Source organism: Hirundo rustica, chromosome 3, assembly GCF_015227805.2.
Source record: "Hirundo rustica isolate bHirRus1 chromosome 3, bHirRus1.pri.v3, whole genome shotgun sequence".
Classification (NCBI taxonomy): Eukaryota; Metazoa; Chordata; class Aves; order Passeriformes; family Hirundinidae; genus Hirundo; species Hirundo rustica.
The window spans coordinates 65091296-65235474 of NC_053452.1; the positions used below are offsets into that span (position 1 = coordinate 65091296).

Here is a 144179-nt window from a genome sequence, read left to right on the forward strand (position 1 = left end):
GAGGCTTCTTGTGATGCTGCTTCTGCTGCTGCTGAGATGTTTTGATAATTAGTGATCAGAACACTGGCTCCCAAAGCGGCAAACTTATTTGCAAGCCCCGCTGATACTGTAAAGTTCAAAACAGTATCTTTAGCTTCCAAAGACACTTTTCCAACTATAAAAACTGAAGGCAGCTGAAGAAAAACCCATGCATCCTTTATTCCTTTTGAGAAAGCTGCACTATTTTGCAAAAAATATGGCACTAGGGCTGTGGTTTAGCAGTGGGCTTGCCCGTGCTGGATTTATAGTTGGATTCCATAAAGATATTTTCCAAACTTAATAATTCTATGAGGTTGAAACTAGATGATTTTTATGGTCCTTTCCAACCCAGATCATTCTATGATTATAAGAAAAATAATTGAAAAGTTCAATAACATAAGAAATAATTGAGAAAAAAAAAATACTTTTTTTCTCTTAACACCTTTTTCAAAAGTAGTCCTAAAAATGGGATAAGAATTCATAACACAGTGTTAAAGAAAGTAAATTTATTTCTGACAGTTTTAGATGATTGCAGCACAAGTGGATACAATCTACATGAGCCTGAGAATCCCTTGGGCCACCCTCTGCACACCATTCTGTGGAAATTGTGAGTAACTACTATATTTTGGATGAACTCCTTTATTTAGATGAACTTATTTATTCACTGTTTATACTCCTCTGTGAGTAAATTCTTTCTCTTTAACCTGGAAAGCATTCATGGGTATGAAGCCAGTTTAGATGTTATCAGTAGAAGATACTGCTGAAAACGTTTATTGATAAAGGAAGATCCTGCTGATTAACCAAGTGAGCCAGAAAATAAGGGCTGATCTTGGGTACAGGACAGGGAAACATACTATAAACTGCAAGTTAAATGCTAAAACAGAAGTAAAATCTCTTTGGATTAGTTAATGAATGACTATATAAAACACAGATCCTTTTAGGAACTCATGTAAAGTCAAGTGATACTGATGCACTGGCACAAATTTTGCTTTTCCATGGCACATAAATAGCTGTTTGTTACTTATTCAGCTTTTGTTCCTTGCCCTCAATACCATTTGATTTCAAGAAGAAATTCTACATCAAGCACAAAGAGGGTCTCTACCAGCCTTTGAAATGGAAATGTGGAAGTCTCAGTGTGAAATTGTAAAAGTCCTTGATATGTGATCTGCTTGACCCACAGACTGCATCTGAGAAGTGCACGTGCTGGGAGCCCTGGCGCTATATATACCACCATAAAACAGCTCACTTCTACCACTGGTCTCTGCTGTAACAACTCACTGTGAGTTTTAAGAGAAGTGGTTTGCTCTCATGGTGTAGATATGTGTAGATTTGTTATAAAACAGCCATCTGGGAATCGAGTATTTATTGTGTGTAATTATTCTGAATATTGATGAAATCTAGGTAGACACATTAAGGCAATAATATGCACTTAAAAGTCTGTGAAACATCTTTTGCCTCCTTTATGAATTCCTGAGAGCAGGACTGATAGGGAAAATCATATTACTTCTTTTCTTCTTATTAATTGTCCTGAGGAAAATTTATTCCCATAAAACTCTGAGTACTTGCCAGTGTTTTCAACTCAGGGATGAAAAAAAAGCAAAAAAAAAAAAAAAAAGTATGAACAAAAATTACAACATAAATGTCTATTATTATTAATAATAATAATAATAATATTTTTTTTTTTTTTTTTCCCTTGAAGATACTAAAGATATTCAGGAAAGAACCATAGCAAGGATCTTTGCGGATCAAATCCATACAAGGGACCCTCACACCACAGGACTGGTCGGTGTGGCCACACTGATGACCACCACAAATACAACCTATTCAAAGGCCTGTTTTAGCTCAGAAGGATGCTTTCCTTACACAGACTGAGGCACCAAGCAGCTTCATGCTCTCAAGACCAGATTGCCCCTCAGCAGTCACAGCAGGAAGCAATTAATGGCTTCTCAGAAAATGAGGTGCCTCCAGACGTGGCAGTTGCTGACTTGGAGCTTCCAGGCTGTTACAGCAGGAGAGAAAGGCCTAAAACATAATTCAGCAACCAGAGACATTGTGCGTCTTTAAACCAAAATTCTTTGACTTAATTCCAAATGTTACGCTGAGATATAATCTTTCTTTCTGTCCCTATTAATTACCGTTTTTACGACACGCTCAAATTTCTAAGCAGCTCTGCAGATCGAGGTTGTAGAGAGATATTAGACACAATTTTCTCATTGTGCCAAGAGGAACTGCTGCTGGGCAAAAAGCCCGAAGGACTGTTTTGACATCCCAGTCCTAACCAGGGTTTGAAGATTCAGTGGCTAGAAAGAAGTATAATCTAACAATACAGCAAATTAGCCTCGAAGACATTGAAGGATATAACATATTAATTTTTACATTGCCCCTACTCATATTTGCCCTACATCTAAATATAAAAGAAGCTTATAATATAAGAGAACACTGAAGGAAAAAAAAAATACACAAAGCCATAACGAAACTATCAAAATAAAGCTTTTTTTTTTTTTAAAAAAATATGATACTAGTTAATTTAAAGACGGGAATTTTGATTTATGCCGGACAAAGGTTTTGAACAAGAAGGAGGCACGAGCTCTGCCGGGGGACCAGGGGCCGGGCAGGACGGCCGCGTTTCCAGCAGGTCCCGCCAGGGGGCGGTGCGAGACAGGGGAGCCAGCCGGCCCCGCGGGGATGGCAGGGAACGGGGATGGCTCGGGGATGGGGATGGCTGGGAATGGGGATGGGGATGGCTGGGAACGGGGATGGCTCGGGGATGGGGATGGCTGGGAATGGGGATGGGGATGGCAGGGAACGGGGATGGCTCGGGGATAGGATGGCTGGGAATGGCTGGGAATGGGGATGGCTCGGGGATGGGGATGGCTGGGAACGGGGATGGCTCGGGGATGGGATGGCTGGGAACGGGGATGGCTCGGGGATGGGGATGGCTGGGAACGGGGATGGCTCGGGGATAGGATGGCTGGGAATGGCTGGGAATGGGGATGGCTCGGGGATGGGGATGGCTGGGAATGGGGATGGCTCGGGGATGGGATGGCTGGGAATGGCTGGGAACGGGGATGGCTCGGGGATGGGGATGGCTGGGAACGGGGATGGCAGGGAACGGGGATGGCTCGGGGATGGGGATGGCTGGGAACGGGGATGGCTCGGGGGCGGGGATGGCTGGGAATGGGGATGGCTCGGGGATGGGGATGGCTGGGAACGGGGATGGCTCGGGGATGGGGATGGCTGGGAATGGGGATGGCTCGGGGATGGGGATGGCTGGGAATGTCTGGGAATGGGGATGGCTCGGGGATGGGGATGGCTGGGAACGGGGATGGCTCGGGGATGGGGATGGCTGGGAATGGCTGGGAACAGGGTTGGCTGGGAACAGGGATGGCTGGGAATGGCTGGCAATGGGGATGGCTCGGGGATGGGGATGGCTGGGAACAGGGATGGCTCAGGGATGGGTGCGAGCAAGGCGGGCTAGGGGCCAAAAGAAGGCGGTAGACCAGTGGTGGGTTTTTTGGTGTTTTGTGTTTTGGTGTGGTTTTTTTGTTTTTTTTTTTTTTGTTTGATTGATTGATTGATTGTTTTGTTTTTTGTTTTTGTTTTGTTTTGTTTGGTTGGTTTGGGTTGGTCGGTTGGTTGGTTGGTTGGTTTATTTTTGTGTTTGTTTTTGTGTGTGTGTGTGTTTTGTTTTGTTCAGTTCAGGGCTGCAAGGATTGACCAAATGTTAAAAAAAAGTTTCACTCGGACATCAGGTGTCTTGGTTCATGGTCACCATTCTTCTCTTAGCTCAGGAATGAGTATCTGAGAATTAGAAACTAGTGGGTTCTGAAGGGTTTCCATCTGAAAGTAATGATTCTCAAAATACATTTCAAAGTCTTTTATATCACAGTCTATAATATAAACTTGTCATAACATTTACAGCCTTTGACAAGCTGACCAACAATATTTTGTTTAGTTCTGTTTTTCCTGTAAAAGCCAAGATAAGTTGACAGAATGAGTGCTTGGCTATGTATCACCACGGATTATCTGTAGAATCAATCCATTTTCAACAATGAGGGTACATCTCCGAAAGCTAGTCCTTGTTTTTAACTCGTGTATCAGGATTTCTGCATGACAGAATCATAGAATAAGCTGTGTTGGAAGGGACCCCGAGGATCATCAAGTCCAACTCCTGATCCTGCACAGAATGCCCCAAGAGTCACACCCTGTGCCTGAGAGCATTGTTCAAACACTTCCTGAACTCTGTCAGGCTGGTGCTGTGACCACTTCACTGGGGAGCCTGTTCCAGCACCCAATCATCTTCTGGGTAAAGAATAGTTTTCTAATACCCAACCTAAACATTTCCTGATGTCAACAACTTGAATCCATTCTCTTTGGTCCTGTCAGTGTCACCACAGAGAAGAAATCAGTGCCTGCCCTTCCTCTTTCCCTCATGACGAAGCTGTAGCTGCAGTGGGGTCTCCCCTCAGCCTCTTCTTCTCCAGGCTGAATAGACCAAGTGACCTCAGCTGCTCCTCATACAGCTACCCCTCAAGGATGCTATCTAATGATTTATTCTCTCTTTTTTATATTGTGGCACCCAGAACTGCACATAGGGTTCAAGGTGAGGCTACCCCAGTGCGGAGCAGAGCAGAGCAGGACAATCTCCTCCCTTGCCCAGCTGGTGATGCTGTGCCTGATGCACCCCAGGACACATTTACCATTTACATGGTGTAGGGATTTGGCTAGTACCCCAGAGTCTTCAAGGTCTATTGGTACAACAAGTTAATTGTCATTAATTGTTTTCTTGGTTCTTTTCTGTCATTCATATCACTCTATTGAAGTGTTCTGGTCCTTCTGGGAAAAATATGTTGCATACTCTTGTCAATAAACGTACAACACAGGCATTTTTCATTAAAAGTGTAAGTCAGTTGCACAGAAAGTGAGTGATTGCTTGCAATTGATTTGGTCAATTCCTTCTGGGAAATATCATAGAGCAATTGTTTTAACAACAATTTCAATTTCAGAGACTGTGTCAGCCTTAGTGTGTTTTTCTCTGGAGATTAATCTTACCTGCAGAAAAAAAGAGTACTTGGATCACTTGAGATCTAATTATCTCTGGAAGCTTTGGAATTCCTTACAATAAGTTAATAGAAAATAATATCAACTGGTGATGATACTTGAGTACATGTTCCCATCTGATGTCACTTCTAGAAAGGGCACAAAATGCATTTGGGAGAAAAAAAAACTCAAAACAAGCTCTAAGGTAAATAGCCTTAGGTAATATGTGGAGTCACTGGTGGATGTAAACAGCAGGAGTTAAAACACTTTCTTATTGCTCTTTATAGGATAAGCAAAGCGGAGTGGAGGCCCTCCACTTTTACTGTAGATATAAGTTAATGTTGCAGTAAATAAAATGAAAAAAAAGTCAAGAATTCCATTAAAAAGTTAAGACTTCCATTAGTCTTAAGTTGTTGTAGCAGTCATGAAATAATTATAACCATAGTAATTAGAATAACTATAACCATAATTAGAATAATTATAACCATAGTAATTAGAATAACTAATTTAGACAATTCATTTCATATTCATAGACATATATTTCCAGGCACAGTTTGATACTTACAAAGGTATCCATTGTTCAATATTATCCATTTAAATATTTACATTAACGTGTTTTAGGAATGTCTCGGGAATGTTCCTGTAACACGTAATTCCAACCCTTTATTTCCAGTATGAGTTATTTGTAAACTACAGTTTGTGATTGCTGTGTTGATTGACTTCTTAAACCCACAAAGGACATTCCAGAACCGATTGTTCTGTGTAATCCATGTAATCCGTAATCAAGCGTAATCCTCTTGTTCACCCCTAAAAAAAGAGACACATACACACCCATAGTAATTTGTTTCTAATATTTGATTTTCACAAAAAAATTCACTGATAATAAGTGATTTGTAATCACTGTACAACTGTCCTGAAGGAAATGTAGAACACAGCATAAGATAGTAGACAAAACAGTGCAATCTAAACTCCACGCCAGCAATACAAATAGAAATGCAGGATAATGGAATAGTTTGGGATTATTTGGTTTTGTGCAGGGAAGGTGAGAAAATACATTAAGTGAAAACAAAAAGTAGAAAGATGCTTGTGAATGAAGAAAAATAATTTCCAGCTGCCAGGGAATGGAAATTTCCTTTTGTTCTCAGTCTTTGTATGGCCTGAGTTGTTCGTAACTAACTTGGACACAAACTCTTAAAAGACAACAGTTTTGGAATAACAAAACCATAGGTGAGAGGACATAATGAAAGTTATTTCCAGCTCTAAATCTTCTGATTTTGCATTTCAACAGTTGGGGTCTTCTTCATTGTACTGGGGAGACCTGACATAGTCAGGAAAATGAAAGATGTCCTCTTCTTGTGTCTTCTTTGAAGGCTTTGAAGATCAGTCTCAATGAAGTGAGTAGTATAAAGTGATATCACCAAAGGCCTGGGTGATTTTAAAATATCAAATCACATAAGATGAAACTATCCAAGAAAGAAACATAGCACACAGAGATGAAAACTCCTTATTGAAAGACATGCACTGCATGATGGGTATGCACAAACCTGTTCAACATTCTACAGACATTTCTAGTAAACTGCTATCTCTTTAGAAAATATATTTTAGAAATTCCAGTACCTGGAAGGAACTCTCAACATGGAGTTGCTCTTAACAATGGTACATCCTTCAGTAGTGTGAGGGTTTTTAATGGAAGAAAAATGCATGTAAGTATGTAGAAAATATTAATGGTACAAAAGAGATAGTGACGTGATTAATGCTTCAATATGGGTTATACTTCTATAAACGTAATCTGATTTGTTCTTGAAACAACCATATTGGGGCATTTGCTCTATTGTGATCATTACACTGACTTTCAGTTTGCCTTTTCAGTTTGGGGTTTTGTCTGTTTGTCTTTTTACCTTGTTTTCTATTTGCTCTCATAATAAGCAGTGTGCCCTGCTCAGTATTAAAAACTTTTCTGGATTAACAAAGTTCTCAAAATCAGATTTAGTACTTAATAACCTGGACTTTAAATCATGGCTCAGGGTGGAGCAAATAACGGATAAATGTAAGAAATGGGAATTACCTCAGTTGTAAGAGCTTAATTTGAAAGATAGTTTCTAAAAGTATCTAATTTATGTAAGATTTATTGTTTGAATACTCTCAATAAGAAGTGTACCTCCATTATGAATTTTATGCAAAGTTTTGGAGTGCACATATGCAGTGCTGCACCATAAGTGGTTTGCTAGATCTTACTCTAACTCATTTGGTTGCCTTTTTTCACCAGTTTTTGAAAACTATTCTCTCTTTATCGAGTGGGGTTATATTTGACACAAACCACTTCTGGCAATGTATTAAAGGAAGACATGTCTATGAAAGAGGCTGTTTTAAAAGACGGATTCAAGTTTTTTCAATGTAAAACTTCTGCGGTACTCACTGTACTTACTGTTCCTGGGACGGATAGCCAGCCTTAAAATGCACAATTAGAAAAATCAAAATAATTGACATCCTCTAAGCAGGTGCAAATTTTTATTTGAGTTGAAAGGTGAATAAGATAACCATTTGGCCACTGTGCTTACTAACTTGGGAATAATATTCCAGTCTGCAAGTCTCAATGCCTCCTCCCAAAGCTGAAGGTTCAAAAGTCTTCCAGTTATCCCTGATCTAATTTCTTCTGTAGGTTAACCCTTCCTGTGCTCCAGATTGTGAACCAGTAATAGCTTCCAAGGCTGAGCTTTTGCACAGGTGAGTGCACCAGTGTGATTTGCCAAACGAACAACAGGTTTGTTCTTATTCCCATGTCTTAGTACCAACAGTTCAAATTTTTTTCCACTTTCTGAGATCAAAACTCCCATTTCGAGTTTTGGACAGAGACAGGGCTTTTCCTAGCACTGATTCTCTGCGTAGTTCTAGGATCTGGTTGCCTTACCCTCAACTTTTCCTCCAGTTGTAAACACAAACACAGGCACATTAATTCCTGTCAGGGGGTTTTCAAAATAGCTTGGCTATTGAAGTATTAGAATGAATATCTGTTACATAGTGGTCTTCCATCCAAAGCACAATTTGCCAAAAGATTTGAATTTCCTTTCTGTCTTGATTTGGCTGGTTTATGCATATTTTTTATTTTGGAGCTTAATTACTAAAATTCTCAAGATTTAAATTTTCTGAATTATTAAATAATTCTGCAGGGCAATGTAGTTTTTTCATGGTCTATCCTTTTAAAAACATGATGGCAATTTTATCAATGTTTTAAATAATTATTCATACTGACACCCAAATAGCTAGCTATTAATGTTAACAATTCTGTCATACTGAAGCAAGGATATTGATGGCTGTGTGTTTGTCAGAATGCAGAACAAAATTATATGAAGCCATTTTCACACAAGGCACTTTCCCCTTCGGCAGGATTTTAGTTGCAGTTTTCTTACAATATTTATTTGAACAATGTAATAATCTGTTGCAGGGCAATTAGAAAGATTGGACTGAATCCCTATTTTGGAAGAATAGGATATATCACTTTCTGCTGCTGTAAAAATTCAGTTTAATTAGCGCTAAAATTACCTTTCTATTTAAATTACTGTAGCCGACTAAAATGCAATGTTTCCATGCCTGTAAAATATTCAGTATAATCAGGAAGGAGCAAGTTGTGCTTTAGGGTTTTCAGACTCTCCTACAGATGTAGCTGAATGCACTCACAAATGAAAACTTTACCTGTATCAAAGCAGCAGATTATGGAACTGGCAATAGTTTCCCATTTGTTAAAAGACAACACGGCTATTCAATAATTAAGAGTTGAATCCATTACTTTCTTGTTCTGAAAACAAATCTGTTGTTTTAATGTTTGATGTGTCCGGTAGAGGCAGGCTTTGGTCTGTCTGTGTTTACATAAGAGAAAGCAAGAAAACTCACTAAGCACAGAAAAAATAAGGCCCACATGTTCTCAAAAGAAAGAAGACAGAGAGCACAAGCTGAAAAATTATCAGAAGCTGGGCAATATCCATTAGCAATGTTACCTGCCTGAGAGCCCAGGGTGCATGGTTTTAATGTCACAGTCAAATTACTGCATATGCTGCTGTCTCAATGATTGTCGTTGAGATGCAGCCTGTTCCACAAGCACCCTTAACCTTACAAATTATTTTAGTGAAATGAATAAGAACTTTCTGCCCAGGGACTCCTACAGTTTCAGTGGGATGATTTCAAAGAAAAGAGACTGTGTTGCTGAGAAAGGCTGGCAATCTTTGGGATGGAGAATGAATTAGGAGCAAAAAGATGGGAAAAGCTGAGAGCTAATATTTCTTCACAAAAAAAGTTTCTTTATCTTTTTGATAATTTGTCATCATCAAGAGTATAATTTTTTATCTGGACACCAGGAATTTTAGTAAGGGTGAGCTGCACTGAAGGGGTTTGCCACCAAAACACTACAGTTTTGTATTGGAGATACGCATCTGCTTGTCTGATCCTTCCAGTCACCACTAACCCTTCCTGCTGATGCTAGCAGTTCTGGCAGCTGCAGGACATGGATTTATTCTTATGGAATACCTCTTGTGGACCACCCTTGACACAGCTCAGGGACCTCAATGGAAGCTATGGTGCCCAATTATCAAGCACAAGTGGCTCATTGGTCCATAGTAACAATCAAATTTACCTCAGTAAAACACAGAATGAAATCTGTTTCTAACTTGTCACTACAATATTATAAAATTGTTTTTACTGGCACATTCTAAACCTCTGGCTCCATTTGTCTTTGAGAGGCTTGGAACAAAGTTTTGTGTTTCCTGGGGCTGGGTAAAGAATTCTTCAAGGTAACTTGAACTGTGCAGCTTTGAAATACATTTTTGTATTAGGAACTCAACAAGTATCACATTTCTACCTTGTACATTTCTATTTTAAAATATAACTACAGTCAGCTGCTAATATGCCAGACATCCACACCTCTTTCTCCTGTCAGCTATGAAGAAGTATTTCCCTGATACAGAAAACTAGCTTTTTTCTTTTTTTTTTTCTTTTTTTTTCTTTTTTTTTTTTTTCATTCCTGGAATACAAAACCATGGGTTCTAACTTGAATTTACCTGGGAAAATTCAAAATTGATAAGAATAGCAGATTCTAACAGAGATGTAACTTGGAGGAAAAACTTTTATGTCAGCTGGGGTCTTATTCTGTGTTAGAAAGCATGTTGAAATAGGACACTGCCAGGGATAATTTGATCCTCCCATCAGAAATCACAAGCCACTGTATTTTATTTGTAAAATACAGGAAAGGAATGGATGTCTTTCATTTTCATTTGTTTAATTTATGTGTTCACCACTCTGATCCCATACACATTAAGTCCCCAAGCATTAATGAGGATGAGTGTATTAGTGAAAAGCAAATAGACTGAACTAACACAGTAGACCTAAGTGTATGGTTTCTTACACAGGATGTAGGAACCTAAAGAGAAATTAAGTAGATGTTTAGGATAAAATCTACTTGCATGAATTGCACATGGTGAGACTGCCTATAGTGACTAGGGCCGTTTGGTGCACTTAGGATATTAATGGGACCGTGAGAAAGACAGAACAGAAATATAGAAGGTTCTCAGTCGTTTGACAACACTTTCCTTTAAGTTCAACTGAAGTTATTTCCTACATTAGATGGCTTAAACCCAGCTTCAGTTTAAACTTACCTGAAAGTGAGCTTAAACTGAAGGATCAAATCAGCAGACACAACAGACACCTAGTGCCATTTGGGATGCCTTAGGGCAGTTCAGATATGTGCATGTGTCTGGCAGATGTGACACAGGACAAACGGGATGCCTACATTATTCTGGAGCATCTGGATACCACACACTGGGCCCAAGAACTAAACTAATCTCAAACTAAATGCCATTTAGAAATAACTGAATTTAATGCTTATTGTCCCACAAAATCTTTCAAAACAATTACCCAGTAATGTATTGTAATATAGCAAAAGGAGGCCACACTTAACCCAGGAATTTTCATGTGAATTGCTCTACAATAAAAACTGGATTTTGTTAACAGATGGATCATTTTCCCATTGCTATTTGTACAAGTTCCCTTCAATTGCAGTGTATTTTACGATCCTTGCTGCCAATGAAAACTCACAAGTATCGAGTTAGATGGTTTTGCACTACCCAGTTCTGCACAGCAGGGTGCTTCACATAGCCAACAGACCAACACTAGCCCACTGCTGTTCCGCCAGATAGGGACAGAAACAACTTTATGAGATTCCTTTGAGTTCACTAAACTGAAAGCTTTAATCAATTATCATTTGTACTTTCATTCTCAGCACTGATGATGTGGAAATTAATGTCCCATACGCAGGCAGAGCTGAAGCAGAGGTGGGTGCTGCAAGAGCCCCTGAACACTGGAGCCCTTCTGTCACTTGCAGTCTGTCAGGGAAAAGGGGTAAGCAGTTACATTCCAAAGGAGGCCAGGCAGAAAAGAACTTTAGCATGAAATCTTATGAATCCATGTCTTAACATGGACTTCACCTTAGCTAAATCAGTTTGTGTTCACTTTGGGCTTGGTTCTTATGGAGATTTTGAATGTCATTTCAGCCAGATTTTCCCATCACTTAGACTATTATAAATGGAGCATGACTTCCAATGGACTAACTTGGTGGTGTAAAATAAGCACAAACAGGGAGAGAAATCAAATAATTTTCGTTTGCCTGGATGCCTTCTGTCCATTTACTGCTATGCCATTAAGCCCCTTCTGATTTTGTTTTGTTTATTCATCTAGTTAGCCGCCTCGCAGTTAAAGAATTCATTTCTGCCTTGTTTGTTACTCTTAGGCTCTTGGAATAATCTAAAATAACTGACTTCAGTATTGTGTAAACTAACTGGTTTATAATCCAGTTCCACTGAATAATTTTCCTTAATGTAAATACTTTAAACAAATTAAGTGTCCTTCCCTTATAAGGTTTAAGATTTACAGCTCTAAATTACTTCAGATTTACCCAGAAGGATACTTAATAAAAGCAATACAGAAGAATGGAAATCAGTGAGTTTTCAGAGTTAAAATAGGTAAATTAAAGAACTTTTAAGGTTGAGGAAAGTAATGGGAAAATATTAAATTGAAAAAAAAATAAATCAATACTAAAAGTGTGATACTTTGTTCGCAAATATTTATAGATTAAAAAATCTACTATGGAGAAAGCTTTATAGCAGTGCCAAGATGTAAAGCACAGGACAAAGGTTGTGAGTGTATGTAGACATAAAATTCCTCACTGGAAGGAATCCAGTTATGGTGAAAGAAAAAAAATATAAAGTTAAAATTTATAATCTCACTTTTTTAGGAAGCACAGCAAAACCTTAAACAGAAAAGATTCCATGTTTCATCTAAGAACCAGACTGTTTTGTATTAACAATTATTAATCCATGTCACCCCCAACATGTATTGCAGGAATCTCAAGGAAATAAATCAGTAAACCAAATCAAAAGTATCTCAGAATTTAAAAATCACACAGATTGAAAAAGAAATATGCCAAAGAAAAGAAAATGCCAGACACTCTGTATTCCTTCAGGAGCTCCTTTGTTGTTATTTTTTAGCTGAAAGATGACTAGATACTGTGATAATTAATTGGAGTATAAAACTATATTGAGAGTAATTTTCAAAATAGTAGCAATGAGACTGGCTAAACAAAATGCAAATCTGATTATCTGGACTCTCACAAAGGTTGTTGGTTTTGCCACACCAAGAAGAAAACAAAACAAGGCAAGCATGCACTAGAAAACTCTCCTAGGATACCTTGTAGGGAAAAATTCCTTGACAGACTTTAGGACAGGGGGTATGACCTTAAGAGCCAGCTTTCAAAGGGCTTTCAGCTTTGGCTGTAAATTGAGTACGTTGACTGCCGGCACAAACAGGAACTATGTTTGCAGATAAGATTTTGCAATGTTCTCAGATCACTCACTTGCATGCTGCAGATTTGCAAGAGAACATTAAGGATTCTTGTGGAGTTGCTATAACAAGTAATTTCCTTCTCTAATTCAAGCATTTCTGCAACAGACCATGTTAATCTATGAACAGTTTATAGCATGAACATGTTCAGGAATGTTCCATTCTTTACATCCAGCAAGACACTGTTTCCATCAGCAAGAGCAGATGGCATTAAGCACTGAGTTTATTCCATCAACAGCTTTACACTACTGCAAAAGTAATGTCATTATATATTTCTAATGCCAACTTTCATCTCATTGTGACTCTGTCTTCAATTCACCTCTTTCATTGTAGTTTCCCCAACCCTTTTTCTCTTTTACTCCTGGTATTTCATGCTGGTCCTTCTCTCTCTTTCTGCAAAAATCCTAGCTCCTACTCCAGCCAGAAGTATCTGCTCTGAGTTTGCAAGAGGCTGCAGGTTTTACTGTGTTTCACATCCTTATGCTGAGGGTTTATTTTCAAAAGAAGTTGAACTGGAAGAATGCAAACTCTTTATTCAGCTTTCTTAAAGAGAATTTTCAAATTTCAATTTCCTGCTGTTATGGACAAGCACAAGATTAACTGGTACACTCACAGAACAGGTGCCAGTAGCTGGAGAGGAAGGGTGCACAAGCAGAAGTTGGAATGCTTTATTCACAGAGGATATTCTCTCTTGTGATGCCAAAGTGGCTCTTTTAATTAGTTTTGGGAGGCTTCTCCCATCACCTAGAACTGAAAGCAAGAAGGTAGACTGAGATTTTCAGCAGTGGCTGACAGTGATGTGTGCAAAGGAGACACAATGGAGCTGTGTGGAACATGAATACACAGCGTTTCCTAAAAAAACATGCCCCACCAAGGCTTCCTGAGCTATACTTAAACACCCCCAAAATCAACTAGCTTTTCTGAAAAGTCTCAACTCCAGTTTTTCACACACTCACAGTGTGTCACACTGAATAAGAACTTGGTGGAAGCTCTGAATGGCCATCCCCTCTCTCCTCCTAGTGGAACCTTCTTCCATACCCACTGAAGTTAGTCATGTTACTTACGCAGCGATCAAAATTAACACAAGAATCCCAGTGTGTTTTGTTGCGTTAAAGGAGCTGCCACTACCACTTTAAATAACCAAAATCTGGTGGTGTTTTGTTTCAAGCCTCCAGCAATCACTGCAAAATCCATGTGGCAGAAATAACCTCCCAATTCAAGCACACATCTAGCCCCCCTGCCTTTCCTTTATCCTTGATGCAACCCCTTCTTTCCTGCCACTCAACACATAGATTCTGGTTTCTTTGTATCCAGTCTTGTATTAAAATACAGTGAGAAATCACTGTGTAGTTATAATTAATTTTTTGTTCTCTTGCCCTCAAAAGACATGCTCAGAGTGCAGTGAGGGCTGAGTGCTCCTCAAGTGTTATAATTGCACTAAACGATGCCAAAACCTCAGAATTAATAGGAAATCTTAGCTAGAAGCACAATGCAAAAATGAGGGTAGTGTAGAAAAGATCATTAAGCATCTGTGTTGGAGCAGACCAAATCATGATTACAGTATCTGCACCTTTTTATTATTATTAGCAAAGAAAAAGAATTTTTTTCACGTCATTTTGTTAAACATAACATATCCAAATATGCTAGTGGCTCTTAAAGCAAGCACACAACCCCATCAATTTTTCATGGTTTTGTTTTGTTTTGTTTTGTTTTGTTGGTGGTGGTGGTGGTTTTTTGTGTGTGTGTGTGTGTGTGTCATTACAATGGAAGTTGCAATATGGGACAGAAATGTATCATCAGAGGAAGAGGCTTCTGTGACTTTTACTTTAATCACACAGACACAGTACACATAGCAAGGTGTATAGACAGTGTTTAATAAGTATTCAGCACTGGCCAAACACTGTCCTCCTTGGTGGAAAAAGTGGGAACTTTATAGCCAGCTGAAGTGTTCAGTCTCTCTGATCTGTCAGAGGTTCATATGGCTCACTGGACCCTGTCCAGCTGCCTGCTTGCTTTCTTCAGAGGACTGTGGGTTTCTGTTCTTTGTACTAGTCAGACACAGGCTGAAAGGTCAATGGCAGGGAAGATTATATTATTATACTTTAGTGATGTTTTACTTTAGTGTAACTATTATTTTTGACAGATATAATGGAAGATTAAAATGTTTGCTGTACACTTGTATAGGATGTGACTAGGAATATGAGGCACTATTGGTACTGTGCTGAAGCAAAAGCCTAAAGCAATGGAAAAACCTATTTCTTCTTAAGTATTTCTGCCACCATCACGTCATCATATTACTAGATAGAACTGCTGTTGCTCTGGCTGGTATTCTCCTACTCAGTACATGCATAATCAGCGTGGGTCCAGTGACTTCTGTTTGTAGCTGGAACAGTGGCCACAGGCACTGGCATACAGACTGATGTGTTCTGTACTATGCACTTTGTTGGGCAGAGCTCTTTTCCAAAGGAGAAACCCTCCAGCCCTGCTGCACAGGCAGGAATCCTGTTCTGATTTCCTGGGACCAGCTTTCTATTGCAGGCACCTTGCATCTAGAGAGCACATAGGACTTTGATTGTGAATGGCTTAATTTATCCTTTGAGTAAATAATAAAGTTCCACAGTATAAAACTCACATGGCTGGCTCTGGGGTTTTCCCCATTAAAAAAAAAAATAACAAGGAAAGGAATTCACAATGCTCAGACCCATTGACTGGACTGAAATGCAGCTCAGCTAACACTGCAGCACCAGATCCTCAGGTCCATTAGACTTAAGTGGTATCTGAAGGTCTGCTCAGGAGCACTGAGAGCAGAAGCCTTTACAACTATCTGGTCCCACTGAAAATAACTGAAAAAGATTTTGCAACCTAGGGGGAAAAAAAAAAAAAAAGGTAGGGGTATGAATGAAATTAACTCTGACTTGTCTAGCAGCAATTTAGTAATTCTAAAGAATAAGAATTTCTCTCAAAATGATTCTCTACTGTCCCCCACAAACGTGACTCAAACAGTCATTAGATAAATAACTGCTTTAGATTCAGTGTTTTTGTCTTGAAGATCTAGGAAAATTTAGACTTTGTGGTTTTTTGGCCCCTCCAACTTCATTCAGCCTAATTCAGTCCCATAATCTTCAAAGTACTTTAAGTAACTATTGATTGACCACACAGTCAGCTATATTTTCACGTAAAATTAGTTTCATTTTCCTGACCTTTAATAAAATCATTTAAAGAAACCTTCAGTAATGTAGTGAAAACAGGTCTATTGATTGACTTCCTGTAACACGAGTTATCAATTGTCATACATGGGGAGAGGGAAAAACAGAACAGGAAAGAAACATGCCTGATCAGGAGGAATACATCTAAGATTCAATAAGCAGAGTATCACTTTTACACAGCACATCCATTCATAATTCTTCAAATGACTGTTAAGAATTAATAAACTTTTTTTAAATGTATTTTCAGCTTTTTAAAAAGGAGTTAGTCAGTGAGGCACCTTGCCGCTATGCTGCAACCCTCTTGCTGCTTGGTGCCTGCAGACACATTTTTCTGTCCGATTTCATGATTTTTTCTTCTCCCTGACTTCAGCAGAGCACCAGACCACAACCACAGGCACAATGGGGAAATGTTCCTATGATGTGGTTTCTGAAATTTGTCTCAATTTTTCTTTTCTTGGCAAAGGCTTAGTCATTTCCACACTCCGTGCCAATCCTGTTGCCAGTAAATGATAGCTGTGCGAATACATGTGAGTGCTGAATTTGGCTTTTTGTGCTCAGCTGGTTTCACAATGACTTTTTCTGACTCAGCACTCATTCTGGCAAATAAATTCAAATTCTAGTAAGTAGAGTTACCACTTAGCAAATCTTTTTTATTAGTAAATAGATTTATTCCTACTACTTTGATTTTGTTTTCTTTTCCTGTGACATTTAAAATCAAATCCTCATTTTTAAGAACTCTCTAGAGTCTACACTAGTTTAAATTTTCAGACGTAAGTAACATACTGTTCAACCTCAACAGAGTTCAGTCGTGCCTGTTGCCTACTGTAAGTAATTTAACAAGTTACTTACATGATAAGAACAGTCTTTCAAAAGGAAAAAAAAAAGTATAGTTTTTAGACATATCCTTTACAGCATGCAGACACTGACAGTTGTACAAAGACTACGTGATAAAAATACTTGGGTGGTCCTTGCTGCAGCCCTGCTGCAGAGGGCTCAGCGCTGGGGTTGGGCTGGGGTGCTCCTGTGATGTCCAAGAGAACAAGTCCCAGGGTAGATGCACTCGTGGCACTCCACTGCCACCAGCCTCCAGGTAAACACAATCCTCTAACTGCTCTCTGTCCTTTGAGTCCAACCATCCAATCGCTTTTTAACCAACTATCTGTCCACCCATTCACAGTGTAATGACTCAGCTTAGTTCCAAGAATTTTGAAGGAGACTCTGCTGGAAGCCTTGCTAAAGTCAAGGTAAATGATACCCATTGCTGTCAGTTTGGTAAGGTATGATTGATCGCTCTGTTTGTTGCCGATCCCTTCTTCACCTGCCCCAAAATGTCCTTCAAGAGGACTTGCTCCACGTCTTTCCCCAGGATCAGCATTCTGGAGACTACCCTAACTAGTAGAAATTGTTCCAACTTCTATGTAAAATAGACTGTATTGCATGTCCTTCTCTACTCCTAGATGGATCTGAAATCTTCGGAGTGGATACCACACTGAATTTAATTTTAAATTGGTGTTTTCAAGAGCCCCATTCATTAAACTCTACTTCTTTCAGAAGATCTTTTGTCCTTGACAGCAGAATTTAAGGCTTATTTTATAAAATCCCATCAAAGCTGATGAAATCTTTGAACACAGGTGAAGGAAGCCTTTTTTTTTTTTCATGAGATAAGTGATGACCGTAATTAATTCATTTGAATTCAGCATAAAACAATGCCTTTATTTCCATTTATTATTAGAACAATACATTTATTTGCACACTCTTAACTGTCTGTTGTTAAAGAAACGTGAGTTATGATTTGAAAAGTTAAACACAAAAAAAGTTAGAAAATACATTGCTTTGTGTATTAAACCCATGTTTGGGGTATATGCCCAATCCTAGTATATTACTTAGATGCCGAAAGCTGGTTTGCAAGAAAAGATCACGTGACATTTCCAAATTACAACTCAGAAAATACTCTTTTTTTTTATCATATTGCTTCTTGCTTTCTCCTACTATTTTTATTCTGTGATTGTAAACTGACAGGAACTGTTCTTTCTGTGTTAAGACAGCACCTGGACACTGCAGCCCTGGTGAGTGACTGAAGCTCCTGGCAACAGTGAAAGGGGAGGATCTGCAACATATATCTAGTTGCTAAGTTCTGAGACACTTCTAGATTATGTGTCACTTCTCAAAACAATTTTGCCATAGCTTTATTTCCTTCCTTTCCTTCTTCATACACATGTAGTTTAATATGATGAAATGGGGATTATAATTGCCTGGTTTGTCTGGGAGACAATTAACAAGAACTCAGCTTTTCTTCTCCCCTCTCCTGCTCTGTGTATCATACATATGCTTCTGGGAAACACAAATTTTGGGGGTACTGCAGCAGACTTGGAGATAGATTAATTCCAGTCTTAACTGTATATTTTGGCATTGCATATTGACGCATTATTGTTGCAATTTCTTTCCATTAGAAGGAATAACTGATTTTTGCCTTGGCTTCTGAATCAGCCCAGGCAGAGTTTCACAGTTTGTGAATATTTCAACTTGCTATCATAGTCATTTCTTGTGTTCCATGTGTTAAAGAAGGCCAATGTCAGTATGATGCATTTACATCTCAGCATATGGTTACCAAAATTTAACAAGACAAAGAAGAAATACTTCATCAACTATAAGTACTCCTCCTCTGAATATCCTCCTGCAAATTATCTATATATGAGTCTTGTAGAAAATTTTGCAAGTATGCTAATAATGCAAAGAGTATAAAAGCCAAGATTTAGGTGAGTTTCAAGATAGCAAAAGGAATGTAATGCTTAATTACATCTCTGAAGGCTAGCTACAAAGGTATTAGCCAACAAAAATGAGGATGTGCTTATGTGTTTTCAGCTCCACAATTCAAAAAAAAGACATGCACAGACTAGAAAGGTTCCATATGAGGGCCACAAAGATGACTCTGTTGCTGGAGAACCTGAATTACACAGAAAACTGAAGGAATTAGGCCTTTTCTCTCATACGACTCGTGACCTCATGGCAATTTTCTAGTACTTAAAAATAGAAGTCACTTCTAGTGAAGTCACTTCACAAGGACACACATGGAGAGAACAAGGGACAACAGGCTCAAGCTCCATAAGAACAGGTTTCATCTTGATATAAGAAATAATTTTTTCACAGTGAAAACAATCAGCCATTGGAAAAATCTCCCAGCTATGTGATTGTCTCCATCATTGTAAGTTTTTAAGATACCACTGGACAGGGTGCTAGATAATGTTATTAGGGCACCCTTTCACATGGAAGTTTGAACCAGATTAACTTCCCATCTTTTCCAACTTACGATTTTCCATTATTCTGTGACCCATCTACTACTTTTTGTTAGCATTTGGACTTGCATTATTAATCAGTTTACTTTTGCTGGGGGTTTATGTTGTTGTTGTTGTCGTTTTTTGTTTTGTTGTTGAGAGGAGTGTTTTGTGGGGGGCTTTTTTGTGGTTTTGTTGTTGTTGTTGTTGTTGTTGTTGTTGTTGTTGTTGAGGGTTTGTTGTTTTTTTTTTTTTTAATTCAGGAATTCCACCCAAGCCTAAAATTTAGAAGCAGATGGGGCAATTTACCATTTGCTTGCCTGAACATGATAATATCACAGATCTCTCCAGAATGCTTTATTATCTCCTTTGTCTTATCCTCCTTACAATTCTCCTGGATTCTAAATCAGATTTGATGAATTATTTGAGGATTTGGTTTTGACAGGAACCATTGTCTTCTGCCGTGGCTCCAATTCATAGTCAGCATTGAACAAAGGGCTTATCTGTCTCACATGATGATTCTTTGGCTGTTTAAAATAGCAAAATTATCAATGTTGCAGTGACCTCTTTTTTTTTTTTCCATGATGAAGGATCATGCTGATGTTTTTTAATAAACTTAATTACTTTGATCATCTTAGTTGGCAGGGATAAGAAATTAGAAAAAAAAAATCTACAGTTGAGAAATTACAGTAAAATGAGAGGAAAGGATTATAAATATCAACCAATAAAATGTAATTTATGGTTCAGCTTGCATAGAATTTGTACTGTCTTCATTTACGTAACTTTAAAGCACAAATCCAGCACATAAACTCCAAGGATTTAAAAACACATGAAATTTTAGTTATCAGAAAAAAATAAAATACTCCAGAGGATATTATGATTTATTCCTAAAGGCTGGAAAAATTGCATCTTGAGGCCAGAAGTAACTGTAAAAAAAAAAAAAAAAAAAAAAAAAAAAAAAAAAAAAAAAAAAACAGAGGAAAGATCTTGTGTAACTTAAGCCAAGATCTCATGAATAGTTGGGTATGCTTAGTTAGGCTATATGAGCCAAGAAGAAAATTAGGAGTTCCAAGATATGTGAAGTAATTTCTTCAATAGCTCACTAAAAGTATTAATACACCATGCCCCCCTTGTTTCACAAAATTACCAGTCAAATATTGAAATTTGAATAGGATAATTGGGCTAATCAGTCAAGAATTTTTAAACTATTTTCAAGAAGTAGAAAACCATTATTAAATCAAGAAGTTCAGTGAAGAGAAACAGTAGTGGTCAGAAGGTTGGGACTAATTATAAGGTACAATTAAAAGAGTTGAATACCTGAAATTTAGCAAGGGGTTGACTGAAGGGCAATGTAACCAGTCACAGATATTTCTTTAAAAATGCTAACCCCAATATGATAAAGTAAAACTGGAAACAAATGGGTAGCTCTCAGTAAAAAATAAGCATTTTCTGGTTTTCTTTAGGAAAAATTAAGAAAATTGCATACTACAGGATGGTATGCTTCATTTGGTACATGAAGCATCATTGTAAAAGTACAGATGTATTGTATGAATCAATTGGCCACTTTCTTATTAAAAAAAAAAAAAAAAAAAAAAAAAAAAGAAAGGGTTTTATTGTGGAAAGAGAGCAAAACACCATAATAATGCCATCACTGAAAAAATATTATTCCAACAGCTCAAGACACTAGTCAAGAAAGTGTTCCTCACTGCTGGAGTAGTTACCATTGACTACAACAGTGAACAAGTGTTTTGGAGAATAAAGGTGAGCCATGGCATTCCCCTGGATTCTTGGATAATGTTGATACAGAAAAAAATTCTGCCCAACACAGCCATAGTCTCACGGCCAGTACCAAAACCTCCCTGAAATTACTGGAGTCTTTCCATGGACTTAAATAGACTCTGACATTCTGCTGTAGTGAAATGAACTCATGGCTAGCACCCAAAGTTCAAGAAAGCCCAGAGGACAAGATCCTGACCTCTCTATGCCTAACAAGGGGGAAAAAAAAAAAAAAAAAAAAAAAAAAAAAAAAAAAAAAAAGAATTGTAAGGGAGGAGAGCAGGAGAATGGTGGAGGCATAAAGGAGAATAGCAACTCTGGGCTATGTACCTCTTGGAAAAACTGATAGGGAAGGGAAGAGAGATGATCAAAGGAAGCTGATCAAGGAAGCGGGGGGAAGAAGAACCTGGCACAGCAGAGGGAAATTAGTAACACAGCTGGCAGTCCCTTCACAGAGCTTTGATTCAATGAACTGCAAGAATTCAGTGTCCTCCAAGTACCTCTCCCACTTTCCTATTCCTGTTGCAAATTCCAACAAAATTGAAAGCAAAAAAGTAAAGAAGAGAGTGGAAAGTTTTGCATTGGTGGCAAGAAGTAAGTATGTAGTTACGAGAAAAATGGAGAATGCAAATCACAGACCAATGAAATACAGTTTCTTGCATCCATAAGTTAACACTGAAGAGAAGATTTTAGCTCAGAAAAACACCTTGGGCTTAAAGTGAAAGACACATAATTCAAAAAGATGAATAGCTACAGGCATGGGAAAAATGGTCCTCTATTACTCACAAACGTCATGAAGCAGAATGGGTGTCCTTAGAAAGGGATTATGAGAAGAGATGAAGAAAAACCAGAACACCCACATCAGAAAACTGATTAAATCCATAGTAACAATAAGCTTGCATTAAAAATATTTTAACCTAAGACTGCACTGGGAGAGCCTTATTTTTTTTTTTTTTTAATCCTGGGACATGGTGAGCAGACCAGCTTTAACTACTGATGAAGACACAGTTCCTCACCCAGGCATGGGTCATGGTCCAGATGGCAGGTGCTTCTCAGAGCGTTCACCAGAATTGACTTGAGTGGAAGAGTTTTGCCTTGCTTCCCCTGCCAGAGAGTCCAAGCAGTATTATTTATTCAAATGGGATAAACAGTAGAAACAATTTTTGGAAGAAATAGAATTTAAGTTTATTAGGACTATGGAAACTCAATGCCGGATATTAAAAAGTATAATCAAGCCACTTATGTCCAGCCATAATATTTAGATTCTATTTAATCCTAATGTATTTTTGTGACTGATTTTTATGTAAACTGTTCTTTGGATTTGGATTTATATGCAAATACTGTCCTTTGTAACCGAAATGTTGGCATATATTCCTACCACAGTTTACAAGTAGCCTAACTATTTACCCTTCAGATTATTCCTAGATTTTTTGATGGTAGATAGCATCCAAAGAAAGGAAAGTGCTACCTTTTGGTATACCACTACAATAAACCCTTAGAGATCACAAAAATTCCCTCTGTTAACATTCTTGCAAGAAGGCTAATCTGAGCCTGATGGGTTAGCTCAATTTTGTTCCAATTGTTTGCTTAACATATGCCTTAAGAACAGTTTGGGAAATTACCTACATTATACATGATCTTCTTCCAAGACTGCTAGAGTTTGTCAAAAGTCATGTCATCTTGCAATGTTCCTAGTTGACCAAAATGGTATTCTTACCTCCAACTGAAGTGAGACACCTGAATAGCACAAAAATCAAAACAGGCCACAAAACAATCTCTTAAAGACTTGCTGATCTCCTATACCAGGTCTGTCCTAGAAAAAGGGAAAGAACCTTTCATTTTCTGATGTGCCCTGCCTGCTGCAGCAATGTGTGCTTAAACTTCTCAAGATACTTGCCTCTACCTACTCCCATAGAAGCTTCCACACTTATATGTTTGCCCCTGTGCTGCAGATAATTACATCCCTGTCCAGTAAACTGGAGTAGTCAAAAAAGTCAGAGAAGTTGCAGAAAACAAAAAGTCACAGTCTGAGTTAACAGGATAAAGCAGTGAGACAATGATTTGCCATAGCTAGTTTTAAATATAGTGAAGGCCCCAAAAATGGCCTGTTAGAGAGAAAAGTCTCTAACCTCATCTTTTAAGAGAAGCAGAGATTCAGACTTTATCTTGCACCACCTCAGATTTCTAAGAGATCTTCCCACACTCTACATTGTGGGTGACAATGAAAGCTGTAATTTCAATGAAAAGTCAATAATGTTAATTCTGCATTTTGGTGTAGTCCAGCATTACAAGCTCCTATAGAGGCTTTCAGTTCTACTTAACTTCATTTATACATATCTCATAGTAAAGAATCACAAAACACTCCCTCTGAGTAAAACATCCTGCTTAACATACAGAAATATATAAAACCCCTCCAACAACACCTTGTTACATTAGGCATCATGCTGCAGGTCTAACATCATGTCACACAATTTTTAGCTGGTACATTCTATATAAACACCCTCAAATATCACATTTGAAAGGGAAACATACAGGAGAAGGTATAATGCACAATGTATAAATCTAACATAATGTAACATAAAGACAAAGAAATATTTTATTTTTCTCATCAGCCAATTAAATCTTGCTCAAATAGGCACTATACATAGTAAGGATGTAAGGAGTGAGACATTTTGACGAGTTCAGAGAAAGCCCTATACAATACTAAAATTTAGATAACAAATGTCAACAAGGTTTGCCTGGGGACATTTTTAGCTCATTCCCACATATGTCCTTTAAATGTACTTTGTTCCTTGGTGGTGCAGAAACAAATTAACAACATGGGAAATCTACTAAGGAAAACAGAAGGTGTACATTAATTTCACACCTAATTATTAACTAATTTGCTTGAGCTCTGCCTAGAATAATCAGCACATGAACAGCTTCACTTGTTCCCAATGAGCCTCTGCAGTGCTTGTGTTTAAAATTCCAGGGGGGCACAGTTGTGGCAGGATGAATAGTAATGAGTGAAGGGAGCCTGGCCACTCTTTCCATGGGTCCTGCACCACATTCCTTTATAGTACCAAGAATGACTAGGACACTAATGGTAGGACAGACAGATGTACTTTCTTTCTGATAGCTGTGCTGTACACTAGCAGAAACCTGAGGGGAGGATGATGCAGGTGAAGTAGCTCCATTGGTTTTGTGTTTTAAAATTGTAACAGTATTAAGACAAAGACTTAATTTTTTCCTGTATTATTCACACTGGAAAATTTATTCAGGACAAATGAATTTATTCAGGACAAATGAATCTGCATGATATATTATGAACCAAGGCTTTGGTGCTCTGATACAAACAATATGTAGTGTTGGGAGATGACAGGGTCAACTAACATTAAATAAAACACAAATCATCTTTGACAGACAGATAATGTGAAAGGCTGACAGGAATTTTCCTACATGCTGCCTCTTTTGCAGATAAAACTTCCAAACATACAGCACATGTAATCAGTTCCTTATATGTTTGATCCAGATTGCCTTTCACTTCCTTTTGTATCCCATTGAGGTTTTAATTTGCTGTACTATCTGTCTGATAAAAAGTCCTATATTTATACAAAATAAGTGAAAATTTGAAAAAAACCATTATGCTTATATAAAGATACAAACATCTTGTACATCCTATCCTTATCATGTGTCCTAGGTTACAATGTAAAATGTGCCCAAAGTATGTATTCTATCACCATCTACATGAAATGTTGAAACTAAGTTGTGCACTGTTTCCCGTGCCCCCTCCCTCCAGACTATCTTCTGTTAATGGCCCATCAATGCCGTCCTGCATGACTCATAGATAACTCTCCCCAGGAGCTATCTCTGTTTAATAGGCAATCAAGGACCCATTGCAAAACTGATAAAATGATATCAGTCCATTGTGAGATGCTCTGCCCAGGGGGAGGAGCCAAGCATTCCCACCTGGATATAATCTGGGATTTGGGACAGCACAGGCAGCCTTACCCACTGGATTCCCAGAGGACAAGAGCTACCAGACCTTTCTGCAAGAACACTGCTTCAACAAGACCACTTCATCTGGACTGCCACCACCACGGTTTCAGGTTGTATTCTGACTCTGTCAGTGATCTTTTGTACCATTGCATGTGTTTTATTTTATTTTACTTTTTTTTCCTCTCCTATTAAATTGTTTTTTCTGAGTTGGAGTCTCTCGCTGGTTTTGCCTTCAAGCCAGCACATCATGTTATCCTGGGTAACTGAAATTGATATATAACCTGTTATTGACCTAGAAAAAGAGGCACATGTGAAAAATGTTTGGGACCAGATTCAGAAGGTCTGAAACTGAAAATTATGGTGCAGCCTCCCGTTTAGCTCTGAAGACCCCAAATGCCTACACACCTCTTCACACTTCAGTCTCATAGTGCCCACTGACCGTACCTGAGTTCTTGACAGTACCTAACTGGGTTCTAGAAACTGGGAACTCAAACCTGCTCTTAGAAGAACTTTTTAGTGGTTGAGGAGCAGGCTAGGTTGAGCAGGGCTTTCCTCTTCTGCTGAAGATTTGTGAAGGAGATCGCGATTTGCCAAAGAGAGAGGGAAAGCCAACAAGTGGAAACTTGACTTTGCAGAGACATTTGGGTAGGAGTGATTTGTGGGACTGTCTCTATTGTCAGGACTGATCATCCATTTTCTATTAAACAGTAACTGAACTGTACTAATAAAAAAGAAAAGTACCAACACTCCCACATCAGTACTTAACCCCAATGCTACAGTCAAGTTTCATCGCTGTGTTGGATTTTAATGCATTTGTAATTCCTTTGGGAAATTCCCTTCCCATCCCTTCCCTGTGGAGCTTACACTATGGAAAGCTGAGAGGAAGTTTTACCTAAAAAATGCAATTTTTTCAATGGTTCCTTTTAGCTCTTAGGTCCTATTCTTGAATTAAGTCAACAAAATGAGAGCCATGCAGTAGATTTCTGCAGAGGTCAGCTCATCTCACTAAGCTGAGGATCATATCATAGAACAATAGAAAATTTATTTAGTCTCTAAATTTACTCTCTTAGATAAGTATTTAGTCTTTGATGGATAGGAATGGGGGTGTCATGGTTAACATGCAAAAAAAAAAAAAATCTGCATGGGGTAAATATCAGAAAGAATAAATGGTTCTAGTCTGCAAAATGAGATTCTTGGCATCCATTGCCTTCAGAAACAATGTGAATGTGCAATAATGCTCAGGAGTGATCTTCAAGTAACCTCTGAGGCAAAGCATTACAAATATAAGCTAATTTTAAAAGACAAGTGTAAAACCCATAAAATCCTAGCAGAGCTTATTTACTGTTTTATACAGAGATCTAAGCTTCCATAAAACTTTGTGGAATTGCACCTAATTTACCGTGGGTTATTTCTTGAATAAAATCAAGGAAGAAAGGGAAGAATAATTTCCCTATAATTTTATATTATTTTCATCACAGTAGGTAACCTACCTATAATAAAAATCTACCAACACTGTTTTGTAATCCTGTGTTTATTGTATTGAGTTATATGCAATATAATACACATCAATACCATATGGTACATAAGCAGTAAAATATTAAACACAATGGCATAACAATTATTTAGTGCTATAAACACTATAAAGCATTAGAGCAGCTAGCAAAATTATTCTAAAAACTAAGCAGGAATGTATTTTTAAAGTGTTTTGAGAGCTTTGTCAATAATTACTTAGCTGTGAGTATATCCTCCTTCCTCCTTAAAACTGGGGTTGAATCTTCCACTTGGGTATTTTGATAGATCCATCAGCATAAATCAAGTTAATCAACCTACAACAGCCTAGAGTCTACATCCATGTATTCTTCTCTCCAGGCCCTGCATTATTCTCCAATGCAAGCCCAGGAACCTCAGTTAAGCAAAAAAGAGTGCACCAAAAGGGAATCAGACTTTAAAATAGTAATTAATACATTGTTCACATACTTTGCACTACAGGAGTGCTCCAAGGATTCCAAGCAGAATACTCAGTCTCCAATCAATCACAAGTTCATAAAACCCATCTGACAGATGACAAAGGGAAGAAGATTACACTCAGCCTTATCAAAATAGAATATTCTTCCATTGGCTTTGTCTGTAAAGCCAGGTTATGAAGTTCCAACCTCCATCAACAGTTACTTTTACTTCAGAATCAGAGCTCTTTCCTCCTCAGCAGCACTGACTTGCACACTGCAGGTCTGGTATAGTAAATGAGACCATTCATGAGTCCAGAAAAAAGATATCTTCTGAATCAAGAGAACTGAGTCTCATCTTGTGAATTCGAATAAACTTCTAACCCAGGAGAACGAGGACTCAGTGTATGTTTGTTCTGGCAGTTGCCCGAGACAGGTGCATAAGCACAATTGCGTGGATGGAGAAGGTTGTTCCCTGGGGAAAAAAAAACAAAACAAACAAACAAACAAACAAAAAAAAAAAAAAAAACAAAAAAAACAAAAAAAACCACCCAAAAACAATTGAAAATATTAATTTTCTGAAGAGGAGAGGAGGGATCTGGATAGGCTGGATTATTGGACCAAGGCCAGTTGTCTGAGGTTCAACAAGGCCAAGTGCAAAGTTTAGCCCTTAGGTCACAACAACCCAGCACTACGGACTGTATGATAAAAGATGCATTACAAATTTTGTAACAGTCAGTGAGTAGGTGCATCAAGTTATAGAAGTATTTGTCTTATTCCTCAGTGAAAGGAGTTTGACTGAGAAAATCATGTCTCTATTGGAATTTCACTCACATCATGAGGGCACTGAAAATACCAGTGAAAATAATAGATATTCTTCTTGTTATTTAGAGATTATTTTTCATGTCAGAGAAATGTATTTTCAGATTTACTGAATCAAATTCATCCTTAACACTAAAATTCATGAAAATTATATTGAGATGAGGGTGGCATATTGATTTCAATAATGCAAAACGATAACATTTTTTTCAAAGAAATTATATTAATTGTCTTAAGGAATGTCTTAAGGAATAAGATTCCATTGCACAGTAGATTCTGTTACACAACAATCTTAAAATAATTTTTTTATTAAAAGACTGTATTTTGTGTGTGAAGCCATTCAGGACTGGTGTTCTTCTTCATCCATCTTTCTTTATTTCAGACACTGTATTCGTTCAGAGAATCTCCAAAAACTTTTCTCAGATGTAAAATTCTGTTAGGATCACAGACATTATCTAAGCAAAATAAAAGTAAAACCAAGTGTTTTCTGGAATTTAAATAAACAGTCTTGTTACCAAGTGATGCTTTTACTATTTCTTTAAAACATCACTTTGGAGAGGAGGTCACAGTTTGCTAGGACACAAAATATTTGAAAAACAAAGCACAGAGCTCATGTTGCTGAAAGTACACAAAGGAATAAAGCATGGCAAAGGATGGGCCAAATTTTGTCTTCCTGAGCCTGTCTTATGAAGAGTACGGCTTCAAACGAGCAGCAAAGAGCACGATTTGCTTACTTTTCAAGCATTTTACAACATTCCAAAAATGAACAGAACAAAGTTATCTGTGCGTCACATCTGACTAGATTAATCTGTACTGGTAGAAGAGACTCTTACAAGAAGACCATAACTTATATTAAAAAGAGAATATAAAACAACAACTTACATAGCAAATGTCTCCAGTATTTGACGCCCTACAAATATTAAGATTAAAGACAGCACTTGGTTGATGATGCAGGAAGGAAATTGTATTGTGTTTGACTCTGGGATTCAGAACTATAGCAGGATAAGCCATTGGGTAAGGAGAGCAGTTTATCTGTATGGGTACAATTTCCAGAAGACAAATGGGGAACAGGAAAGAGAAGGTGTGGTTGCTCAACACTTAAACCACAAGTAACAAAATTACTTATGCAGGCTTTGTAGTAATAAAGGAAGTGATAGCAATTACACATTTTAGAGAAATCTAAGAGGGAGCAGAAATGTAGAGAAGAATAGCAGTCAGTGTCAGCAAAAGAATACCATATCAGCAGTGGTGGTGTGAATGAATTCTGAAATGGCAACTTGACAACTGCAGGAATTAATACTGATCTTGAGAGGAAATCTGAAGGAAGTTACTTTAGCAATACTTTACTAAGGATGAATATAAATTGAGCAATTATAAAAATATTCAACTTCAGGATATCAAAGTACTGTTTTGAGAGGTAGCACAAAGAGTCATTGGTAAGGACAAGAAGAAAGATGGACAATTCTAAGGCACAGGAATATTCATGTGCAACTACTAACAAGGCTGTATTATAGGTCAATGGGTTCAAAAGTCAGACATTCATGCAACTCCTGAATATTGCTGCCACCTTCAGGAAACAAATGATAAAAAAGGACCAAAATATTAATTAGAAAATAAATGGAAAATAAAGTCAAGATCTATAATGTCTCTTGGTTATTACATTGTACTTCTGTGAGATTAATTTTCATAATGGCATATAAAGATAATTGTTATTCTCAATTTCCAATAAAGGCATGAGTCTGATGCTAAGAGATCTGCCTAAGGCCAATCAGGGGTAGTAACACATGCCCTTGGCTCCTTGAAGTTTCACCAAAACAAAGTTGTGGATTGGAAAATTATTTTATTGGCATTTGGGTATTTATATTGTCATTGAAGCTTATTTTGTCTTTGATTCTTGGAGGTAGTTACTTAGCATTGCAGAATAGGTTTTATTACCTCAGTTCCGGTAGTTAATTTTACAACTGCAAGCAGAGCATCTATTGAAAACTGCATCATAATATACAGATGGAAAAATCAGTATCTATATATTCACTAAGTTACATTTTTAATCAATAGCATTCCTGATTGGTATTGGGCACGCTGGTTTAGAGTTGGTGCTTTGCAATGTTATGCAAGAGTCCTATTGATTTCCTGCCAGTTTCTCACTTTCCAGAAGAAAGAGATCAGGAACAGCAAAGTAAGGTCTTCAGTCCTTTTGAAATGTCAGCATAACTGAAGTTTAATCACCAAATAAGCAAACTGACCCAATTTATTTTTTGATTCTTCTAATAGTTTACATGCATCTCATACCAGCTCTCAACAGGAATGTACAAAGGAATGCACGTCTGATGTAACTTTAGACCGGTCAGGACACTTTACATTTTCCCTGTTATGGAACTGATATAAATTCTGTTTGCATGTGTTTTAACACAAGATTTCTAAGTGCAGCTGACAGCATAAGTGCTCCATAAGTGCCTGCAACCCTTGTGACCATTTACCCACCAGTTCCTTTGTGTTTGCTTTAACGGAAACATCTATCCAGGGGTTAGTATTTCCCCAGAGCGCACAGGGAGGAAAGGACAGATGGTCTCCAAAACAGAAAATTTCCTTTGGAGATTATTTAAAAAGATTTTCCCATCAGCAGTAATATTTTAAGCAGTTTCCTTTTTGATATTTTTGATTAGATTATGATCTAGTGATGTCTTAAAACATGTTCATTGTTCCTCCAAATTTGGGAAACTGCCATAAATGTGATGTGAGAGGGCAACATTGAATGCCACAGCATTCATACAAGGGTTGAGGAAGTGTCCTCATCTTTCATTTGGAGGCTCAAGAACTGCTTAAGGGATGTTAGTGTGCAGAAAGGTGGTGACAATTTCTTGTACTGCCTCTGGAACCAGAATTCACACTTATTTCTCCTTTCCTAATTTATTTCTTCCATTTCATATCTTAGTCCCAGTTTGGGAAACTCTAAAGTGAGGACACCTTGTTCTCTTCTGATCTTGATTTAGCTCTGAAATGGGAGTATATAGAAAGTTGCTTTTGGTTTGGTTGGGTTTGTCTTGGTCGAGCAGATTTGCGTTCTCTGATAGTTCTTTGGTATATACTCCTTTGAAAACTGTATCAGCCAAGGAAAGACTGATAAACCAGAATTTCAATAGATACTGGCTATGCTAAATTTTTTAATCAAATACTAAACCCCAATTCCTTTAGTAGGTCCTACATACAGAGTTGGGGAAAGTCTTAGCTAAAGAGTCTTGGAGAAACTAACAGCTGTGCATCAATTACCTAAACCAAAATTTTACCAGATCTTTGTGTGTCATCCAGAAAAAGAGTGGTCTTGTGGGAAGTTACGGCAAAGGAAAAGAGAAAAGTCAGAAAGAAGAGAAAGTAGGGAGAGAGATTATTTCCCTGTTGTAATGACATGGGCACCAACACAAACCATTTCCACTACTACCACCGCCTGTAGAGATTCCTGTTTTCCACAGTTGACTTCTTTCCTGATCTGCCACATGGAAGACACTGCAGAAACATTTTAAATTTACAGAAATTTGGCATAAACTGATAATTCAAATTTTGGGACATGTTCAAGGTACAGAGAGAAAAACATATAAATTAAATTAAACTTCTCTATAATACTTAAATCACTCACATTCCTATAATGTTTCACAGTTTGAAACTCTGCTCACCTTATATACTACACATCCTAAGAATTTGTGTATTTGTTGTTTCCTTTAAGTTTCTAAAATTATAGAAGTCAGCAGTGTGATTTTCTAACAATGATGAGCTCTTATGCAGAGTTATTTGTATCTCATGCCTTCCTGAACCAGGGTTAGGAGCCAGGCTTTCCTGTTTGTACAACCAAGAGAGAACATCTGGAATAGTTCTACCAAGGACGAGGAATTCCTAAAGTAAGAGAGAGTGGAATTTCACCAGTGTGAAATCCACACGAACAATTTCACAGTGATTGCAACCTCTCTCATGTGACAGACATCCATCCATCTAAACATACTCTACTTCAGGATAGTGTTGTTCGCTCTGGAGTATCACCCTCGGAGGGTTTCTGCCTGGATGCATCCTAATAATCATGGCCAGTGGCATCTGAGGTCTGCCAGCTTTGCTCACAAGAAAGGGCTCCAGGTGCCAATGGCTGCAAAATGTAGCTAAAGAAGCTGGATGCAATTCGGAAGGTGGGAGAGGGTAGAAAGGAATGGAAGGATTTCAGGAACACTGCAGGCATCACGAGGACATCTTTCTCTGATGCCACTAACAAGTGCAAATTTTCTTATAAGGTGTTTTATAAGATAGGGAAGGCTTGTTAAAGTGGAGGCTATTTCAGTATGGACTTGGAATGCTGAACACAATGCACATTGATTTTTTTTCTACTCCACATCAGCTACGAAACTGAGATGCTGTCACTTGAATCAGCTCTTGTGGAGTGATGAAGGAATTAGAAGTGTTGCACCACTGCACCTCTCAGTTGGTATGAGGACAGAAAAGAAGCAAACCATCCTGTTGCCTGAGAAGGAAGAGGCTGGTATGTATGTGGAATAAGCCGCTGTCACTTGTAGCCCATTTCAAACAGTGCACTTAGAAGATGGGGAGAGCACATGGCCAAGTTAACAGGACTCTGGTCAGTTTAGTGGAGCCCCTTTGCAAGCAGTAATCAGCAGACAATTTTTCCAATTTTATTCTGTGAGTACCTGAGGGCACTGGTACGTGTCCACTTCCAAGCGCTGAAGAGCTCGCTGCTAAAGGTATCACAGAAACTTTGTTGCTACCGATCAAAATCTAGTTCCTGAGAACAGCAGTTCTCGGAGAGGTTTGTGTTGCTCCCGAATCGCCCCTTTTCAATAGAAATGCTGTCGTTTACAAGCTTAATTCTACTGTGCAAGTGGATCCCCACAACTAAGTACGGCTCTGTTAATTGAAGGGGCTACGGGTCCAGTTAAAGGAACGAGTCCTCATGGAAGATTAGCATTACATGGAAGATTAACATTTAAGGGACAAATCATCATGGAAGATTAGCATCACCCACCACCAGAATCATTAGAAAAATGTGGGAGGAAAGGATAATAATGCACTATGTAACACCTTGCATGCAAGCACTGACACACATCTTTATGAGCATTTACAGTAACCAAATTCTAGCTTATTATAGCTGACCTAATAGAAATTATTTCATATCAAATTGCTTTTGCTGGTTTTGTGTTCTGAATTTATTTGCTGGTGAGAAAAAATATTATTTGATATTTTTGTAACATTTCCTCCATCGCAGGAGGGAATGGAGAGTTAAAGAGGAGCGAAAAATTCCTCGGTTTCATGATTTTATTTACTGAGACAACCTGCTCCCCTGCTGATGTAAATTGCGAATAACGGCACGACCCTGCTCCTTCCATTTCGGAGGGAAACCTGAGGGCCACCACCCGGGGCTGAAGGGAGAGGCGCCTGAAGCCGGGGAGCGCTGAGCTTTCCCGAGCTCTGCCGGCGCTGCCCGTACCGGCGAAGAGCCCCGCCGTCCCCGCTGCGGCCCAGCGCCTCTCCCGGCGCCCTCACGGCCCCGCGGCAGCGCCACCCCGCGCGGGCGGGGCGCGGGCGGCCCACGCGGCCTCTCGCGATGTTTCCAGAGCCCGGCGAGACTCGGCGGCGGCGCCGCGGTTGCCAAGGGCCGCGGCCGCGCAAGGTGAATCCCGGCGGGCCGGGCGGCGGCGCGGGGCGCGGGCAGGGAGCCGTCCTGGGAATGCCGAGCTCCCGGCGCGGGGGGAGCGTGGTGGAGCTGAGCGGGTGCGTGGGCAGAGCTCGTCCGAGGTGCCTGGGCAGAGCTCGCCCGCGCTGTTAGCGGTAGCTGAGGGAAACACCTGGGCAGGCGTAGCGACGCTTGGGAAGGGACCGTGTGTGTGGCTTGTCCCAGGAATCCTGGTTGCTGCCCAGCCCCGGGGCTCAGCCGAGGACGGGCGGTAGAGCTCCAGAAGAGGCAGGGATTCTCGCACCGCTCGCGTTCTGGGAGCTGCTGTCCTGTCGCTAAAATTTCCTCCCTGCCCCGGCGAAGGCTTGTGTAAGGATGAATGCTGGCAACAGGCCGCTTCTGAACCGTTGCCTGAGTTGTGGGGCAGGATTTGCATTTGGGATAGTGCCGGGACCTTTATAAGACTCCCCAAACTGGGCTTTGGGTAAAGTTTTAATTCAGGAAGAAAACGACCATTTAAATGTTGCCTGGAAACTGAATGGGGGGTTTGCCTGCTGGGAAATAACCCCCAGAGCAACAACCATCAAAACCACAAGCACAACAAGCCACAAACCTTTACGAATGAAATGCAAGATAGCTATCTTTGTTAGTGATTACATAAGTCAGGTTAAGACCTTTCAAGGCAAACTGGAGGTAAAGCTGCAATATCCTCATGATTTCTCTCTATGAATAACCTGAGCAGGGCTTTGCACTGACTACCAGCCAGTATCTAGATACCTTGCACTTCTAAAAATGCTAGTTATATGAACTTAGTGAGGGTTGTTGTTGTTTTTGTTGTTTGTTCTTTCCCCAGGGGTTATTTTCTCTGATGATTATATAGACCTAAAAGTGCATTAACTTTGATTAAGTGTCTTGAGATTCTGTAAGAAAAAGAGGGCTGCAAATCAGTGAGTTAAGATTATTGCAAGGGATTTGAGGTGTTTTCTTTGTTTGCTCCGAGTTTAGTTTAATGAAATTTCTGGTGAGATGATTGAGTTAATATTGACTAATGATAGATCAAAGTAAAATGCTCAGCAACTCTGCTACTTACCACAGAAAAGTGCTACCTTGAACTGTTACCTTTCATAAAAGATGACTCTTTCAGCTAGATAACTGATAACTCAGCTGGATAACTCTTACAGCTGTAGCTAAATGGCTTTTTTTTTCCTTGTCTTTTTTTTTTTTTTTTCTCCTGGTTGATAATATTTGATACTTAAACAGTAATTTACTATATTGTCTCTTTCTAGTGTGTGTATTGTTTATTCACAGGTACTTAGAGTCTTTAATTTTTAATTCAAAAATGTCAAATATCTCTAAGTAATTCTTCCATAAATAGTCTAGAAATATGTGGGTTTTATATTAAATATATTTAATATATTCAGTAGATATATATTTCTAGCCTATAGTTTATATATAATATATAAAACTGCCACTGAGGTTTGAAAGTATTCCATGGTATATAAAGATTTTTAAGCTGTTGATAATCAAGATCAAAAATCAGCTTGTGTATTTTTTTTTGCAGCTCTTGAAAATTTAACTGATAGTCTGTCTTCTGGACTTGATAGATGTTTCCAGTTTCTCAGTGCTTCTTCTCCTCCCAGTTTTTCCCAGCAGCTTCCTTTTAATTTGACAGGACTCTGTTAGGTCACTGCTGTTGATTAGCACAGCGCAATTAAACTATTCTGATAATTCCACCTGGCCTTTGCAAAAGCTGACTGCACTTTCAGTCATGGACACAGCAATAGCTCTGAGTAGAGGAATTCCAAAGTCAGAACTGGGTAGTAATCATGAATGAGAAGCAGGTGAGAGGCTGTTTAGAAAGTTTTCTTATCAAGGTACAGTCATTACATCTGTAAAACCTTCTCTCCTTTTTATGTTTTTAGCTTACCATGTGGTCCTGTGCCTCTATGATGAGCAAGTACAAACAGGAATATTCAAGCTTTTCTTAATGTAATATCTCCTTCAAGAATATTATGCTACAATATCGGGAGTTTTAGTGAAACTGATTTGGTTGGTTTTTTTTCAGTTTGTCTGAAGATAAGCTCTATCAAATATTTCCTGTCTGTGACTGTGTCTTTTGATAGAAAATCCTGTTGATAACAGTAAAAAAGAGGCAGTTTAAGGGATTTGTGCTTTTCTTAGCATCTTGAGGAAAAACAAAACTATTAGAGTTTCTTATTCTTCTATTTGTTTTCTGCAGATGTCTCACTTTACAAGTGAAGATGAAGCTCTTTTACAGTCTATGCTTAGACAGTTGCTGCAGAGTGTGAAGGAAAAAATCACTGGAGCCCCATCAGTAGAATGTGCAGAAGAAATTCTCTTGCATTTGGAGGAAACGGATGAGAATTTTCACAAGTAAAAATATTTTTTGCTATTTTTAGTCTTTTGAAGAAGTTGGCATGTGTTAAACTGTATTACTCCTGGAAAATGTCTACACTTTACATTGCTTTGTAAATGTATGTGTATTTATAGAGATATAGATATTTCTGTCACTAATCAATTCTCAGATTATGCTAATTTAAAGAATAAAATTAATGTTGCCATTTTCATGGTTTGCGTTTTTTCCCATCCGCTCTTGCTAATATATTTTTACTGAAGTAGTAATTCATGAGCTGTTTGTGAGAGAGGAATTTAGAGAACTCTGATGCGTGTGCACATGTATTATACTAAATGCACACATGAAAAGGCGCTAGAAGAAATAGTCACTGAAGACTCTCAGTATATTTGACACCTGCTAGACAACATAGATAGACAGTTTGATAGAGGACTTTCTCAGAGGGCCATTTGGCTTCCATGTTTGGTTGTTCTCTCTGGCCTATATTACTGAATACAACTATCTTGTCTATCTATTCCAATCACTCTTTTAAATTATGTTTTAAGTAAAACAGAAATATATACCCATCACAGTTCTGTTAAATCAGTGTGACCTGACTTACATGCAGTCTAGATTTCCAGATCCCACACTCCTCTTTCCTTTCCATGATGTTATAACTTGATTATTTTTCTACTACATGGGAGATTTTTTAGTACACATTTTATGACACACCAAGACAATATCAGGCTGAAATGACCTGAAGACATTTTAATAAGAAACAGAGCTCTGTGACCTGACTTCTGAGAAAGCTGCTTTCCTATCAGTTTTTTTCAGAAGTGGCACTATTTACATTCTCTTAACTTACCTAGGTATTAGCATTCCTTTTTTAGTGGTAGGAGCTGGGTAAAAGTAAATAAGTGAAATAGAACTAGTGTTTATCTAAACTTTCACTGTAATTTTAAAATCTTGACACTTGCATATGTTCTGAAGGTTCTTTAAAAGGTATTTTAGCTCAGTTTTAGTTTTTGTTACAAATTGTGTTGGATTACACTGCTGCTTGTACTCTTGTGAATTTTGAGTAGTAGGTTGCTGGGTGACAAGCATGAGAGTAAAAGAATTTGGCTGTAAACACATCAAAGTTGTAAGACATAATTCTGAAAGAAAAACATTATTTAGAGACTATCTGTACAATAAAGCTCAAATAAACAAAAAATTGAAATAATTTATGTCTTTTTTTTCTGAGAACCTAAAAGAATACCCAGGGTGAGGGAGTAAAGTCTGTAAGTAGTTGAAGCACTTCCTATACAGCTTTTCCTTTTACAGCAGTGAAACCTTGACATCCATTACTTTTCCCTGTATGTTAGAAAATTGGTGAACCTAAAGATACTTCCTTTAATGGGAACAGTTTTAATACACATTTAATGAAAAATCAAGTAATCTTTAAATTCAGAACATGAGGATTACTATCTGGAGCTGCAATATTTCTGGAGGTATTCTTGTCTCGTTTGTGACCCACAGCAGTACCCACTGGTTTGCGTGGAAAGTCTGAGAGGTCATATGGTCATTTATAAGTGAGGCCAGTAAGAAAGTTTCTCCTTAACCTATCCATCCAGATTGCAAGCTCTGTTAATAGTGTGTGCTTTTGGACTGTCCAGTGCTCTAGTTCAGCTCAGCATTTTGAGCAGTACTGTTTCTGCCTCATGCTTATTTTGACACAATGATTTTACGAGATTTTGAGGCCTTACTTTACCATTTGTTCCCACTTCATTGTAGAAAAGACAGAAATGCAGGATCCTCAGAAAGCTAATAAAAAGGAAAATTGAATCAAGTACAAAACTTCTGTGCAGTAGTAGACATCAGGATTTTAAACTACATAAGTAGTATGTTTTCTGTTACATTAGAGGTATTTTTAACACCACCCCAAGTGTGATTCCTTTGTAAATCCTACCAGATCAGTCTGAATTGATTCTGCTTGTGAAGTAGTACTGTCATTGCTGAAACACGTAATTGTTACAAAACATGTCTGATATGGAAGAATAATGCAGAAGATGAAGACTAGAACCTCAGACATAGAAGAAGTGATGTGAATAGTGATGGGGCTACTGTATATTTCAGTGAAGGAGTCACTGCAAAAACATACCGTGGAAGTGTCCTTGTAAAACAAAGGGGAGGCAGTTTCATGACAGCTTTCATGCAGTGGAGAGTTGTGTACAATTCCACAAATAAAAACAGAAATAAACACATTTTGCATCTTTCTTGAGATGTATTTCTGTTACTTTCACTGAGAACGAGAATGGAGAGGTAGGGGAAAAGAAAACTACTGACATCCCTGATGGAACCTGAGGTAGGCAGTCCAGTGAGGAAGTATCTATCATGATACAATTTTATGTGCTTTTTTTTTTTTTTTTTTCAAATCCAGGTTTACATGAAGTAGTTGCACATCTACTTTTGACACAAGGAAAATAAAATTATACATCTACTGTTATTATATGATTATTTTTTTGTTTGTTTCTGTTTACCTTGCCCTTTATACAAATCACAAAACTAGCCAAAAATAAAAGTTGATCTATTCTGAACAGTGTTCTGTAGCAATTTCTATAGCTAATATTAAGTTAGAGGGCTCAGAGAGAGTCCTTAGTTTGAGATCTCCCTCTGATTATTCTGTTCTTTTAACAAGTGTCTGTGGGTACCTGACCATAAGACTGCAAAGTGGGGAATCCTTGAATTTGATGTTTGCCTAATCACAGTTGTTTTGTCTGTTTGACTGAGATCTGTGTATTGTCATGACATAGAATTTCATAGGCCATAGGTGTTCGTGTATCCTCTAATTTATAAACTCTGTTTTCTGTGTACCTTCTAATTTTGTATGTGTAATAGATAAATAATATTACCAGACAGTTTATACTCTAATACATGTTCAGAGTGCTACAAGGAGTGTTTCTTTTGGAATTTGAAATTTCTTGAAACTCTTTGTTTTTTGTCTACAAAACCTTAACCTTTTGTCTGAGTGGATTTTTACTCTTAGAAGAAGTGCAAAGTGAAATTGTGCTATTTGGCAAACTAGCTGTTGGTTTTGTTTCTTCTATTTGGTATTGTTTCTTCCTACAATATGCTGATAATGACCATATTGAAGAAAATCAAACTGTTATGTGTTATTTTACACTCCTGAAGTTTATTTCCATGCAAGTCATAAACTCTTACCCCAGGGTAACAGATCTGCTCAGAGAGAAGATAGTGGTTTCTGATAAAATGTTGAAAGTGTTTCATGGTGAATTCAAGGAGGTATTGCATTTTAATTTTGCATATTTCTTGCAGCTATGAGTTTGTGAAATACCTTAGACAATACATAAAAAATACTGTGGGACCTGTGATTGAAGAAGAAACTGAAAAATGTACCTCTGCTCAAAATCAGGGTGAAATATCTGGCTATGACACACTTGTCCAACATCTTACTAAGAAGACCCGTGAATCGAAAGAGTGAGTATATACCTGTAATTCACATGTCTCTCTTCTTTGTCTTAGTCTTCCTTTCACTTTTCCATAATGTGTTTTGAAAAAATAAGATCTGAACCAATAACAATTCTGAACCTATAACCAAAGTCAATGCTAAGAAATTCAGATATTGCCACCCTAAATTACAATTTGTCATGCTTTGTCTCAACCTGGAATTAAGGTTGAGAACAATTGCACAAAAGAGATAGGTAGCAAATACGTGGCATTTTTGAAGTATTTAGGATTTTAGCATCAGTGGTCATTTTTGCATGTTGCAAAATGAGAAAACAGAAAAATAGATGTAAGGATGACCATTTTTCAGATTATGCTGTTTGTATAATTTTGTTTCAAGGATCAGGACCTTAGGGTTTTGTGCTTATTAAAATTGATAGAAGAAACTACAATGAACTAAATATGTATCTTATATTTTTAATTTGAAATTTAGGAGGATATTAAAGCAGAATATAATAATTTGTGTCTTTGATGATTGTAAAATAAGTAATTGTAGTATTAAAAATAATTTGAAATAAAACATCAACATTTTGCAATAAGATGCTTTTCTGAAGCATTTTTTTATTTTGAATTACTTCCCTGTGGATATTATTTTTTTATTCATGGAAATCAGAAAAACCCTGGTTTTGTTGAAAGAAAATTATTTTGTGTGCATGATCTGTACTCAAGATCTTGAATCAGGATGATACGTTCACTTCTACTGGTTCTGCTCAAGGTTAATCACTAAAGAAAAATTTGATGTTGAACTACAAGAAACAATCTGTAACAAGGATGAGAACTGGCCTGTTTCCTCAGGAACAGATCCTCCTTTTTGGTGGACTCATGCTGTTCTTTCTTAGGAACATCCCAAAATAGAATTATTATAGTCGTAATTCATTGAATGGTTCTGGGAGGGGAAAAAAATGGAGTTTTATTGTCATTTAAAAATATCATTAACATGAAACATGTAAAGTACATATATGTTTCCTTGCTCAGTCTGGATTTAGATTTGGTATTCATTAATTTCTGTAAATTCAGTGAATTCATGTCCAATTAGCATTATGTCATATTCAGTTAGTCATGATGTAGCAATTTCTTTTTCTCTTTTTTATAAAGTGATTTTATGTTCATATATATTAAAATCATCTTTACTTTGAAGATACAGAGAAATGATGCATGCCTTGAAGACTGTCATGATGGTTGTGGTAGAATCTTTGATTAACAAGTTTGAAGAAGATCGGATGCATGATAAGGAGCTGGCTAGTAAAGCAAAGAAAGAACGTCAGGGTGGCTATTACACAGACAACTGTTCTGACAGCGACTCCTCCTTCAACCAAGTACAATGGATTTTCTCTCTATGTTATGAAATAAGCATGGTACTGCAAAATCGTTAAGTTTCTGGCAATAGAGTGGCCCTAGAGAAAGATTAATTATTCCCGTCTTTGTTGTATCTTAAACTCAAATTATTTGCTTTTCTTTCAGCTTTAAGTACTAAGCTTATACTAACTACTTTAGGCATCATATGCTAGATGAGATCAATATGATACCCATATGCTGCAAAGTACCTATCCAGGCATGGTATAGAAAGATAAAGATAAAATCAGTACATCATCTAACTTCTGTGATTTTACTCTAGGAGCCAAATAACATGCAGTTCATTTCCAGACTGCTGTACTATGCTACATTTCTTGCTGAATAAATTATTATAGAGGGATTTTTTTTTTAAGATATAGAAAACTTTGAAGTAAAGCAAACAAAATATGTCATAGTAATTTCATTATCTTAAGTTTAACTTTGGGCAAACAGCAGAAGACATTTGGAATGTTGACTTTATAATAAAACCAATATAAATGTTGAAGTCCTAATTATTAAAAGTAAATTAGGTATCAGAAAGACTGATGATTTTAATCTTCTGCTGTTCAGTTTAATAAAATATACTAATGATCATTTTATAATGTGTATTACAGAGTTATGCATTCATGAGTCAAGAACAATTGCAGCTGCTTGCAGAAAGGCTTGACCCTAGTCAGCCAAAGGAAGTAAGTTTAAAAGCAGAAATGAAACATTAATACAAATGAATTTTTATTGGCATATTGGAGAGCAGCCTGTATATACATAAGAGTTCCTATGTACCTAAGGGGAAGCTTGTCTTTGTTGGTTCATCTATCTTACCTTTAGTGCAGAAACTACTCTGCACTGCAATATTTCATTGTTTGCAACCATCTGGTTCAAAAACTAGTATTGCACCAAGTGTCTATTTTTTTTTAGAGATCTGTGTGCTATAGATTGGCATTTTTAGTTTAAAAAACCCAAACTTTTTCTATAATAAATAAAGTTACTGAACATTATTTATCCTGTACACATGTCCCTTGCCCTTCTTGGTAACTTCTGTGTGGCCCTTTGAGTAACCCTTGTTGTAAGAGATAGATGCCTGCTGATTTGCCAGCAACCTGCTGCCAAATGGAAAATATAAATCCGAGTTTGGTTTGCCATCATGTCAGTGGCAGTACTAATTTGTGTCTCTAACCAACAATCCGCAGCAGCTGCTGGTATTTTTGAAACCTGGAGAAATACCAGTTGAGTGTGCTGCCTTGATAAGACTTGTTGGGGCTTGTCTGGCAGTTGAAAAAGGCAAGGTAGGTAGCTGGTACAAATATTGCAATGGAGTTTTTTTAGAAAAACAGGTAAAAAGTCTGATGCTATTAAATGTTATTAAATTGTCCTACAGTTTCTTTCAGTAAGATTAAATAAATTGCTAGAGATAACAGTTGTCTATGAATTGAAAAAAAAAAAATACTTGAAATAATTTAGAATGTTGATGAAAATTTAGTAGTATAACACCATGTCTAATAACTGTCTACTTCTCCTAGCTCAGAGCTTTAGAGAGCTATATTCCCCAACAGAAAAATATTTGAATACAGGCAGAAAATAGAACATAAACCTTGCATCCAGTATTGAAAACCCATTTAAAATGGTTTTATTACTTCTTCAAATACATGCATTTTCCCCACTCAGTGATGTAGTGTTTTGTCTAAGTAGCCATAAAAAATATAACAGAAGATAAGCATTTGTTATTCCTTATCTGTTCTACAGCCAGGTTCTGTTCCTTCCTGTTGCTGTGAATGGATTTTTGATGTTTATCTTTTTGACTGCTCCAGGTTCGCCAAGAAGCTTTGCAGACGCTGTGCTTGGCCCCTGCATCTGATATCCTGAGCTCTGAGAGCTGGCCAAGTCTGCGTAAACATCTGACCATCTCTCTGGCAGACCCTGATGCAACATACAGTGTAAGGGAATGTTATGTATCTAATTATCAGATTTGTACCCAAGGAGAGGACTACCAAAAAGGTGAAAGAAGTTCCATGTTATAAGTAGTCCAGCAGGCTTCAAGACATTTTTTTATTTGTCTGTGAATCACATAAATTATTTATTGAAGTAACAGAAATACAGGATTCCAGTAAATTTTGGCTTAAAGGACTGCAACAGGCTTTCAATAGGATTTTTAGACACCAAAGTACTCATTTGCACTTCTTTTAATGGCAGTTAAGATGTCTGAATTTCTTTTAGCAAAAATGCATGAAAAAAAAATGGACAAAACTGCTCTGTAAAATAGGTCATGTTAATATTTCCTGCCCAAGTCAGGTTTATGCTCCATGGTGATGAGAAAATGATACATAGTAATATTACACAGGCAGTGATGAGGAAAAGAAATGACAGCTGCTTAAATGGCTTTTAGATTATTTATTATCTCAATTAAACTTCTTTGCTTCTTTAAACTTTAAAGTCATTACCAAATAAATAGGAATGTTGCCCCAGCTGCTGTCACATATTTCTCTTTCACCTGAGTTCTACAATTTCTTTTAAAACAGTGATAATTACAAGTCACTGATTTTAATTGAAAAAGTAATGTTCCTTGGCTACTTTATAAACTCAGTGAGGCTTTGCATTGGTGCTGTAGTTCAAGTATTTCAATAAAATTTCCTTTGAATTGGAGATTTCTGTGATCAGAAAATATATTTTTATAAAAATATGCTTAACATCTGCACAGTTGTCTAGATGAATAATATGTAATGTTAAAAATAATTATATATTGATTATATTGCAATTATAATACACAGTTAACGACACTTTAATACATTGCTTGTTTTTTTCACCCTTAGGAGAAAATTCTTAGGTTCTATGCAAAAACCTTTTCTTCTTCTCCATTTAATATGACAAAAGAAGTCTATACAAGTTTAGGTATGTGCATTTAGTTACATTTCAAACTTCCTGGGTCATGTACTTCTTGAACAGTTAAATTTAATAATGACGACTGTATAAGACAGTATGTTTTGTCATTGTTGTCATGAAGGTGAAGTGTTTTTTTGTTGTTGGGTTTCTCTTTTTATTTTTTTTAGCAAGGCACTTGGAGTTGTACTTTCTTTCTGGAGAATATTCTCTTCATATTTCATCTGGTCTGGATGTATCTAACTCAGATGTAAATCGTTTACTTAAAAAGGTATAAATGAATTTTCTATACCTTTTCTATCAGTACCGAAACATTATGCATTAATTATTTTTTAATTTTAATAATGATGTTTTCAGGTTCGCCTTTTAAATGAGTACCAAAAGGAAGCACCCTCTTCCTGGATTCGACATCCAGAAAAGTATGTCACCTTCAAAAACCTGTAACTGTTTCTTAACTTAATAGTTACTGACATAAAATAAGATGTATGTAATTTTAGCAAAGGCTTGATTATAGGATACATAGTGGCTGGTCAGTAACAACAGGGGAAATAAAAGTAGAGGGTGGGAAAAGTAAAATGGAGAAGTTGCATAGGAGTAGTCATATTAAGCTGCTTACTTAGCTTTTGGAGCATTTAAATGCTTCTGAACAAAAAATAATTTGGATGCAAGTGTAGAAAGTGTAATATTTAGCACTTAAAATGCAGTAACTTAGGAGAATATAGATGCATATTAGTTTTATTCATAGTATTACAAAGAATTAATGCCCATACAAGATCAAATTAAAGATAGTGGTGTTGGTATTTATGATTTATCTGAGCAAGGTTTTATGAGGTTTGTTCTTGGGTATTACTGGTAGAAGGACTTCAGTGATTTTTTTTGTTGTTGTTTGTCCATTTTTTTCCCGTTTGTGTCATAAGGTACATGGAAGAAGTAGTGGAGAGTACCTTGTCACTTTTGTCATTAAAACATAAGACTAGTCATCCTGCCTCTCCAGATTTGTTGAGTCCAATGCACTTCATGGCTCTGCTAGATATCAAAGCAGTGTGGTTTAAGAAGTGGACGGTAAGCAAATAACCCACAACCCAACGCATCACTTGTTCATGTCAGACATTAATTTTGAAAAGTTACAGTTCTGACATCACATACCTATTGTGTCCTATAACAACCTATACTGTAATTAAGAAAGTGCAGGGGTTTTTTTGACTTTTATGATTTTCAGTATTACTCTCCACCTCAGTTTCTGTTCAATTATGTGTTTTCATGAAATTTCTGAGTATTTTCTGTGCTTTATATATTCACCCCCTTTAGCAGAATTGACTGACAGCCATCAAAAAATGCAAGTATTTTTTTGGAAGAAGTGATGAGCATGAAAGAACAGTTATATATATTACACACTACACACAACTTGCTAACTTCAGTGGACACTAGAGCTTTTTCCAGCCTACCATATATAAACTTAAAATTTAGAATTTACTTGGCAACTTCAAAATGGGTGGTTTAGCATTTCAGTGTACTTACTGGTTTTACATTTTAACTACATGTTCTACTACACTTTTTTTCTAATGATGTAGTTTTTTTAATCACAAATGTACTGCAAACAAAAGTCTCAGTTGAATATAATACTGGCTTACTCGAGCTGGAGTTCAGTACATTGAACATGTACTGTATATGGGATCCCTACTAGAATAGAGTCAGAGATATTTTCTGCTTTTTAGTTAAAAACCAGAGCATTTCTTTGCAGTTGACATTACATCTTCTTTGTCATTCAAGCATGCATATTACAGCAGAAGAGTGGTATTTAGGCTTCTGGAAAAGAAATATAAATCCTTGGTAAGTACTTCTATTAAGGTGCTTTATTGATGATATATTCAATAATAGTCTGTAAATAAAATTTATTGATAGAACACAGAGTAATGACTTGAAACTGAAAGAGGGTAGATTTACATTAGATATTAGGAGAAACTTCTTTTCCTGTGAGGGTGGTGAGACATTGGAAAAGATTGCCCAGAGAAGTTGTGGATGCCCCTTCCCTGGAAGGGCAGGTTGGATGGGGGTGCAAGGTGTCCCTGCCCATGGCATTGTTTGGAACTAGATGATCTGTAAGATCCCTTTCAGCCCAGGCCATTCAACAATTCTATGAATTACTGAGATAAGTTTACTTGCAACTTAGTCATTTTAGCACATGGTGGTTTGGACAATTTTTTTCCTCTTTGTTGGAGCCGTTCCATGCTCTTCAGCTTGATAAGCCTTCTGGATTTTAAATTTTTTTTTCTATCTTTCTTTGCTTAAATGGATCATTGATAAATGCAAAGAAGCGTATATGGCCAGCTCTGAGTAACGGGAATTTGGTTATTTTATTGCAGGTGTTAATTTAGGATTATAATTTATTAATTTGTTATGCTTTTTTCATATTTAGTATTGTTTCCAAAAAAGCATAAAAGTGACAAATGGTGCATGATAAATACCATAAATATACCGTGCTAAATTTGCATTTTTGAGGAAAAGAGGCTAAAAAACCTGCCATTGTATTCTCTGAAGCATTACGGGTTCAAAGTCAGCAAGATAAATCAAACTGGGAAAATATATTTAGTAATATAGCTGTTAATCCCATCATATATTTTATATGGGCAGATCTCTTTACTAGGGTGTCATTTTCACTATTTTTAATAAGACCACTGTAGATGTGAGATCCATTCATATTAACATGACTTGGCTATGTTTTATAAAATCTTGTTGTACAAATGAAAGCAAATGTAAAATATATGGGACTGATAAAGCCTTAAAATGGAGAAAATGACACAGACAACTATAAGAGACCTTTATCTTTTCTATCTGTGTGCATAGAACAGGGCACAGAATTAAGCATGAACTATGCAACAAAGAGTTTACAATAGAAAATACAGGGTAAATATCAGATTGAGGTTGGGATTTTTTTTTATTGTGTATGTCTGTATATTTACACTTGTGAATAAATCTTGGCAGCTCCAAGCTGTAATAAATCTAACTATTTTTCTCAGATCATAGGAAAATAGAAAAAATTAACTCTATCCCAGCTGAAGCAAAGACAATGTGCTTTGTGTGTCCTTGCTACAACCATGCCTACAATTTTTGAACTTTTTATATATACCTTGATTAAATTATAGTGCTATGACAATGATACACCACCGAGAACAGTAATACCACTGACAGCACCCATCAACCAAACCTACAGTTTAGTAAATGTATTCAAGAGAGAGCTTTTTAGATGTGGAAATTTAAAATCTTCCATAGTAATGACAATAAGGCATTCACAGATTGCTCTTGACTTCTCAAAACACTTCCATGTTCTCTGTACTGTTTTGCATAGACTGTCTTTATGTGTATAGAGCTGTTTGTGTGATAATGTAATAGTAATGGTGATATATTTTAATAGCCCTGTAAAATTTTGCCTCCTCTCGGTTAATCCATCCAAGGCACTGAAAAATGAAGTAGTTGAAGTGGATATTTAAGTTCTTATGTTAAAGGACAGTACTTGGATACAAGAGAGAATGAGTTTATTGTGGAATATCAGGTACTTTATTATTTTGTGCTTTGTTCCACAGATTAATGCAGCAGTCCAGCAATGTCTTGATTATTTTGAATTTTGCAAGGCAGCAGTTAATAAAAATTCCAAAGTCACTGACTTTTCCCAGCAGCCCTGTAGTGAGTATCTTTGCATGTCTCATATTATATGCACATACATCCATATTCTTTAGGTTTTTGAGCATGGTACCTTAAGAGGAAGCCATTCGATCTATTCTATTTCTTCCACAAATGTTGTATGACTGTCTTTTAAGAGAAAACTAATAGCCATGGTTCATTACTTAAGCTGTCTTTATATACAAAATGATCTTCTTGTGTTGCAGGAAGTAGCTAGGTACTGTAAAGTAAATTACAAGAGTAAAATTCTATTCTTTTTGCTTTGTTGTTATAGGTGATTTGCAGAATTTTTCTTACACTGGACCAGAATTGCAGTACATCTATTTTGTTCATTCACTGTGCCTCTTAGGAAGATTGTTGATCTATAAGCAAGGCCAGGATCTCTTTCCAATACAGCTGAAAAATAAAAACGGTAGGGGGAGAGTTGAGGAAAATGGAACCTGTTGATACATATTTATGTATTTTCACTGCAGTATTGTGGACATTGAAGAATAGTATTTTGTTTACCAATTCTGGGCCTGGAAACTTCCATAAAGGTGGCATGCGTGTATATATATATATATGAGCGTCTACACACAGTTTTTTATTCTTTGATGGATGTGGTTGAATGGATCTCTCATGTGCTTTACTTTTAATATATTAATTTTAAAGGACAGTTGGATCAGTGTCTCGGTGATTCAGTTTTTCTGGGTGTGAGTAATGACTTCTGTCAAACCATTTGATGTAATTGGTTGGAAGGGAGACATGTCCAGGGACCAAAACTGTTTTTCAAGTGTGAAAGAAAAATCAGTATTTCAAGCTAATTGCAAATTGAGAACAGGTGCTCTGAGTTGAATCTGTTAATTAAGATAAAATAAAACTAGGAGAAAAATTCTGTACCTGTGGAACAGAGGTCTTAATAGGGATGCAAGATATGAGGTAGAAAAGCTCTTGGACAGCCAGAGAAATCTACATGGTGCAGGGTTGGCAAACAGAACTGTGTGAGGGCAATTGTTGCATTCCATTGCTTTAGTGTCTCTATTAATTCCAGACATTACTGGATACTAGTTCTGTGACTTGTCTCTTGTCCCTCTGGTTTGAGGATCAAGACTTGATAGATGCAGTGTAAGAGCATTTGTGAGTAAGAAATGTTTACTAATAAAGTGATTTTGTCATTTATGCATTATCTGTGTAACTGCAGAGAACCAGTGAGGGTGGTTGCTTTTTCCTTTCCTGTAAAAATGTAACAATCTTGCCATTTCTCTTAACAGTGTCCGTCTCAGCTTTATAGATGGCAACTCTTTCCTCACAAATTGGCTGATTTATTAACATATTACATTAAACTTGGAGCAATTGTTCCCATCTTGCATTTAGCTACATTTGTTGTTTTTGTCTCAGCCTCTCTTTTCCAGTTGTTTCACTTAATCTAATAGTAAGTTAATGCCTTTTTTCTACTGCCATGCCATGTATATTCACTATTTTTAAATGTTGGCTGCCATTTGTTGCAGTGAAAGACATTGTAAAATTTCAAATGCCTAAACTGAGAGCAAGATCAAATCTTGTGAGTTGATCATGAAATACCTTAGTTGAGTCCCAAGTACACGTATGTCCTTTGCTTTATCACTTGTACATAATTTATTTCCTCTGTACAGCAAAGCATTCTTAGCATATATTTGCAAAATCCATCTTTTATTTGGAAAATTAAACTTAGTCTTTAATTTAAAAAGTACTTTCTTTTTTTTTTTTTTTTTTTTAATAGATAGTGTATCAATAACTGATGTGTTGGTATTATTTGCCCAACTTATTTACTACTCTCCAAGTTACCCAAAGACAGCTTTGGCAGAACATACAGGTAAATTATTTTTTTCCTTATATGCTAATATATTTAGTTATAATGAGGCATATGATAACTTCTTTTTGAATTTTTAATTTGTGTCAGTAATTAGTGCAGTTTTTTTCTTTCCTTCCACCCTTACCCTTTCTTCCTCCCTCTATGTTGAATCAGCACTTAAAAAAAATAATAATAATTCAGAAGCAACTACATGAATCATACAGAGATATTTGTGTAAGTTAAAAAATTAATAAATAAATATTTCTTGTGTTCACCAGACAATTATTCTCCAGAAAGTCTTGTTATGGAGATTCTGCAAGTTCTTTGTGATCAAACAGGAAGCGCTGCTGAATGTTTGTATACGGACACAGTGATAGATGCCCTGCTTCATCCTGTTCAAAGTTTGCTGAATGGCACAGAGGTTTGTAATAATCTTCCAAATGATTTTTACATGTAGAGAATACTTTTTACATATTTTCTATGTCAAAGGTTTATTTGCTCACATAATATGGTAGCTTCTGTGGTATTTTATACATTAACTATCATAGTGTGCATCGAATAGTTTAGTCTCTTACTATGATTGGAGTGACATGGAAGTCTTGTGATTAATAGCAAAAATTGTGCTGTGGTAAGACTGTTTCCTTGGAAAAAAACACGCTGCTTAATTTTTTTTCATTGGTTTCTGCTTTTTTTCTGATGTCATTTGGATATTTCTTGGATGAATATTTTCTCTACCTTCTGTTTGAAAGGCAACATACTTTTATTTTTAAAATTTATTTTATACTTTTATACTTTTCTGGATTGATAAAAGAAAAAGGATTTTATTGTAGGGTTTTTTGTTGTTGTTGTTTTTTCTTGTAAACATTTCTATAAGGATTATAAGAATATTGGGAATAAGTGCCCTTTGTGATGAAGATTTCTGTGTGATGACATTTGAACATAGGCTGTTAACTTACTGTGTTTAAGACATTAAGAAATCATTAGAAAGATGACCTTCAGGTTCTGCATACCTAAGACAGACTTGGAAAAACAGCTTTCACAAATGCATTGAATTCAAAGCTTCCTTTTTTTTATCCCTCTTCCAAATAGGTGTACATAAACTGTCTTGAAACCACTTTACTTGATGTAGCTGATATTTTGGCAAGGATTGCTGCTTCAGAAGATGGTCTTTCTCTTCTTCTTTATGGAGAAAATGAAAAAACTGCCATAGACAGGTTAGAGTGCATAAATGGATGGCATTAGTGAGCACTTCAATGAATTACATTGTTCTTCTGAGACTCATTTGCTCATCTTTCATTTATCTGTAATGTGGTACATTTTGGTTTTGTTTGAGTAAAATTTCTGATTATAAATTAAGGTAGTAAGTGTTTTATAGAATGTATGAGGGAGATATTTATGTGTAGAATGAGGTGAAATGACCATATAAAGAAATACTTATAATAAGGGAGATTTTCATGTTTGTCTTCTTTTTCTAATTCATGTGAGAGCTTTCCTTTCCCTTCTTTTCTTCTGACTGGTGTTAACAAGTTATAATATAGTTTGTCCCTCTGTAGTGAGTCCTAGTCTCTTTCCATAGTTTCTTTTCCCCTAAAATATTTAAATAAGTGTAATCAGAGGATTTGTTTCAACGTTTACTACAAAGCAAAATTTAAAATGTATTATTTTATTTCTAGTCCTACAGCTGCTCATGTACTTGTTCAGTTCACAAAGAAACTTCTTCATGATGACATTTCTCTTTTATCTGGATCTGAGCTTATGCCAGATGTTAAAGGAGCTTTCATTTTTGTATGCCGTCAAATGTACAGAACTTGTGAAGGCCTACAGATGCTAATTCCTTATGGCTTGCATGAATCTATTGCAGAGGCCTGGAGAAAGGTAAATCTTGCTTTTGGACTGGGAAGAATCTTAACTGTGAGATGTTCAGCTTGTGTAATAGTTGTTTCTATGGGTTAATTATTTTTAAGCAGTTAAATAGTACTTTAAATGTTGTACAATTGAAGTTCCGCTTGCAAATTTTCCTTCTGAACGTGAACCTAGCAGAAGTTTCATTTGAGACTTCTGTGGCTAAGATTAAAACAGGAACTCTTGATGAACTGGTAGACTTGTCATTCATTGTCCTTGATGGTAGAAGTCACTTGATATCATGACCACCACAGATCTTGCCTTCACTCTTGGTTTGGGGTATTTTGAAAGAAAATACTCCTGAGATGTGCTCTTACTAATTTTTAGTTAAACTAGTTTGTGTCAAGCGAGAGATATGGAAGAAAAAAACGCAGATTGTAATTATTTGTTAAATAGTGAGATGACATTGAAATATTCTCAAGAGACCATAGTAAGAAGTGCCAGGCAGGAGCTTTTGTCTCACCTTTGTACATGGATTTGTCATGAAGTTTAAACCCTGCATTTCAACTTCAGTTTGATTTTTAGTCAGGTGTTTTTTCTACATGAAAGAGCTTGGATCCAACAGTTTTGTGTATTTTGCTTTCTGTTATCACAGAATCACTGAATGTGTAAAATGGGAAGGGCCCACAGTGGGTCAATGGGTCCAACCTCCCTGCTCAAGCAGGGTAATCCTATAGCACAAGGCACAGGATTGTGTCCAGAAGGTTCTTAAGTATCTCCAGTGGGGAAAACTCTACAACCTCTCTGGGGAGTCTGGTCTAGTGCTGGTTTGCCTGCACAGTAAAGAAATTCTTTCCAATATTCAGGTAGAACTTTTCATGCATCAGTTTCTGCCCATCGGCTCTTGCCCGATTGCCTGGCACCACTGATCAGAGCCTGAGTCCCTCCTCCTGACACTCTCCTTTCAGATGCTGACAGATATAGATGAGGTCCCCTCTCAGTTGTCTCTTAAGATTGAACAGGCCTTGCTTCTCAGCCTTGCTTCATAAATGATGCTGCAGTCCCCTCATCGTCAGATCTATTTTCATTGTTCTGATAATCACATGCAGTGTGAAAAACCTTGTGCATTGTAAAAAATTACTTAAGATAGAGAAATGACAACAGATCCTGCAAATGAAGTTTTCAGAAAGTTCACAGGGAAGAAAATTCCTACATTTGAATCATTAAAATAACAGTGATACAATTTAGGTAAAGGTAGCAAACAAATCTTCAGCTTTGGTTTCCAGCTTATCTGAAAGCATGTTTAAACTGTAGGTATTCAGACTTGTAGTGAAAAACCGAAGTCTAGCTGTGTTACTCACTTTACACTGAAAAATGGGACTATCTTTTCTATAGCTTAGAGAGGGATTAGATCAAGCTGGAGTGAAGAATGGACTAAAAGACTAAATTTGTTTTTTTTCCTGGAGGCGAGGAAGTGGGAGGGAAAATGAATGCAATGAATGCAAGGGAGAAAGAATGGAACAGCTATTTTTCCTCCTCCTTGTATGCTTCTCCTGTATGCTTTTATTATGATGAGATATTTAAAATATACAGACACAATGTAAACTGAGGCAGAAAATACCAGAAGGGTAGAACATGAATAGAAGATTCTTAAATCACCAGTTTGTGGATGTTTCTCACTGTTTCTTATATTAGTATTGCCAAGAAGGCATACATTATCTTGAAAATAAAATACATTATTTCTTAAAATCATAATTATATCACAGTAAATTCTGTTTCTCATCAAGGAATGCTGGTTTTGAAATTTATGTTCTTCCTTGCATTGAAAACTTGAGGATTTTTATTGAATTAAGGAGCTTAGTTCTCTTGATTCATGCTGTAATTTATGTAACTCAGCAGTCTTCTTTCTGATGCTTTCCTATTGTGTAACTCTTCAGTCTTACTCAAACTAGCCTGTTACTCTATTTAATGTTTATCACAGACAGTGTTAAAAGCTTTTGATGGGCATTTCCAGTTATTTCCACTAAAAAACTGCAGCATTTACCCTTTGTACAAAAGACTTCTTTCCACATTAAAATCCCTTATTATGGTATAGAACTTAATTTAGACAAATTGTCTTGACACGTGCAAGAGAAGTAGACTGAATTTGTTGAATAAAAACAAAGTTTACCTTACAAAATGCTATTTCTTCACTTTGGTAGTCAAATAAAAACTGAAGTAGAATCAACATAATCTTCACTTCAAAAATCAACAAGTTATTACAGGAAAGTCGACTGTGTCATCTTACTACTTTTAAAATTATTTTCTGTCATTTTTCAATTTTAAAACACCTGAAGTTTATGAAATATCTTACCATTTATAGTGTAGCAAAACCAAGGGACTATGGTGGATTTTTTCCAAGCAGTAGTTTGAATTTTTTAATGGCTGGACTGGTAATCTGTATCCTTTTCTTTTACATGTCTCCTGGAGCTTAAAGACTGATGGAGAAAGTAATTCTTCTTCTTCTTGGCAGATTCTGATGAAATTCTGAGACAGAATTTATAAAGATGATAATAAAAGGGGAACAACAGATCCAGTATAATTGACTAGTTTATTAGAAGACTATTTTGTTGATTTTGTACATCACATTTATAAGGCAGTAAATTAATAACTATTCATGTCTATTTCAATGGTGTCATTTGCTTTTTATCCCATAAACATAAATCAAATAATTAATTTTAAATATGCAGTCTTTCATGCCAGTTATTTTCAAATAGAATTTAAATTATCAAACATAAAAACATGTATATATATTTATAGTTTATAACTATATATATATTAGAGTATGTAACTCTAATGACAGCCATACCAATATAGATAAATTTATATAATTTATAAATAAAATAAAAAGTGGCAGAATTAATCAGTAAGTTTGGTATAGGGATCCAGAGGCTGTTATTTCCATTATCTGTGACAGAAATGGAGTAAAGAGGTGTTACAATTTTTCCTTTTTTTCTTTTAAATGTCAATTTTTAGTTTGGGAGCCTCCAGTTGGAAAGCAAAAAAGTTTCTTTAGGAATTCTAATTAAAAAATGTAAAATGTACTAGCTTTAAAATTGTTTATACCCAAGGAAGAAGTAAAAAATAAGCTTTTCTGGAAAAAAAATGCTGTAGTGGAATAGTGTGTTCTGTGCCGAAGACTAGACTACAACTTGATCACTGTGGTTTTTTTTCTTTTGTATATAACAAGAGAATGAACAAGATGTGGAGTTTAAAGATGGTGTAAATAAACATTAAGGAGATGTTTGTTTATTTTCATTTTACAGACAAGTTTGCTTTCAGAAAGAGTACCTACTCCTGTATCTGATGCAGACTCCACTTCATCAATAAGTCAAGAATCAAAAGCCAGGTAACTTGGTACTTAATTTATGCACCTGTGTAAGTGTGAACATACACTGCTGCTTTAACTAAAATTGAAACGTCTTGTAACCCCATGTCTTTGTTGTAGTTTGATTCCAGCTGGCAACTATATACTGCACAGCCATTTGCATCCCAATGGCATGGGGAGGAGAATCAGGAAAAATAATAAAAAAAAGTGTTGAGATATGAACACTCTAATAATTGGAACAAAGCAAAATATAGTAATATTAATAATAGTAATACTACTAATGGTAATAATAACATTAATAGTAATGAAAAGGAGAGAGAGCGAGAAGTAACACACAGAAGAAACAAGTGACACACAACTCAATTGCTGATCACTTTCTGACCAATGCCCAGCTCGTTGTTTAACAGTGATTTTTGGCCAACTTCCTGGCCAGCTCCCTGCAGTTTATGTACTAAGCATGATTTCCCGTGCTACGGAATATCCCCTTGGCCAGTTTGGCTCGGCTCTCCTGGCTGTGCTCTCTCATGGTTTCTTGTGTACCTGCTCACTTGCAGAGCATGGAAATCTGGAAGGTTCTTGTCTTTCATAAACACTACTTGGCAGCAATTAAAATATCAGTGTGTTATCAATATTATTCTCATCCTAAATCCAAAAAGCACTTTACTGGCTACTTAGAAGAAAATGCACTCTATCCCAGCCACACCCAGGACAGTCTTTTTGCCAAAAGGACAGTGGGAGGTAGAGAGACTATCCTAGCATAGGTCTCAGTAGAGCTGCAAAATTCTTCCTGACCTTTGAGAACGAACTTTCTTGGCTTAGAGAGTGGTGTCTGATCTGTAAAATTGACCTATAGTTGATTCTTCCTGACTTAAAAATTTGGTTTGAGGAAAATGTGAATTAGAAAGCACAGAAGAGTATAGCTGTCTGTTTATCTTATGCCTTTGATGTGGTGCTAATTTAAAATCCTGTTACGCTGAATCATATTTACACCTTCAAACTATTATGTAGCAAGATTGGCAGCATTTTGGCTGAAAGCCTAACACCAAGTGAAAATTGTCCTTCCTTTTATACTGAAACTTAATGTCTATTTATACAAGTTTGTATTCATTAAGATGAGAAATACACAAGTATTTCAGAGTCTGAAAATTAAGGGCAGTGTTGATTTTTCATTAACTGCTCTTAGTATGTGAAGCTATTGTGTAAATATAGCACCTTTCTTCATAATTCTGTACCAGTTTCTTGCAGGAACCTTTAGCTCCTCAACTGTGAGTTCCTCATAGTGGTTTTGTGTTGCTGAGAAATTCTGTGCCTGTTTTGCCAACGTGTAACTGCCATGTTAAGACTGTATAGAGTCAGATTGTAAGTCATACATATGTTTAAGGATAGCATAGGTCTTTTGGGCTCCCCATTGCATCATCTCTCTCTTCTGTGTTCCTACCTAACCTTAGTTTTTGCCACACTGAATTTGAATGTTTACACAAAATGAAGTCTAGTATATTATCTTTTTTTTCCAAATGCTTTTTTTAATCTAACATAAGCTTATAAATTAAGCATAGGGTCCAGTGAGAAAAGTACTGTTGTTTTTCAAAGTTACAAATTGAACTTTTTTCTTTTTTCCCATCCTTATTTTATATATAGTGTTTAATTATTATTTTGTTACTTTTGCAGTTTGTTATGGGAAGAGACTTTGTTAGATGCCTTGCTAAATTTTTCCACCACACCCAAAGGACTATTCCTGCTTCACAGTACAGGTGCCATGAATGACTGTGTGAACTTTATGTTTAACAGTTTATCAAAAAAAATCCAGGTAAGCATTGCAGAGTCTTTATACTAGTTTACTTTTTTTGTGTAAAATTTGAAATGCTAGAAAAAATATTTTTTTCTTTTAAGTGCAGATTTTTTTTACACAATGTTGGTAGCCCATGTTGAAATCTAAATATGCTAGACAAAGCTTGAAATATAAACAAAAAATCAGATAATGTGCATTTTTAGGACAAAAAAAGTGATGCCAAAGGCATCCTACTGAATGTGTACAAAAACATTATAATAATAATGGTTTTATTTGCTCATATTGCATGTCTCAACCACAGTATTTTGTGTTTAAATTTTTATAAGATACTTGATAAAGATGTTTAGTTAGGGATCTGACCCTGATAAGTCTGTAGAGAGTAATATATGTAAACTGTTCAAGTCTAAACATAAAGTGGATTAAATTCTGTAAACAAATGTAAGAAAGATCAATATTTAAGAGATCATTTGAGAGCTTCATTCTTCTGAATAACTAACACTGCACTTTTATACTTATCAACAGACAAATGAATATGAAGACTTTGGTGACAGAATCATTGTTACCCAGATGGCAACAACACCAATGGCTGCAGTAGCTCTGCAGAATTCAGGTAAATTGAAGAATGATGTTATTATGAATAATTGCATGCTGTAGTCTTGCATTTTGGAAAAAGACAGTGAGAAAGATTTTGAAAAAAGATCAACTATGTAAAATAATTACACAGTATTAACAAAAACTCTAAATGTTTGTTACTTTCTTCTTGATGGAAATTACTTCTCTTCAGCTTACAAGTTATTCATTAATCTTGATGCAGCATTTTAGGTTTTGTTTTGTTTTTTTCTTCTGATGTTATACAAAATCTTTACTTCACTAGTTTGGATTTCCAGAAATTTCCTATATGTGTGTGAAGACATTTGTACTCTTTAAAAACATTTACAGGTGCTTCTTACTGATCTGCAGATCAGAATTAATAACTGTTGATTTCTGTAATTTGTATGTACATTTCCATGGTTAATGACTGCTCAAAGGGTGAGGAACTGCAAAGGCCCAAATGTCATTGGTGCAGTTACACATTAGTGAGATGTAAATGAGGCTGTACTGTGAGAAGAATTGGTCAATTCAAAATCCCTTCAGAATCAATCTCAGATAACTGTTACCATATCATCAACAGTCCAGGTAACCCTTATATTGAAACTAGAATCTCATCAATAAAATGAAGGTAATGTCTTAAGTTGCTGAGGAAGTCCTTGAAGTACAAAAGTTGCAAATCATCTCTCTCAGTATCTAGAAGTGGCAAATTCTGCCAGTCAAGGAAACTGTTTCATTTCTTAGTTAGTTACTATTTATGCCTCTGGGAATTTTCACGAAGCTGGGAGCCGATCTGCTGAGGAGTTACCCATCTGTCCTGTTGTAAGGTTTTCAGCCAAATTGCTTCCCATGGCCCTTTTATGCCCTTTGGTGTCAGAGACAAATGATATACCAATAATAAGCAGCATTGATTTTCAGCCCTTACATTTGAAGATTTCAGAGTTAGATGGCTCTTTCCTCTTCTATTTAAACATTTAACATTTTAAACTTTAAAAATTTGAATTCAGCTAGTACTGCTTCTCTTAAAGTTGGGGGGTTTTTAGTCCTTTTCACAGTGGTATGTTTTAATTTATTAATGAGTTATAGTGGATCTGTATTTTTAGAACCAAGAGACAATACTAGCTAAGCCTGTATCCGTTGCAGTTAACTTTTTAAAGAAGGTCAGAAGCTCATTTACATAGAAGCTATATAACTATAATCCTACTCTACTGCAATAGTCTTTGGAAACCATTGCTGCAGACTGTAGATAGAACATAAGCTGACTGCTTTTGAAAGGGAGTTTTGACTGGGGGATTGAGAATAGAAGGGACAGTAGCCCTAAGGCAATCTGTGTTGTGAAATTTCAGCCTTCAGTATAGAGAATTTTGCGAATCTTGGTTAGAATTGTGTAAATATTTCTAATATGAAACTCATGATTAGAACAAACATTTGTTTTAGGCTTTATAAAGGCACTTGTAACTGAATTATGGGCTCTTCTGGAGTGCGGAAAAGATGATTTGAGGATAACCCAACCCAAATCTATTCCAACTGACCCTATTGACCAAAGTTGTCAGAAGGTGAGAAATTAATTAATCTTATGTTTTTGTATGGAAAGAAACAGTGCTGTGGTTCAGATAGGATGACACATAACCTTTCTGTAAGTTTTTATTACAGCTATACCTGCCTCTTGGCGCATGTATAAAATTGGTATAATACATTAGTTAAATGATGACTGATAAAGGATTCTTGTGTTCCATGGCAGTTCACAATGCCAAGGATTAACTATGAAATAATAGATAGCAATCATGACAAAACTAAGTCTTAAATGTTGGCCATCAGTTTATGTCCAGATTACTGTAATAAAATCAGGAAGAGTGATGTGCTTTAGAGTATTCGTTGTCTCTAGATTTTAGAATTATGTGGTAATGAAATACTGTAATTTTTGAAATTGCTTGTACAATTTGATAGATAATAGATATTTCAGACACTACTGCCCTTTAGATTACATAGATGCCTACTAGGGTATGCAGTGTTTTTTTGGGTAGGTCTATTTATGTTAAGTTCAACCTGTAAAGGATAAGAACAAAGTTAATGTAAATAGAAAATAATTGCTAACACTTACTTGGTTGCACTTAACTGATTAATATTCCCTGTTGTCCCTCCTTTTATTCTTTCTTCTAGTCTTTTTTGTTTCTAGTAAACATACTCACTCACCCAGCTGTTTTTGAGCTCCTAAGTAAACGAGATATACCAAATAAACCCATGTACTCATTCCGTGAAGTACCCACAGATATAATTGTAAGTATTTTGAAAGAAAAATACTTCTGTGAAGACGTTTTTTCCTGAGAAAATGTTATTATTATAAAAGAATAAGTCTTTTTCTTATTGAAAGATTTTGATTTTTTCTGCATTTTGTACTATATACAGCATGAGGGCAGTATATGCACATATCACATCATATTAACCTAAAATTTCATTTTGAAATCTTAAAGGTTACTTTAACTTGTGTTAGAATTGTGTTTTTCCACAGGAAAAAAAAAGTAACATAAATATACACGTTCGGATGTGCATGCACTTATATACGGGAAATTGTTGGAAAATATGTATACTTGTATTTTATACATTGCCCTCTCACACTATGTGTGGATTAAAAAAAAAATAATAAATAAATAAAAGGAAAAAAAGAAAATAAAAGAAAAAATGAAAACACAAAAGTCCTGTACCTCAGGCTATTTTTTTAATAGGACACGAGATCCACACAAAGGAAAAAATCAGTAATTGGAAAGCTACTGATTAAGACATACTTCAGAAAAATAGCTTCACCATTTCTGTATTTAGTATTATTTTGTATTCAATCATTCTGCTGCAGTCAATTACAGCTTTTTTTCTCATCTACAAAGCACAGACAAGTAATTTGTGACCTTGTGTGGCAGTTAAAATCAGATTTTTTTTTCTAATGAGTTAGCGGTTTAAATTGCTGTTATGTTGAAGTTTTTGTTTAGCACAGGCTTTGGATTGTTTATCATAATAGTGTATGTTATGTTTGGAAGGGATTTTTAGTCCTTTTTTGCAATACTGTTTTGATGATTTCAGGAGGAGATTGCATGATAAATTTCATTTTTCCCATCTACTCAATGCTAGTGTGTTCACTGATAGCTTTGTTCAGTTATCAAGTTTTAAGGAATGGGGAGTGAGAAAGATAGATGTATGCTGAAGATGATAAGTATTTGAGAGCATTCAAATTGTGGTAGATCTCAAGAATGATTTTTGTAACTTTTGAAAGCCAGTGTTATTTTAGCTTTTGAGAAGCTTGAGTATTTTTATGAAATTTGCTAAGTTTCTAGAAATGCCAATACTGATACAATTCCCCAAGGAAATAAAGATGTTTCAGATGAGGCTTGTCTCACTTTACTGTGCAGCAGTGGGTTTGTAAGCCTAGCCATCCAAGATACATCTAGCTATGTAAAATAGGCCTCCAAGATTATGTAGTTAACAGAAAGGAAATAGCCACATGCTCTAACGTCAATTTAACATATAATGGCTGAGTCTAAGTACTCAGAAAACTTTTGAAGTTAAGAAGAGATATAGGTTTGTTATAACCATGTTTGTTGGCAATGATGCAGAAAGCGAAAGAGAAAAGATTTTTACCACATTTAACTACAGGAAGCAAAGTGAAAGCAACTTCTGTGACACTAGAAGATTTGATTGGAAGACCTAACTACTTTGTGTGCCTTATTTTTTCTCTATTTCTGAATTGTATCACATTGCCACAGAATGTGACTTGTTTATGCTAAATTATATTTGCTAATACACAGAATTTAATATTTTTTTGTATATCCTTTATTTCTTAAATACCCAGGATTTAAACATTTTTACCTCCTTTGTATTTTTATCTGACTACCTGTATCATTGACTGAACAGATTATCAGTTGAGCTTTTACAATTTTTAACTGTGGACTAATCAGGTTTTTATTTGTGCCCTTAGAAAAAATTTTCTTCATACACGAAGATTTCTCTTTACTGTGTTTGGCATGTAAAATTATTTTAGAAAATAGAGCGTGTAACTGAGGGTTCTTCTGCCTGCCTCCAGTCTTTGAGGGTTTCTGCAGTATATATATTCAGGGGAATCTAGTTGGGAAGGTACCCTCTAGATCTGTAGGTTTGAAAGACATTAGAACAGGTGATTTTCTTTAGTGATTCTGGAGAATTTTAAATGCTTTGTCGTAGATATTCGAAGTGGATGACATCTCTCCTGTAATATTTAAGCTATGCTCTGTAGCTGAGCAGTGCAGATCTATCCACATGTTTTTTGGATGTAATCCTGTGTTAGATCTTGTTAATTATTTTCCTTCCTAAAATCCCAAATCAGAGCTTAGTCTCCTTTCTCAGTAGTTCTCTTACTGTGCCTGCTCTTTGTACTCTTTTGCAGCTCCTAGCTTTGATTTATAAATGAGAGGGGGAGGTTGACGCCAGAGAAATATCCCTTAGCATTTAACTCTTTGTATGTTCAAATATCTCAAAAAATCTTAAATCCCAAACAAATCAATTGCTTGCATTATCAATTTTATGAACAGCCTTGAGGTCCAAGTTGAGTTTTTAATTGGGAATTTTATTGTGAATATACTGTGTGGAAAAAGCTGTCTCCCTCACTGCCCCAAAAATCTGAAAGGAAAAATATGCTGTCACTGTATTTTAAATAAGATACATTCTATGAAGACAGTGTACTTTGAAAAATTCTAGACTTTTTTCCTACTATTGTGAGTTTTACTCATGACTTACTTTTCTTCTGTTGAAAAATTGTTGATTTCATTAAAGTATGGGTCTTAACTTTCCTTTCATATCATATTCAAATAACTCATTGATCTAATAAGGTGAATAATAACTCCCTCTGCTGTCTCTGAAACTGGACTTCTAAAATGTGGAGAAAATAAAATTTCTATTTAATCAACTTTAAATAAAGCTCATAAGGATATTGTAATCTATTTCTTCTGACCATAGCACAGCAGTCTGTCTCTGACATGTAACATCACTGCATGTTTTTGTTCATTCCTTTTTTTTTTTTTAATGAAATCATTTCTTCAGAAGTGGTTTGCATATGCAGTGAGCCATAGGGGAATGTAATTAGGTTGGCTTTGTGGCTGAAATGGGAAGCAGCCACAAGTCATTGTCTGTTACATGAGATGCTCCAAGATGAAAGGTGTAGACATCAACATCTGAGCCAAGCTTTGGTAAACTGAGACTAAATAGATGTCTCTTGAAGCATGTAGTACTAACCAGTGTGAGAAAGGGTATACTAAAGGAGTTGCTGTTCTCATCATTAAAATAGAGATGTACAGACTTCAAACATAAAAAAAAAAATTAACTTTTTTTTGGTGGTTTAACACTAAAGAACTAGGAGAATTGATATGCAAGGATCTTTTTGTAAGTTTATATTTTAATTTTTTTTTTTCCTAACCTTTTACATGGTTAGGTTTTTTTTTTTGTCTTTATTTTTGCCGTTGACTTTTGTGTGGAAAACACCTTCTGTTACAGAAATAATTTCAGTGTGTTTTAATAATAGCTTTCATTCAATAATAAATATCCCTGTGAACCTATGATGTGCATAAATTATAAAAGCATACTTTTTTTTTTTTACATTTCTTTTGACAGGACATAATTGACAGGCTTATAATTTTGAACTCAGAGGCTAAAATTCATTCCTTATTCAATTATGAGCAATCCCATATATTTGGTCTGAGGTAAGATGCATGTTTTTTATTCTCTGGTCACATTAACTAAATAGGATATAATATGCTTGGATGTGTTGCTTCTGACAAGATAACATTGTTTGGGTTTTATTATGTATGAAGGTGAAATTCCCCCCTTTTTTACATAAGAAGATTAAATAAAAAATGGCCTACAAAATGAGAACAGTGATGAATCTAATCTTATTATCTGTAAAAGGATATATTGTAATATGAGAAGCAGTGATAGAAATTGCATGTTATTTTGCCTACTCGACTATAAAAAATAAGTTGTACATCCACTGTACACCAAAATATTAAAATTATTTTTACTATGTTTATGTCAGTTTGGTTTATGCAATCTCCCTGTACTTAAAATTGTTTTTGAAGTATTTGTTTATTTATCGCCTGTTTCGCAAAAACTTAGTTTGAGCAGTGTAGCATTTGATTCCATATATTTCTAGAACCTGAAGGTACATTTAAAGGATACTCACACTGTTATGCTCATGTATTATAACATTCAGTGCTTTATAATTTTAACATAGAAATTAATTTCTGCATTTTTATTCTTTTTTCCAACGATGAATATATAAATCCTTTAATTCACACTTTTGTTAGGAACTTGTTTTAGACAGTTGAAATAAAAATCTGTTGGATTGTACTTCATAATGTGGGAAAACTTTGATAGCCTTGCTTGAGCAAGATATAGCCCAACTGATTAAGTCTTGAAACATTAGCTTTATTACATTAAACATAAGTCTTGAAACATTAGCCATATTTGTACTTTGATATCACAGTGAAATTATTTTATACTATATATGAATAACCATAAGATACAGTGTAATTTGTTGGTAAGGATAAGCATAGAGGAGATGACCAATGGCAGAGATTGGAGTTGGAAGATAAATGATTTTGACATAGAAATCAGAAGTTATAAATGCTGCTTTGGAGGAAATCATTAGTTTATATAGGAATGAGAAGTCATAAGGTGAAATTTGAAAAATAAAATACTGTTCTTCATTTAGGATTATACTGACTCCGTAGAAAACTTGTCAGAACTTCCATTGATTTAATTAGGATCAAGAGAAAAGGAGATGTTTTACAGTTTAAAATAAAGGGCGATTGGGCACTGGAACAGGCTCCCCAGGGAAGTGGTCAAAGCGCCAAGCCTAACAAGAGTTCAAAAAAGCATTTTGGCAACACTCTCTGGCATGTGGTGTGATTCTTGCAGTGCAGGGCCAGGAGTTGGACTAGATCCTGATGGATCCCTTCTAACTCAGGATTTACAGTATTAAGCCTTACTTAAAGTATTAAGACTTGCGAGTAACCATGGCCTATATTACCTAACAGGAAAGGTATACAGTTCATTTTAAAGTTCTGTGATCTTTCCTGTGAATGCTACTGACTGCAGGCATCCATGTTCTGTAAAATGAACCTTGCCTTGTGTAGTTGGTTTGCTCCTTGACCAAATTCCATCCAGACTTCTAAGTTCAGCAGGACTTAGATCAAATAATATTAGACACCTAATAGATGAAAAATTAAGTTAGAGCAAAAGATCTGTATTTCTCTTTGCTGTTATGTAGAAATTAAATATTTAGGTGTTTGTGATAATTGCAGCATTGGAAAACAGTATGATTTTGTGAAGCATTTTTCTAGAAACATTGCTGCTAGACTTAATACCAATAGTCCAGCCAAACCCACATTCTTTTAATTGTTTGCAGATCTATGCAGCCATACACTATATTTATATATGTGGCCCACCCGGAGCTGAGTGCTGAAATCACCTATTTAAATGACTGGTTATAATGTAAGGTCCTGCTTTTGTTGTTCAAAACAGTCACACATTTACTTACTTGATTGTTAAACAACTTCTGCAATTTAGAACTGCGTTTTTCTTTAGGTGTGTACTGAATTTCAGCGTCTTAAATTATTATTAGCTATGTGGTTGTATCTAAAAGTACAAAAGTATTTCCACAGTCTGTTTGATCCAAATGCACAGGTGTATATATTTATGTTTGCAGCATTATTATTGCATTTTCTGGTAGATGGTTTTCTTCATTTTGAATAGATATGAATTCTGAATTATAATTTTGAAGGACAGTCTGGTAGGGGCTCTGCTGTCAACTTCCCTTTTCAAGCTTAACTGCTCTATAAAGCGGTGTGCATGCAGTAGAAATCAAAGGGAAAACATAGGGAAGCTAGATAGGGTGTGCATAGCCAATGTCTTAGTGTTTAAAGAATACTCCCTATGGTGGATTCATATAGGTTAGAGTTTGTGTGGTCAAGGGTCAAATACTCAGTTCCACCACAAGCTGTAGCTAATTTCAAATCTTTGATGGTTCCTTTGGTTTTCTTGTTATTGTTTGGTTTTGTTAGGGGATTTTGTTTTGTTTTGGTTTTATTTGTTTGGTTTTGGTTTTAAGTTCTTGGAAGTATCTTGGCCTAGGATGGCTCTTCAGTAGTTTCAGAGACAGTGATCTGGTATTCCATTAATTGCATCTATTGTGTGTTTCTGTGATGAGATTTGTTCACTTGAAGGTCCTTTTAAGCTAACTTGGTGAAAAAAGTGTTCTTATTATCATTTATTTATTTATTAAAGGGAAACCTTAGGCAAGAAGTTGGAGATAGGAATAGAAGTGTGTAAGTATAAAGACAGCTCCTAATTTGTGTTTAGAATGGTTTTCAAACTGTCAGTTCAGCTTTCAGCTTCAAAGCAGATTTACACTTATTTAGAATCGAGAAGACTCCCAGTTGGCCAATGTCAGCTGATGAAAGAACAGAGGGCTATCTCAGCGACTCTTTTGTTCGGGCTGAAAATCTGGATGCACAGGAACTTATACAGAAATTCTCAGTGGTCTTTCTGTTTTAGAAGGTTCTGAACTTGCCATCAGAACACAAAACCTACAGAAAGGAAATTCAGAGCGGTAATTAAAGCAATATTTTTTTACATACTAAACAGAGAGTATTTTTATAATTTAATGGTAAGCTTTATTTCTTCGGTACAAGTGTACCCATTGATCTGATTTTAAAAGATATTGCATATGAGAAATAACAGTTTTCTTGAAATGTGGCACTGGAGGTCTTCACCACCTCCCTTTTAAGGCCAAGCTCTTTGAATCCCTAACTTATATTAATTTACATTTACATATTGCTGTTCTCTCTAATCAGAAAGTAAGTTTTCTGTGAATGTTAGTGGCACCATTTTGTTAGCTGGATTAAAGTGTGGCAGAGTAAAAATTTCTACCTTTGATAATCAGGTTCCTGTCCTAAACATTATCAACACTTCAAAATAAATTCAAAGATACTCAATTAGTGTTGGCTTGAGTAAAAAGCAGGAGAAGCATTACTGGAATATGCATAGAATGTGGGCAGTGGGAGGGGATGATGGTTTACAGGCAGCTTTGCAAAAATCCCCTTTACTTAATAGAGTACTTTTGAACATGCTGTTCCTGGAATCTCTTTTTGTGGATATATGATAATATGGCAGTAAGGAACATTTGAATACTTTAAAGAAGAAAACTAGACCTTTTCTTTCTTTGGCTATCTTATTTTTTCCCCAGTGGCTTATTTTGACCATAAATCAATAAAACTCCTAAATATTGTGAAGTCAAAGATCTTTTGTATGTACATTCCAAATCAGAAGAACCTTTGTTAGCTCCACACTTCACTGAGGTGCCTCCTGCTAGTGAGCATCAAGTGTCAAGGAGAGCACTCTGTTAAAGAGTTTGGCCTTCTGCAGGGAAATACCTGGAAAATTCTGAGGGCAAACCCTTTTCCTTCAGCTATGCAAATTGTGACTGTTTAATTTTAAAGACACAATATGTTTGCCCCTATCATGAGAGATACCTAAAAATAATCCATTTTGTAGAAGTGTAATTTGAACTGCAATGAAAAATAGATTTATTTTAGGCCACTGTAAGGCAAGGCTGAAAACCCAGTATTTATTACAATGCTCTGTGTGAATAAATGCATTTCTTTTTCTGTGGAATTATAGAAAATTGTAAATAGTAGTCTAAGTCATATGCTCATCTGTATCAGCCTCAGGATTATAAAGCTACTGTCTGCTGCAAATAGAAACAGAGTATTGGCTTGTTATTTTCAGGTTTGTGTAATAAAGATTTTGACATTGTTAGGTCACATTTTCTTTGTCATATAAAATATCATGGTAAATATGTTTTTTATTTATGTTTTCTTGCTTACCAAATGAGTGCAGAAAATTATAAAAATGCATTGTATCTACTTCTGTTGCCCTAAAAAACTAGAAGAGAAAGATTTAGGAAATAAAATTTAAATGGCTTATATTATACTGACATCAAAATCAATCAGTATCTTGAAATTTGCCTTAAAGCAGTCTGTATCTGTCAAAGTTTCATTTAGAGCACTCAAGTGAAATGCAGGTGAATGAGTTAAATGAAAAAAATAAAAGTGATAGACAAAATATAACTTTGTGAGTTTAGGAAATGCAAATAATAAATACCCCTGCATTCTTCTCCATTACTTTTGTCAACTGCATTGTAAACACCACCCCTTATATAATTGCATTTTAATAGTGAGGTGGCCTCAGCTTATGAAATAGATCATTCCTTAATTGTACTTGCATTATGTGTATTGTTAATTAAGAGAATATGTAATTTTAATGATTGCAACAAAATGCTGTTTATATTTAGTTTCTCTTTTCCTTTCTCTTTATTAAAAAGCATTAAGAGTAGAAGAATCCAAAGGTAAAAGGGTACAGAGTCTGGATTAGCAGTGACTACTAGTGATGGGAATTTGCATCAGGATTATATGAGAATGCTTCCACATTATCTGTGATCATGTAGTTATACAGTTAATTCAATTTTTTGCTAATTTATACGTTAATAGAAGTTTGTTCAGTTTATTAATTTAAAACAAATAATTATTAATAAAATCAGAATGGTAGATTCTGTGATCAGATATCACTTGTTGGCTGACTTTTTTCTTCTTTACATTAACTGAGGGAAATTAAAACCTTTCTTTTCTGAGTCCTCTAGGCTGGGAAGGGATGCTCATGAAAAGCTTTTTTGTTTAGCTAGGGAAGCTTTTTATTGTTAGCAACCACATTACATGTGATTTGTAGGTACCTTGGGTAGCTGTAGTGGTGTAGGTGCTCTTTTGATAATCTTTTTGTGGAAAACACTGTAAGGAATGCCTTAGTCCCTGAGTTTTCTTTCTGGAAGAAACTTGACTGCCCTGATGTAATATTTTCCAGTGCCCCAGGCACCAAAGGTAAGCTCTGTATCCAGAAACCCAGAAACTATTTTTTTTTTCTTTTTTTTTTTTTCTTTTTCTTTCCCCCCCCCCCCCAAAAAAAAATGCACTCCCCTCAGTGGAACAATTAGAAGCCTCTATCCTTTAGCTAGACCAAGTGCAGAGGCATCCTCTGTTTACTCATTGCTAATGCCTTTTGTTCAGTTTGCAGAGGCAGTATGCAAAGCTTTGCTTGGCTGAAGCTTCCAAATGCCCTTCGTGTGCCAACACTGACTGAGTGGCTTTTGACTTTAGTTTTTTTGCTAGCCATTGTCTTTATCTGCTGGTCTGGCACTGTATCTGTGTTCTCTTTGAAGTTTAGGGTCTTACTCAAAGCATAATAATGAATAAATAAAATTGTTAATGTAAGCTCTGGTGTTAAATATTTTGAGGCTGTCCCCTGTGATGATGACACTGGAATTGTTAAATGCAAGTTTGGCTTTGGAGTACACTTTTGTTGTACATACTCATTTAGTGAAAAGGAGGTCCTGCTACTGCAAAGAGGTTTCAGTCCTTGTATTATTGCTCTTCAGTTTTTAAGATTTATTCCTGAGAGATAAAAAAAAAATAAAGAAAAGAACCTTACCTTGTCCCACAGCTGAGTTCTCTACAAATATCATGCTATGTATTTCACACTGGCCTGATTCAGCCATGCCTATATCTGCAGAAGGCATTAACTATAAGCCAAAAGAAAACCTTTTACTAAAGATCAGTTTAGTCCTCTATTTCAGCATCATGTCACTGTCTATAGCAGAAATGTAAGTGTTTTGTGTTTAGCTGGGCATTTTATGCTGCATGCAGACATCTATAACTGAGATTGTAGTATAGTTTACTTTAGATTAGCTGCTTTCTTTTTTCTATGTGCTGCTTATAGCCTAAAATTTTATCTTTTTTTGCTGGACTATGTACGGACTGGGTTTAAGTTTTTTAATAGCACTCTGTGTGGGTGCTGTGTTTTTGAATTTGGGACTAAAAGAGTATTGGTACCACACAATGTTTCCACTGACACTGTGCAAGCAACTGCTCAGCAACAGGGCTTTCTTTTTTATCAATATTACCCAGCAAGTAGGCTAGGAATGTGCAAGGGATTGGGAATGAAGACAGCTGGGACAGCTGACCTGAACTGACCAGAGGAATGTTTTATACCATACAGCATCCCTTTCAGTAATAAAAACTGAGGGGCTTGGAGGTTGGTCTTGCAAGTTTCATTGGTCAGAGACTGGTCAGGCACTGGTGGCGAGGGAGTGAGCAGCAGGGAGGGTGCTTAGTTACTGACTCGTGTCAACTCACCATAGACTGTTACAGCTGCTGTATTCAAGTGTAGTATCTTGCATTTTTCACCGCCAGCTGTGCTTTAGCAGATATGCCTGAAGTGAGGACAGAACATCAGAGTGGCTTTGGAAAGAACATACATTATGAAAGTAAGGGGGAATAGTGTATAGTGGTGTAGTGGGAACTGCAGAAAAATACAATCAGGTTTACTATAATAAAGGTCCTGTTTAAGAGAAACATGGTTTCACATTGGAAAAAAGAGCAAAGGACATACTGTTTTGTGTTCTTAAAAGGAACTCATAGAAAAATATTGCGATGTTAATAAGCTATCCTCGTAATATGCATTTTTAGCAACTTAGAGTAAATCATGGTCAGTTTAATTATATTATTTTCAGGCAAAAAAAAAAATAAAGAGACAACATAAAAAATAACAATGCTTATTTACTAACTGATTTATATCCCACAAAGGACCTTTTGTTCTGTCATAATTAAAGAAGTCATTATGATTCCACATACCAAAAAAAGGAGATAACCTGTGGAACAAAATACTAGTTAGAAAGCCTTCTTTTAGATTAGGAATTTCTACAGTGAATATTAGTTGTGAAATTGTAGTTGAAGGGGTAGAACCCAGGGAGTACCTTTCAAGAAAGACTGATAGGGCAGGAATTCAGAATTCAGAACAAAATTACTTATTCCTAGCCTGTTTTCACAAATATGATACGTATTTTGATATTTCTGAATTTCTATAAAATTTCTCTTCTATAAAGGCCTGCCTTCAGATACTCTTTTATTTTATATGCATTGCAGTTTGTTCCTGGGTGTATGGTATATCTTACTAGTAGTGATCACAGAATTATATAATCAGAATTGGAGATGGAGGATTGTGTAGTACAACCGCTCTGCTCAAAGTGGGTTGAACTACAGAGCATTACTCAGGGCTGTGTCCAGTTTGGTTTAGAATTTTGTCAAGGCTGGTGATCCTGCAGCATCTCTGGGCAATTTAATCCACTGTTTTACCACCGTGAGAGTGTATTAAAATGAAAATTCTTGTCTTTCAATTCATGCCCATTGCATCTAGTCCTTTCACTGGGTATCACTGAGAAGAGTCTAACTCAGTTTTCAAACCTTCCTGTTTGATATTTATACACACTGACAAGGATCTCCCCTGAGGATCCTCTTCTCCAGGCTGAGCAGTCACAGCCTCACTCAGCTTTTCTCTATGTCAGATGGCCTAAGCCTTAATCAACTTCTTGGCCTTTTGCTATACCTTCACCAGTACATCCATATCATGCAGTTACTTGGGACCCCAGAACTAGACCCAGCACTCCAGAACCAATAGAGGGGCAGGGTCACCTTCCTCAGTGACTTTTGGTAGCACTCTTCATTACACAGCCCAGGATGGTGCTGGCCCTCAAGGGCATATTTCTGGCTCATGTTCAACTTACTGGCCATCGGGATCCCCAGGTCCCTGTCTGCAAAGCTGCTTTCTGACTGATTGGTCCCCAGCCTGTGCTGTTGCATTGGGTTCTTCCTAGGTACAAGAACTTCATCAAAGTGTATCTTCCAATTTTCAGCAGTATTCAGGTTAGGAATCCTGTGTTCTGCTTTTCAAAGAAAATTTTAAAATGTATCTGAAAAATATATGCTTTGATCTTATTGTGTTGGGTCTGTAAAAGTTTTAAGCACTCTCGTAAGCATGTACTTCTTACAGATGAGATATTGAGATGGGTAGTCTGATCCAATTCTTATGTTCCAAATGCAATTAAAAACAAACAAAAAAGACTCCATAGCTTATGGTTACAAATATACACACTGTATATTGTGGTTTTCTTTTTTTTTTAATTGTAAACTTTAGTCTATACATTTCTGACTTTGGAAGGTAATTAATGGAATATTACATTTAACCAAATAATCTGTACTTCAATAATAGCATTTTTAAATGTATTCTTCCATATAGGTGAAAAATTCATTTGAATGCCCAAGCAGCTGCTTACACTAAATCTTGTATATTTCGTCATTTATTCTACCACTATTCTATCTACCTAATCTTATTTGCTCATGGTTGGTTGGTCTTGTTTTTTTTTCACTCTGCCTTGCCTACCAGAGGAGTTGTTATAAAGCATTCTCAGCTACTAGTTTTCTCCCAAGTGGTTTTTAACTGCTGGAAACTGGTCTTTGCTATTTATCATACTTAACAGAAAAAATTATCCATCTTCATAATGGTTTCAGTGCTCTTTTCTGGTTTTATGCTTCTAAATAATAATAAAAATTGTTCGTTCTTTCTTTCTTTCTTTCTTTCTTTCTTTCTTTCTTTCTTTCTTTCATTCTTCTGTAATTTAGAAAAGTACTGAGAACAAATGGATGTCACAAAATAGTTAATGTAAAAGAAAAAAAGCTGAAGAGTACTGAAACTGAACAGATGAAGTTGTTTAAAAAACAACAGAAAAAAAAAACCTGAGACATATTCTCATTTTAACTGTTTAATCTTTGGCCACAGCTGTATAAATTTGCAGGTGTTAAATTATTAAGAGAATGGCTTATGAATTTTTGCCATTGTCATTAGAAACATACTGGAAATTACAGGGAAGGAAATAAGCTTTGACTAACAGACTATGAATTTAAAACAATGTATTTTGTAGTTCATATCAAATCTTAGTGAATGCAAAATATAATGATGATCAGCCTTAATTGATGTTGCATTTAATGAGTGTGTTAAAACAGGAAATAAAACCAGTAACAAGAATGTTTAGTTACATTGTTTTCCTTGAACTGGAAGCCCTCAATGAAATTATTCTGTTGTGGTCTTATAGTGAAAAGATTAGTTAAAATAAAAAATAATATGATTTGTATTGTTTTAATTCATATTTATATGGAAATATATTGGAGTACTTACCTTGCTAATTTGCCCCAAAGTTATGAAAGAAAATTGTATATAATGTACTTTCTTGTGTACTTGTTATTATTATTAATTTCATTTGCCATTTGTGTGTCTCTGAAAAAAACCCAACCCAGCAGATTTGTTTGTTATGTTACATGTTAAATCTTTTATTGCTTTTGAACTGTGTTGAATTTGATTATAAGGAAGGGCTTAAAAGCCTCTTTTCTAAAGAAAAGATTTTTTTTTACCTCCCTGCCTTCCTTCCCCTTCAGACAACCTAATTCTGAGTTGCTTTACCAGCCTATTACTGTATAATTTCCTTACATTTCACATGGAATGTCTTAATAAGCCTGCATAATTTTTGTTACACTGTGATGTAAACTCAAAAGTAGACTGAGCTGACCAGTGGGTATTTTCTCTGGCTATTCAGTGCACACAAAAAAAATCTGTTGAGACTCATTCTGTTTGCTTAAGGTTGTGCCACTTGAGTGGTTAAAAAGGATATAAAAGTGTTCCTGACCTAGTTGTGTCTGGGTTCCTAGTTGTATATGGGTTTTTGTCAGATACTTCAAGTGGGTTTTTTGTTGTTTTTTCCTCCCCTCCCTTTGTGTTGCAAGATCTCATAAACATGTTCACCCTTGTCTTTCTGTGAGTTGCTGGACTCCTGACTGATGTGCTATCATTTCAATGTGTCCTTCTGCAGGCTGTTAAATGTGCTGTGCTGTGAGCTCAATACCCTTTTACTCTTGGAGACTCAGTATAAAGTGTCACAAGTTTTACTAACTGCTCAGGAGGAAAATGTCACAGAAACTTCAGAAGGACCTGGGTAAGAAGTGATTGATGTAAACGTTATTTTAACTATCAAACTCTTCTAAGAACAAATGAATGCCTTAGTATCTTTAAACATACAAATGCTTTCACTGGCTTTTAATGTCCCTAACTTTCCTTACATGCAGGTATGTTAGCACTCTTAAATTATAAAAAGATACAATAGCCTTCTCTTTCTCCCATGTTCACCCCAAAAGTATAAGAAATAAAAAAGCAGTGATTTTTCTGGTTTTTAGTTGTATTACTCTTGTTTCTTAAACAAAAAAATGTTTAAAACTTCTGGATGTAAATATGCCTTTTAATTTTGCATTTTTTAATGTTATATACTTAATATAAAATCAGGGTACTGTTTTATTGTTCATGAATTAAAGGCATCATCAGTACTTGGGGATTTTATGGGGGAGTGTTGTTGTTGTTGTTATTGTTTGATTTGTAGATTTGTCAACTATCCAACCATTTATTTGTAGCTTAGTCAACTCTCCAGCTTCTGTGACTTTCCACTGCTGTCTTCTAAATGAAATTGCACAGCTCATCCTTTCAAAAGGAAAAAAAGTATTTTGGGGGCAGAAGCAGATAGTCATTGAGTTACTGACATTTTTTTCTTTCTCACGACATGCTGAGATTTAAGTATTTTCCTCTTACTGTTTTTTATATGGGATCATTATAGAACGTAAGTCAAACAGTTGGGTGAAGATGATGGTCATTTACTGTTTGAAGATGAAACATGCTATTTCCCTGCTAAGGCAAAACTTTTATTACGAAACCTGGTGAATAAAATCTGGATTTTACTACTTTCAAAAATTTTCTACCTTGGGCTGCACAGTGATTTCAGACAGCAAGTTGGCTGTTTTTCAAATAATGAATAACTCTGCTTATTTGTGACAGCAGAAGTATACTGGTAGGCCAAATAAGGAGCAAATTTTGATGGACCATTAACTGTCACTGCCCTAATTATATAATTTTTATGTGACATAACAAAACTTAAGAGATTTTCTACTCTTTTGAGTCCAGTAATTGCTCAAATGTTTGTAATCAGTAGTAGGTAGGGAAGCACAAATTTAGAACAATGCTTGGAGACATCTGAAAATGCTTCATGTTTCTGTTTATTTATGGCTTTGTGTATTCCAAGTTGTGTTTTAACTCTGGTGTGCTTCTCAAAATATTCTTGCTTATTAAAGTTTTCTGAATTAAGCAGTCAGTAAATCAAAGTGGTTCTAATTTTTATACATTTGTTGTGTTCTGTTTGGGTTTTTTCCCCCAGAGTTTTTATAATTGATGGTCTGTCAGTGGAGAGAAACCATGTTCTTGTAAGGATAAATATGATTGGAGGACCACAGGAAAGGATTTTGCCTTTGAGAGAATTAGATAAGGTTAGAATTTAAAGTTTACCAGTTTCTTTTTCTGTAACTTCTGCCTTCATTAACTGAATATTTTTGCTGATAATTCAGCATTTCAAAAATTATTTAAGAAATATCAGATCACATTTAGCTTTATGAAGTGTTAACATTTTAAAGAAGTGACACACTGAGAAAACGCATTGCTTCCACTATCTGGTGATTGTCATGTACCTAGGACATACTACATTCAGATGACATGTTTATTTTACTCCATTTTAACGTTACTTTTAAGTGATTGCAATTTGTTTGTGTGTTTTTTAACATATATATTTCTGTGTTTTCTTTACTAGCTTTCCATTTATCTTCATTTTATTTGACATTTTTTCAATGCTTAGGTTTTTATGTGCATTATCTAATACCTGGAGCTTTCATCGATGTTCTAACAATGAAGTAAAGCAACTTTTTTAAATGTTCTACTTCTCACTGGCTGTCAGTCTCATAAAGATGAAATGCAGATTACTGTCAGCACAACAAAGACATCTAAATCAATGAATAAAGTTGGAAATACAGGTTGTTGAGGGTTTTTTAAAATAATTTTAATAAAACTTACAATTTCCTTTATGGTTGAAAAAGGGAACTGTAAAATCAAAACTGTCAGTAGTATATACACCATAAAAACTATATTCTCAAATGCTTTTTGGATTTTTTATCCTTTTTTCTCAGTTATGGCATATCTCATTGGCAATTTTAGTATCAAGCATAATTTTGATGCATAGGAAGTAATTCTGGGAACTGTACCTTTGTGTGTTAATTGAGAAAAACTATTTACTTTTCTGCTAAATTATTTCTGGTCCTGTTTCTAGGGAAGTGGTCTATATCCTTGGCCAATGTTTTCATCGTTCCCTGTGCCAAAGTGCTATCTTGCAGAAATTCCTAGGAAAACTGAATTCAGACAAGGTACGTGGAAAGCATGCATGCAGTGTAGATTTCAGGCAAGTATCTCAGTCAATTTTAAAAATTCCTTCCTCCCTGCACTCTGCTCACCACCCTCTCAGCCCACAGATTATAATCTCATTAAGTGTTTCAGGTTTTTTCAGTGTTGGCTGCAATTGTAGCTAAATAAGTTGGTTTGGTTTTGCTTGTCTGGCTTTGTGCAACTGTCAATCTGCAAAGCTCTGTTTGGTAATCTAATTCTTATGCAAACTTCAAGATTAACCTCCTGGCTCATCTCTGGTGAGTGACTCATAAGGTGCATTTATATCATCTCTCTAGTAACTGAAGCAAGACAGTTTGCTTAAACTGCAGAGTTTTTTGTACACTATTTTCGTGATTCACATCCCTGTGTTTACAGAGCTTGGTGGTGTGTGAAATAGACAGCGTTTAGGATAGTTGGTTTCTACATTGAACATCAATTTGGAATGTGAGCAGACTGAAGAATCCTTTGAAGAACTACCTAGGCCCAGCAGTTTAATTCACACAGAGAAACTGTTTTAAGGTTTTAGTTTGCATAGACAATGCAAAAGAATCTGGTGAATGGTTTGGTAAATAAATAATTCATTGTATTTTTTTATGTTTACTATATCCCTGAGATGAATTTATTATAAATTATTTGTGAATTTCCTTAGCAGAGACAGATTTATAGAACTGATAGAAATTCTACATTAACTGTGGACTACAAAATAGTCTGCTCATATGTATCTGGGAGAAAAAAAATTTAAAAGGCGTTTTTCTGCTTTGACCAGAGGAAATGCCATATAGTTATAAAAGAAGGGAGTTTTCTGTATCTTAGCTTTTTTAATACTGTTCCAGGCTTCCCAAGGCTAGTTTCATAAGACAGCAAATCAGATAATGGTAAAGGGGATGTCTACAAGGAGGCAGTAGTATCACACTTAGGTTGGAAAAGCATATTGTATTGTTATTATTATTAATATTCTCAGAATGTGTTCAAAGGATCCCTCTGTTCTCTTGTTCAGAATAATTCTGTTGCTCTTCATTACCCAGTGGGATAATGAAATAGATACTGCAGTTGTCACTTTTGTGGATGAGAGCCAACTAAGAAAACTTGGGTAAAACTTTGGCTAACAGTAAATTTGCTGAAATGAAGTTTTAAAGGTTTGCAGATGAGTTCAATGAAGAATTGAAATCAAAGAAATATTTTAATTTGGAATGGCATTTTTGATGTTAAAGATAACTGAAGTAAAAGATTGTATAACTGCAAAAAGAACAGAAAGTTTGGTAGTGGAGTCAAAATATTTTGTGTTTGTTGTTTGAAAATAAAAGGGAAATAAACTATTGAAAGTCTTCTATTTCAGTACTAGATGAAAAAAAAACAACAAACCACCAAACTGTGAACATATGATTTGCCAGACAGCAGCTTTCAGTATGTGTAAGTTATTTTGAAAGAAAGCATTAGAATAAATAGACCAAAAATTAAAATAATGAAATTCATAAATTGCTATTGTAGTGCTTGCAAAAAAAGAAATCAAGAGCATGAATAGAAAATGAACTGTATTTTTAAGCACTATGATATAGCAATGATAGACGTTTTCTTTCACAAGAGATTTTAAAAATAAGATTACAAAATGGATCCATGAGTTACATTCACACGAGATCTTACAACTTCTTTTTTATGAATATTCAGAATTGAAGTTGTGTGTTACTCAGATTGCTTGGAGTTTAGAATACTTCTTAAATTACTTGTTAAATTTTCATTCTGCTTTCGTGCAAGGAGATGGACAGGGTTCAACACAGGGTTCAACTCTTGACTTGCAAGAGTTCTGCAGCCATGGTGGGAGTGGGAATGCATGACTGCTTCATTGTGTCTGTTGACAAGGATTGAAAGCCAGCACAATGTCTGTGGTCCCCTGAACCTGTGTTGAGATTTCATGCTGTGGTGTTTCATTATGTAACCTGGGAGGTATCATTCTGGTCCTCTTATTTAGAGTGTTTCTATGACACAAATAATTAAGACTAGTAGATTCTTAGTACTGTTAAAGAATATAGTCTCTTTGGCTGAAAAAGCTGTAACTGTAGGTTTTATTCTGTCTGTCCCAGCCTCTTATTTGTGTCGTCTTTTATTGCTCAAGAGTCATGGACACCTCAAGAGAAACTTACCTTTTCTTTGTACTTTGAAAATGTATCCTATATCCATCACATAATTGAGACGGCAGGTGTAAAACCATAACCTGAGTTGATTTTTAAATTTATTTATATAATAGATATTGGAGATGGCTAGTGAGAGTTAAAAAAAAAAAAAAAAAAAAAAAAAAAAAAAAAAAAGATTTACAGATATGCACTTGAGTATTATACTGCCAACACTTCTGTTTCTAACCCTCCCTCAGATGGAATTGAATGACAGATGCCATAACAGAACATTTTGGAACTAGTGTGGCCAAACTGAGGTCAGGGAAAAGGAAACTTCTTTTCCAGATCTCTGGACTTCATTTATCCTGTGACTGTGTCTCGTATAATGGAAACCATAGATAAAATGGAAAATAGCTTATGAGGTGGCTACTTAAAAGGACTTGTTCACACTGAGTTTTCTATCATGAAAACCCTAGAAGTGGGTAGGGTTTTTTCTCTATAAATTCTTTGGAAGGACAGTGCTAAACATACAACACTGACACTTTATGGTTCAGTTTGGGGTGCAAAGGGAGGAGAACTAATGAGTTATAAGAAAAAGCAAAGCAGTGGTTAACTCTGACAGTGTATGGAACATGTTTCCCAGCACGAAGGACTGAAGGCTGTGTGTATCAGAACTCTCTTTTAACATTCTTTCTTTTATTCTGTGCTATTATAGTGATCACAGACATTGGCAAGTGGATATTTTGACTCACTGAATAAAAAAGGACTCTATTGTAGTTTATGTTGGTAAATTTAGTAACTGCATTGGAATAGTGGAGTCTCTTCCATTTCCTGAGGACACTGAGTAAGCAGATTCACCCAAAAACGTATTTGTATTTGAGGAAAACTTGTAGTGTATCGGTGTTTACATATATGAAAAAATATAAATACATAAATATCTGTCCTGGTTTTGCAGATGTTATGTATTTGTCTGTGTAGTGTATGGGTCTGCAGAAAAGGATTTATGGAAAAATAAATTTGGTTGATGTATATTAATAATTTTGCCCAGTAGTTAGAGTTTGAAAACTATTGGATAGCAGCATATTAATGATTAACTTCTGTCAAAGATAATTTATAGTGAAACTTCAAATGATTTATGCGGATCATTATTTATATGTGGAAATTAATTATGCCATTTCTACCTGTTTACACTGCAGCAAGATACCCTGTTGCTTGTCTTGTTTTAATTGTTCAATTATTATTTCATTAAGGTAATTTGAGGAGGAACTATTAAGTAGTTTTCAAAGAGTGATATAGTCCTTTTACATTCAAGATACAACTGTGAAAAATTTTTTGTTTTACTTGTAATATTAACTATAGTGTAGATTATTAAAAGTTAAACTCTTCTGAAGGCTATTAAACTCTAATATTCACTCTTCTATTTGCACAGAATATTTTTTTCTTTTCTAGTCCTACCTCTGCAATTATGAAAGTTGGTAATGACTGTGACTGAAGAATATTGTCCGTAAATGTCCTGCAATGATGCATTCACTGCTTAGCATTTCCCTAAACTTGGGTACTCCACCATTCATTAATCTTATTTTCTTCTGAACTCATACAGTCCGGAATTGATACCAAAAATCTGTGATTATTTCTTATCAAAAGTATTTTGATAATTTATGTCAGCCACTGTTCTCTGAGTTCTTTGCTTTATACTTCTAACTTGAATGGGAACTTGCTGCCATGTTTCAGGTTTGGTTTCATTGAGGGTTTCTTGTTTGGTTGGTTTTTGTTTGCTTGTTTGTTTGGTTTGGTTTTGTTTTCTAAATCTGATTTCAGCAAGTTTTTTTTCTTTTAATACCTGGTATTAACAGTCTCTTTATATTTTTTCCTAAACTTTCTCTGTCAAAGAATCAGCCATATTATCTTTAATGTCACATAAATTCCTTTATCACCCACACTTCTTTGACTTGTCCTCCTTTTTATATTTGTCTTGGTAATCATGTATGAGTCTGTTGCCTTTTGCTTTTAAGTCCACTCAATTAAAAAAAGATGAAAGAGTAGTAAGGTCTATGAGAAATGCACGTGAGGTTTCCTAAATTATATATCACTAAGGATTTGTTTCTATGTACTAGTCAAATAAATTGTAATCAGGTTGTTTATCTCTAAATTTAGATTTTGAGTAAGATTGGATTTACATGGATTTACAGATCTTAGTTTTTAATCACAGAAAAACACTTCTGCCAAAAAGCACAGTCAGATGAGAAGGGGCTTGTTGCATTTCTTATGTTTTCTAAAGCACTGATGAATTTTTCTGGGTCTTACTTGCTTTAGAAGAGCTAAACAAGCTAGCTGAAGCATTATTTGAAGAAGCAGCATCTTTTAGAAAAGGGAGATCAATTTAAACTTGCTATTATGATGCAGTGGTTCAGATTTAATACATGCATGCAAGTGTAGCTTGTTTATAGTGTGATTTCAGAGCTTCATAAACTAGTAAATGTGGGGGTTTGGGTTTTTTGTCATGGAACTACACAGAACAACCAATGCTAGCACAAAGTAAGTACAATTAAGGGATGGGATGGCAAAATATAACCACATACGAAGAAGAGAGCAGGAGTGTAGCAGATTAATTAAATTGACATTAGCTTCTTTTCAATCATGACCATATTTAAAAGCTTGCTAGCATCAGTAGAGGAAGGTCTTAGTCATTTTCTTCCTCATATTTTCTCTTCTTTCTATTTATTCACTCCATCCCCTGTTCCCTCACCTTCTATCTTTCACGTCATTCAGCAGGTCTAGTATTTTTTCAGGAAAAAATAAAATTTAAGTCATTAATTTAGGATAACTAGTGAACTCATTTAGTGACAAACCAGAAAAGAGAAGAAATAAAAGCAGGACTTCTGTTTCTTGGTGTTGGTGAGTTTAGAATACCTCTAGTGGTAGTGATAGTGTGACAGCCTGCCCTCAGTAACACGCAATATGTATAGCCCAGAACTGTGTTGTTGCTTAAGTTTCAGCTACGAGGTAATACTGTTGGACAAGTTATAGTTGCCTATTGAATTGTGAAAGTGAGCTGGCTTTTTTTGATATCATGGGTTTTTGTAAGCAGTTGTAATTCCAAAAAAACCCCAAGGTTCTGGCTTTTTTCTTTTTTTGCACTGTGATGACCTGCTGGCAGAAGTGATAGTCCACATTTAATGACAAGTTAAGGGAAGCAAGGGGTTTACCTGGAAGAAAATAAGCTGCACTATGATACCAGTTACAGTTTGTAATGGTTGTATTAAATACTTGACTGCACCACAGCATCTTGGTTGCATGAGTCTCTCGTACGTTGACTGATAAAATCTCAGCTTGTAGTCTCTGATCCTTGTCTGCCAAACTGAATTACTGCAATCCTTGGGGAAGTAAAATAACTGTTTAACTTATATCGAGGAGTGTTGCTTTGCAATTCTAGGATTTTCTTCAATGCTCACCTGTTTCAGAAATAAAAAAGAGCAGAGAACGAACTAGAAATTATACTGATAATACCGTAAGAGTGAAATCCTTCTTCACATTAAATTTTCATAAGTTAAGCTGTTCTAAGCATCACTGCATGTTATTTGGGAAGATACTGAGAACATATTTATTTGAGGATAACAAAGAAATTTCAGGCTAATTAATTTGGGGTCATGAATGATAATAATTCAGTTACTGTAATAAGATTGTTTTGAAATGTTATGTATTGTATAATAAATTCCAATGACAGGGATACAATATACTAATTAGAAATCATTAGGGTCTTTAGATGATCTTAAAATAAACTGCATGCAAAATCATAATTCTGTTGAAAATATTCTAATAATCTTAAAATACTTAAAATTGTTTGAAAACAGTGTTTTGAAATAGAAATGCTATAAGGAAGTAAAAGTAACAGCAAATATTCTAAATATCTATAGACTGGCTCAAACAAGTGTTGACGCTTGTCCTGGTTTAGGGCAAATTTGGGAGAAAACTTCCAAAGGGGTCCCTCCAGAAACCAGATTCAAGTGGCCCCTATCCCCACCAGTTTGGGAGAAAAAAATCTTCAAGAAAAATGGAAAAAACTGTTTATTTAACAAGCAAAGTACTCACAAACATGAAAAAGAACAATATTAAACAGTGGAACCTCTCATTGTTTGGAAGAGATGGCAAATTCAGAGAGTCCTTTTTCATGGGGTGTAGCTCGGCTCACTCAGTCTCTTATCAGTCCCTCTGGGGCTGGAAAATGCCATCCCGGGCCCTGGTGGGCCACAGGTGTGAGCTCCCGGTGCTCTTCTGCGTTTTTTGGTCCAAAGCAGGGCTGATCAGTTCCAAGAAAAAGAAAAGCCACAGTCTGGGGAACTTCTCTGCCTCAGCTAGCTAAAAACTAACTAAAAAAGCAAAGGAGAGCTCTCTCCTGCTGTCCATGCTGCAGACAAGACAGTCCGTGAGAAGGAATGCATGGGAGCAAGCGCAGTTTCTGCAAACAAACTGTGTGCTTCTTCTTTCACCCCTTCACTCTCACAATGAGTCTTAAAGGTGCAGAACTTAATATCCAGCATAAAGAGAACAGACAGTTGGGGATACAAACATCATAAAGTCACCCTAGGACAATGTTTTAATGACAAGTCACCTTTTATGACAGCATTAATTTCTATAGTGTCCAAAATGTAGAAACAGGAAAAAGGAGATCTTGTGAGGTATAAAGAATGTTCATCACCCTAGTGAATACTTAGTAATAGTGTAGGTTGCAGTCCTTTCATATGGTAGGAACTGCATGGTCCAACAGCAGAGGGATTGTACACTGGAGCAAACACATGTGTGTGTGTTCAGCTGGAGTGAATGCATGTGTGCATTTGCCTTGTCTCAGGTACTATCTTTATTTTTCCCCTTAAGATGGCCAGAAAGTATTTCATAGCAGCATCAATATTCTGGGAGCCAAGTTACCTGGTAGCTGCCCAAGTGCCCTGGCAGCCAGGAGGGCCAGCTGTATCCTGGGTACATCAGGCACAGCATTGTCACCTGGGAAAAGAGGGAATTGTCCCACACTACTCTTCACTGGGGCAGCCTCACCTTGAGTGCTGGGGGCAGTTTTTGGGCGGCACAATATAGAAAAGACATTAAGCAATTAGAGAGTGTCCAAAAGAGGGCAGCGAGGATGGTGAAGGTCTTGAAGGGGAAGCTTCATGTGGAGTGGTTGAAGTTACTTGGTTTGTTCAGCCTGAAGAAGAGGAGGCTGAGTGGAGACCTCACTATGGTCTTCAGCATCCTCATGAGTGGAAGTGGAGGGGTGGGCACTGATCTTTTCACACTTGTGATCAACGACGAGACTTGAGGAAATAGTATGATACTTAGGGGAGGTATAGCTTAGATATCAGGAAAATACTATTCATCCAGAGGGTGGGTAGGTACTGGTACAGGCTTCCCAGGGAAATGGTCACAGCAACAAGCCTTTATGAGTTCAGTAATTGTTTGCATAATGCTCTCAGGCACATGGTGTGACTTTTGGGATGCTCTGTATGGGGCCAGGAGTTGAATTTGGTGATCCTGATGGGTCGCTTCCAACTTGGCTTATTCTATGACTGTATAAGAGAAAAACAAAAGCTATGCGCACAGACAAAGCAAAGCAAGGAATTAATTCACTGCATCCTGGTGGCAGGCAGGTGTTCAGCCATCTGCAGGAGAACAGGACCCCATCACCTGTAATGGTTACTTAGGGAGACAAACGCAATCACAGAATCAACGAGGTTTAAAAGACCTCAGGTGTCATTGAGTCCAGCCTTTGACTGAACACCACCATGCGAACCATCATGTCAACATCACTCAGAATGTGTTCCTCCCTTTCTTCTTTCTTTCCCCTGCTTTATATACTGAGCATATCATATGGTGTAAAATATCCCTTTGGTCAGTTTGGGTCACCTGTCCCAGCTGTGTCTCCTCTCAATTTTCCATGCTCTGCTTACACAGATCTCTAAAATATCACTAGATTATCAACTCTGTGTTCAGCATAAATCCAAAACATAGCCCCATACCAGCCACTGTGAAGAAAATTAATTCTACCCCAGCCAAAATAAGCACAAAAGCCCATCGGTAAGTAGAATGAATATTCCTGTTTTGTATAAAGTAGAATGTCATCAGCTTTAGGACTGCTTTCCCAGTTTGTCTTAGGAGAAGGCATATTTATGTAGTATGACCTTATGAGGGCTGCCAAAAATATATATGGCAGTGGAGTTGGGGTACGTGATCTTTGAGGTCCCTTTCAACTCAAACTATTCTGTTAGTATATCATTATAAAATTATAGAATAACACTGATTTTTCATTTCTTATAGATAAAGATCTTGACAAGCTCTTGAAACTCTTAAAAAGTCCGGACAAGCCAACCAGGTGGGCAGAAATTTGTAGAAAACAGTTCTGCAAAGTCATGAAAACCAGACCAGATAGCATCGGCGGACCAAGTGAGTGTGACTTAAGAAGTTTAACAAAGAAAGCAGGCAAAAGACCTCTAATAAGCAACCCTTCTTGTTATTTTCACTTAGGAGTACATTATCTATACAAGTATTCCATAATTTTGTGTTGATTATGAAAACTATTTGAATGGGATTTTCCCAGAAAACAAGGTTTATGCTTTTATGTCCTATTTTTCTCTTTACCACTGTTATCCCTCTATGTTGTCAGTGAAAGGCTTCTCTTTATATTATTTAGATAAGGAGTTAATACAGCTGGCTGTTGCAAAGCTCTTCAGGTGTTCTGTATCTGCTTGGAGATATTTCAGAAGCAGCAAAATATCTGCAGCTCTGTGGTTTGAAACATCATGTTCACTGAATCCTTTTTACAAGAGATGTCTGTTCTGCTGTGTATCTTTTGCAGCATGCAAAACTCTCCCAAATTTCAGAGGAGTGAGAGACTTCAGTCCAGATGCCCAGAAATCAAAGCTTTCTCTGTTGTTAGAGATGGAGCAATCTCTGCTTTACAGAGCAAAGATGCACTCTTGTGGTTTCTGTACTGGGCCTGTTCTAAGGGGGACTGACACTAGCAGGAGCCAAACCTGAATATAATAAGCAAAGACAACCTTAGATTCAAGGACTGTATAGTGTGATGTGTATTGATTTGTTTAAAATATTCTGTGATCTGGTGTCAGGATTACCAGATGCTGAATCTATAGAACCTGCTTGAACTCCATCAAAAAATTCTTGGGCAAAGTGTACAGTATCAATATCTCTAATTCACCCTTCCCATGTTGATTACTCTCCTATTGACTCGGTCAATACTTTAGTGCTAAATGCTCTGTTTGGGATGTCCTTAGACTGGTGTTTTCTCTGCTAAAGCATCACCTCTGACTGTAGTTTTTAAGTAATTTCTGTGCTCAAACATCAAGAAGGCTTTATTGAACTGCTAAAAGTAGATACAAACTTTTCTCAGGCTTGTATGTCTTTTAATGCATCAGGACTCAAAGTCTGGGATTTTCTTGGTCTCCTAAACACAAAACATTGTAGACAACCAGCTCCTATGATCTGTTTTTCTAAGCACAATAAGCTATGACAAAGACATTCTTTCAGTCATTCCTTCCATTAAGGTGCCACAGATTTGTGGGCATTAGGGTGTATAGTTCCTTGTTTTCTTCAGGTCACCTACCAGCTAGAGAACCGTGGGGAAAGCCTTTAGTCAGGTTATGTCTTGGCTTCTTTTAGACTAATCTCTACAGTACTTGTGGCCTCCCTGAAGTGTCTTTAGTACATCTAGAAAAGAGCTTTCTGTGTATTGGCATCAAAGCTTTGGCAGAAAAAGAAGCAGGCAGATCAAGTCCTCTGAACAATAGCTTAATTTTATGTAGAAAATTATTACTCTTTGTGAATCTAGGCTTAGCACAGTGCATGTTCAAATAGTTCATGACTGACAGGTGGCTTGCGGTTTTGGGGTTTTTTGGTTTTTTGAACTAGAACCTCATCTTGACTATTTTATCCATGCCTTTTACAATTATCTCCTCCTTTTTGTCCTTGACTTACAGCAGAAGGCCTTTCTGTTGTTTTCCATTCCAGCAAATTCTTTTTTCCTTTGTTCCCAGTTAATGTTGTATCCACAACTGACTTCTGTGCAGATTCAACATCCTTATTACTCTCCCCTTTTAGGAGACTTTAAACCCAAAGCAAAATAAATTAAGGGTGTTGCAGAGATCATATCAATTATATGCTAACATTCTTCCCTTCATAAAACAATATTCCATTCCCAAATCCTATTCTTTTCAAGCTTTATATTCATAAGTGATGTGGATAGGGTGAGTAAATTCAGCTAAAATTACTTGTTCCATAGAGTCTTTCAGATTTTCCATCACCTATCTCCCTGAGGATCTGGATTTAGATCTCCAACATTCTTTAGGGCCTATTAATTTAGTTTTTACCTAATAAAAACCAATCAACCAAGAAAAGAAAAGATAGCAGCTCTTGAACTTGCATGTGAGAACTTACTGTAAAACATAGGAATTTTCTTCAGCTTTTGTAAGTGAAATGTTTGATGGAAGCAGAGTTGTTACAGTCAACACAGTGTTTTGGAATCCTTTAATATTTTGTGAGCTCTGCATCATCTGAGATAGTGCTATCAAAACATGTCGACAAAAATTACAATGATCCTTAGAGGCAGCGTCATTGTGATGTATATGTGCTGCAGCCTTTAGCAATTTAGCAATTGCAACAAAAAGTTGAAGCTTACTGCGGGACTTTCCCCATAGGATAAAGAACCCATGGCTGTTGTGTGCTGTCATAGTGTTTTTAGTTCAGGATAACAAAATGCTGATAGTGTATTTCCAAAAGATGTTTTTAGAATAATACAAAATAGATATTTACCTTTTTATGTGCTTGATTTTCCAAGGAAGCTTGTGTCAGAATTCGAGTGGAACAATGGGTCTTTATGTTATGCAGAAAGAATAATTGCAGATCAGACATTCTTTCTTCTCCCCCCAAATCAGTTTGGAGCCACTGTAAGCAGTGTGAGTGCATGTGAATGTGTGTTCAGGTGTCTAAAGATTTGGTTTGGATTTGAAGGATCAATAAAGAAAGTACTTGTATATTGATATAACATATGCAATGTTCATCTCTAATGGAAGCACTGCCAAAATTTTTATCTCGTTTTCTTATTTTCAGAAAAAATATAGGTTATTTGTCATTTTAATGTACAGCAATTCAAAGTCCTTCTTGTTGTTGCCATCAATAATGGAATTGGTAACTCTGTTCTTAGTATTCTTATTAAACTGAAGTATGGTTGACTGAGTTGAAAATTTCTGACACTACTCCTGCAAAAAATTAATCTGTCCAAGACTTTCACTCTTGAATTTCTAGCCTCTAACAGAAGTCATAGAATCACAGAATCAGCTGAGTTGGAAGGGACCATCAGGGATCATTGAGTCCAGCTCCTGGCCCTGCACAGGACCATCCCCAAGAGCCACATCTTGTGCCTGAGAGCAGAACTGCTGTTTAAAGAATCCTTTATATTTTCTTTCAAACTCCTCTGAAACATCTGGATCATAGAATATGACATAGTAACACTAATTATATTAGAGGATTTTAAAAAGTCTGATGCTTTTAGCATTTTTTGATCATTTTGGTTTAAAACTTTCAGAGTAGGAATTAGGTTACTGCTCCTGGTTGTTACCTATTGAAACAGTTTTAACCACATGCCTTTTTTAGAGCAGTGTTCTTATGCAGTTTTGAAGTGTTTCAATTACCTTCCTTTTGTACACTAGCTCTTCAAGGAAAAAGAAAATCCTGCAGGAATGTAGGTGTCTTATAAGCATATTGCAGTAATTTGAGAAACTTAAAAACATTTCTGTGTATTTTGTATATGATCACATACAGCTAAATTAAAATTCTCTTTAGTTTGTGTGTAAAAATTAAGTTTCCATTAGATGATTACTAGGCTCTTAAAAACTTCTGTATTAATACAGCCAAGCTATGATATTTTAAGAAAATCAACATTTTCACTGTGTTGGTAGGCCACTAAAACTTCACCTGAAAATCTGGGCTTTTACAGCAATACTGACTGTACTGCACAATGAACCTGCCTAAATGTATTTTGTCTAGTTTTCCTGTTAAATGAACAATCACTGAACCAGTTTCTACAGTGGTGTCCAAGTGGCAGCAAAATGACTTAATATTAAAAGACAAAAATTAAAATGCTTACTTGTCATTTCAAATGGACATTCATTTGGAAAAAGCAGCGTCTTGTGAAAGCCCTCAATTTATGTATTAACCACATGTGTTTTGAGACACATTCTTGTGTGTCTTTGTCTCTCAAACTTGATTAAAATATTTTCAAAGATCCTGATAGGCACTTAGATAAATACTTTCAAATGATGGAATTCAATTTAGTGCTTGAGTTTCAAAATATTGTTTAGCAGTTGAACTGTCACTTCTCCTATTAACTCAAGCACTGAATTGAAGTATTCTTCTGCTAGGTCAAGCAGGTTGATGCCTTCCAAAAAGGGAAGAAATGAACAATGTCCCGACTTGGTTTAAATTTTCTGAATTGTGGGATATTTCAGTCTAAACATAGTTCCTGTTTATTAATATAGTATAGTATAGTATAATATTAGTATAGTATAATATTAGTATAGTATAATACTTCAGTAATCACCACACTAATAGTCATACAGTAAATATATAGCTAGTTCTAAATTTGAAGTCTAATTTCTGCTCTTTGCTGTCTAGAGTTTCAGGAATAGACACATTTGCTCGTTTTACGCAAATGTTTGTTATATAGTTTGTGGGCCAAATTCCAGTAAGCATATTAATGAGGATTAGTGAGTTTGCCTGTTCTTCAAAAAAGAATAAATTGTTACTCTTCTGTAAAGTAAATTGCTTTTTTTAGCCCTATGTGTTTTATTAACCGTGATTAATGCTATGTTATATTTAATAGTAGTTTCTTTTCACTATAAGAGTGTATAAGAATATAAATTACTCATGTAGGTTTTTCATTTTATTCAGTAGTCCTTTGCAATGTAAAATTAATTTTGTTACTGTTGGAGTGGGAACTCTATTGGTAAATTCATGTTTAGCTTTTGTACTAAAACTTCTTCAGCATTACCAAAATGCAAACTTTTTAAAACTTTTTTTGGACTCATTCAGTGCAAATTAATTTCTGAAAATTCTGTTTTAGGCAATTAATCAAGATAAAAAAAAATTGTGATTTAATGTCAGTATGTTAGCCTAAAATAATTGGAAGAATTAATTGTCCTTATTATATATTTTTCTTCACTGTTCTTCTGGCATAACAATCATCAGACTGTGGGCAGAGGTTCTGTCTTTCTCCTCCTCCTCATTCCCAAAATGTACTTGTACTGCTCTTGTACTGCTTGTGTCAGTTTTCCTGTCATCATGGCTAGCTCAAGAGGTTTCTAGTTTTCTCCATTGCCTCCTCCAGCATGTGTTGTTGCTCTGCCTCACTTGTGCTGCTGCAGCTGCTCCTGCCACTGTCTGCTTAAACAGTAGTGATACTGGGTTCTTTATGGTCCCTTCCAACTTCTGCCATTCTATGATTCTGTGAACTATTCAGTTTAAAACCAGCAAACCCACCTGGGCAGTGGGTGCCTGGAGTTATGTGCAAGAATGGGGAAACAGGAGCTGAAGCTTCATTGCTATTAACTGAAAGTGCTGCCAGGGCAATGGTAACATCGACTTTAAATGAGAAATCCCACAGGTAGCAGCAGTTGTTTCTCTCTAAATACGCTCCCTTGCCTTGCATTCTTGTGAGAAGTGTCAGTATACATACCTGTATGCTTTATATCCTATGATGGAGCCAACAGTGGCTGTTTCAGGGTAGCATTTACTTATAAAAAAAGTTCATTGTTGCTATCCTAAATTCCTAATATGGCTTACCTCATATAGGCCTGTATGAGGTTTGTGTAAAGGCTTCCTTTACACATGCAGTTTGTGTAAAGGCTTCCTTATCACCTCTGTTTAAACTTGCATGGTGTCATGTGTTCAGTTGCCATAGACTTGCAGCCCCAGACTTGCAGAACTGAGGAATCAGGGACAGTTAGGATAAATATTTGTCACCAAGAGTTCTTGCTAACTTCCTGGCTAACATCCTATCAAAGTGGGAGATAAGATTTCCACCACAGGGAAGAGATGTAAGCATCGGACTTAGCTATGCAGTGTCTGTAGACTCAAAGTTCCATAGCAGGAACTGAAGAAGAACATTATGATCATCATCAAATACAGAATTTCCCAAATGAAATATTCCTATTGCATAAATTTAAGTGAATAGTTTTTATCTTGTGCTGGCATAGGTGGTTTTATATTGAGGTCTTTTTGAAACAGACGTTAAAATTCATGTGCTTTTCTTAGTACAATTTTAGGATGGTGTCAGCTTTTTGTTCTGTGTGGGTTGTTGGGCTTATTTGGGGTCTTTGGTTGGGTGGTTTTGTGGTTTGTTTGTTTTATTGTTTTCCTTTCTTGTCTCCATACACAGACAAATGTGGTAAGATATTACAGTTTAATTATAGCTAATTTTCATTTCATATTGAAACCATGTAACAAATTCTGAAGTAATCCTTGGAGAATATAAAGATAATATGAAATTCTCTTTCTGTTTACACTGAATATATTCTCAGTAAAGCTATTAACATTTAATTTAAGTTAGGAATGGTGTTAGGAATGTAAAAGTGCAATGCATGTTTTGAGTTGTTCCCCCATAAAATACGAATAAGTATGCAGGAATTCAAATAGATTTACATTCCCACATATTGTCATTTAGTTAGGTGACGTAGTTCCATATTATGTTTGTTGCCTTTAATGTTTCAAGGGTTTTTGCTTCTTGCAGTTTTGGCAGAATTAATTGAAAAGTTCGTGTCACATCTTTCTGAAAGCAGAACAGATTGTTATTTCAGCACGGGAAGCTATAAAGGTCAGTCTCCTAATAATTTATTGCCATGCAGCCTCTTCATATTTAAATTGCCTTTCTTCTAAATGTATCTGTATCATTTTGGGGATTGTTTAAAATGTTCTTTAACAGCTCAGAAATTCATTACTTCACTGGTGGGAAATACCTCACTTTAGAGAAGAAGCTGATGTGCTCAAGTGAATAGAATGGATAATTATTAGTGATGGGCTTTCAAATTTCTGTGTGTATAGTGGAAAGATGCAGAACAGGTAAGGGTGTGATTCAGAGTATTTGTTGACACCTATTATGGATGATTTGAAAAGCTGGTATAATATTTAAGATGGTATAAGCAATCTGGCTCACCTTTTGAAAGCCCCACAAAGGTATACACTTTGTATTGTATTAAAGGACAAGTATAAAGAACTGTTATTGTCAGAGTACTCTGAGTGTTAGTTTTGTACAGATGTCATGATTGCGACATAAAGAATAAAGGATGAATGATAAAGCTGATTTATTCTGAGTGTAAAGTAATGTGTTTTAATACTTTGAAGCACTGGTAAAATTAGAAGATTTAGAACCAATGTTAATATCTGCTGGAAAATGCACTTCCATTCTTCACTGTTTGTTCACAACCCTTCTCTCAGGTTGTAGGTCAGCATTTAGAGTACTTATTCTGCTACTAGCTGAGGAGAATCAAGCCTGCTTTGGGGAGAGTCTGTTATTTATACTGATATTTTACTCTCCTGTCCATAGGAGGCAAATATAGTATCCTCGGAGACTTGGGGCCTGCCTTTGAAGTTTCAAAGCATAAAACCCCTTTTAGAAGCTTTCTTTTTATGTAATGGCCTTCACCTTCCAAAAGCTTGCTAACAGGATACTCTTAATGTAATTTGAGAATCTGTCTCTTTGCTTTATGAAGAGAGTTAATGGGACAGTTACTTCTATCACAATTTTATTTTTTCTTAAGAGCTACTGAAAGTGTTTTGTCCTATATTACTTTTAAACTTCTCATGAGGCATAATGAGCAATGAAATAATTCCATGGACTCACAAGGCTTGCTAATTACATATTTCTGAGACTTCCTAATTCAAATAATAATTTGCTTGTTCCTTTAAAAGCTCAAATTGCAAAACTAAGTAGAGAAAGAACAAACATCTGACTGTGCATCCTCCAAATGGATGCTTTGACCTGCAAAGACAGCAATCCTGCTCTTAATTGTTACAGTTTAGTGCTTCCATCCAATGTGAAAGATCTCTAAAGAAAAGCAGTAGGCCTTACTCCATTCACTTAGTCATCAAGTACCTTACTTCTAATCCACTGCTCTCAACCTTTTAGTAAAAGCTGGGGTTTAAAATACATTCAGGAAGGTTGAACCTAGATTTTCTATTTAATTGATTTCACCATGAATCACTGATTAGGTGCAGTTGCCATCAACACTGCATTATTTATCTAAAATTTAATGTCAACTTTGAAGAAAGACCAAGTTTCAAAATCCTGTGACAATTGCATATATTCAATTAATTATCTAGAATGAAAAATCTGAAAGAATAGAAAGATACAGAAACAAAGATAACACAGTGAAAACCTGAGTTATTGGTTTTTTGAGCCTTAAAGGTTTTCTTTTAATGATAAACCAACTGAGTCTGTCTAATATTTCTTTTTGTATTTTCTGAATGAGGAGATTTTTTGGGTCTTATACAGGCACTACTGGACAAGTTCGCCTGTTCAGTTATCAAATAAAGGCTCCAACATTTAAAGTGTTGTCTAATTGTCTTGGTTTGGAAAAGACAGATGTCTGCTAGGGACAGCAGGTCCTCCCTTGGAATGGATTATTCAAAACCCGTCCCTCTGAATTACTATAATTTTGAAAATTAAGGGGGCTCTCGGGCAAAGATATGGGGATAGGAATATATATAACAAGGCAAACAAACAACAACAACTACAGCATCAACAACAAAACAGAACCAGGAATCTCGAGGGCTTTGTTTCACATAGCCCGGGGCAGTTTGATCTCGATGCCCTGCAGGACTCTGAGAGCACCAGTCGGGAGAGGTGAAAACTCCCGGTCTGGTGGCTGGGACAGCAGGATGTCCCGGGCAGGCAGGGGCGTGTGGGGCTACAGCGTAGCAAAAAGAGCAGTGCTGGAGAAGCCATGATGGCCAGACAGGGCTGGCCCAGCTCCACCAGGGCAGGCAAAGGAGTTCAGATTTCCTGGGCACACAAGCAGATGATGGTAGATTTCCCAGGACTGGACTTGGTGATGACAGTGGACTCCTCTCGCAGCAAGGAGCAGCCTGGCCGTCCTCTCTCTGATGCCAAGAGAAAGATAGGGTAGCTGCCTCACGCCCCGTCCTTTACCTGCTCCAAAAACTTCTGTGATCTTCCCCCTCCGGACTTTTGGCCACCTCTTTGTTTTGGTCAAGCACCTTAAGTACCCAGTAGTTAGTCTCTTAGTAACTTATGGGAAAAAACTCTATAAGTAAAAAAAAAGGAAACAATTCTAACCCCCAACACTAATGAACAGTTTTCATGTGCACATGCTTTTGATATTCCATGTGCTTTAATGAAGACAAGCTTGGAAATGGAAGAATAAGAAGTCTTCTCAAGGATAGTAATCTGGTGGTAAGAGGTAGGCAAATGAATGGTGGTGGCTTACTGAATTCTTTCCCTGTCAGCCACAACGTTATCACAGACTTCTTTTGTGAAGAGTTCTCCAGCCCAGGAAAGAGTGTTGCTCAGGCAAAAAGCACATTTCACCAAAGGTTTCTTTTAACTCTTATAGGAAAATAGTTATTAAAACTTCATAGCACCTTTTTCAGAGAGGTGTAGCAGTAAGGGTTAACCAGGGAAGTTAGTTTAGGCCCATAAATTCATGCTGATTTATATGAAACAAAAGTCTGGCTCTAAAACTGAATCTGTGATCATATTCTAATTCTACCCTGAAATAATAAAAGGGTGTGATATTAAGAATTGGTTATATAGCTAAATTTACATTAATGTTGCGCTCTTTTTTGCATCATGAAATAAAAAAATATGGCGTTCCTATGAAGGGAGGGTAATGCACTTTGAGAACTCAGGTATGCATTATGCTTCCTATGTTTATACCAAAGGGACAACAAAACACACTGAAATCTTTATCAGACCTTATTTGTTTAAAATTAGATTTCTCACTGATTGAATAACAATTGGCTAGATTTCTGTACATTTCCCAAGGCTTTCTGGTGGTCTTTATGAAGCACTACAGTTTCTTCAAGAATAATTATTGAATGCCGTGTTATTTCCCAGTATCTTTTTCATATACTCCTGTAAGACCCATCTAACCTAAATCCTAAAACTAGTTACAGTAGACACATTTTTCTGCATGAGGTAAAGCTAATGAGTTGTTAGAAGGTAACATCTTAATAGCTCCACATCTACGTAAGCCAACATGAACTTGGCAATTGTATGTATACACCGTTCTCTTAAATAAATTTTGGTCTGAGGAACTGAAAACCAGTTTGTAATAGTTGTTTAATTTCAATGAAGAAAAGTCCCATTTTTCATGAAAGTAGATTCAGTAGATATTCACATAGATATTCAGCGTTTATCATGTTTCCTGAAATGAGAATTTGATTATCTTAAAAAAAATGACAGCTTTGTAAACCTGTAGCTAGTTGTAATTAGAATAACACAGTCATCCATCTGCTGTGGAATCCCTCAGGATTTCATTCTCTTATAAAATTTGCAAATATGAAAAAATTAAATTAGATTGGGTTGTTACCATTTTCAAGATAAGAGAAAAGGAAAAAATATCTGATTAAACACTATGCAATTGCAATGTTCAATTATAAATAGTAACACAAATCTTACATGAAGTGTACTTTCTGCTAGCAGAAATGCTACTGCTGTGATGTTTATTCAGATGACTGAATCTGTGTATATGTTAATGTTCTCTGTCTGTCCCCTTTCCTAGAATTAATAGTTTCTAGTATGCTTTTATTTTTTTGCTCTCCTTTATAAACCCTAAAACTTTGAAAACAAAATCATTGGTGTCTAGCTGTAATAGGTAATAAAATGGCAAGAAACTGAAATTTCCTGTAGTAGTAAAATACCATACATTATATATTAGGGACATGAAGTTCCTAAAATAGCCTCTTGCTCTTTCTGTTAGCAAGTTCCAGTTGAATGTAACAGAAATGCTTTGTGAAAATGTCATTGTTTTCTCAAGGTTCCAACAAACCTATTTATCAGAGAAGTGCAAAGTCATCTAATGTATTGGTGTCTGTGCTTCTTAATTGATCTCCATCAATTAACACAAATTGATGTGTTGCAGACTCCCCAAACTTGGAACTGCTGTAACATTTTGTCATCAGCAGGATGCTCTGCTTTTGCAGATGACCTTGCTGTCATATCCTCTGTTTCCACTGGACTTTGACTCTGAAACAGCTTTGCTGTGTACTGCCAAAGGGACAGAGCCTCAGGGATTTCAGGTCTTGGCCATAAAACTCAAATGTCATGGTGTGTTCCTTCTATAGATGAGCCTTAGTTCTCTGACTGAACAAAATCTCATAGGAGCTTTCTGCCATTTAATGAGCTCTTAATCTTTGAAGGGTCAGGTGGGTTGTGTAACAAACTGAGAAATTTTAAAAATACCAGTGGGAAGGTACCAGTATAGAGCTGTTCAGAAGAAGCAGCAAACGAGAAATACAGGATTACAACCTGAAATTGGGCTGAAAGGGAAGGAGAAGGAAGGGAATTCTTACATTCTTTCTGCATCATTTGATAAATGCGATTTTTCAAGCTGTCCACCATTTTGAAGATGCTGTTATCAGAAAGCATTTTACCCATTGCCAATTTAGGTAACTGGACTGAAAATGTGATTCATTCTTAATGAAGGTGTTGCCAGTAAGTTTGAGTGTTTGTGATGATCATTACATAATGAAGGTCTAGATATGAATATTTTGGTCTTGTATTGTTATGAAAAGATGTTAGGAAAAGATGTTATGAAAAGATGTTATGATGACATAACAGATACTTTTGATAATCAAAGATAAATTGCACATGAGATTACCTCTGAGAAGCCATCAACATTCTCCAGCAATTACTCTTCGATCTTGTTTACATTGTCTCCATTCCCAGTTCAAATCCAACAAAAGTAATACTTTTCTTTGAAAAACAATTTTTTTGTAGACTATTCTAACAATGAATATGAGGTCAGACTGTCAGAAGTGTTCTAGATGAGTAGCCTGGTGAAGGAGGTGACATCGTGAAGAAACAGTAGCAAAATGGCGGAGCAGAATGTGGAGAGAAACTCGCAAATTTTGCTCTGCCACAAGTCCAAATAATGTTTAAAATAGAAAACTTCTGTAAGAACATCAGAATGAGAAAGGGTAGTTACTGAGAAAGCATAAAGATGAATATTGACTGCTTGAGTATCTGCCAATGGACATGGTCAGTGTTTAGGTACCTGTTGAAGAGTAAGTGAAAACCTGATAGTTTTTAACAAAATAAATCACAGGGAAAAAATATGAGTTCCACAATTTCAGTTTATATGGACAAAGCCACGGGCTAGAAATCTGATAGCAAATATACCTATATATTTCTAAGAATTTTAAAGCATTTGTAGGAATTATGCAGGTGGCTCTGGCTGTCATGGTATTTTCAGCTGTTTGCAGAATCTTTACTTAAACATTTTCTTTGAATAAAAAGTCTTTTCATCCATAGCAATAAACCTAATCTTTCTTATCATTGCTGAAGTTAAAATTTAGCATGCGTTAGCAAATTCCAAAGATTATTTATATAGACATAAAACCATTTGGCCAGGGCACCAGGAAGTGCAAGAGCTAAACCAATAATGTGAGTGACAGCTTTAGTAATATTCTTTACTTAAGACAGAAGGGAAGCCAGTGATGTCTTTGGCATAACAGCACTTTAAACAGGGGAATAAGTTAAATATTATCCAAAGACCATGTGAGTTACCTGAAATATACTGTAAAGCTGTTTCAGCTTGGTATCCTGTCATTTCAGTATGAATGCGATGTAGCCCATTTTCTGACTTAAACACATAAAAGCTCTGTCATGGTAAGAGGGAAAATGAATAAGAAAGCAATCTTTCATATAAATTATAAAGTTAATTGAAGTGTAGGCTGATCAGATAGAATGCCACAGGACTATGCATGGCAGTTAACTTATGCTGGAGTGTTTATAGCTGTAGACTGAGTTTAATAATAATACATAGTTGCTTTTGGAAATCATGCCTCATGGGAGTCTCTTTTTGTGCTCCTGAATACTACAAACATTGAAAAGTGCTGCCCATTGAGATGCTTTCTAAGAATTTTCCTAAATTGTAAATCAGGTCCTAGGGAATTCCAATATCCTTCAAGTCACTGGTTTAATTTTGGCTCCTGTTTTCCAGTGTTTTTCATTTTTAAGAAAGAAGTGTGAAATATCCGTTCAACATAGATTTCTTTGTTTTAAGATAAATAAAAAGGAAGGTGCCAAAGTATGTTGTTCATTCCATTTAATAAGAGCCAGAGTGCTGTATCATATTATTAATTCACAGTTCAGAGAGGTGGTCTGGCCTTTGAGAATGAATGACAGTCTTATTTAGAGAACTGATTTTTCTCCATGCCTTTTTGTTATGAAACCTTTTGTGTTTCAAGACAGTTATATCAGGTGTATTGAAAAATATTAGCCAAAAAGTTTTGTTTAAAATGAACTCAGTGCATTAAATCAGATGTATTGGCATCATCACAATAGTACAGTCACAAGTAAGCTTTTTGTCCATGGATTGCAATATGCAGTATTTAAATATTCCACTTGTTTTTCATAGCATTTTTCTAAGTTTAATGGAGCATTTAAGGTTTCTAGCTCCAGTTTTTAATCAGTGGGAAGTAGTCCTTTGTGTATTCTCAATGATTTTACAATGTTCTTATGCCTAGTCTTCCCAGTTTGTTAAGTGATAAACAAAAGGGAAAATAAAAACTTTTGACCCAGGACAAAGAAGCACAATTTGTGGGTTAGCAGAGTACAGAGCTGTGATTATGTGGTGTCTGAAAGCAAGAGGTTTTGCCTTGATAAGGTACTGTGTGATAGAGAATTGTTATTCAATCCAGACTTGAAGTTAATTTTATCTTACTGCTGAATACAGAGGAAAATATCAGAAGGAAGTGTGGTGGGGAAAAAAGCCTTTTTCAGCCACTAAGAAATTGTTACAACAGAGAAGAAAAGTCCACGAAAATCAGTGAAGTCAGCTATGTTCTTTTAACGTTAATGAACAATGAGCATTCAGTACTTGCTGTAAACTGTTTCAGAATGGACACTGGGCTCACTCTGTGTGTTGTGATACAGCTTTTCCTCATTACACCCTTGCTGGGCTGGGATACCTGCAGTGCCACCCACAAGAGGATCCACCTCAAAATGGAAGCAGGACTGCATTGGAGCTGAGAGGTCATTGCTCTCCTTGCCTTCTGCTGCCATTAAACATGGTGGTGTTAGGACTGAATTAATTGCCACAGCCAACTCATTCAAATTCCCCCTATTTTCTAGGATGTATGAATGCATCTTGCCTTTCTACTTGCACACACAAACTGGAAAATGAATTGACTTAGTATGGCAATTGCAGCCTGAGTGAACAGGTAACTTGGAACAGGAGCTGTAAAAAGTTACGAATATTTCAGTTATCTCTGTGGGATTTTAACTGAAATGCCCTGTGAATTTATATGTATTCTTCCAAAGATTGCACTGCTGGTATGCTATGCAAAAGATATTTGAAATTCTGTTCTTTGGATTGCAAAAAACCTCTCTGATGTGGGTTTACTGCTTCAGTCCCATCAGATTATTGAATAAGATCATTTTACTCAAAGCACAGTTGATTTTTGTTATGTATAAATATATTGTCAAAGGTACAAGGTTAATTTCTCACAACCATAACACTTAAATTATTGTTATCTGTGAAAGTTATAAAACGGAGTGGGATTTTTGCCATATTTATTCTTGCCGTACTTCCTCTGCTGAATTTTATTGCCTCATTGTTGAGTGTAATTTTACTGTATAATTTTCTTCATAAAAATTTTAACCTACCTCATCTCATATAAGCAGACAGAATCTTCTTGGGGGGGGCGTTTGTTTTTTTTGTTGTTGGTTTTTGTTTGTTTTTTTATTTGTTTGGATTCTTTGGTTGTTTTGGGGGGGTTTTGTTTTGGTTTGGTTTGGGGGTTTTGTTTTGGTTTTTTTGGTGGGATTTTTGGTGTACTTTTTGCTGGGTTTTTTTGGGGTTTTTTTTCACTTTGAGTCCTTTCCTCCCTGAACTTGTAACTATTTCATCTTTAATACCTTAGTCCCTGTTAGTGTGCCAGTAACATAGAGTGTTTGCCGACTTTAATAGCCAGGGAATCCTCCATCCATTGAGTTCTCCATCTGTCTAAGGATATAGAAAAAAGGCATAAGAAGTTACCATGTTACCTGCTTAACTAGATTTTTACATTTATCATTTACATGAATATAGTTTAACTTCTGCTGCCATACCTAATATTTACAATTTTAACAAATGTTGTCAGGGTAATAAGGGGTTTCATTTGTTTCATTTCTTGCTGATTTTAAGTAGCACTTTCAAAGAAGTGTATTAAAGTTTTATTCCCTCAGCTTTGCAACAAATAATATTATTAGACTGCAATTTTTATCTGTGGTATAGTTATCTTACATGATAACATGTACCTGATAGGGAAAATGCCCATTTTAAATTTAATATAGAATTTAAAATTTTGAGGAAATGCTACAGCAGTGGTTGCTTTCAATCATTATTTATTAATTTTTCTAGCTTGGATTTTTAATTTAAACAACTGCAGTAAATGGAGTATATTTTACTGTATAAAAAATGCATGTAAATACAGGATTTAATTAATTTTTTAATCCATCAGTTTTAAAGTTTTCTGTGAGTCGTATCAAAATAGATTTTTTTGTTAATAAAGTTGGAATTACAGCTAGGAAATGTTAAGGCCTCTGGAATGGAAGAAAGTGGATCCGAAAAGGCTGCCTTGGCTGATTTCTAGCCAGAAAGTTCTACTGAGATATGGGACTGAAAAAGATGTTGTTTGCTGTAAATCTAATTACAACTGTCATGATAACCATACTAACCATGAAGATTTCCTTATAAAGAGGGTGATTTTCATTTACAAAAAGGTCTGTGAAGAATTCAGATTCTTTATGAATCCTTTCCAAATGCTACCAAAATAATTTTGAATAGGAGACAATTCTCCAGATTTGGTATTCATACACAGAAAGAGCTTTACATTAGCATTCCGTTCAATAATACCTTATAATACCTTATAATACCTTATTTAATTTATTTTCTTTTGTTTTAGCCACGGATGCAGATGTAAAGAAAGAAAACCTTTCATCTGTGCAGCAGCTTGGTGTTGAAATGACAGTCAGGTACATGGTATTAAAATATTTCCCTAGAGCATTTCTAGGATTTGTTTGATTTTCATGGAATGACTTTAATAATGCTTAATCCATCAACTCATGGCTTTATACAATTTAAATCTTAGATAAACTTTAAGAAAATGAATTATAACTGGAATTGAGAAAGGTATTAGTACATAATTAAATTATCTTTACAGTTTATGTATGTTATTATCCTCTATTTTTGTAAAGACTAATTGTAACGTGCTGGTAAGATTTACCATAAAATTGCATTATCTTGAATTATGTGTCTTTATTCCCTCACATTACTTCCCTAAATGGTTCTGTTTATCTAAGCTTAGTTATATGCCATCTAAACATTTTGTTTGGCTGGTAATTTGCAGAGTTGTGATGATGGAAAAGCTTAAATGTCTGTACTTCCACAGATTGGTATCTTTAGCATTAATGTTTGAATTCTGATTATAATAATTACACATACAATAATTATATTTAATTATAAATAATGTACATGAAGAAACTGAGTTGTGTGTGTTAGAGTACTTGCTCCTCCCCAACACAATCTCTAAAACTGAACTAAAGGGAATTTGAGTGAGGATTTGTAACAATGAGCAGCAGATGTTTGCTGTGTATCCTTTCTAGGTAGAACACAGAAGGTTTTATTTAACCATTTATATGTATATCTACGGCATAGTTTTAGTGACGAACAATTTTATGACAGCTTAACTTTTAAATAAAGGCTTATTAAGTATGAGTTCTTCCCTTTTAGGAATTTTAAAAATATTTAAAGAGGTGGGGGGTTTTAACTTTTTGAAACAGATATGGAAAATACTTAAACTTGCTAAAAGAAGATGCTGAAAATGGGCTATGTTTCGTATTAATGAACTGTGAGGAGTTTCTGAAACAGCAGCAAAGAACTGTGGTATCTTCACTTCATATCCTTTCCTGGTGGTATAAGTTATATAGTCTAAAAATTTCAGTAGAATTTGAACTCCTGGTTTATACTTTTAATAGAGGTGTAGGTGTGTAATATTTACAGAAAGAAAAAAAATTTAAAAGAGTGCTTTTACTTTGAAATTTTATTAAGTTAAACGCATACCCAGTGCACTCAAGAGAATGTTCACCCTTTTGTTCCCATACTTTTTCAGAAGTGAAAATCTCATTCACTTTTGTCATCAACTGTTTTTGATGGGATCACATCTTTGAATGTGATAAAGAGCCTGCAGCAATTCACCTTTGAACATTAATGAGTATTTGTGGTACTCCCACAATACCAACACTTTTAATGATACTGCCCATGTAGTGATAAGTGTGATGAGTAGATGTAGTCTGATCAACAGGAGTGGTTCAACTTTCTGTTCATTTGGGTCTACTGTGGAACATTTTATAAAAAAAAAATAAGATAACAGCTTTTCAACAAGCTTTGCTATCATCTTTTCTGTTAGATTTTCATACCACTATTAAATTATACTTAAGGTGTATTGGTCAGAATGCGCCAAATCTCATTTATAAGGTTTTTCTTTTACTTTTTTTTTTTTTTTTTTTTTAATATACAATTTTAACTCCTGTTTTATTCCTCCACTGTTCTTCTTTCTTGCACTTTATAAGCACATTTGTTTTGGTGTAGGGTTTTTTTGCATTTACTTGCTTTTTGTTTACTTTAATTGATTTAACTTGACTACTTATGGACTGAAAAGAATTAGTATATGGGGGAAACAGCTTAAATTATTTCTCTTAATCCCATTTGAGAGACAACTGTGCCTTGATGCTGCCCTCTGCTGCCTCTGTTCCCCTTGGTCATGTCTAACGACCCAGCTCCCAGCTCTGTGTGTGTGGGCCTGAGAAGGAGGAGCGCTGTGGTTGCTGCAGGAGAGTGATGAGGAAATCACTGCCCAAGTTCCTTAACCTTCCCATTCAGGCTGCTTGCAGGAGCACTATGCTGGTTATGACTGGTTTGCATCTTCCATCTTCCTCATAATGTCAGGAGACAGGGAGAAGACGCTGATGTTTCTTCAGCAATTTTCATGTCTTCTTGTTTCAGCATTTCTCTGGCTACCAAGACTGCATTTATCTGTAAGAATTTATAACCTGTTTCTGTCTGAAAAGCTTCTTTGAAAGTTTACAAATGAGACTTTATTAGTTTGGTGGTTTTTGGGTTTTGTTGTTGTTGTTTTTCTAATGCATTATATTTTCCTTAAGGCCTCCTAGATAAATACATGACCCTGAAAAATTCATGGAAAAATGTAGATCTGATATTTGCTCAAATTTTTGTTTAAAAGGAGAGAAGTAGCAGGTGGACTGATAGTGAAGAAAATGTTAATGAATTTTAAAGCTGGCAGTAAAACAAACTTTGTTGGTGGCATTAAATTCTGTATGAAGGCTGTGATACTGCTGAATGACTTTTTTTAATTATTAGAGTCCAGCAAGAGAGCAAGTCCATGCATCTAATTTTTTGGGTTTTTTTAGTGACAGTTTTAAAATTTACTTAATACATTTGAGTATATTTACTAAATTTTAAAAATTATTGCTGCACAAATACTATATGATTGACAATTTTAAATTGTAAGTATTCTGGATTGAGGTTTTAATATAGATAGCATCATTTCTATATTTCATTATGGGTGTTCCCAGCTATTTAAAGTAAAACCCTTTGTACGTTGTCATGTTGTCTTGAATGTTTCAAACGTAAACTCTACCAGAGTCTCTACCAGAGAGCTCTGGGATACAAGAAGCACAGATTAAGTTCTGTACTTCTTCTGCATGGAGGCTTCTGTAGCAATACCAAGTGATCTATCTTGTCACCAGAAGGGATGGTGGTCCATTCAGCACTGAGTCTGGCCTGAGGTTATTCCAGCATAATGAAATTTGTGCTGAAATTTGCTCCGTTGTGTGAGTGTTAAAAACCACTAGTGCCAAGGATTCGTTAACTGGAACTGGGCACTGATTTCCAGAGCCTCCCACAGCGATAAAACCTCTTCTCCTTTTGCTACACATAATAGAATTTCACTCACACCCTCCACACATACTGCAAAGATACGTGCACACGAAAAACTACTTCAGGTATTGTGGAAGTTCTACTCCACCACAAAATGGAAGAAAAAAATCCAGCAGAAATCAGTCCTTTTTTTCCTTCTGTTCTCCTGTTTAAAATATAACAACAGTTTCTCCATCCCTGTTTTGACAATTAAAGCCTGTATACAATCAGGAACTAGACTGCTAGTGTACAGTAGCAATCTGGATATATTTATTGACTTTACCTTTAGTTACCTCCATGTTTTTCTTGATGGAATTACAACCTATTTTGTTTATCCTCTTTCCTGTCTCTAAAATAACCAGATTACTTACCTTACATGTAAAAGTATATATTTTTATATATTGCCCTCAGCAAGGCATTAAGAAACAACCCATTTTTGTAGCCTTTAATGCTGTTCCTCAATTTCGTTGTTGATGTTGTTGTTAACCAGATGCACCTGCCTGTTACAACAGTGGAATATGGCATCCATCCAGTCTATTTTTGCAGTGCTCACCATGTTGAAATGTTGCTGAAAGCTGAGTTACCCCTTGTCTGCTCAGCCTTCCACATGTCTGGTTTCGCTCCATCCCAGGTAACCGATCAAAGTGTATTAAAGTATCATCAACCTAGTGACTTTAATCTACAAAATCAAGAATGCTGAAGAACTAACGCTTTTATTTTTCTAAATGCCACTTGTGTGGTGGTTATAAAACTGAGGGTAAGAGATAAGAACACATAGTGACTTAGAGCATCTGAAAATAGAAAGTAACTTATTCATAGAATAATACCAGTGTACCGGAGCTGATGACCTTTTATTACACGTTCATGCAGAAAAATTGCTAAAAATAATGTATACTAAATCCTCAGATTTAGCATTTAAATAGAATATCTTATTCCCTGGAATAATTATCTAAATTTTCCGTAGGAGGGAAATGGGTGATTTGCAGTAGTTAGATACTAGAAAGCAGTTCCTGTGATATTAGAGAAAAATTAATTTTATAAGAGCTACTCTATTACAATCAGGTAACACACTATTCTTTCATATTAAAGAGGTATTACAGCAAAAGAATAATTATGTGCAACTCCAGCTTTCATTTTGCTTACAAACAATTGTTTGGTAGTATGGAAAGCTATGGATGAAGCACTGTTTGTAGCAATTGCAATCATGAGGAAGGTAAGGAGTTCCATGCAGTGAGCTAGATTGTCCTTGCAAAGGACATCTCGCCAGAGTGAGAAAGCGTATTACTGTGCCAAGGCAAGAAAAATGCTTTTCATCTTATACCTTCAAAATTCCTTTTTGCTGTGAGATTTGCAGCTGAAGAAACTTTTTAATGGAGGCAGATGCCAGTGTGATACAAACGTTGCTTAAAGTAGTCAGTTTGGGATTTGGTTTTTGAGGACAGGAGAGTAGCAGATCAAAGAATTTATCTCAGCGTAGGAATAAGTGCTTGTAATAAGGTTCCTAGTTTTGGATGAGGAAAACACATGGGGAGAGTCACTCCTTCAGCTGTTCTTGTGCAAGTTACACTGTTTTCTTTTTTTAATTGTGTGCACTCAGTAATGCACTAGATACTGTTCTAAATCTCTAACAAGGATTTTTAAATTTATTTAACGAGTTAGTGAAATGCCACTGCTGGGTGCCACTGTATCTTCTGTGTGATTTTGCAGTTCTACTGCAGCATTAAAAACAAACTCTGAACTGTGGAAGTAGTTCTGATGTATTTAAGTTATTGTGTGCCCCAAAGAATACTTCAAAACAGATTTACTGCCAGACTGTGGTTGTTGTCATCTAATTAGAATCATGGTAATTCTTGCTGCATATTTTTAAACACTTTAAGGAGTGGTTAGCAGAAGATTTGTGGTCTAGAACCAAATTAAATGTGCATTATACCTCTTAATACACTGTAATTTAGAACAGGGCAAAGGAGTCAACTGTATTCATACTTCATTAAATGAAACTTGTCTTAGGGAAGGGCCTAACATTCATTTATAATGCAGAGAACTACTTTAATTGAAAAGAAAAGCCACGTTGAACATGCCTTCATCACTGTCATTACCCTTTAGGCCACATTTAATAGGAAATCTTGGAAAAAAAAAATCACTTTTGCTTTCATTGGACTTTGAGTCTCAACCTCAGGAGTTGCTGGAATATACTTGGACAAGTGAGATGCATGGATACAGGGTGTTATGTTTAGTCAGACACACTTGGAGTCTATTCAGAGGCTATGCATTAAAAAATGGTGACTCTTGTACTTCTACTTAAGCTTCTTTTGTACTTTATCCCTTTTATTTTCACAACTGGGGTAATGTTATAGGGAAAAGTAGTAGTAGTATAGTATAGTAGAATAAAAAAAGAGCTGATCAATTATGATTGAATGTATAGAATTATTTAATTGTATATAATTTCATTGTAATCTAGATCTGTCTGCAATGGATAACTCAGTGTTTCTGGAATTACATGGACTGGAGTGAGATCTGCCACTACATTGCCATATGTATTTTCCTTGGTCCTGATTATCAAATATATATGTGCATTTCTGTGTTCAGACACCTACAGCATGACATCCTGAAGCACACAGAAGCCCGAGATCTTCAGGTTTTTCTGAAAGTAAGGGTTTCTTAATTTTTCAGCTTCTGAGGAGAAGTAAAGCTATGAATACTGAGGATATATACATTACTTTATCTGAAACTCTTACTGAATTTCACTTAATCATTTTAAAAGAGTGAAATAATACTTTGATTTTATTTGTTTCCTGGTAGGGAATTGTGTATAGTATTTTACAGAGTTCTCCTCATATGGAGTATATGTTCTCCTGCATTTTGTACTGAGCAATTTCCTTCATGAGCAAGGAAAATAGGCACATTAAGTCATAAGAGCATTTGAATCAGTTCTCTGTTTGTGGACTCAATCTCACTGAACAAGGTGCTCTCCAGGGTTTGCACAGTTGTCTCTTGCTGAAGGTTGTAGAGATGTGGCGCAAAGCTGAGCAAGCTGGTAGTTTGAAGAAATGCCAATTACTATACAACCAGCCTTGCAATTTCATATTCTTTCCCAATTATAAATTATGTTTAGGTTTGGGGTTTTTTGCAGGGTAGTGCATAACTCTAGCTGCAGTCAAATAGATATAGTATCTTACTCTTCTTCACAGGGACATTTTTGTCTTTTTCTCTAGTCTTTATTCACCTCTCAAAATTTTTTGGAGAACTAGATCTGTGCGTCTTAGTCTGTCCTAAGAATAATAGTTTTCTGACTGGTTTGCATACAACTTACATATTCTTAAATATAGAAAAATATCTCAGCCCTATCAGCTTCCTTGAAAATATTTGGTACACAGTCTAATGAATGTATTGAGTTTTTTTCTCTAGTTTTGGACAACATGTCTTAAAAACTATATCTTGATGGCATTATTGGATAGAGTATGTAAAATATAGAAGAGAGAATTTGTATGCTGCCACATGCAGTATAAACAGACTAAAGGTTTGGCATGGTAGTGTTAAATTAATGAGAAAAGAATGTAAATTCATGAAGTACTGGAATATCTGCAATTTATTGAGTGACCACTGCAGAAAAAAAGGGAGCATAATTAACTTGTACTCCAGCTATTTATAAATCTTAATTAATTGAAGCTAAAAAAAAAAAATTGAACTGTAGAATGGTTTGGGTTGGAAGGAACCTTAAACATCATCCAGTTCCAGTCCATCTTCCACTACACCATCGAACCTGCCCTTGAACACTTTCAGAGCGTTCCACAACTTCTTTTCAGTGCCTCACCATCCTCACAGTAAAGCTCTTCCTCAGACTTAATCTTAACATACCCCTTTGAGTTGGAAGGTGTTCCCCCTTGTCCTCTCATTACATGCCATTTATTTCCAGATATATGTGTGCGTGTGTATAGATAGATAGACAGATAAATAGATTCCACCAGCCTTCTCACAGTGCATGAGGAGCAACCTGGAAGGTAAAGTCTTGCTTTTGCTTTGCTTCTGTGTGGAGAGGAAGAAATATAAAGACTGTTTTGATTTCCTGCTCAAATGCCAAACTGCAGTTTTCCAAGCCTGAGTAGATGTTCTCAGGAGAATTCTACTTAGCAGAGATTTATAGTTAACACACCAGAGGTACAGCTTATGTCCACAGAGACTGACTCCAAAGAGTTTTTTGCAGCAAGTGCTGCCGACAGTGGTAATACTGATTAGTAGATGATGAGTACACAACAGCAACAAATTAACCCTTTTTACCTAACCATTCTTCAGGATCCTGTGTTCTGTGGTGCATCCTCCTTATCCCTCCATTATAGTAGCCATGAGAAAGAACTGTATCTGTTTGTTTCTGTTTCCTGAGGGCTCTTCCTTTTACTCTGTGTTTTGGAATCAGTAAGAATTATTCACTTGTAGTGGTGCAGAAAGTTTGTTCTGTTTTTATTTAAGCACTTCATATAGATCTTCTTTTATAATTGATTTAAAAAACACACATCTACTGTAGCTGGATATAAAAGCCACAGTTAAAAATTTATGCTATATGACATGTAGAAATCTTCTTTCAAAATAATATTTTAGTATCTAGCTTTCCCTTCTTAAAGCTTACTTTGTTTTTCTTAAAAATTTTCAATGAAATATTCTCCAAAAATGAGGTAAAATATGTCCCCATGAAATAAAATTCTCTGATACCATGTCTTTAATTACAACTTTCTGGAAGCAGAAATTGCCAAATCTGTATTTCTAAATAAAACATAATCTATTTTAAACAGCCAGGTTCTGACAATCAGAAAAAAATGAGCTATAATTAGAAGCTTGGAATTCATTATATTTGAGGGTTTTTTTCTAGCTAATAAGTGCTTTCTATGTGTATTTGTGCAGGAGGAAGCGCTGCATGGATTTCGAGTGAGTGATTATTTAGACTACATGGAAATCTTGGAGAAGATCTACAGACCAATGCTGCTGAAAGACATGAGGACCATAGGAGCACAGAATACATAGATGAAGCAAACAAGCACTTTATTTTACAGTTTTGATTACATCCTTTAAAGGGATGCTGATTGATTGATTGATTGATTTATACATCAATCTTGCCTAAAATCAGCCAGGCTGATTGGAATGTACATACTGTAAAATAAATAAGAAGGGTTTTCAGAATATAGTTTTTCAATAAGTCATAACCTACTTTTGATAACCAGATTTTCCCAGACAGGTTATGGCGCACAGCCTCATTTTCAGTTAGCAGGAGGCAGCTTCAGAAGCCACCTCTAAGATGCTGAAGTGTCTTCTTTATAAAGCCTTGAACCTGTTCTCAATTCTGTCTCTTTATCATCTCCTTGTAGCACCATCCTAAAGCCTTCATATTTTGCTCAGGTCTGACAAAGGGATTTTCTTTTTTTCTGTTTTTTTTTCTAATATTTAGAAATAACTGCTATTGTGTATTCATGAGCATGAAAATTCAACAAATGAAAACCAAATTCTCTGTTCCAACTTTGTGGATAATGTTGAGAAAATGGAATGTTCAAATACATGCAATGAAAAGACTTGATATTCCTGTCTTAAAAAAAAAAAAAAAAAAAAAAAAAAAAAAAAAAAAAAAAAAAGTATTAATTACTTTTAGCCTTTGTTCTGAATGAAATTAGAATCTTTAAAAATTATTATTTGGCTAAAGAATAAGGGAAGACACTGTGTTTTGTCAACACATGCAATAACTTTTTTTTCTACAGAATGTCCAGAATCTCAAAGTATTTTTATTAGAAGTTAATGATATAGTAAATGTTTTGGAAGTCCAACAGAAACCACAAATGTTGAATTTAGATTTATGCAATATTGTTACCATATTCCTGGGAGACAAACTAAACATTACTGCAAAGTTCCTGAAAAACAACTTTTCTAGACAAAATGGATATATATACATGAATTGAGCACATGCTCAAATTCAAATTATAAAACACATTAGAACCTGCAGTGAAATTTCTGAAATTATATGCAACCTAAGAGTGAACATTGACAAAGGTTTTGCCACTAACTTCTACTTTCCTGACTGCATTTCATAAGTTCACAAGTTTAGCTTTTTTTCTGTCTAGCAAAGATATGTTTTAAATATTTTTGCACTTTTGTGAACTGTTAGCTCACCTACATGAATAAAAGAAGTTGGCAAGTATGAAGGAGGAATTATGACACAAACTGATAGAACGAAGTGTTTGCCTGACACCGAGGCCAGTGAATTTTATGACTCGCATGATATCTATTCTTTTAACCTTAATAACATTTTCTCTTTTTCTTAAAGAACCTTGTTTTGGCACATAAACCAAGAAACAACAAAAACACTAGCATCCAAGTGGTGAATAACATTCCAGCATTTATATATACATGTTTCTAGACAGACCATGGTTGATTAAATATCCTACATGAAGTAAGTCATCAGTTCCTTTTACAGCAGCAGAATTTTTTCAGAAAAATAGGCCCTTGTGATGAGGCATATGAGTAACCCAGAGACTCTTGCCATATAAATAGCTGTCATTTTGTATTCCTTGTCCCCCAACAAAGAGGAGGGAGGTACTGCAGAGCTGAACCTTAATATTAAGGGTCAGCTTAGCTTTCATCACTTCTGCACCAAATTAATCCAAAGAGATCCAATACACAATAACCAGAAAGAAAAGTCAAATACAAATAGTAGAAAGCAAACAGCCCAACTACTAAACAGTGCTTCTGACAAAAGCAATTTTTGCATTGCTTTCAGCAATTAAATCAACTGCAGTTTTCCCATCTGCAAAACAGCAACATTTTCATACATAGTCCATATATGCTGAGATGATTAATTAGAGAGCATCCATAAAACAGTACATGAAAATTTTATGTAAATGCTAAATCTTAATACCTGGTAATAAATTAAAATTCCATTGTGCCCTATGACAGAAACAGAACATTGACACCTTTTGCAAATAAACTGAAATAAAGCTTAAAGTACTGGAAAAACCAGTGGCATCTTCTTTAGATCAATAACAGTCTGAAAACAAATGACCATTTTAGCAACAGATACCTGAAGACATGTGCACATTCTATATTACCTCCAGTCTGAAGAGACCGTTATCCAGCTTTGCTGGTTTATATATAAATTTCTCCATTCAGCTTCCTATTTTCTTTCACGGAGCTATTCTACTGAGATGCAGACAGTTTCTATCTCAAAATCTATTTGTATTTTTCTGGTTTCCTCTTCCAGGTGCTTCTTCCTGGCTTTCCATCATGATAGTATTTACCTCTGTCAGGCTTTTTCTCTCTGTTATTTTCAGCTGTCTCATTGTTCCCAATCCCCAGTGACAGCCCAAGCACTAAAGGATAAAGAAGTATTTCCTTGCTTGTACCTAAAATGTGTAACTAAACTTGATTTAAAATAACATAATAGTGCAAAACCCCCAAAATAAGACACTAAGTAAATCCCCAACTTGGAAAAACTGAGAAGCCAGTTGTAGGAAGACATGACTCTCCCAAATATGCTGTCAGCAGTCCTGACCCAGGCTCCTACTGGAGGCAACTGAGCACTGTTGCCTCTACCTGTCTGTCATATCCCCCTGACCATCAGCTGGGATGCCATGCTGTGTTATTTCTAAAAGATAGGCAGTTTTCAAACTGCCTCCTTCAGTCTCTGCAGCATGAGTCAGCCTTTTGGGATAAAAATCAGTAATATCCAAACATACTTTTCACCTCTTCATGTCTTCCCAGTTGCCTTTTGCCAAATTATTTTATTTCTGAAAACTTTAAATACCTTTCTAAAAAAAAAAAAAAAAAAGTAGCTCACTTTTGTTTTGTTCTGTTTTGCTTTATTTTGTTTTGCTTTGTTTTGCTTTGTTTTGTTCTGTTTGTAAAAATTACAGTTCTGCTGGTGGAAACAGTTTCTCCATTACTATATATAATATTCATGCAACATGAGAAATACTCAGAGTGAAAGGAATTAGAAACTGTAAAACAAAATATTTTAGATATGTTAGGAAAAAAATCAATGGCAAATAGTTGCACTCAAAACTCTGGGTTTGACTGTTTTAATATGTCCAACTCAATCACTAGAACAACAGATAAAACATCTCAGCTTTTCTAAACCATTTTGTGTTGTCTTAAAGTACTTTTTAGCTAATCCATAGCAATTGTCCATAGATTCAAGATTAGATGATAATTTCAGCATACATTTTCCCATTCAGATTATAATATCTACCTATATAGACATTGGACTAGAACTGAACTAAAACTTTACTGAGTTTTATCAGGTAAAAATTAAAAACTTGTTTGAAATGTAACAGTGTATTTGTGACAGGAGAAGTAACATTTATTATATCATTTATTTCCCATGAGGAAGTCATTTGGAGGGCTGCAGTGTTTGTACTGTTTCTGCAAATCTATGGACTATATTTATGACATTTCTTTTGGAATTTTGTTTATTAACCAATCATACATAAGTAGACAGAGATATGACTCTTCCAAGCTAGATTACTCAAGGTAGTCTCCAGTAATTTAAAATTACATTTCCATATACACAGATCCTGTCCTTTTAGGGTTCATTTTTATTAAACATCTAAGCTAAAGGAGAACAATTCTTTACATTTCAGATTGTGAATGAGGTACCAGTTTTATTACTTCACCTAGCAAAAAGTTTTGTATACTCAGCAGTGTACACAAACACATCTTCCCTGTTCCTCTGATACCAAAACACCAGTAAATAAAAAATCCCCACAGCTCCAGAGCATAATGTTGTTTCATTCTGTTTCATCACAAAATCCAAAAGGCCTTAAAGCATAATATACAGAGCAGTGGTGCATAGGGAGATTTCAACATGGTTTGAAAAATTAGTTTAGATGGTGTTAAATCAGGAACTGACACATGACTAATATTTCACAAGGTCAGCTTCCTGTTCAGAAATAGAACAAGGCAAGGAGAAGACATAAAATTCACTTAAAATGATGAATGGGGAAAGCAGGCTTTTTTGGAGTAGGTTTTTAAGGAAACAAACATCACAAGAATAAAAACTCCAAGGGAAATTAGCCATTTAAAAGAAATTAGTGTTTAGTCTCTCAAAAGATTTCATCTGTTCTTGGTAGTTTCTCTTCCCTGTCATGAAATTTGATTCATCCATGTTGTGGGAATTAACTGCTTTAAAATTTGACTCAGCTTTTAAAATGCTGCTTAGTTTTAATACAGGCTTTCACAACCACAACAATCCAACTAAACTTTACTCAAAATTTTTGATCGTTTAGATACTATAATTTCTTTGAGTTATCCAGGCTATCCATTGCCACACAATTTTTACTTAGAAGGCAAATTACAAGTCTTTTTTTCAGATCAACCTTTTATTGATTTGTAAAACCCACTGTTGTGAATAATGCCATAATGTGTATACTGTCACAATTTCTGTTATGGATTTTCTAGGTAAAGATTTCTTCTCCAAGAGGAATTATTCCCCATGTTGATTCAGGACTGTGTTTGGTTGTAATGCCCTTTTTCCTCTAGCTCTAAATCAACAGAGAAAAGCCTCCTGTTAGAAAATAAGAAACCAAAGTTTGGAACAAATACAATTTTGGCACAGAATTCCTTCTGAGGGAAATTATAGACTCATTAAGCCAGTTAGACCATCTGTCTAAATCACTTTGGAGTCATTCAGGTATTTGTTGGAAATTAATTTTGTACAGAATCTGGAAGTGAGAGGAAACCATGGTCTAAATATTCCCAACCCTTTCACACCCCCATGAAAATTAAATTTGATGAATTTTCAGCCAAGTCACTTGGAGCCATGCAACTTTCTTCTTTAGAGAAACTAATTTTATATCCCGAATAATTGCCTTGACCTTCCACATGCAGTAGACGTGAAGCTTCCAAAACATCCTGAACTGAAGGAGTGGAAGAATATAAGTGGTGTTTAACAACTATTGTTCTTAGCCTGTAACACTGCTGCGGCTACCACTCTGGCTATTCTTAGTGCCAGCTGTTTCACACAGCTATCGACAACATCATACAATACCAACGTGGTATGTTGAGGAAAACAGTGATATTTTCCACCCTGAATCAACTAGCTCATCCTCGGTGGTTACTAATAATGGGACAGCTTCCCTCAACAGAATTTTGACAACAAATTCCATAAAATATTTTCTAAAACCACAGTGATTCTTTTCAGAGTGGCAAATCCTTTTAAATGTCTCTCATAAAAAGGTAGTCCCCCTCTCCAGCACTGGCCCCCAAAATTACAAGGAATTATTTAAAATATAAGACTCATTACAGAAAAATGGTAATAAAGAACTCCTGGAACATGCTGTTCCGGGCAGCTAAAAAACTGAACAAGCCGCTACCTTCTGTAATCCCTGCCTCTGAGATAAACGCTCTCACTGCTTGCACCACTCTGATTCTTACCAGATCCTTCCACTAGCTGGTTTGTATAATTAAAACAGCAGAAGCGCATAATCTTATTTTGTCAGGGTTGTTTTCTAGATGCTTACGTGGGGTGTGGGAGCCCCATCAGGGTTGCAAGGTGAACCTTGACTTGACTAATAGTGTGCACATGGAAAAATGTCTCCTCCACTTGTGTCACAAGCACTTAAACTATCATTTGTTATAGTAGTGAAGATGAAAGTGTCAAAATCCCAAAGTAAGAATAGTTTGTTTCTCCCAACATGAACGTATTTCTACTGTAAATTTCAGCCACTGAAGAAGTTTGAAAGATTTAAAGAAATACATTAACATTCTTTATGGTGCATCATGTTCTGGATTGTGAGCAGCCAGTTTGACTTGACTTTGAAGAGCAGAGGAGGTAAATGTCAGAACTGGTCTTCCAAATTACCCTTTCAGATGATGAAAATGGGCCAGAATTTTGAAAATAATCCAAATGTTATCTCTGATTCTAAGTTTAGGGCAAATCTAGGGAGGAAATCTCCAGAGGGGTCCCTCTAAACAGCAGATTCAAGCAGCTCCTCCCCCCACCAGGTTCGGGAGACAAAAACCTCCTTTGAGAAAAGTGAAAAAAAAAAAAAGTTTATTTTATAAGCAAAGTACTCACAAACATGGAAAAATTAATAATATTAAACAATGGAACCTCTCATTGTTCAGAAGAGATGGCAAATTCAGAGAGTCCTTTCTCATGGGGTGTAGCTCGGCTCGCCCAGTCTCTTATCAGTCCCTCTGGGGATGGAAAATGCCACATCCTGGGCCCCAGTGGGCCACAGGTGTGAGCTCCCGGTGCTCTTCTAGGTTTTTTGGTCCAAAGCAGGGCCAATCAGTTCCAAGAAAAAGAAAAGCCACAGTCTGGGGAACTTCTCTGCCTCAGCTAGCTAAAAACTATCTAAAAAAGCAAAGGAAAGCTCTCTCCCGATGTCCGTGCTGCAGACAACATCGTTGATGAGAGAGAGAACTGAAGCTCTTATCTCCATGTTTTTGAATACAGCCTCCTCAGACATTCCACTCTTTCTCCTTCTCTCCCTGCTTCACTGTCAGATCTAGTTTTAAAGGTGCAAAACTTATTTCTGGGCTAAACAGACAAATGGAGATACAGTTCAGCATCGTAAAATCACCCCAGGACACTAAGACAACAAGCTCAGCACTTAAAACCAAAGTTTTTCTTTGGGAAAAGCCCTGCTAAGACAGATTTTCTTTGGCACATAGCTTTTATTCCAGCTTGCTGATTGAACTGTACTTTTCCCCCACTACATACCACAGCTGTCAGTGTCTATTCCTAAGGTCCTTGTATACTCATGTCACCTACACCTTTCTAAAAAACAACAGCAAAGTTACACAACAATTCCAATAGTAGAAGATAAAAAATTCATCTTAGGAGTACTTAGGGGTACAGACTCTAAAGGGGTACTTGAACCATTACTTGCAAATTCCAGGTTGATGACAATGCAGTCAACTCAGATTGATTTTAGGGTCTCATAATGTGGTTTTGGATCAACCAAGTTTAGCTTTTCTCCAGCCTCCCTGACGTGAGCCACAGCCTCTTCACACAAGGGTTTGTTCAACTTATATTGCAGTGTCCACCACACTCCTGGACGGCGCTACCGCAGGCTAGCTCAGTTTCTGCCACTGCAGCTCATGCGTCAGAGGTCGGGGTCGCGAGTCAGGCAGGTGACCTCCTTCCTGTGGGGCCTTGGTTCCCCCACACCGGCAGATGGACTGGATGGTAGGTGCAACGACAGCAGCAGACAGAGGGCCAACTCTCTGAGTAGGTTTTATCAAAAGGTTTATTAAGTGGAGTCTGACCGGGAGCTCCACACCTCACCAAAACCTGCTCAGGAGAGCCCTGATCAAGGCTTGTCCACAAACTTTTAACTGGGGGAGGATCAAGGGGTGGTGACAACGGGTCAACAGTCAGGGTCTCAAAGGGCGTAACTGGGGGTGTCAACTCTTAAGCAAAGAACTAATCACAAGAGGGGGGTGGGGGATTTCCCAGGCACCAGCCTATCACTTGACGCCCTCCCTGGAACTTTCCAGAACACAGGGAAGGGCCCCAGAGTGACAGACAGAGCGCCCAAGAAGAGAGAGAGGGGATTGACAAGGACAGGTGAAGGAAGGGGATGATTGACATATAACGGAATATTGCACAACAAACGTGGAGGAGAAACCATCGGGGAAAACCCAGGGGTACAGAGGAACAAACCATTACCAATTTCAGTATAAAAACCTGCCAAACTTTACAAAATCGCCGAACTTAACATGCACCGCCACAAACTTACTACTCTTTAAAAGCTTGTCATAAATGGAATCTGAGTGTTACTTAAAAGTGTGAGCAGTGTGGAGAACTCTACATGTATGTCTTCAAATATCTTTTGCCAGGAAACCTTTGTGTTCAGTTCTTCATTCCACATCCCTCTTCCTGGGCAGTGGCATGCAAATCAAGTTCTCCGTGCTGCAGATGAACAACTGTAGAACATGGAGAAGAATATTTGGTCCCTTTTCCATCTTAGCTCATGCAAGATCCTCAGGAAAGAGCCTTCTCCTTGGTATTTGTACCAGCAGTTTCTGTTGCAATTTCAAAAAATTTCAATGGGATAGAATATATGAAGAATTCCTTGAAATACAGTAACAATCTCATGGTTTGTGTTTATGAAAAAGTCATTTACAAAAAGAATGTGTTGCTCACAAACACCAATGGACTTCACTGCACTTTATCACTTTAGCAAAACATTCAACTCTGCCATGTAGTAAAGGCCAGTGTTGATACATTTTTGTTTTATTTAATCCTGATGGCAATTTCACTAAGATTATTTATTTGCAAATTCTACCTCAAAACTTTCATCTGTAAATAAAGAAAGCAATGCTAACACTTACCAAATATTTTTCACAAAAAAAAAAAAAAAAAAAAACAAAAAAAAAAAAAAAAAAAGGTAAATTAAGAAATATAGGCTAGATGTGATGGGTGAGTTAATATGTAGCTTTAGACATACTTAATCTGTCTCAAGAAATTAAAGCTTTATATGTTCTGCTTGCAAAGAAAATTTTAGCATCATAAGCTCAGTGCACAAGACAAAGCACTCAGTTTAAAACTATAGCTTGGAAAAATACATGCCTTTCTCTGTTGGCCTCAAACTAACATTATATTAGGATACATGATTACCTATACAAAGAACAGTATTGGGATTTTTTTTTAATATCTTTTATTAACTTCAGAGCAACTGACCTAATAAGATATCAGTTTTTGTTCTGATAGAGCTGAATATTAGGTAAAGTTTCTAACTGAGTGTCGATACGTAGAGTGAGAGGTCATAAATTTCAGCAGAACTTTGAGCAAACATACTTTGATCATTTGTGAGGTGACTGTGCAGTTTGATAGATTGCAATTATTATCAGTTAAAAGTTCAATTGTTTCCACAAAGTAATCAGCCAACAAAGATTAGCTCATTATGCAAATACAGGGGGTGAAGACTATGTGCACAGTGGTGTAGCAAAGATGCTGCACTGGCAGCAAGCTACTTAAGGTACAGAGAGAAACCAGAGCTTACAACAGTAAATGTAATAATAAAAAACAATTAGAAGGAGTGTAAAGATTAGGTCTGAGACTAAGAAATTAGAAAAGAAATAACTATCAAATTAGTATGCCAGCATGGAACTGGAAAGCAAGGCCTTTCATAAAGTAATCAGAGCACAACAGAGACCATCTGAATTTAAAATTGCAGTTTCAATGGATATGAAAGCATCATCTGCCTGCAACAACAGTCAGCCCCTAGGGGTACATGAGCTCTTACCCTACTGTAGAATGATATTTTCTGTGCAATGCCTTGCTATGTTTACACAATCAAAAATTTCTTGACAGAACCCTTTTTTTTAAAAAAAGTACCAGTGGCAGGATCTGAGGCAGCCCTTTTGAAGCATCTTACAGTAAAAGTTCTCTATAAACACATGGCCAGTATTTGAAAAACTGTTCTTGCCTTACCTGAGATCAAGCTCTTCCTACCCTCCCAGTCTGGCTGTTCTGAAAGTGGTGGTGACTATACCAAGAGGAAACTTACAGGCAAGAGTGATCAACTTTGAACTAACATGTCTTTTCCCATCTCCACGTCAGCCTAGTCAGTTCAAGTCTCACCAAAAAACTGCAAATGCTGAACACCTTATTTTAAAATAGAAATGCTCAAATAATTCCAGGTTTTTCAATCAGAAAAAAAAAAAAAAAAAGAAAATCTGCTGGAAGCCCCAGCTCCACACATTTGCTTAGATATAGTTGTTTCAATAGAACTACAACAGTTCTTGGAAACTAACTCAGAGAAACACACTTGTTTCAAAGTTTGGGGCACCACTCAACACCTGGTATCCAATTCCTTGTGTAGTCTTTCAAATTGCCATGTGTACTCAGATCCTTCTGAAGATATTGTTCATCCAAGCCTTTAAAAATGGTGTTTGGATGTTTCACTGCCAACCATGGGTGTCTGCTGTAAGAATTTACTCAGTTTTGCTTTACAGTATTTTGGTCATTCAGTCAGTTCAAATATACATCACTGCTACATTACCATTTGATATTTAGCTTCAAATTGTTCACTGCTTTACAATGTGATCTTCTTCAGGCTTTATCCACAAGCCACCAATAATCAATATCTCAATTGCTTTTTTAAAAGCAGGAAGCAATCATGGAATTTAATTAACCACATACAAAAGGAAAGTGTTCGTTCAGGAGACTGCTTCCTTTCTCACTCTCTTCAAATTGTGACTAACCCCATATCATTCTGCAAGAGCTATTCATTTCTTTGTGAAGAGAGACTGCTCTTAAAGAAAATCTGTTCAGAAATGCAGAAATTCAGCACTTCATCTGGTCTAGAGATGAAAGGTACAAAAGCTCTTAAGGAGCAAAGGCTGTTCATCAAAGAGAAGGAGATCAGACTGGAAAAAAAATTAACGCCCTTCACTAACAAAAATGTAAGGATTAAGCACATGCCCAGTTTTACAGAAAACACATTCCTTACTGCATGTTAGACTGAAAGTAAAACACAGGTATTAGAACCTGATATAGATAAGAAGTTTACAAAAGAGGAATTACAGAGGAATTATTGACAAAATATTTTGGTTTCTCAGATTTCCAAGTAAACACCAAAAGTTAATTAGAGAAGGAAGAACTGAAAGGAAAATCCAAAAAAATCCTCAAACCCCTACAAATTAAAAAAAATGGCACTAGGCAATGATATTTTGCTGATTATCTTCTAATACAACTTAAAGTTTCGGTACCACACAGCTGTCTAATGCCAATAGGAGAAATGTATTTATAATTTATGATCTTGATGAAGTTATGATACAGGCCACTTCCCATAACACCAAAAGAACTAAGACCCAATACTTAAGAGTATTTCGGCTAATTTGCCTTTAATATTTTGAGATTCATGGCTGTTCTCTCATCTAACCCTGTAGACATTTCAGTGTGTGAAACTTCAGGCAGGGAGATGTCAGTAGAGGACACAAAAATATGGCAACAGGGAGATCCAAATCAAAATCAAACTCTAAAATTTACACCTGGCTCTTCTACTGATTCCTAGATCTATACCATATTATACCTAAATCCTGGGTAAAATCTCACTCTGCCTGCCTGTGCACCAAAGAGGCCAGTAAAAGAAGTTTATACCACTTACTACTGCTACATGTATAACACTTCTAAAGAAACAGTATGGATCTGTTATTTCACAAGCTAAGGCCCCTGTGTTTACTAGGAGCACTTTTTCAATTTCACCTCTTTTTCTGTCCTGTTCATGCATATGACACTGATCCTCATTTGTACTGCTTCAGTTTGCCTCGTGTCCAGTTTGGCCATGACACCAGAGCTGCAGCAGGCTCATGAATAGCTGTGGATTAAAGCAGTAGAGATTAATGAATTACAGGCCAGAGTTCTCCAACATGAGCACCCCAATTATATCAGCACTTAGACAAACATTTATTTGAGTAGTATTTCTCCTCATTCTCTTTCTACGCAAAGCCAGGCAGGAGCACGCAGGGCCGCAGGCTGTGGGAGGCCCAGTTTGTCCATGGCTCCATGATGGCATGTGCCACTTCCAACATGGGTTCAAACCTGTGTTGTAGTGCATTATTTGGGTTTATATTGTATTTCATTTTTATATTGGGTTTTGTAATGGTTTCTTCTGTACCACCATGTATCACGAGGTTTGTCCCTGCTCCTTTTCCCCACCCATTCTCCTACACTGGAATGTAATCCAACTCTGTTCCACTCCCACCTTATCCCTGATTGGGTAGGGATACTTGTCCCTGCCTCTAGCCCGTTCCCCCTGGATAAAAGCAAGGAGACCACGTGGAAATCTATCTCTGGGCTCTTGGGACAAGGACTGGACTGTGCTCCTGACCCTGTGGGGGCAGGACCACAAAATAAAGCCTTGATTTCCCCCCAGACCGAGGGCAGACTCTTTCCTTTTGCCATTGACAGGGATATGCTCTCTCTAAAGGAAAAGATTCCATCCTCTCTGGGATCTTTAAGGCCCTGAGGGAAAAAATCCTTTCAGCTGTGGTTTCTCTCTCAAGCTAGCTGAGGCAAAAATGGAGCTGGGGCTCCGGGAGAGAGAGACACATGTCAAACCTGCTGAGTTTCCAGCAGATCATTTGAAACACAGAAGTCTTTCAGTGTTTTTGATATAATGTCTTTCTGAACCTTTGCCAAAAAATGAGCTTGGTTTTTTTCACTCAAATCTAGTATTTTAAAAATCGAAAGAGCAGCAAGGCAGGTTCCAGCAGCCTAGTGTGGAAATCACTTCAAGAACAAAGCAATAAGAATATTTTGGCCATCTCTTACAGGTGTCTGGACAAATTATTATTACAGTTTCTTTTTGTTTGTTTTTTTTTTTTTTTTTTTTTTTTTTTTTTTTTTTTTTTTTTTTTTTTTTTTTTTTTTTTTTTTTTTTTCGGTTTTTTTTTTTTTTTGTGTTCTTCCAAACATCCTTTTTGTGCCACAGTAAAACAGTTGCAAGTTGATTGTCTGGCAGCTAGCCAATGTCAACCTCACACAATCTGGTTTCTTCTGATACTGCTAATCACCTGCTTTCTGCACTTTAAGAGGAAATCAAATATATTGTCTCCAATTCTTACAGCTTCTTTGTTTTTCTTCCACACAGAAAATTAAAACTATTTTTAGTATTTTCCACATTTTTGTAACACTGGAGTAAATAATGTAACTGTTTGGGTTTTGTTGCCTTTTTTTTTTTTTTTTAGCAGATAATATTTGCCTCGTTTCTATCCTTTCAGATGTTACTTTCTCAGTATACTGATGAATGGTGTCATGCAACTTTCGCCATTTTCACACCATCATCAATATCCAAGTTCAGCTTAAGGCAATTTAAGAATTCAGCTGTAGAAAATCTCATTTATTCTAACCCACTTCTAACCCACTTGAAAGGATAAACCAAATCGTAATGCGTGATCAACTGAACAGATAGCAGGATTTGCTACAGTGGCTGCATTAAGAGGGCATTATTTCCAAATGCAGAGAGAAATATGTCTATGACAGTGAATACAGACTGAAATTTTGAAGCCTCTCCCAAAGTCCTGTTGTATTCATGTTTAATATTCAGTTTTCAGAGATATATAACCAAAGAAATCGATCAAAGCAGGATCAGCCAAACCTCAACCAAACACCTGGGTAGAATTTTCTTTAGTGATGATACTTGTGTGTACATCAGTACAGCAGAGGATATCACACTGATCAATTCTGCGTGTTCTTTTCCAAGTATAGAAGCAGTTAACTCAGTGATTTGTCTTGCAGACTTGCAAAAACAATCCAAAGACACCTGTATAATAAGTTATAGTCAATTTTCACAGGCTGATGCACAATTCTATTGATGATTAAGCTACCTGAACCCTGCATACAGTACTTGGCAAAAGAATTAGCAGACATTCACTGATTTTCCTTACCATTTTTCACAATATACAGATTCTTCTAGCAGGAGATTCCTGTTTTCAGCACTGTTCAGGATACACACCTTTTTTCCACTACTGTCTCTTCAGTCAGCACAGGTAAATCAAGCATTTCTTATTATACCCTAAAACAAGATTCTCTCCAGATGGCATCCAGACTGATCAATAAGTACTCATTTGCACTTACGGTCTTAGGGCCCCTCATCGTCCTGTGCCTATATTTTCAAGACTTTTGTCACCATCCCAGGATTGTCATTTGACTTCCTTAATGGTTCTAAATTATCTTTGCCCTGAGGTGCAAACTCCACAGACCTTATTTCTGACTGGTACACACATTTATTAGAGGGGAGCTGAAATTTTGTTCTTTATAGCTGTGTTTCACTAGGAGAATCTATCAGTATAAAGCATGCATTTATTGTCTTTTATTTTGTCATGGAAAAGTATAGATTCCCAAAGATAAAAACTTTCTCATCCCATGAATGGTTAATGACTTTCAGCAGCATTTGATGATCCTGACCAAAAAAGTACTTGGAAAGGAGATGTACCACTGGTATTTCTATTTCACAAAACACCCAGCAAAGCACCCTGACCCAAAAGGTTTTCATTATATTTCCTCTCCCCTGTCCAGCTGAGGGGAGGAGTTATAAACAAGTTTTGGTGGGCACTTGGTATCCAGCTGGGGTCAACCCAACCATACTGGTCTGGAAAAAGGAGAAGTGTCTTACAAATAATGTCTCATTGGACACCAATTATTCTGTTTTAAAGATATTTTACTTGTGCAAACTCTTCTGTCTTAAGCAGAGCACTAATGGCTACACCACGGCAGACCTGAATGCTGTCTACAAACAGCCCCACGATCATACATTGCCATAGGCCAGTGATTACAGTTCAGGAGGATTCTTTCCCTGTTAATGCATCATGTCAGGTATTGAAATAAGACTGAGTAGAAGCAAATTGAACTATATGCCAGCAGGGGGGGAATTTTAATGAGAACAGAAGCTCCTTTTGCATCAGCAATATTCCCAGTAAATTTTCTCTTTTTCCATGGGTATCAAAGCAGTAGACAAACTTCCCCTGTTATATTCTTTAATAGAAACAAATGGGCTCTTCTTTTAGACCTCGTAAGGAATCTACCATCATCCATTAAGCACTACATTTCTTCTTCCCCTTTAGAAAAAGAAAATTCAGGTTTTGATTCCTCCCTTTTTAATTCTGCTTTCCCTTCCCCACTGTCCCCACACAAACAGCAAATGAGTGGGATTTACATCCTCTGGAACAGACCCTACCCAAGCTCATTACCCTTCCACCACCATCACCTGAGCCATGACTGCAAGTTAGAGGCAAGCGAATGGGCACTAGTGAGAAGCTGAGGTGTATCTACCAGCCAGCCATGCTTTCAGTACCTGCTGCCAGAATTAACTTTCAGTCACTTAAGAGTTCTTTTTAAGTTCACACTGGACTCTGATGAACACCAGGTAGTTTTCCCATCTACTTCAACAGTCTCGATAACACACTTCCTATTCTTCCTTCTTTATTGGTTTGTGTTTGGTGACATATTTTTCACATGGTCAGCTGTACTTGCTATGGGGAAAGCACTGAGAAAATTATGAAAAAGAAAAATTATCTTACTGTTATCACCTTGCTGTTTTAGCAGCATGCTAAGAGGTACACATGTAAAAAGATTACAGAGTGCATTACAAAGTTCTAACATTTAATTTTGCTTCAAAATATCCAATCAACCATTACTAATTGCATTGAAGGTTATAAAAATGATATCCCTAAATTAAAAATAGATTACTACCAACATTTTTGCACCTTTCCAAGAAAAGGAAAGCAGTTGTTCCAAAAGATATAATTAAAGGTGCATTAAGCCATAAGCATCAGAAAGAAATACTTGAACCATTAACATTCCAGTTCCACTTTAATGGTACCGGCTTTAGCAGCAGGTCAGTAACAAACTAAAATTTTTCATTACAAGGAAATAATAAAGAAACTCATCCAGTCATTCATTCCTTCCTTCCCTAGCACAATTTTCTTTTACTCTGTATGTATGTCACTGTTTATTCTCTCTATCCTACTATGCTATCTGCAATGATTAGCTCTAATTCAGTCCTAAGCTGTGAACCAAACAGTAACATGCCACACCTGCACCTGGGACAAGGTCAGCTCTGCCAGCAGTTGGATTTCTGAAGGTCCCAGATGATTATCTCATTCCATGCTTTTTAATGTCATCCAACCTAAGTTTTCTAACACAGCATGATGTGGCATAAAATGGTCTTTTTTTTTTTTTTTTTTTTTCCTGTGAGGAATGCCTGTTAATCTAATTATAGTTTTGAGAAAGGAGATTTTGTGAGTACTTATCAATTTTTTGTGTGTGATGCATCAGGGAAAGCTGACATTTGGTTCCTGTTGATCTAGAATTGATTGCTCTCCAGCTCATAGAGAGTGACTTGGTGTCTGAGCCTCTTTGAGGTATTTAGGATCATCCTCTGGGCTCTCAGAAATATCAGAAACATAATCCCTTCTAAGAAAGTGACAGCCACCATCAGAAGTTCCCACTTCGAGAAAGGAGGGAAATAGAATATGTCCATTTTGCCTGGCACTGTGGTCTTGAGCAATAGCTTTCTCTGATAGGCAGTGAGACACATCTTACAGAATTCCGGTGCTGTTGAATTGATGCAAAACTTACACAGACAGCTAAAAAGGCAGACAAGGAAAACAAGGAACTGTTCATGTTGCCTTCCTTGTCCATGCAGGAACTGATACCTTCCTTATACTCATTTACATATTGTCCCTTATTTGCTGTCAACATAACTGACACTCATTTGATCACTCTCCTTATTCTCACTCAGAATCAAATTGGTCTTTTCCAAACATGTAGGGAGGTTACATTTATTTAAATAGAAGTAATGATTTGTGATCAGTGTATGCAGAAATCATTACAATATGTGGATAAAAGTATCAAAAAAATTAAAAAAAAAATACCTTCTTCAATTCTAACCGAAGTTTCAAGGCAAAATTTCTATACATTTTTGTATTTTAGGAAGAATGATAAATCATACCTTTTTCCATTATTGTTGATTTCTGATTGATTTTTTAATAACATTGAAGCTTATTTATGGCTTCATGTTTATCTCATTAGAATATCTGATTCTATGCAAACCTATAAAAGACTCCCAGACACTTAAATTTTTTTATGAATCACCATTTAAGGATCCAGCTTTCAAAGCTGAGACATTTCCTGACTTTTCAGCAATGCTCACATCTCTTATGCAAAAGAGATATTCCACAGTAACTCTGCATTAAAAGGAGACTGTGGGTTTCAAATGTTAGACTGTTTTACTCTTAAAAACTAGCCAGAGATATAAACGGACCTAATGAAAAAGGGCCCCAGCCAATGCTTCTTCCAAGAAACTGTGAAGATTTCTGCATAACTCATGTGATTCTGTAACTTTTGTGATCTCTAAGTATATAATACTGTTTCTCTTCCACATTTTGTTATTTATTTCTGCATGCATCCCCACTGACAGTGTCGATCCCCTTGCTATTCATTCAGCAGAGACTGGAGAGTAAGATGTTTATAAGATCCTATCAAAGACCTATACTGGGAAAATATTTCCTTTAATTTTTTTCTTTCCTTACTTTAACTTCAGTAAAATCAAGAGAAACCCTCAAAACAGAGCCTATTGGGTATACTGGAGTCCATTTAAAAGGCTTCCCTGAGGCTATTTAGGTTGTTGCTTCCTGCTGTAGGCGTTAGAGTATGAGGCCACCATCAAGAGCTCCTTTTAGCAAATATTACTATACTAAAAATTCTACTTCCTCGGTATGAAAAAGTAAAAAAAACAAAGAAGAAAAAAAGAAACTTTTGGTTCATCGATCTCCAAGTATCACAACTTTTCATAAAGCAGAAAACTCAAAGTTCTATTTCAACAGAGCCTTTTGGGACAATGTAATTTCTATTCTACAGCAGCACACAAGGAATGATGTGTCTATGCTGTCTCCTGGCAGGGCTGATTATACTACATCTTTTAAACCTGTTATCAGCTCAGACTGAATACTGATGCCTTTCTGTACAAGCTGGCACAAGTTGATGAGAAAATCAGCTTTTCCTGACTTTAATTCAACCTACTTTTTCTCGTGCATTGAGCTCTCACTGTCCCCCCAGGGGCACATTTAGGGTCAGAATATTCATAGCAGATAGGTCTAAGTGCAACTCCTCCTCACAGTTTCCTCACCCACTGCAGTACCTGCAGACTGGACATGTACAAACTCTTACAGATGTCACCTTTGTGTGAGAAAGATCTTTCCTGAAAGAAGCAATATATGGTACTGCACTGCAAAAAATTCCCATTTTGTCTGCCTGTTATGGCTAAATATCTTACCTCTTATACCTTTATACTGTTGTCTCCCCATCTTGTTCTCCATCCAAAATCAATCCTACAACGATTTACTGTTGCAGAGGATATTGTCTCTTTCATATAACTCCATTTTTCCTTCAAGAAGAGATGAGAAATCTCCCAGCAGGATGAATGGAATATTAAACCTGAGGAGAGACAATGCTCTTCTGACAAAGTGGTCAGTGCTTCATCAAAATGTCTGGCAACTACAGAAATTTACCCATATGAGGCTCAGCTACTAAGACTACAAAATGAGGATTAATTTTGAACAGTGGTTTTAGCAATAAGAAATGTGAAAATCCACAAACAAGTAAATGCTGTGGTACTCTAACAAAAAATGTGAAGCTTTAGGTAAAAAAAAAATACAAAGCAAAACAGGTATTTCATCTGCCTTCCCCTGAAACACAGATATATGGAGTCTCTGGCTATCACAATGCAGGAGTGAGTAAAACCAGAAGTGCTAGGTAAAAGCTGAAATAGGCTGCAACTTGAAAACCAACAAGAATAGATATTTTAAAAGCCCATTAAGAAGATTAGACTATTCAAAATATCCTGAGGTGCTGTTCTGAACCCTTGTAAAAGTTCAGACACGTTTCAGTGTCTGAAATGAATAGCAAAAAGAGCAAAGGGCTTATCTTTTCTGTTCTTAGCCTCACTACAAGCTTTGTTAGTAAAAGCCTAGTCTCCATTCCAGAATCACAAATTGAATTCAGCTGAAAAGATGTAATGCATTTGGCCTCTAGTTCCCTTACACTCAATAAATAGACACTTCAGCTGCTATGAAAATTGTTTCAGGCCACATCTAGGAAGCACAGCCCACACCACAAATGATATTTCATTATAAAAGCAAATTATTTTCTCCAATTTTTAAGGGAAGCAATGTCATGACTTTAGACTTATGTGACATTTCTGATTTAGGTAACAATGGCATTATAAATCCAGATGTTGCTAGAATTGCAAGGAAGTGAAGCTGACTTATTCATTGCTTCTGGTTTCCTTTGGAACCGATAGTCCACCTCGGGATGTGTAATGATCTGATCTGCAAGAAATTAATCTTACTAGGGTGAGTAAAAATGGCACAGGCTGTTTAGGTTTTACCACTTCAAAAATCATTCTTCCCTGATGGGTTTTTAGTCAGAAACAAAGTGAGCAACTTTCTTCTGTTTGAAGTGAGTTAGAAGATTTCCACATTGGACTGAAAATTTTCAAATCTCTTCATTTGGAAGCTAAATTGAATGATGATAAGAGATCATACTAGATTAAATGAAATTATGATAGACACTTTTGACTGTCACTAAATCTGTGACCCACAATGACTCCATAGATGGCCAGACACATACTGTGTACAAAACTGTGAGTATCAACTTGCTAAGGTGAAACCCTCAATACTGAGTATAAAACAAACCCATCTCCACAGAAAACTTGGTTTGCAATAACCTTTTTATTGTTGTAGTTGAGTAGATACGTGAAAGAATATGGTTTTGTCCTCTTTAGTCACTGACAAATGGAGGGCATCATCCATATGGACAAAATGTGGCATATGAGGACAAATCTCCTCTGTTAGCATTGCTTGTCAGTCCGTATCCTCTGCATAATGATTGCAAATGGATTACCATCCACAAAGCTCCTACTCTATTCTATGTTGATAGCAAAGAGATGGACTATGATGCATGTGGCCACCAAGTAAGAAGAGATCTACTTACTGCTTCCCAAGATCCAAATAGCAGACATGGTATCAAACACCCTGGTAGCAAACATTTGCTCAGGGAAAATGCACTGCTTTCTGGACATCCAGGCAACCCTTTACTTGTCTCCTTTCTGTTCTGTGAGGGTCCTTCCTTGTTTCTGCCCCAAAACCCAAACCACTGCAGTCAAAGAGCCATGCACCTTGAATCCAAATCCACCACAACTCCAGCTAGCGATGCACAGAGTACAGTCTTACCTTCAAAACTGACAAGGAGGTGGATGGATGTTTTGAGGGAATTAGAATGTAAGTGTTCAGGCATTCCTAAAAAGCATAAATCCTCTGAACAAACCTAGCTGGAGGAAAATTGGGGATTTGGCCTTTGGCAATATGGATTAAAGCACCAATAAGGAAACATCTTTTACAGAAAAGCCAAGTACTTGACCATAACACAGGACACACACCTCACCCAACTATCCAGCCTTGCCCCATTTGATCTATGAAAATCAACATAAGGTTCAAGCATGAAAGTCTTGTCATGCTTTTTGATGGCCATATTTAATTGCCTGCCTTAAGAAAACTAAAAAGCAGCAATATATTCCTTGTTATGGGAACACATCTGCTTGGACTCTAGCTTTCTTTAGTAGTTTACATTTTTTTGCTACTTTAATAGGCTACTTAGGTTCAAAAATCCCAATTGCTAGGTACTTCTGTATTGCAATTGATTTATCTTTTAATTTGCTTCATATTAAAATAAACATCAAAGTTTCTTAGATCTCTCACTATAGTGGAATTTTTTTTTTTTTAATATTGTTGAGTTTTTACTTTTTCTCCCCCTCCTTATTTCTCTAAGAGCTAAAATGTCCTTACTTCTTTATTAAACCATGTTTACAGTGTGCTCCGTTGTGGCCATTTAACTTCTTCATTGATAGATCCCCATTGATAGCTCTTGCAGAGTCTGTTCTAGCACAGGAGTGGACCAATAGTTCACAGTAGACTGATAACCTACCACAACTCATTCTCATTTCCAGATGCATTTTGTAGAAGCAACCTGATTTCTTGTTCATTTTTTCAAATTTATTTACAAATACATGAATTTACAAGAGGAGAACTTCAACATGCAATTGTTAAATGTAATAGCATAATATGAAAATCATTGCCCTAACTGAAATCCTTTTTTTAACTCAAACAAGAACATAATTCTCCTTAAGAAGAACACTCATTTGACTTTACACTCATCTATATATATTATTTTTTTCTTATTCCTACTCATGCATCAGAAAGGTTGGCCCATGCTCCTAGGTTTTTTTCTTTTTATTTCCATTTTTCTTTTTTCAAAATGGTCTTTCTTCCATTAAAAGAAAACTTTTACATAAATGATCACTGGTTTTAATTAGTCATAGGATTCATGCTATTCGAAGCATCTTGTTTGGTTGCTCTAAAGGACAAAAATATAATCTTCCTCCTTTCAACCTTCAGAATGAAGCAAAATGCCCCACTGGATACACATTTTTCATAATTTCATCTAATATGTATGAGATGACAAACCTTCCCACTGATATAGCTATCTCCATGATCCCTGGAGACAATATGTTCTGTATGTGAGAATAGGCCCAGTAGATAAAAGAATATATTAATTGAACTTGCATCATGGTGACACTGCAGTGACTCCATTTATGACCTGATAGAAGCTACTCTATGGCTGCACCTAGCCCACTTCTCCTGCCCATGACAGGAGGCTAACACTTTTCTGCCTTATAAGAGAGTTATGAATCTAAAGTAATGTAAACACCTTTTAGATCAGTACAAAGGTATAATCCCCGGAGGGGGGGAATATTATTTGACATGTCAGGTGACAGTATGTATTTGTTTTGGGAAAAAAAAAAAAATCCCACCCACTTACCAGAAAAAGACATTTCATGTAGTATAGTCAAGGTTTTCTTTTAGCAAAACTTTCTGTAGTAAACATTCCTCCCTAAGATTTTAGTCTGTTAAAATACACACTGAAATTCTCTCTAGAACATTTCTTGCACCAAAGAGGAGTAATAGCTAATATTTTACTTCCCTAAGTAAAAAAGAGTTGAGGTTCTCCTCCACATTTGCAAGAGGTGGAAAACAGATGAATAGCTAGTTGGACTGAAGAAATAAAACATGAGCAGACGAGTATTTTCTAATATTTACTTAGTACAGGCTTGGTCTTTCTGTATAGTAGTTCCAAAGTTATATTCTACTGTAAGAGGTAAGTCCAAGGTTTTAGCATGAAACATACTACCTGCATTCAAATGAAATATAAATGACTGTGTTCTGATTCATTCTGCATTCTTGCATAGTTATTGGGAAAGGCCTGAAAGAGAAGATAAAAGGAAAGTCATAACCTTTCTTTTGTATTCAAATGGCACCCCACATAGATTACAGGCTCCCTTTTTAGTGTTCATGACTTTCCAACCTACAAAACTGAATTAGATCCGAGATTCTTTGAAGGCACATCAAGGTTTCTGCAGGACCGGATCAGACTATTTCCCATCATTACTATATGAACACATTCTGTCATGTTTTCTGAGTAGTATTTTAATTAATTCCCATTTCTTTCATCTCTAAGATCCCTAATAAAAAGTTCTCACTAATGCTCAATACTCCTGAACTTCAAGACATAGGAATCATTTATAGAGCACCTGCCTTATTTTAAAGGCTATCTCATGTCATTTAGATGAACATCTGCATACTAAAAGAGATTTTGTATTTCCAGCCCATGAAGGCCCACAACATGCATGTTCAGCCAGTTTCTGTGAGTGCAAGAAGAGTTTTAAAGTTCTACATAATTTTCACTTGTTTAATTAAAATATGTAGAGGAGAGGAAAAGAAACAAAAATGTTTTCAGGAAAAATGCAAACAACAAAAAAACACAAAAGAGGTCAACAATATTTCATCTATAATACTAATACCTTCTGAAAAGCAAGTACATCATCCATACCTATACTTAAAAGCCTGAGAGATTTAAAAAGGTAGATTTTTTTTTTTCCTCTATGAGATTTGTTCTCAGTTACTGCAGTGGGAAGCTCTAGTGTGGTGCACATGGGTGTTTCCTGATCTAGGGGAATGCCAGGGGAGCAGAGACACCTGCCAGGAGCTCACAGTTTGTACCACAGTGGCAAATGAGACCCAGATGAGGCCAGAAGCCATGTCAACCAAGCAGCTCAGCCCTACAAAAGAAGTCCTTGTGGAGTGCCCATAGCCAGGGTATGGGGTGTCATCAAGGGCGTGGAATGAGCAGAAAGGGGCACAGGAAGGGCACTGAAGCACAGACAGCTCAACCAAGGAGTGCAGTTACCCACTGAGCAGAAAGCTGCTGCTTCACCAAGCTCTGCAACCACCATGACTGATTCAGCTGCAGAGACAGTGCTCCAGTGGGAACATACTATCATCCAGGTTTGTACTGGATATTACAAATAATTTATTTATCAAAAGGGCCTTCAAGCTGCACAGGGAAGTGATGGAGTCACCATTCCTTGATGTATTTAAATATGCATAGATGTGGCACTTAGGGACATTGTTTAGTGATAGAGTTGGGGATGTTAGGTTAACAGTTGGACTCAAAGATTTTAAAGGTCTTTTCCAACCTAAATTATTCTATTCTTTGTAACCTATTGTAATGCAGCATTTATCAGCAGCTAATAAATTATCTTTCATATCATTCTCTGCCCTCAGATTTTGCTGGTTAGGGTGTAAATCTTCAGGGATGAGGGTAGAGTAGTTCCATATATCAGTTCAGATCTGTATAGCCTATACTGAAATGGCATCTCTTCCATGGACCTGTAAAAACACAGCTCATTGTAGCATCCAAGCATTTTTCACAGTCTCTGAATTTATAAACCATTGGGTGCAAAAACAGTGTCCAATCTTTCTCTGACTTTCCAGAGGAATGGCTACAGAATGTTTCATTTTAGTGGGGCCCGGATCTGGGTTTTCTTTAGTGAGTGGTGCTGAACTTTAAGCCCTGCTCATGACTAGTTCAGAATATTCCTGCACTGCATTGGGCCAGAGCCAGTGAGCTCTCTCTTACTCCTCTGCTTTCCTGTAGAAACCTCTGTTTTACCTGAGCCAACTGCTGGGACAAAGTTTCCACCTTGAAATGCCAGGTATCAAGGAATGGCTTTGAAAACACAGTCTGGACAGCGCTGAATCCCCAGCTTTGTCTTGACATTCTATGGGAAGCCAATAAGCACATAAAAAAGCTGGTCTGATGTGCGCTTTTGAGAGCTAACTCCTTCACAAACATAAATTCTATTACCTCAGCTGGTATTCCTCTGGATGGGAAGAGGTAGGGGCCGCTGCAGGAGACTCAAGACAGAAAACATCAAATGCTATTTTACAACATTTGCAAAGCCACAAATGTCTGCTACCAGATTCAATTACAGTAATCATCCTGAAACATCCCACACTGGAAAAGCTAAACACACCATCTTTCCTGTTCGAGTGAGGCAGGGCAGAGAGATATGCTTCTGTCACTGTGCCTGTTGTCTATCCAGCCTTTTCAGAAGTAATTTATCAAGAGTGTTTTATGTGTCCTAGGATAAGGGCCAAGAACTATGAATGTCAGTGTCTACTGACAAGGTAGATAATGCAATACCTTTTATTGGGCCAACAAATTAAATATTATGCTTTAGCTTTCAGGTCAAAAAAGCTCTGTCTTTTGGACGCTGTCAGTATTTCCAGAGTACAGCATTTAAATGAGGCAAACGATTTAAGGTATTTCAGCTGACCAACATCAATCATATCTTAGGGCTACATCAAAAGGAAAAGCCTTCCAGGAGAAAAAGAGAGCAAGATGACTGTCGGCCCTATTTCCTGTTTTAAAGAATCTGTCCTGATATCTCTAACATAAAATTATTCTATGCTTTTATTCAAAAATGTTACACAGCCTGTGTAAAAATTGTCAAAATAAGACTCAGGTGTGAAGATACACAAGGAGAAATTACACTTCCTAATTAATTTGAAAGTGGTGAAGGAAACATGAAAAAGAAGCAGAAGATTCTTAGAATATCTTCCAATAAAACATTGAGAGAAATAAAGTAGAGACAGAATGAAGCATTAGAGCCCCATTTAATTTAATATAAACCAAGATATCTTGAGAAAAACTAAAAAAAAAAAAAAAGAACCAACCAATAACAACAACAACAACAAAACCTAAAAAAATATCAGCAGGAGAAATAAAAAGACAAAATTTCCTGTGGGTCTACTGCCCTGACTTAAGCAATTAGTTATCTGAGTAACATGACAAATTTCTTATGCATAACTAGTTTTTTTGGCAAAGGTTCATTAAAGATCAGATCACATTGTCAGTAAAGATTCAAGGATGGGAAATGCAAGAGTAAAATTTTAAAATTTGCAAAATAGTGCTAAAAGTATCTTGCTTGCTGCCTTTGATTGAAACTTTGAAAACTACAATCATCACAAGTGTAGATGAAGTTTTTACCTGTCTTATTCAGATGAGTAATATAAAATGTTAAATTACCTTCTGAAATTGTGTATGAGAACTGCAGAACCTGAGAATATAGATCTTCTCAGCTCTAAGCATCAATCAAGGGGCTGAGCCAGGCAAAAAGTCTAGACAAAATGCTGACAAGGGCCCCTCTGTAACCTCTTGGCAAACCTGTAGCTGGCCAGGGAAACTAGAGCAAGGGCATACATTCCTCCTTTGTCTGAAATCCCTCAGCTTGTGAATAGACAGGTTTTCTTAGGAAAGGATTGCTCTTAGGCTTTCAGCTACTGAGATGTCTTGGGCTGTTTTTCCAGATAATTTCTGTCACTGATGCATCTTTGGGGAAATAAGACACCATTTCATTATTAATAACTCCTGATTCTACATGTGAAAAAAACACATTATTCTCATCCTACTTCATAGTGACCAGCAAGTCTCATATATTACTTCCACCTCTCTATTTAATGCTTTTACATCACTTCCAAGATTGTCCTCACATCCCTTTCTCTTCTCTTGAGACTTAACTACTAATCACAATATGATGACAAATCACTGTACTTTTTAATCCTTTTCTCAATGGCAAATTAGTACTCTCTAAGCTAAAAGATGGCAGTAAGCAGTCTTTAAAGAAGTTTCTTTAGTTCCTAGTGTAATGGAAGAATCACAGCTGGCAATATGCAGTAGCTTTATAATGGTGATGTACGGATGCTGGCTTACCAGTACCTTGGCTTAAAAGATTTATGGAATCCTCAAAATCAGGAAACTGCTTAACCTACACTATACAAAGGAAAATTTTATACCTTGAATGCACAAGAACATTCTGTTTCTTTACAATGAAAGCAGGAGATGTAGCTGTCTAACATCTTAGACTCAAAAGCCTGTCACTAGATTAGAACAAATTAAGAACAGTAATGCACATAAGCAATAGTCAGTATCTTGGTTTTTGTAATTTGTAGATTAAACTTTCCCATTATTTGAAATAAATTACAAAGTACTTTCCAACTAGTGAACTAGCAGACATTTTCTTCTTATTTTCCTATAATAGTCCCTATGGTATTACCTAAACATTTTCTAATATATTACTCATGTTGTCAAAGTGTTGATAACAGTTAGCAAAGCAGCATTATAAACAGTATTTGTTTTGGTGTTTGTTTGGTAGGGCTTTTTCCTAGAGGTTCTGAATCTTTTTAAAGGTTTGGTCAAGGTTGCAGGCAGGGCGAGCAACCTCCTCCCTGTGGGGTCTTGGTTCCCCACACTGGCGGATGGACCTGATGGTGTCACGACTGCGGCTGCGGACAAAGGGTCGACTCTCTCCTGAACAGGGTTAAAGGTGGTTTATTAAAGGGGAGTCCGGCAAGGAGCACCACCTCTGACCATTGCTGCCCACAGAGAGCACGTGGAACTGGGCTGCACGAACTTATAAACGGGGGAGGATCAAGGGGTGGCGACAACAGGTCAGCTAATCAGGGAATACGGCGGTGTAACAGGGGGTGTTAACTTTTAAACATCGGATCAATCACAAGATGGGAGAAGGGGATTTCCCAGGCGCCAGCCTATCACTCAATGCTTCCTCTGGATCTTTCCAGAAGCCAGGGAAAGGTCCCGAAGTGACAGACAGGGTGCCCAAGAGGAGAGAGAGGGCATTGACAAGGACAGGTGGGGGAGTGGGATGATTGACATAAAACAACTGGTTATATAACCAACTCATAGGGGTGGAACCATTACAGAAAATGGGGGCACAGTGGAATGAACCATTACAAAAAACTTGTTATAAAACTTACAAAAATTACTTAAGAACTTAATAAAACAACTCTTGCACCACCACAATAATGTGATAAAACAGAAGTCTCAAAAGAAGAAAAAGGAACAAAATCTTCAGGTTAGACAGCTAGATTTTCAAGTAGAACAGATAACTCTTTGTGAGATCAGACAGTCCCAATGATTTTGGTAAGGTTGCCCTTGATCTGAAAATTGCTTCACTTTTTTAGCACTGGGTAAAACATCAGGGCATGCAATATCCTGTTGTAACTAGAGGCAAAATATTTCTTAGTCCACATGAAAAAAAGTTAAAAGAAAAAGGAATTAAAAGAAAAATTATTTCCAATGTAGCCTCTTCTAAAGATGGCATGAAAACATTTCTAAACTTCATCATAAAACATGATTATGTACTTGCACATGGGTTCAGTGCAAAGATACATACACCCCTGCAGACCCAGCTCTCAAAATTTCACATCTTCATCCAAATAGCACAACTTTTTTTTTTCTGGGGATGACTTTTAGAAAGATCATCCTTTAGTGCCTCACCGCTTTGAGCATTCAGCCTTGATAAAGTCTTGAAGAACACACCAAAGAGTTCCAATTTACAAGCAAGCATCTTTTAAATCAGACATGGATAGGACTTGAAACAATCTAAACAATAAGTGGCAAATGCTGATTTCTTAAAATTTTCACACCAATATCTTATGCCTTGTTGATCAGACATGTCTAACAAATACTGATTACAGAGTTTAGTGAATTTCTGTCAGTCAGTGACCTGTGAAATACAAATGAACAGATGGGATCCTGTCATCTGATGTTACACACTGTGAATTTCATTATCATTTATGTTCCTAGTCCTGCTTTCAGGTGTCTACCAAAGATGGTTTAAGACTTACCTTCAGGATCCACATTTGAACCTTTTTCTGTATACATAAAAATATCAACTGTATTCAGCTGCCCTTCCTGAAAGTCTGACTTTTCTTTCATTGTCAACAGTGAAGCACTGAAGTTTTTGAAACATCAGAGACAAGCCCAGTGTGAAAGTCCTCAAGGAACAATAGAGTTTTGCACCAAATACTGTATTTGCTTAAATTGAAGCCCATTATACTTTGGAAAAGAAAGGTTTTCCTATTAAGGAAAATCTTATTTCCCAAGTGGTTTAGATTAAGATTATACCAGTCTGTAAAATTCAATAAATGTTACTATTTCCTGGTAAATTATTTTAAAAACAGTTTCAATCTATTCCAACTATTAAGATAAAGTGGCAAAAGTTTGCATTTCTTAAAATAAATTTTATAAATACTCAGCTTCGCTGAAAGCTTTATCTGTCATAAAAGCAACACAGTTTTCTACAAGATATTTGACAGCTTATTACGATTACAAAACTCCCCTTGAAGACGTTGATATTTTTACTTTTTTACTGTTCAGTCCTTGATAATAAAATACTATAAAACACTTGAGGAAGGAAAACAAAATAATAGATGTTCCAATCTACTGACAATGGGATTCAACATTTATATTTTTCAGATCCTGTACTGCTTCGGTATACAACCCTAAAGCGCTATAGCCTGTCAGCTAATCTTCTGTATCATTCAGGCAACACAATTCCTCTCCAGGCCTAAAAATCAAGGACATCTTACTGTCTCAGGCCTTGAGAGATGCAAACAGTGAACTGGGGGGAAAACTTGGAGTAAATTATTTCATTACCTGAAGCTGTAATTGGAGGATTAACCCCTGATATGCAAATGTACCAAACTTATAACTGTGTGAAAAACTCATGACCATCGTCCGTCTTGGGCTTAGCCCCTCTCAGAGGCTCTTGAGTGCCCAAGGTGTACCTATCAAAAGTCTTCAATAAATACCCACTTTTATCCTCTTAATTCTGTCTATCCTCTATTTCAGGTAGCCACTCCAAGGCACCAGTAAATGTCTTCAGATTTGGCTGATGATCTGATCTCAGACTGACTAGCACTTTCTTCCTCTGAACGGTCCTTCCCTGATTTATGATGAAGTTGCATGCTTCCGCAGATTCAAAAGGTCCTCCAAAATTTCTTTTGCCTGTACAGTACTCCGAATCCTGTCTCTCCCTTGTGCCTGCCACTCACATTTCTGAACTTTACTTAACTTAGTACCTGGTGGACATAAAAATCTCTTTGATGAAAGTAGAGACACAGCTCTTGACCTTCATGAATGTGTGACAGCAGCTTTCAAGACAATGCAACGCAGCTCACTTGACAGACTTCAGAGTTTTAGTACTCCCATTAAAAAGTGATTTAGTTTCCACATCTTCAGAGAGCAAACATGCGCTTCCAGTCTGACCAAAATTAAGTTTACATTAAGAGAAACATTTCAACAAGAGTGAAGATTACAGCATTTATTCAATTCCTCTTGTGACAGCACAGGGATGATGAAAAGAGAGAGGAGAGAGGGAAATACTTTGCCCTGTACTATCAGCTGTGCCATTTGGTTTTTCCTGAGACAAGGAAGTATTTTCAATCTTTTAGAGACATAGTTGTGAATAAAGCTGTCTCTCTTATGCAACTGCCTAAGAGGAGTTTGGAGATCACTCATCCATGCAAAAAATTGACAGAAAAAAATGGGGGTGCCATGTGTTTCAGGACTCCATTTGTCAATACTGAGAATAAGAAAAAATTCCAAAATAGATGTGGAAAGTATTTATCTGCTTAGCTAATAAGCAGTATCTCCACAGAGAAGATTTCTGGTTGTCTAAACAAATAGACTAATGTTTTTATTCTGTGGAGACTTTAGGTAATGGGACATGCATACCAAGTCCACCTTGCAGGTTAAAGGCTATTTTAAAAGTCAGACTATGCACACATTTCAGAAATGTTCCTCAAAACAGCACTGTACTCACAAGTCTCAGAGCACACTAACTCTTCTTAAAGCATCACCCTTCTACAACAGGTTAAAAATAAATATTAACAAATAGAATGCACAAATGAAGTATTTACTAATGTTTGCTTTTTATATGGCTAAATACACTATGTAATGTCCTGTCTGTTAGGTACATTTCTGTATTCTCTCTCTCATAAATTTTGTTGAGTTGATATTCTCAATATTAAGGAGCACTCAATGCATCAAGTTCATGAAGTAGAACAATGCAAAGGCAATAAGATGAACGAAGAGGCAATACAAAGAGAATAAGCAGGCCAGGAAGCTTTCTGCCTTCTTCAGACACAGTTGTTTACTGTTAAATGTGGGCTCAGCAGAAGTGTTGATGTTTTTCAGCTGTGGCATAAAAAGCAAAATCTGGATTACTTTGTTCTACTGCTAACAAATGCAACGTGTAATAATTACTAAATTTAACTGAAATTTTCTACTTCTTGACTATCCAGTGAGCAGGTCAACAAGTTAAATATGTTTGGAAAAATTTACAATGCTATTAAATACCCAGAGTTACATATATTTAACTGTTGCATGCCTATGTAAACAAATGTTCTGTTGGATATTTTTTCTGTTTCTGTTTTTTTGGTTTTTAACCTTAATATTTTTTGAGATTAAAAGCTTTACACATGTTTGCTGTTCTGTTAAGAGCTTTTGGAACACAAAAAGTTGGCTGCAGGTATCAAATTTATTCAAAGATGCATCTATTATTTCATCAATTTGAGCACAGGCCAAGAACATACAGAGGCATGAATTATTATTCAAGAGGCTTGAATTATTATTCATTATACAGAGGCATGAATTATTGTGCAGAAACTCAGAAAAATTATACCTTTGGAGATTATACTCACTAGTACTTACAGAAACAAAATCAAAAAACTACCTATATGGTCCAACTGTAAAATGTTTTGTGTTTTTTTTAATGTTGTATGAAAAACTGAACTTTCTTTGTGGCTACTATGTTAGATAACAGAAATTTCGGCTCTTAATTGAAGGAAATGTGGTCCCTTAATTATAAGGGAAATTAGAAATTTAAAATTATTTATATTCTTTTCCTAATTTTTACACTACAAATAGAGTATACATTCATGTATAGCACAAGCATTTTAAAACTGTCTTTAAAGCAGATGAATAATATTTATTTTCACCTATGTAGCCAGCATTAAAGCATCCACTTAGAGAACCATGACCCAAGAAAGATAAAAGAGCAGATCCATTCTAGCCAAAGAAGAGACCACTGTAATTCCCTATTCTGCCTTTTCAAAGCGAAAAATATTATTTAAATTTCTTGTGTCTGAGAAGTAATTTTTAATCAAAAAATAAAATGTGAAGAGCTGATTCTGTAGCATGATGAATTATTGCCACACTTAACATGAAAACATCCTTTACATGAAAGTATTGTATACATAAAAAGTGGGCACAAAACATGTAATAAAATAATGATTTACTTATTTTAGATTAGGACACCTCAGTGGCCACCTGAGTACTTTTTAATTAGTTAGTAGTTATGGGCATTCACAGATATTAGGTTACTTCTAGGGAAATAAATTATTTTTCAATTACTTCAATAGAAACCGATTAAGAATTGCAAAGCAATACTAATAAAGATACTGAATATCAACACTTACACATTTTAAAACCAGTACTTTCACTAGGGTTTTTTTCCTTAACCAGATTTTTAAATGTCCTAGAAATTTGTTATGAGATACCTTGTATTTCTCATGAGTAGAAAGAGGAAAAGAAGGTTTAAAATTCAGCCTTATAAACACATTCTACATAAATTAGATTGATTAGGTTTATTAATCTAATTAATTAATTAATTAGGTAAGAAGAAAAGTTAAAAGGTTTCATTTACCTTCATCTATTGTCTGGATGGTACTGCAGCTTTCCTTACACATAACCTGATAACAATTAACTTGAAGGTAAATATCAAAATTCACATTGATTTCAAGGAACAGTTGAAAAAGAAGAAATCATTTTGCAATCTGGTTTAGAATTATCATCAAGTCATTGAATATATGCATGGAAATGAAAGAGGTTTAAAAAATGCTTTGAGTTATAGACCAATGTAAGGTGGCAGCACATAATTCAAACCAAAATCACAATGTCTTAAAAGTCTACAACTAGTGGAGCAAACCTGGTGAAAGTGAGACTTTGATTCATCTGGAAACTAAAAGAAAATATGTACCTTTTCCAATCCATGCCCAGGAATTCACAGCATATTCTTAAGTGGCAGTACTAACAATATTAACAAGGCTAAACACTTCAAATTCAACAGGCATACTTATTGTGTTTTCTTATACTGCTATTAGTTTCTGACACTGAAAGACATTCTTCAAACATCCAAGTAGAATATTAATGAGCATAGGAGGGTTTTTATTTCAAAATAAGCATTTGCAATTGGTGAGTCAACAACTGGAGTGGTATCATAGTCACCAAATCCGTTGTGGCTCCTGCTTTCCGTGTTAAGCCTTCTGATAAGGGAAAAAACAAGCTATTAAAATTCATTACCACATCAGAACATCATCATCACCAAAAGGAAAAACAGTCATCACCTAACTTCTAATCTTTCCCTTCCAGCAAGTGCTGAAAGAAAATACTGTTCTTATTCTTTAATCACACAGAGTTCTAAATCTCAAAATCCAAGTCTATATTTTTGTCTCAGTGGCATCCTAGTCGAAATATCTTCCTATCTCTCTCCTCCCAGAGTCTGGGATATTTTCTCCTCAAGGATTTAACTTTCAAGATCTAAATATCCAATCTCATATGTATCTATGTCTGAAAAGAATTTGTCAGGAACACAAGATTTCACATCCCATCCATCTTGAAGTTTTAAAATCTCAAATTCCCGTCTGAGCACTGCCATCAGAGATTGCATCAGTAAATGAAATTTAAGAGAATTTAAAACTTATTCACTGTTTTAAATTACTTCTTTCTTCAACATTAAAAAGCATATTTTAAATCCATGGGTATGATTGGTTTTCTTCCTTCAGTTTTGAAATATATACTTTGAAATATATAAAGAGGATTTCTTTCACATACTCATCCAAACAATGATGCCTGAATGTAAATGGAGGTCTTTTGTATGTAACTGCTTTTATCTTCCAAATCATACTTGCCTTCAGCGAAGCAACAGAAGGCGCTGATTCCTTTTCAAAGAAAACTTTGTGACAAAATTGCTCATACACCTGCCATGGTAATAAAGGATGTTTTTTGTTAAACAAAACCAGAACTCTTCCTCCCTCCCCCGCATCATCACTGTTAATTGCTGTATTGTTTCAAGAAACAAAAAATCACAGAGAAAATAGCAACTGCATATACAGCATTGTGTATCTACAAATTGTTGGAAGTTAATTGGAAGAAACTTAAGCCAGTTGTTCCAGCATTTGTATTTCACAGTGCAGAGGCTTCAGGAAAACTAATTCTTTCATCTTTCTAGCTTTTGAAACCTTGATTCTCTTATCAGTTTACTTCACGTGCAGTCACTGTTGATTCTCAGTAGCTTACCGCAACACAAACTGTTATTTGAATTAGAAGAGTCACTGATTCAGGCTGAAATAAATTTCTTGGAGAAGTTTTGGAGTTTCAACAACACCTGCACCTCTGTGGCTTCAAACCAGGTGTGCTGCAAGGCACCAGGTGCAGTAGTTTCCCTCCTATCCCTTCCTTCAGACCATAACCCCTCTTGCTTGTGATTTTTGTAAGCAACTGAAATAAGCTTCTGTTCAGTTATGATTGAATACAACAGGGAAAGGAGGGACATAGAGGACAGGAAATAGACGCATGACCACAGCAAAAAAGCCCGAAAGAAACCCTCAAGTTAGTATTCTGGGAGCCCACACTCATTAGCAGGAAGGCAGAGCGTTAGCATCTTTTTTACCTGCAAATAATGTTATTACTGGAAATTAAGAGTAATTCCTAAAAAAAAAAAAAAAATGGAATATCACTTTAATTTTATTGCCTATTTAATTTTATTGCCTATTTAATTTAAAATCCCATGTTTTCAGATCAAAAAAATAGAACTGAACTGTGAATTTAAACTCCTTAATCTTGACAACACCTCTAGTTTCTCAATATCACAGAAAAAGGGGTTTTATGGGATTTTAGTAAAACAGACATATCGTCAGTGCTGCCCCACCAACCTGAACTAGGAATCATTGCCAAGAATCATGCAACCTTAACATGAAGATCTGACAGAAGCACTACCTGTTCCACAAGAACTTCTTCCTACAAAAATATCTGTGGTAAAGTCCTGTCAGCTTGAACAGACCCAAAACTTCACTCACAGATCCATTCTCAAACAGCAGCCCAACTATGTCTCCCAGATTCAGAACTTAGCTTTGACCTTAAACTGCAAGATTTGTTACACAAATCTTTCTGGATCTAACCTACAGAGATGAGGCTTTTTTCTTTTTCTTTTTTTTTTTTTTTTTTTTTTTAGGTTTTTGGGTTTTTGTTTCATTTTAAAAAGCAAACAACAGCTCATGAATGGCTGTAGATATATATGTTTGACTAAATATCAGGACCTGAATCATTCAACACAGACAATCTTTTGAGACAGAAGTGAGCAAGTCAGAGTTAATTCCATCTCAAAACAAATGTTCAGCAACATTAAAATCAGCTGAATTGAAAGTCCTTATAAGGCATCCAATTCTCTCCACTTGATAAGGAACAGAAAACTTATACTGTTTCACAGAGCCAGAATTTTATCTTAGAAACTCTTAGCCCATACTTAAAGTAAAGCAGTGCCCTTAAAGCTGCATTTCAAAACCAGGTTCCATCTCAATTTTTTATAGAGCATATCAAATTAATGAGTTTTCTTAAAAAGTAAAAATCAGGTGATTATACTTTCACATTTGAAAGTGAAGAAGTTTTTAAGGATATTAAATTATTATTTTCCCCTGCTTCCCCATTAGAAACTTACTTCTAGGGAGAAGACTCTATTTATTCCTTTAGTAACAGAAAATCAGAAAGAGCTCAGTCCAAATCCTTTTAAAGGGGCAGGAGCCAACATACAGGGAGAAAAATAAAACTCCTTTAACAGGTGCACATGTTCAGACAAGTTACACTCCTCCTGTGGTGGTTGCATACAAATGTGAGCTGGTGTGCAAGGAATGGTGACAATAAGAAAGCAAATTTATTAGTTCTGCTACTAATGGAACAGTTTGTTTTAGCTTATAAACTTTCTAGAAAAATGAACAGCTATTAGAACCTTTGAAGATTACATTTGATCATTAAAGTGTGAAACAGAGAAATTTATGTCTGTTTTAATTGAAAAGCTTAATGCAACCTTTATGGCAGAGTTGCCTCCTGATATATCTCCATATGTCTGCAGAATTTTCTTCTGCTGTGCATATTTTGCGTACGCCAGGAGATTCTAACTAGGAGAATTAGATGGTGAGGATAGAGAAAAATTAATGGAGATTCAATTCAGATGTTCTTAATTAACACTTGAGAGTGATCACTTTGTCCTTTCTACCTTTCCAGTTGTTTAAAACAAGGGAAAAAATTGGTACAATCCTAAAGAGGTTATTTTAGTATTTCTGGGGGGAATACCTCTCCACATAATGTATACTAAAAGTGTAAACTCAATGGTGCATAGGTCAACTCCTCAAAACTTCACCTGCAGCACTCTAAAAACAGAATTCTATTGCAACTAGTCAAGTCTGTACTTATGTCAGATAAAGCAAAGCTAATGAAGCTGCAAATCCTCATGCATCAGAAAGACAATTCTGCTCTTTGATGCATCTGATGTCATATAAACCTTGTGCACAAACCACCCTGCCCCTGGAGACTGTCATTGTAGGGTCAACACATGAGCTTAAAACAATTGCCCCTTGTCCTGTCACTCCAAGCCTTGGAAAAATATCTCTTTCCCTCTTTTTATAAGAGCCATCTAAGTATTGAAAGGCCATAATCAGGTCTCCCCAGAGCCTTCTTTTCTTCAGGCTGAACAGATCCAACTTTCTCAGCCTGACACCAAAAAAGTGTCTGATTTTCTTCATGGATGTGCTCTGGACTCACTCCAGGAGGTCCACATCCTTCTGGTGATGAGGAGCTGGACACACAGTTCCAGGTGGGATCTCAGCAGAGCAGAGCAGAGCAGAGGGGCAGAATCCTCTCCCTTGCCCTGCTGGACATGCTGCTCTGGATGCAACCCAGGACACCATTGGCTTTCTGGGCTACCAGTGCACATTACTGGGTCATGTTCAGCCTCTCATTCATCAGTAACCTTAAATCCTTCCCCTCGAGGCTGCTCCCAATCCCTTCATCCCTGACTCTGTCTTTGTACTTGGGATTGCCCTGACCAAGGTGCAGGACCTAGCAATGTTAGTCTATAATGTCTTGGGTTGCACTTCAAGATGTAACCAAAAATATTTATTCTGTCACTGTCTGTTGAAACCAATTGGGGAGGTGTTTTCTATGACCCATTCCTCGTGACTCCAGGGCAGGGAGGGTGCAGGTGCCTTCTGTTAATGGGCCAGCTGTTAAAACCAGGTGGAGCAGTGTTCTTAATGTCTTCCATGACCCATCCTCCCTCCAGGGGGATATATTCTGTTAATGGGCCATTAAGGCTCACCACATGACTGATGAAATTACACCACTCCATTGTGAGATGCTCCACCCAGCGGGAAGAGCCACCCTTGATAAAACCTGAGATTCAGAACACCAGGACAGCCTGTTTCCACTAGATTCCCAGAGTAAGGCTGGACCAATCTCACCACCACCACTGGACTTTCAAAGGGAAACTTACCTTTCTACAGGATTATCTCGGCCCCAACAGAACTACATCTGTCACTCCAGGAGCACTTTACTGGACTGATAACAACACCCGGACCAACAGGGTGTCAGGTTGTATTCTGACTTGGTCAGTGTTTGGGGTTTTTTTTGTACTACTACATTTTTATTTTTAATATTCCTAGTAAAGAACTGTTATTCCTATTCCTATATCTTTGCCTGAAAGCCTCTTAATTTCAAAATTATAATAATTCAGAGGGATGGGGTTTACAATCTCAATTAGGGAAGCTCTGGCTTTCCTGGGTAGACACCTGTCTTTCTAAAGCAAGACACATATATCTATTTATCTATATTGTCACCGCTGTGTGTCTGACCATCATCGCACTGAGACCCTGTACAACTCACTGAGAGCATATTGTGAGTCAGACAGTTCCCTCACCAGTTGCATGGGAGAACTTGTACTCCTTTCTCATCAGATTCAAGGTGTAGTCAAGTTTCAGCAAAAGCTCTTGCCTTG

The 144179-nt window shown here is 36.3% G+C and overlaps 1 protein-coding gene and 1 long non-coding RNA gene across 7 annotated transcripts in view; both read left to right on the forward strand.

Annotated features, from left to right (window-relative positions):
- Positions 1–33549: 33549 nt before the first annotated feature.
- Positions 33550–107800, forward strand: TBC1D32 (TBC1 domain family member 32). Of its 6 annotated transcripts, XM_040060310.1 has the most exons (35): positions 34219–34291; positions 35160–35439; positions 35838–35992; positions 39267–39428; positions 40594–40771; positions 41402–41473; positions 42593–42718; positions 43592–43670; positions 43829–43929; positions 44016–44077; positions 44576–44720; positions 45429–45488; positions 47240–47339; positions 47611–47748; positions 49075–49167; positions 49425–49567; positions 50236–50360; positions 50820–51021; positions 54294–54376; positions 56024–56162; positions 56667–56754; positions 58170–58288; positions 58893–59009; positions 62361–62449; positions 72556–72678; positions 73942–74050; positions 74881–74974; positions 83408–83533; positions 89889–89972; positions 99290–99359; positions 100167–100282; positions 101266–101420; positions 102812–102952; positions 104780–104968; positions 107215–107800. In XM_040060310.1, exons 2-35 carry the CDS (start codon positions 35425–35427, stop codon positions 107332–107334), a joined length of 3918 nt encoding a protein of 1305 aa, XP_039916244.1. In that variant the 5' UTR covers positions 34219–34291; positions 35160–35424; the 3' UTR covers positions 107335–107800. The 6 variants fall into 6 exon arrangements, with proteins under 6 accessions (XP_039916245.1, XP_039916243.1, XP_039916246.1 ...); XM_040060311.2 differs by lacking the exons at positions 34219–34291; positions 35160–35439 and adding an exon at positions 33550–33595; XM_040060309.1 differs by lacking the exon at positions 35160–35439 and having other exon boundaries at positions 33620–34291.
- Positions 107801–143555: 35755 nt separating this feature from the next.
- Positions 143556–144179, forward strand: part of LOC120750961 (uncharacterized) — a 5683-nt gene continuing 5059 nt past the window's right edge. The window contains exon 1 of the long non-coding RNA XR_009207685.1: positions 143556–143792. This is a non-coding gene — a long non-coding RNA (uncharacterized LOC120750961). The remainder of the gene's footprint in view (positions 143793–144179) is intronic.

What these genes read in the sequence shown, in the direction of transcription:
- TBC1D32 (XM_040060309.1), top strand. Translation starts at nt 34,220, where the DNA reads ATGAAATGCAAGATAGCTATCTTTGTTAGTGATTACATAAGTCAGGTT. An exon ending in TGGATTCGACATCCAGAAAA is followed by an intron (nt 44,078 to 44,575) that starts GTATGTCACCTT and finishes TTGTGTCATAAG; the next exon opens with GTACATGGAAGAAGTAGTGG. An exon ending in TTGACCAAAGTTGTCAGAAG is followed by an intron (nt 58,289 to 58,892) that starts GTGAGAAATTAA and finishes TCTTTCTTCTAG; the next exon opens with TCTTTTTTGTTTCTAGTAAA.